Below are 144179 nucleotides of genomic sequence, written 5' to 3'. Positions count from 1 at the left end.
AAAAATTGAATAAGGACAAGTCTTGATGCCCTTCTATAGAAGCATTGGTAATCGTAAACCTTAGGGATTTTTAACTTGATTTCTAATGGTTTTCATCACTTTGAGGTTAATTGTTTAAAAAAAAAATAAGCGAATTTTTTAACTTTACTGTTTTTATTCTTTTTTGTCTAATTGTTACCAAACTTTTTTATGAACTATTCCCATATCTTTTCTGTTGATTTATAAGTTATTTTTTGTTTAGTTTTAGGTTTATCTGACGGTATGTTGATTTTATTAAATTTTGTTTTTTAAAACGGACATAAAGTTTTTGATGTAATTAATGTTTGTTGTTGTTGTTGTTTGATTTTGCTGTTCGTATCGACTCGCTTTCTTAATATTGGCATATCACAGCAATCTAATGCATCAACTTTTACTCCATTGAGTTATTTGCTTTGGAGGCTATCTTATTGTTCATACACAATTTTTTTTGAAAATTACTTGGGTTTTTTGGGATTCCCAAAATATAATTTTTGGGTTTTTCTATCTGTTCCTCATTTGGTAGACAGTCCCGTTGGACTGATTAAAAACCTCTGTAAAACGAATATTCGCTCAAGGACATGAGCCAAACTGTTGGAAATAAGACAATAGTTAAATATGTTTCTCCAGAGCACACCAAAAATCAGATAAGATATTTCGAAGCTCAGTTTTACTATTATCTGTTCGTACTGCTAATTATCATGACTTCATTTTATCTATTTGCTTTTCTTGTTACATTGATTTGCAACTTCATCTCAAATTGTTTTGACTTGTTATGCGTTCGAGATTAACTTGACGCTTCAAACACTTGAAATACGGAGTTAAATCTAACCACCAGTCGTAAGTTGTTTGTCTGAATGGGGGTTGGCCCGGAAAAAATGTCTCTTATAAATAAGCGAGATATTCTCCCGTTATATCGGCACGCAACTCTAATCGAATACTATCACCTACACTAGTGGAATCAGTTATCAATTAACTTTAATATATTTATTACCGTAAGGGCCTCGAAACGATAGCTGATCATAATCTTAAATCTAACATTTCAGCTATTTCATAAAAGTTTTCCATATTAGGTCATACATATTTGACGCTGATTAAACTCACTTTTGTGCGTGTACAATCTGGAGTTATATTAATCAGCGTTAATTGTTTAAAAAAATAAGCGAATTTTTTAACTTTACTGTTTTTATTCTTTTTTGTCTAATTGTTACCAAACTTTTTTATGAACTAGTCCCATATCTTTTCTGGTGATTTATAAGTTATTTTGTTTAGTTTTAGGTTTATCTGACGGTATGTTGAATTTATTAAATTTTTTTTTAAAACGGACATAAATTTTTTGATGTAATTAATGTTTGTTGTTGTTGTTGTTTGATTTTGCTGTTCGTATCGACTCGCTTTCTTAATATTGGCATATCACAGCAATCTAATGCATCAACTTTTACTCCATTGAGTTATTTGCTTTGGAGGCTATCTTATCGTTCATACACAATTTTTTTGAAAATTACTTGGGTTTTTTGGGATTCCCAAAATATAATTTTTGGGTTTTTCTATCTGTTCCTCATTTGGTAGACAATTATGCCAAAATTGTGGATGAGCGGGGTCGGAACCCCATCGCACATTACCGAGCCTCCTTGTTGATCTTAAGTGTTTGAAAATAGCTCCTTTGTATGAACCGAAATCGAACATTTTTAATTGCGTGCATCTATGCGAAGCCAGGAGCACAGTCTTAGGAACCAGTATAAAACAACGTGCCATATAGCAAAATTATTTTGTTATACTTTCAACTAAGTTTTGATAATTAAGAAATAAAGTGTTAAGCATTATTAGTGGTTCTCTTTGAAGTTATCTAAAAGTTGCTTTGAAATTCACCTTGATTGTTGAACATTATTATATGGAGAATGGGAGAACAAAAATCTTTTGAAATCTTTCAAAAACATTTCGAAAGATTTGCTTGTGTTGAAAGTAGGAGTTATAAGAAGTAATCGGATTTTAATTGTTTTTTTATTCCCAGGCTAACTCGTTCCGCACGCGGACGAAGAGAGTGAAGAACAAATTCTGGTGGGAGAACTGCAAGTTGTGGGTCATCCTTATAGTGCTCCTTGTGACTATCATTCTATTTTTCACCCTCTTCTTCACCTGTACTATAGATATCGGCATCAACTGCGACAATTGAGACTGTATGACCATAGCTGCCGTGAGAACTATTTCTTTTCCCCCGTACGATTAACGGCCATCTATAATTGATATTTTTTATGCTATTAATGGTTCACGTACACGGGGGAAAGGGAACAGATTTCTGCCATGTTCACAGCCACACTACACAAGACGTCACCGCTACGCAAACTGATTTGTTGATTATTCAGAGAAAAGAGGACCCTTCATCCTTTTCCAAAGTCAACCTCGGCTTACTGCAGCAAAAATGAAAACCAAATTTTGATTAGTTTAGCATAATTGGAATCTGCTGGTTACTTGTACTTGGTAGCCATAATGGGAAAAAGACAACAGTTGTTGGATTTTCCATGTCATTTTTTTTTGGGGGGGGGGAGGGGGAGGGAGTGGGAGTATTTGGTTGCGATGTTTAAAGATGGGTCCGGGATCATATAATGAGTTCTTACAAAATCGTTAAATTAAACCAGGAAAGTTATCTTCAGTAAATATTTTTTGTAATGAGAGCATCATCGTTCTTTCAAACTACTTTGGTCAAGTCCGTCCAGCTGAGAATTTTTCAGTGGCACCTGATAAAGAGGTTTGTTGAGGATGTAGAGTATACGAATTGTATAAAATTCTCGTTGGACTGATTAAAAACCTCGGTGAAACGAATATCCGCTCAAGGACATGAGCCAAACTGTTGGAAATAAGACAATAGTTAAATATGTTTCTCCAGAGCACACCAAAAATCAGATAAGATATTTCGAAGCTCCGTTTCACTATTATCTGTTCGTACTGCTAATTATCATGACTTCATTTTATCTATTTGCTTTTCTTGGTACATTTATTTGCAACTTCATCTCAAATTGTTTTGCCTTGTTATGCGTTCGAGATTAACTTGACGCTTTAAACACTTGAAATACGGAGTTAAATCTAACCACCAGTAGTAGGTTGTTTGTCTGCATGGGGGTGTGCCCCGTAAAAAATGTCTCTTTATAAATAAGCGAGATATTCTCCCGTTATATCGGCACGCAACTCTAATCGAATACTATCACCTACACTAGTGGAATCAGTTATCAATTAACTTTAATATATTTATTACCGTAAGGGCCTCGAAACGATAGCTGATCATAATCTTAAATCTAACATTTCAGCTATTTCATAAAAATTTTCCATATTAGGTCATACATATTTGACGGTGATTAAACTCACTTTCGTGCGTGTATAATCTGGAGTTATATTAATCAGCGTTTCTTGGGAATGTAAACAGGTGCGATCAATGCGAGACATGGAATTAAGAGATATTGTGTGTCGTGAATTACAGACGTGGTTCATAAATTTTGTCTCATTCTTGCTTTTATGGAAATGTAAACTAAAGCTGTAAAATAAGGTAACTGTAAACATTTGGTCAAAATACAATTCTTTTATTGTTTTAATTGAGTTCCAATTGAATATCTAAGAATAAGTAAGGCTCCGTATTCAATGTTTAATGCTCATCAGCGAAAAGTTGGTTTCCGAAAAATGCATTTGAATTGTGCATATAATATAAAAGTTAATATTGTAGTTGGGTGTAAGTGTAGAAAATAGCATATCTTCCATTTAGCAGTTTAGATTACTCAGATGACACGTAGCTAGTAGCAATGTGTGCTCCCTTTCTCTAAATATTTTGTATCAAAGATCTATTTTGTCAATTCTGCAATATTTTGTGCTATTTGAAATAATACTGTTCTGTTCCTTCATGGCCTAATTTGTATATTGTTGTTGCATTTGCATTTCAGCTCAATTCCTCTGTGAAGTTAGCAATCAGATATCGTTAATAAAATTTAACTCTGTAGCTTTTTGACAACGAAAAATTGAGTTGTCTCAACGCTTGAGGTCAGTTTTGAGAGCTTAATTCTTCGTTGCAATATTTGTAATTGGTAGTTCGGTCAACAGTTTCCGTTCCATTTAGTTTTCTAGATGTTTCATCATTCTCAAACAACATTTGTAGAGTTTTGGAACAATATTGGTCAATTGCTGCTTTTTATGTTCAGTTTGACTATGTTTGACTGTATGGGTTTCGTTTTTTGCGCCTCTAAAACATTTCTCAGCTACTCTCACTATAAATTCATGCAATTTAAAATGCCTCGCCTGTCGGTCGAGAGCAATTAATCCAACTATAGTCGGTTTGTGTAAATTAAGGCAAATTTTGGCCTATTTGTGCAGACTCCGCATTTATGCTGTTTGTGCTTTCTCCGACAACTTTTCCAATACAATTGGTTATTTAGAAAGGTTAAATTAATGTTATTTACTAACAAGCGACAATCGAGATTTGTCTGGAGCTGTTCCTAGTGAAACAAGAGAATTACTTTCGCATTTTTAAAATGTAATTAATAGCCGCACAGCGATAGCTGGGGCTATTATTGGCCTTCTCTTGGTTTTTTTATTACGACTCGAAGAGGAGTATTGGTTTTCTCTCGGTTTTTTTTTTTTTACAGGAAGTAGATTTGTTCACGCGGCATTTTGACCTAAAAGCGAAAGTGAGAAAAGCTGTCTTGGTGAACAGATTTTCGCTAAGCGAGAGAAGTTTTTTGATCATGCGCTGCGTTTAGTGAATGACTTTTTGACTTTGAAAAGTAGTTTTTGACTGAATTGCACATATAGATGACCGTTTTTAGCCGTTTTTTCGTCTAAGTGGCCCATTTTTTTTGCTTTTAATTTGGTTTCCTGTAGAAATAAAATTTATTCGATACTATATTGAAATATCAACTCGGAAATTGATACCACAGTGTTTTGCAGAGCCTGAAAATGCGTTTCAAGTTGAAAATTGGCACATAATGCTTGATTTTTTAGTTAATTTTTTGGCTTTTTTAATATTAATTTCTTCATTTTTGGATCTTTTAACCGTCTTTTTCTCAAAAATCAGTTAATAGGCAACTTCTCTTTGATATTTCCTATACTCAACGCCTTTTGCTACCTCGATGTAATTTTGTTTCATAAAATTGTACATATGCTAATCCGATTCTAGTAGTTTTTTTCCGATTTTCGTCAGTTTTTCGTTTGTATTTTGGTTGTAATTGCTAGAAATAGTTTTTTTTGTGCAACAAGAGGGAGTTTAATTTCGTTTCAATAAAAATTCAATCATTTTTGTCGTTAAGTTTTGAAAAAACAGTTAAAACTTTTTCATAAATGCAGTCTTAACCTAAAAGTGCTTTGAACATTTTTTTTTGCAAAATGTTTCAATGTTTCGTATTTATGAATTCTGCTTTTTCCTTTTTTTTGTTCTCTTAGGGAGGATAGATCTTTGTATCGGATGACTAGTTATCTTTTCTATGTCTTGAATGCTGAACACTGAAAGGTATTCATTTTTATTGAATTTTTTAAATTGATTTTCAACTTTCAAAAATCAAGAATGTCTTTTTGTTACGGTGCTCCTTACATTGTTCCCATACTTACATTCTAGTTTGTATCATTCTAGTTTTGTCCTGGTAACTACATTTATTTTCGGTATATTGATTTTTCAGTTGTAAAAAATGAATGATTTGAGCTTTTTCTTAGATTTTCGTCATTTCTTTGGTTTGCAATTGATTTCATTCATCATAAGGCAGTACTGAGAGTTTTATAGCAAGCTTTTTCCAAAATTTCTACTTATGACTAATTACTACAGCTTTCTTCCGGTCTTGGTATTAATTAAAACGATTTTTTGCCTTTGAATATTCTGCTGCTTATGTCTTTTCTATGATCAATTTTATTTTTGATTTAGTATGAAATCATGTTGTCTAACTTATGTACAAGAAGGAACAGGTGTGTGTTGTTTTGTGTCTTCATCGCAGTGATTAAAAGTGTAATTATAGGTGTTTTTTTATTCTTAAATTTCAGCTTTCTTTTTTTGAAAAGATTTAACTTTATTTCTAAGATTTATCTGCCGTTTGCTTTCGCGATCTTTTTCAGATTAGACTCATGAATTATTTGAGGGCTCTTGATAACCTTGTCAGCTTTTTTAGACTATCAGGTTTTTGACCACTTTAAATATTTTGGATTTTTTTAACGTTACTGAACGTTTTCAATAATATAAAATTTTGCTGCATTTTGTTTCTCTTGTTGACAGTTGTTTAAGTTTCACCAATTTTTAGAGCAGACCTGGGGTGGTAGTGAGTTAATGATTTAATACAAAAAGTAGTGGCTTCCGTTGCAATTACGGTTTTGTTAGTGAAGTTCTGACAATTCGAGTCGCTTCCTGAATTCTTCCGGCTATGTTTTTTATTTCGTCGTCATGATTTTTGTTACGACCATATGACGTCACAGCCATTTTTTGTTCATTCGTTCATGCAATTTCAACTGAATTGCATGTGTGACGTCATTTTCCGCTCTTAGTGGAGCGAGTTTTTTTGTTCATGCGCGTGATTAAATTTTTGGTCACACTTGACTTACCTCACTCAAAAATGACTTCCTCACTTTGAAATTGACTTTTATTTACTTGAATTCAAAGAGATAAGGTCAAATGGGTATGTTTCACTCTAAATGAAGGTTATTAGAGAGCAGCTAATATAGGCAGCAATAACTCATACAGATTTTTAATCAAAATATAACAGATCAGCCCTCAATGAAAAGACAAATTTTTTTGGTCTGTCTTTTTTACTGTTTTTTTAGACTGCCGATCTACGAATCTATTGCGGCTATTTTCTGGCAATCTGCCAGCTATGTTTTTGAATTCGGTTCTTTTTCCTGTTTTTAATAGCCGCCCTCATCTTCTCAGCCGGCTATTTTAGCGCTCCTAATTTTTTTTACAATCCAAGAATTGGATTGTTTTGGTGCTCTGTCTTTTTTCAATTCAAAGAATTTGAATTGTATTAGGGCGCTGTCTTTTTTTAAGATCTGTTCACACATTTTCATGATTTTTGAAGTCAAATTGGAGTAGTGATTTTGGTCACGCCGAAACAGGAAATGGAGAGAAAAAGCGAGTAGTTTTGCGGCGTGAAAGTTTTTCTCTCTAATTTTGAAGTAGAATGAGAAAACGGTGTTTGAACAAAAATTCGCTTTCTTGATAGTGGTTTTTTTGTTAACATTCGCTATTTTTACTTTGATTTTCTTTTTTTTTCAATTTTTTGGACCGTTTTTTTTCTAGATGGTTTTCCCAATCCATGCATACGTCATTCTGGGCCTCGTTTTTTGTTTGAACTAAATTTCCATTATTCTCTAGTGGTTTTTAGTTCACGTGCGGCATTTTGACATTGATTTTCTGGTTTTTTTTATTTATCTGATTTTTTCAGAAATGGTTTTCCCAATCCACTCATAGTCCGTTCAAGGTCCAGTGTTTTTGTTTAGTCAATGAAAATTCTTTGAATTGTACGTCAGTACTTGTCCTGCTGTTTTTTTTATTTTTGTAAGATGTTTTCACACCTGTTTTCATGACTTTGAGCTTTCAAAACGGGATAAACAGGTAAATCTCAGTCGGCATCAAGTTTCATTAGAGGCCCTTATTTAGTAGTCCCTCAAGTACTCAGAGTGGTGAAGCTACTGGAAGGCTGTAATTCAAGGTTAAAAGGTCATTTTTGGGAGTTTTTGAGCCTAAAATAATGAAATTTTTAGCACTTTTACGTAATTTTTTGGATTTTTTGTTTGACCAGTCTGAAATTGAGGTTTTTTAAAGTGGATAAAGGTCCTTTGCAAGACGTAATTGCTTTTTACGGCCACTTTAAGCGCTATATCTATTGCTACTCCAAACATAAACACGGTAATTTATACTAATTGTTTCAAATTGTTTGAAAATTTTGTGTCCTTTTTTGAGTTGTTTCACTTTGATGTCAAAAAAGCTCCTATGGAGTTTAATAATAGGTTATTGCATAGTTTCTAGTGGTAATGAAGTGGTTTTAAACATTTTAACTTCATGAATTTTACCAATTTTTCTAATCAATTTTGTTTTTTTTTTCAAATTTTCTGACATTTATTGTCATTGTTCAAGTTTTCCAGCCCCATGGGGCAAGAAGCTAATTGGGTTTGCTAACAGTTTACTGAAAATGTTTTTTGGCCATGGAATGGTATTCAACATTTTAAAATCTTTTAACAATTTTTTGATAAAGTTGCAATTTTTTTCTTCAAATTTTTGAAACTTTTATTCAGTGGCCAGCGAACCTCCTATAGGTTTTGCTAGTTTGTTACTACATAGTTTCTAGTGGCAATAAATTAGTTTCCAGTTTTTTAATTTTGCAATTGTAATGAATTTTTCAAATAAATTTGCAATTTAAAATTTTCGATTGTTTTCAAATTTTTCGATTTTTCTGTCATTCTCTTAGTTTAACTATCTTTACTGGCCAACGAAACTTTTTAAATGTTTTAGACGGTTTAAAAAACAGAATTCCAGAGTCAAAAAATGTTTTGACTTTTTTTAACCCTATTTTAAGTTTTCTTTAAATTTTCTCTTATCAGTTTCTTGATGCATTTGTCATATTTGTCCATTTTATCTACTTTGAGTGGCAGATTCATCTCTTTCAAGGTTTTTGCGTGAGTTAATGAGTTTTTTTGACATGAGTCATATGTGGCCTTCAAGTTAAAAGCTTAAAGGGTTTTAGCAATGATCATTTTTTTGGTTAGTTTGTTTGATTTTTTTAGTTTCTCAACTTTTGAGATTTTGTCTTGTTGGCTGGGATTGTTCAATTGATCTGCTGGTCAGGTTCATTAGGTCTGTCTTTCATTTAATTTCTTGGATTGTATTTCAGGACTTGTCCTGCTATGTTTTTACTTCGTCGAACTTTTTTTCGCTTTACCCATTTTGCCGCTTTTTCGACATTTTGCGTGAAATCTTTTTGACTTCTCTAGGCTAGTTTAACTCTTCCGTCATTCTGCTCAAAGTCCTTTTAAACAGCAGCTGCTCAGCAAAGTAATTCAAAATGAAGAGAGTCAGTATAAAAAAATCAAAGTCAGAAATAGAAACGGGATAAAACCATAAAGCCCATTTTTAGATGCCCGGTAATTGAACTTTGTTCTCATAAATTTTAGTTACTATCTATAATGCTTATTGGTATTGATACTAGACCCTGGAGCCTCTCATTGAGAGACAGGAGTATGTTCAATTACGAAAAGACGTCAAAATAAATCGCACTGAAAAATATTTTTATACAAAAATCAATTTTTGTTGATATTTTCTTTTGGGAAGAGTAATGGGAATCTTAGAGTTATGGGAATCAACGGCGGCTATTTTCCGGCAATCTGCCGGGTATGTTTTCAGTTTTCTTGGTATGTATTGCTCGTACGGTTTTGTTTTACTGATCGTATTGTTAGTAATGATTGAAGATAAACGGTATTCTACAATAAGTTGTGAATAACTCGACAATAAGTCACAACTTCTGGGAGTTTTTTAAAGCATTTTTTTGAAAGTCGATCGAGTGATTGTGATACAGTATTTAAAAGTCAATGCAGCACTTGAAAAAAAAAATTAGAAATGTTTTCTATTGAACAAAATTAAGAGCAGATAAGATGAGAAAAACGGTATGGTTTTCTTCACTCCGGTTTTTTAATGAGACACAAGTACTCATATTTACGATTGTACATTTTTAAGCTTCTTTTGCGTCGTTTATTTTAGCTCAGAGTTGAGGTTTTCTATATAATTCTTTTGAATTGACTGAACGGCAAAAAGAGAAGAACAAATGTTATGGGCCATCATGATGTACTTTTCTATGTTGCGCGTCAATTCCTAGCTTTTTGTGGATTTATTGCGAAGTGTTAGTGACGCTCAGGTGCTTTTCCGGGATTTCAGGCTAATTAATGAGAGAACTCTATAATAGAGATCAAAGATGAATTGGTGAAGTCGATTCTTGAGGTAGAGTCGCATCTATTTTATTTTCCAGAAAGTGTATGCGCATAATGTAAATAACCATGGTTGTAAGGCAATCACTCCTGATAGCCATTTTGGCAGCTGACCGAAAGTGGAGGAACATATAATAAAAACATCTAATCAAATATTAGACTTCCAGTTCTGTTGATATTCTTGATTATCTGCTATTATGGGCTGTGAAGCTGATACAAACGCTCTTAAGTAAGAATTGCCTGCTGTTGGATGTACGATAATTTAATTAAACAGGAAGGGTTTTAACTGATTGGGATAATCAGTTGTGATTATCCGCGTTTCGGAGTGCTAGATTTTAATAGTATAATTCTGACCGACATGTGCTGAATAAATAGATTGAAAGCAAAACTGCAGTGGTGAAATGCGCTCGACTATTTCAAAGTTTTGCTACTTCTTGAATTTATTCGATAAATCAATAATAAATCAAATTTGGTTTCAAAACTCAACTTGCGAGGAGATGATTTTTTAATCAGTGTTTGATCGGGGACATGCAATTTTCTGTTCATTTTTGAACGTGCGATATGACCAAAATTGAATCAACAGCAAATTATATTTTAATTTAATGACGTTAACCATCTGCTGCATCAATTCAACCATGTTTAAAAACATGAGGGTTCATCGTACTCCTGAAATCAAAATGCAGGATTTTGCGTATCTGAATCATTAGCATAAATCAATTCAAGCATTCTCTGTTATGTTAAAAACAAACGTGGTTCACGTTTGTGCTGACACCAAACAGCAGGAATGCGTTTATGAAACCTTAGCTTCTTTGAGCTTCCCAGATGAATCAAAATTGGCTTTCTAAGTAATAATTAAGCAACATATATACAACGATGATCAATACTCCGATAAAATAAGTACATAGCTCTAATGATACTCTTAATGACTTTGCCGTCTTCTAAGAGGAGTACTCTAAGAAAAGTACAAAAAGACGTAAAATATTTACAATGGAACCCGGTTACATTATTCAGGAGTAAAAGACTAGAATGTGAGGACTTTTTTGTGAGCAATTTTTTCGGTTGATATTGGTATTTTTCGATGTTCGTTGAGTTTAAAAAACCACTGAATTCAGATTTTGTTAGTATTTTAAACAATCATATTAATTCGAGTAACGAAAAACAGTTTTAAGATTACATTTATCGATAACTCTTTCGCAAAATTACATGGCGACTGTGGAATCCTTTTTGAAAGCATTTAAGAGAAATTCTTCTAAATTTTCTTTCCTTTGATTTGATTTTTCATTGCTAAAAGCTTTTTTGAAGTAATGAGGTTTTATAGTTAAGATTGTAAAAGTAGGTTTTGTTACCCCGATTCACCTGTAGTTCCATAGTGGGAAAGTTGTTTTCTGTATGTGATGATAACCTAATATTTAACCCAACTTGAGAAGGAAAGTTAATTTTTTGTGTATGAGGAGTCTGATTGGAAGTTAGTCTGGTTAATCTTAATATTTAGAATTGATGAGTGATCATATTTTTGTCTTCAGAATGTGTCCTTAATTGCGCAGCTGACTTGTTTTTCAACAGTTACTTTTTTAGAAATTCAGTTAGGGAGAACTGCTAAATAGTGCAGGTGGCTGATTTGTAGAGCATTCAGTAGCAGTTTGGTTTGTCTCGGGAAAAAGAGTTCTAATTGAATACAAAGTTTTTATGCCACGGGCCATTTTTGTTAATGTTTTCGATTTCATCTTTATAAAGAGTTTGGTCAATATAAATTTGAAGTTAGTTGACGTAACGTTTAGCACTGTTCTCGTGAGGTCCTACTTGCAAAACTGCCTCTTCAGTTTTTTTATTAGATATCTTCCAAAAAACTATGTAATATTGAAGATGGAAATATTGAAGCTGATAATGATATTCGCCTGAAGATCTGAAAAACAATTCACATAGTTATCCACCCATCCCTTACCCATCAGCATTTAATGAGTTTACCCACTATCATCCCCAAATTATTATGCAAAAACCATAGTACACTAAAAGCTAAACACAGTCACTTATCACACAAGCCGATATATACCGGAGATCAATTTCAATTCAAAAATATCTGCCACGTAAAGAAATACAAAACAAATCAATCAACATTAGAACACGAATGAAAAAACAGAAGTAAAACTCCCTTGATGAGGACGTAGCAGACATTCATTTGAACACACCGCTTTTGATATGGACGTTAAACAAATGTGAGGGAAAGAGGAACCGTAAATGTTATTAGCATTGTCATTTTACCTCATTTTGCAAAAAAATCAGTTCCTGATAGCCAAAAGAACGCTTCAGCTCTCTTTTTTGCCATTGCAATAACTGATCTACTTTTGTTTTATAACGCGCAATTGATAGGTCAAATTCCAACAGAAGACACTCTCATTGTAACTCTAGCCACGTCATTAGTTTCGACTCACAACGTGTTTAAATAGTATCGGCAAAATATAACAGTGTGCCCCAGAAAGGTTCCTCTGAAGCCGTACAATATACAATAGAGCAAAATTACCTTGCAATTCGCAAAGAACAAATTGAAACAAGTGCTAGATACATATCAATACGATAATTGTTTTGGTAAAAATGAACGCCTCCTTGAATTCTCTTCGTACACAACAACCTTCATGTTTCATGATGTGATCAGAACAATAAAATTTTGCACCAATAAGTTTATTTTTCTGCAGTTGGCACGGTCAGTTGGCAGTTGGCACGGTCACTTGTTTGGATTTGGAATTTGAATAATTATTGCACCTTTAAAGGATTGAACCCTATGCGAGATTACTAATGACCCTTTTGTTTACAATGCTAAAATAACTCACCTAGCTCGTTAAAGAATACGCATCGTCCCTTGGAAATATATTTTGAGGGTTGAAGAAGCCACTGAATAACATAAAATTTTGTCGATTAGAACTCCAACTTTCAGTAAATCAGTGGTTCATACGTTGCAGAACCAAGAAAACACAATTTTCCTCCTTTTCGACGTCAAATGTATATCACATTGTCTTAAGAACTATGGACGTTAAACAAAAGTGAGAGAGAGAGGAACCGGAAATGTTATTAACTTCTAGCATTGTCATTTTACCTCATTTGGCAAGAAATCAGTCCCTGATAGCCAAAAGAAAGCTTCAACTCGTTTTTTTGCCATTGCAATAACTGATCTACTTTTGTATTATAACGCGGAATTGATAGGTCAGTTTTCAACAGAAGACACTCTTATTGTAACTCGAGCCACGTCATTAGTTTCGACTCAGACCGTGTTTAAAAAGTATCGGCAAAATCTAACGGTGTGCCCCAGAAAGGTTCCTCTGAAGCCTTACAATCTACAATAAACCAAAATTACCTTGCAATTCGCAAAGAAGAAATTGAAACAAGTGCTAGATACACATCAATACGATAATTGTCTTGATAAAAATGAACGCCTCCTTGAATCCTCTTCGCAGGGCCAAATTGGATTTGGAGTTTGGCTAATTATTGCACCTTTAAAGGATTGAACCCTATGCGAGATTACTAATGACCCTTTTGTTTACAATGCTAAAATAACTGACCTAGCTCGTTATAGAAGATGCATCGTCCTTTGGAAATATCTTTTGAGGGTTGAAGAAGCCACTGAATTATATAACATTTTGTCAATTAGAACTCCAACTTTCAGTAAATCAGTGGTTCCTACGTTTTAGAAAAAAAAACACAATTTGCCTCCTTTCGACGTCAAATGTAAATCACATTATCTTAAGAACTATGGAAGTTAAACAAAAGTGAGAGAGAGAGAGGAACCGGAAATGTTATTAATTTCTCCTAGCATTGTCATTTTACCTCATTTGGCAAGAAATCAGTTCCTGATAGCCAAAAGAACGCTTCAACTCATTTTTTTGCCATTGCAATAATTGATCTACTTTTGTATTATAACGCGGAATTGATATGTCAATTTTGAACAGAAGACACTCTTATTATAACTCTAGCCACGTCAATAGTTTCGACTCAGAACGTGTTTAAATACTATCGGCAAAATATAACGGTCTGCCCCAGAAAGGTTCCTCTGAAGCCTTACAATATACAATAGAGCAAAATTACGTTGCAATTAGCAAAGAACAAATTGAAACAAGTGCTAGATACATATCAATACGATAATTGTTTTGGTAAAAATGAACGCCTCCTTGAATCCTCTTCGTACACAACAACCTTCATGTTTCATGATGTGATCAGAACAATAAAATTTTGCACCAATAAGTTTATTTTTCTGCAGTTGGCACGGTCAGTTGGCAGGGCCAGTTTGGATTTGGAATTTGAATAATTATTGCACCTTTAAAGGATTGAACCCTATGCGAGATTACTAATGACCCTTTTGTTTACAATGCTAAAATAACTCACCTAGCTCGTTATAGAATATGCATCGTCCTTTGGAAATATATTTTGAGGGTTGAAGAAGCCACTGAATAACATAAAATTTTGTCGATTAGAACTCCAACTTTCAGTAAATCAGTGGTTCATACGTTGCAGAACCAAGAAAACACAATTTTCCTCCTTTTCGACGTCAAATGTAAATCACATTGTCTTAAGAACTATGGACGTTAAACAAAAGTGAGAGAGAGAGGAACCGGAAATGTTATTAACTTCTAGCATTGTCATTTTACCTCATTTGGCAAGAAATCAGTCCCTGATAGCCAAAAGAACGCTTCAACTCGTTTTTTGCCATTGCAATAACTGATCTACTTTTGTATTATAACGCGGAATTGATAGGTCAGTTTTCAACAGAAGACACTCTTATTGTAACTCTAGCCACGTCATTAGTTTCGACTCAGAACGTGTTTAAATAGTATCGGCAAAATTTAACGGTCTGCCCCAGAAAGGTTCCTCTGAAGCCTTACAATATACAATAGAGCAAAATTACGTTGCAATTAGCAAAGAACAAATTGAAACAAGTGCTAGATACATATCAATACGATAATTCTCTTGGTAAAAATGAACGCCTCCTTGAATCCTCTTCCTACACAACAACCTTCATGTTTCATCATGTGATCAGAACAATAAAATTTTGCTTCAATAAGTTTGTTTTACTGCAGTTGGCACGGTCAGTTGGCAGGGCCAGATTGGATTTGGAATTTGGCTAACTATTCCACCTTTAAAGGATTGAACCCTATGCAAGAATGCTAATGACCATTTTGTTTACAATGCTAAAATAACTCACCTAGCTCGTTATAGAATATGCATCGTCCTGTGGAAATACCTTTCGAGGGTTGAAGTAGCCACTGAATTACACAAAATTTTGTCGATTAGAACTCCCAACTTTCAGCAAATTAGTAGTTCATACGTTGCAGAACCAAGAAAACACAATTTTCCTCCTTTTCGACGTCAAATGTAAATCACATTGTCTTAAGAACTATGGACGTTAAACAAAAGTGAGAGAGAGAGGAACCGGAAATGTTATTAACTTCTAGCATTGTCATTTTACCTCATTTGGCAAGAAATCAGTCCCTGATAGCCAAAAGAACGCTTCAACTCGTTTTTTGCCATTGCAATAACTGATCTACTTTTGTATTATAACGCGAAATTGATAGGTCAGTTTTCAACAGAAGACACTCTTATTGTAACTCTAGCCACGTCATTAGTTTCGACTCAGACCGTGTTTAAATAGTATCGGCAAAATCTAACGGTGTGCCCCAGAAAGGTTCCTCTGAAGCCTTACAATCTACAATAAACCAAAATTACCTTGCAATTCGCAAAGAAGAAATTGAAACAAGTGCTAGATACACATCAATACGATAATTGTCTTGATAAAAATGAACGCCTCCTTGAATCCTCTTCGTACACAACAACCTTCATGTTTCATCATGTGATCATAACAATAAAATTTTTCACAAATAAGTTTATATTTCTGCAGTTGGCACGGTCAGTTGGCAGGGCCAAATTGGATTTGGAGTTTGGCTAATTATTGCACCTTTAAAGGATTGAACCCTATGCGAGATTACTAATGACCCTTTTGTTTACAATGCTAAAATAACTGACCTAGCTCGTTATAGAAGATGCATCGTCCTTTGGAAATATCTTTTGAGGGTTGAAGAAGCCACTGAATTATATAACATTTTGTCAATTAGAACTCCAGCTTTCAGTAAATCAGTGGTTCCTACGTTTTAGAAAAAAAAACACAATTTGCCTCCTTTCGACGTCAAATGTAAATCACATTATCTTAAGAACTATGGACGTTAAACAAAAGTGAGAGAGAGAGAGAGGAACCGGAAATGTTATTAATTTCTCCTAGCATTGTCATTTTACCTCATTTGGCAAGAAATCAGTTCCTGATAGCCAAAAGAACGCTTCAACTCATTTTTTTGCCATTGCAATTATTGATCTACTTTTGTATTATAACGCGGAATTGATAGGTCAAATTTCAACAGAAGACCCTCTTATTGTAACTCTAGCCACGTCATTAGTTTCGACTCAGAACGTGTTTAAATAGTATCGGCAAAATATAACGGTCTGCCCCAGAAAGGTTCCTCTGAAGCCTTACAATATACAATAGAGCAAAATTACCTTGCAATTTGCAAAGAAAATTGAAACACGTGCTAGATACATATCAATACGATAATTCTATTGGTAAAAATGAACGCCTCCTTGAATCCTCTTCGTACACAACAACCTTCGTGTTTCATGTGTTTCATCATATGATCAGAACAATAAAATTTTGCACAAATAAGTTTATTTTTCTGCAGTTGGCACGGTCATTTGACAGGGCCAGATTGGATTTGGAATTCGGCTAACTATTGCACCTTTAAAGGATTGAACCCTATGCGAGATTACTAATGACCCTTTTGTTTACAATTCTAAAATAACTCACATAGCTCGTTATAGAATATGCATCGTCCTTTGGAAATATCTTTTGAGGGTTGAAGAAGCCACTGAATTATATAACATTTTGTCAATTAGAACTCCAGCCTTCAGTAAATCAGTGGTTCCTACGTTTTAGAAAAAAAAACACAATTTGCCTCCTTTCGACGTCAAATGTAAATCACATTATCTTAAGAACTATGGACGTTAAACAAAAGTGAGAGAGAGAGAGAGAGGAACCGGAAATGTTATTAATTTCTCCTAGCATTGTCATTTTACCTCATTTGGCAAGAAATCAGTTCCTGATAGCCAAAAGAACGCTTCAACTTGTTTTTTTGCCATTGCAATAATTGATCTACTTTTGAATTATAACGCGGAATTGACAGGTCAATTTTCAACAGAAGACATTCTTATTGTAACTCTTGCCTTGTCATTAGTTTCGACTCAGAACGTGTTTAAATAGTATCGGCAAAATATAACGGTCTGCCCCAGAAAGGTTCCTCTGAAGCCTTACAATATACAATAGAGCAAAATTACCTTGCAATTTGCAAAGAAAATTGAAACACGTGCTAGATACATATCAATACGATAATTCTCTTGGTAAAAATGAACGCCTCCTTGAATCCTCTTCCTACACAACAACCTTCATGTTTCATCATGTGATCAGAACAATAAAATTTTGCTTCAATAAGTTTGTTTTACTGCAGTTGGCACGGTCAGTTGGCAGGGCCAGATTGGATTTGGAATTTGGCTAACTATTCCACCTTTAAAGGATTGAACCCTATGCAAGAATGCTAATGACCATTTTGTTTACAATGCTAAAATAACTCACCTAGCTCGTTATAGAATATGCATCGTCCTGTGGAAATACCTTTCGAGGGTTGAAGTAGCCACTGAATTACACAAAATTTTGTCGATTAGAACTCCCAACTTTCAGCAAATTAGTAGTTCCTACGTTGCAGAACCAAAAAAAACACAATTTTCCTCCTTTTCGACGTCAAATGTATATCACATTATCTTAAGAACTATGGACGTTAAACAAAAGTGAGAGAGAGAGGAACCGGAAATGTTCTTAACTTCTCCTAGCATTGTAATTTTACCTCATTTGGCAAGAAATCAGTTCCTGATAGCCAAAAGAACGCTTCAACTCGTTTTTTTGCCATTGCAATAACTGATCTACTTTTGTTTTATAACGCGCAATTGATAGGTCAAATTTCAACAGAAGACACTCTTATTGTAACTTTAGCCACGTCATTAGTTTCGACTCAGAACGTGTTTAAATAGTATTGGCAAAATAGAACGGTCTGCCCCAGAAAGGTTCCTCTGAAGCCTTACAATATACAATAGAGCAAATTACCTTGCAATTAGCAAAGAACAAATTGAAACAAGTGCTAGATACATATCAATACGATAATTCTCTTGGTAAAAATGAACGCCTCCTTGAATCTTCTTCGTACACAACGACCTTCATGTTTCATCATGTGATCAGAACAATAAAATTTTGCACAAATAAGTTTATTTTTCTGCAGTTGGCACGGTCAGTTGGCAGGGCCAGATTGGATTTGGAATTTGGCTAACTATTGCACCTTTAAAGGATTGAACCCTATGCGAATGTTTACAATGCTAAAATAACTCACCTAGCTCGGTATAGAATATGCATCGTCCTTTGGAAATGTATTTTGAGGGTTGAAGAAGCCACTGAATTACATAAAATTTTGTCGATTAGAACTCCAACTTTCAGTAAATCAGTGGTTCCTATGTTTCAGAACAAAAAAAACAATTTTCCTCCTTTTCGACGTCAAATGTAAATCACCTTATCTTAAGAGCTACGGACGTTAAACAAAAGAGAGAGAGAGAGAGAGAGAGGAACCGGAAGTGTTATTAATTTCTCCTAGCATTGTCATTTTACCTCATTTGGCAAGAAATCAGTTCCTGATAGCCAAAAGAACGCTTCAACTCCTTTTTTTGCCATTGCAATAACTGATCTACTTTTGTATTATAACGCGGAATTGATAGGTCAAATTTCAACAGAAGACACTCTTATTGTAACTCTAGCCACGTCATTAGTTTCGACTCAGAACGTGTTTAAATAGTATCGGCAAAATTTAACGGTCTGCCCCAGAAAGGTTCCTCTGAAGCCTTACAATATACAATAGAGCTAAATTACCTTGCAATTAGCAAATAACAAATTGAAACAAGTGCTAGATACATATCAATACGATAATTCTCTTGGTAAAAATGAACGCCTCCTTGAATCTTCTTCGTACACAACGACCTTCATGTTTCATCATGTGATCAGAACAATAAAATTTTGCACAAATAAGTTTATTTTTCTGCAGTTGGCACGGTCAGTTGGCAGGGCCAGATTGGATTTGGAATTTGGCTAACTATTGCACCTTTAAAGGATTGAACCCTATGCGAATGTTTACAATGCTAAAATAACTCACCTAGCTCGTTATAGAATATGCATCGTCCTTTGGAAATGTATTTTGAGGGTTGAAGAAGCCACTGAATTACATAAAATTTTGTCGATTAGAACTCCAACTTTCAGTAAGTCAGTGGTTCCTATGTTTCAGAACAAAAAAAAACAATTTTCCTCCTTTTCGACGTCAAATGTAAATCACCTTATCTTAAGAACTACGGACGTTAAACAAAAGAGAGAGAGAGAGAGAGAGAGAGAGAGGAACCGGAAGTGTTATTAATTTCTCCTAGCATTGTCATTTTACCTCATTTGGCAAGAAATCAGTTCCTGATAGCCAAAAGAACGCTTCAACTCCTTTTTTTGCCATTGCAATAACTGATCTACTTTTGTATTATAATGCGGAATTGATAGGTCAAATTTCAACAGAAGACACTCTTTTTGTAACTCTAGCCACGTCTTTAGTTTCGACTCAGAACGTGTTTAAATAGTATCGGCAAAATTTAACGGTCTGCCCCAGAAAGGTTCCTCTGAAGCCTTACAATATACAATAGAGCAAAATTACCTTGCAATTAGCAAATAACAAATTGAAACAAGTGCTAGATACATATCAATACGATAATTCTATTGGTAAAATGAACGCCTCCTTGAATCCCCTTCGTACACAACAACCTTCATGTTTCATCATGTGATCAGAACAATAAAATTTTGCACAAATAAGTTTATTTTTCTGCAGTTGGCACGGTCATTTGGCAGGGCCAGATTGGAATTAGAATTTGGCTAACTATTGCACCTTTAAAGGATTGAACCCTATGCGAGATTACTAATGACCTTTTGTTTAAAATGCTAAAATAACTCACCTAGCTCGTTATAGAATATGCATCGTCCTTTGGAAATACCTTTCGAGGGTTGAAGTAGCCACTGAATTACACAAAATTTTGTCGATTAGAACTCCAACTTTCTGCAAATTAGTAGTTCCTACGTAGCAGAACCAAAAAAAACACAATTTTCCTCCTTTTCGACGTCAAATGTATATCACATTATCTTAAGAACTATGGACGTTAAACAAACTTGAGAGAGAGAGGAACGGGAAATGTTATTAACTTCTCGTAGCATTGTCATTTTACCTCATTTGGCTAGAAATCAGTTCCTGATAGCCAAAAGAACGCTTCAACTCGTTTTTTTGCCATTGTAATAACTGATCTACTTTTGTTTTATAACGCGCAATTGATAGGTCAAATTTCAACAGAAGACACTCTTATTGTAACTCTAGCCACGTCATTAGTTTCGACTCAGAACGTGTTTAAATACTATCGGCAAAATATAACGGTCTGCCCCAGAAAGGTTCCTCTGAAGCCTTACAATATACAATAGAGCAAAATTACCATGCAATTAGCAAAGAACAAATTGAAACAAGTGCTAGATACATATCAATACGATAATTCTCTTGGTAAAAATTAACGCCTCCATGAATCTTCTTCGTACACAACAACCTTCATGTTTCACCATGTGATCAGAACAATAAATTTTTGCACAAATAAGTTTATTTTTCTGCAGTTGGCACGGTCAGTTGGCAGGGCCAGATTGGATTTGGAATTTGGCTAACTATTCCACCTTTAAAGGATTGAACCCTATGCGAGAATACTAATGACCCTTTTGTTTACAATGCTAAAATAACTCACCTAGCTCGTTATAGAATATGCATAGTCCTTTGGAAATGTATTTTGAGGGTTGAAGAAGCCACTAAAATACATAAAATTTTGTCGATTAGAACTCCAACTTTCAGTAAATCAGTGGTTCCTACGTTTCAGAACCAAAAAAAAACACAATTTTCCTCCTTTTCGACGTCAAATGTAAATCACCTTATCTTAAGAACTACGGACGTTAAACAAAAGAGAGAGAGAGGAACCGGAAATGTTATTAATTTCTCCTAGCATTGTCATTTTACCTCATTTGGCAAGAAATCAGTTCCTGATAGCCAAAAGAACGCTTCAACTTGTTTTTTTGCCATTGCAATAATTGATCTACTTTTGAATTATAACGCGGAATTGACAGGTCAATTTTCAACAGAAGACATTCTTATTGTAACTCTAGCCACGTCATTAGTTTCGACTCAGAACGTGTTTAAATAGTATCGGCAAAATATAACGGTCTGCCCCAGAAAGGTTTCTCTGAAGCCTTACAATATACAATAGAGCTAAATTACCATGCAATTAGCAAAGCACAAATTGAAACAAGTGCTAGATACATATCAATACGATAATTCTATTGGTAAAAATTAACGCCTCCATGAATCTTCTTCGTACACAACAACCTTCATGTTTCACCATGTGATCAGAACAATAAAATTTTGCACAAATAAGTTTATTTTTCTGCAGTTGGCACGGTCATTTGACAGGGCCAGATTGGATTTGGATTTTGGCTAATTATTACACCTTTAATGGATTGAACCCTATTCGAGAATACTAATGACCCTTTTGTTTACAATGCTAAAATAACTCACCTAGCTCGTTATAGAATATGCATCGTCCTTTGGAAGTGTATTATGAGGGTTGAAGAAGCCACTGAAATACATAAAATTTTGTCGATTAGAACTCCAACTTTCAGTAAATCAGTGGTTCCTACGTTTCAGAACCAAAAAAACACAATTTTACTCCTTTTCGACGTCAAATGTAAATCACCTTATCTTAAGAACTACGGACGTTAAACAAAAGAGAGAGAGAGAGGAACCGGAAATGTTATTAATTTCTCCTAGCATTGTCATTTTACCTCATTTGGCAAGAAATCAGTTCCTGATAGCCAGAAGAACGCTTCAACTTGTTTTTTTGCCATTGCAATAATTGATCTACTTTTGAATTATAACGCGGAATTGACAGGTCAATTTTCAACAGAAGACATTCTTATTGTAACTCTAGCCACGTCATTAGTTTCGACTCAGAACGTGTTTAAATAGTATCGGCAAAATATAACGGTCTGCCCCAGAAAGGTTCCTCTGAAGCCTTACAATATACAATAGAGCAAAATTACCTTGCAATTAGCAAAGAAAATTGAAACACGTGCTAGATACATATCAGTACGATAATTCTATTGGTAAAAATGAACGCCTCCTTGAATCCTCTTCGTACACAACAACCTTCGTGTTTCATGTGTTTCATCATATGATCAGAACAATAAAATTTTGCACAAATAAGTTTATTTTTCTGCAGTTGGCACGGTCACTTGGCAGGGCCAGATTGGATTTGGAATTCGGCTAACTATTGCACCTTTAAAGGATTGAACCCTATGCGAGATTACTAATGACCCTTTTGTTTACAATTCTAAAATAACTCACATAGCTCGTTATAGAATATGCATCGTCCTTTGGAAATACCTTTCGAGGGTTGAAGTAGCCACTGAATTACACAAAATTTTGTCGATTAGAACTCCAACTTTCAGCAAATTAGTAATTCCTACGTTGCAGAACCAAAAAAACACAATTTTCCTCCTTTTCGACGTCAAATGTATATCACATTATCTTAAGAACTATGGATGTGAAACAAAAGTGAGAGAGAGAGGAACCGGAAATGTTAATAACTTCTCCTAGCATTGTCATTTTACCTCGTTTGGCTAGAAATCAGTTCCTGATAGCCAAAATAACGCTTCAACTCGTTTTTTTGCCATTGCAATAACTGATCTACTTTTGTATTATAACGCGGAATTGATATGTCAATTTTGAACAGAAGACACTCTTATTATAACTCTAGCCACGTCAATAGTTTCGACTCAGAACGTGTTTAAATAGTATCGGCAAAATATAACGGTCTGCCCCAGAAAGGTTCCTCTGAAGCCTTACAATTTACAATAGAGCAAAATTACCATGCAATTAGCAAAGAACAAATTGAAACAAGTGCTAGATACATATCAATACGATAATTCTCTTGGTAAAAATTAACGCCTCCATGAATCTTCTTCGTACACAACAACCTTCATGTTTCACCATGTGATCAGAACAATAAATTTTTGCACAAATAAGTTTATTTTTCTGCAGTTGGCACGGTCAGTTGGCAGGGCCAGATTGGATTTGGAATTTGGCTAACTATTCCACCTTTAAAGGATTGAACCCTATGCGAGAATACTAATGACCCTTTTGTTTACAATGCTAAAATAACTCACCTAGCTCGTTATAGAATATGCATCGTCCTTTGGAAATGTATTTTGAGGGTTGAAGAAGCCACTGGAATACATAAAATTTTGTCGATTAGAACTCCAACTTTTAGTAAATCAGTGGTTCCTACGTTTCAGAACCAAAAAAACACAATTTTCCTCCTTTTCGACGTCAAATGTAAATCACCTTATCTTAAGAACTACGGACGTTAAACAAAAGAGAGAGAGAGGAACCGGAAATGTTATTAATTTCTCCTAGCATTGTCATTTTACCTCATTTGGCAAGAAATCAGTTCCTGATAGCCAAAAGAACGCTTCAACTTGTTTTTTTGCCATTGCAATAATTGATCTACTTTTGAATTATAACGCGGAATTGACAGGTCAATTTTCAACAGAAGACATTCTTATTGTAACTCTTGCCTTGTCATTAGTTTCGACTCAGAACGTGTTTAAATAGTATCGGCAAAATATAACGGTCTGCCCCAGAAAGGTTCCTCTGAAGCCTTACAATATACAATAGAGCAAAATTACCTTGCAATTTGCAAAGAAAATTGAAACACGTGCTAGATACATATCAATACGATAATTCTATTGGTAAAAATGAACGCCTCCTTGAATCCTCTTCGTACACAACAACCTTCGTGTTTCATGTGTTTCATCATATGATCAGAACAATAAAATTTTGCACAAATAAGTTTATTTTTCTGCAGTTGGCACGGTCATTTGACAGGGCCAGATTGGATTTGGAATTCGGCTAACTATTGCACCTTTAAAGGATTGAACCCTATGCGAGATTACTAATGACCCTTTTGTTTACAATTCTAAAATAACTCACATAGCTCGTTATAGAATATGCATCGTCCTTTGGAAATACCTTTCGAGGGTTGAAGTAGCCACTGAATTACACAAAATTTTGTCGATTAGAACTCCAACTTTCAGCAAATTAGTAATTCCTACGTTGCAGAACCAAAAAAAACACAATTTTCCTCCTTTTCGACGTCAAATGTATATCACATTATCTTAAGAACTATGGATGTGAAACAAAAGTGAGAGAGAGAGAGGAACCGGAAATGTTAATAACTTCTCCTAGCATTGTCATTTTACCTAGTTTGGCTGGAAATCAGTTCCTGATAGCCAAAATAACGCTTCAACTCGTTTTTTTGCCATTGCAATAACTGATCTACTTTTGTATTATAACGCGGAATTGATAGGTCAATTTTGAACAGAAGACACTCTTATTATAACTCTAGCCACGTCATTAGTTTCGACTCAGACCGTGTTTAAATAGTATTGGCAAAATATAACGGTGTGCCCCATAAAGGTTCCGCTGAAGTCTTACAATATACAATAGAGCACAATTACCTTGCAATTAGCAAAGAACAAATTGAAACAGGTGCTAGATACATATCAATACGATAAGTGTCTTGGTAAAAATTAACGCCTCCATGAATCCCCTTCGTACACAACAACCTTCTTGTTTCATCATGTGATCAGAACAATAGAATTTTACAAAGAAGTTTATTTTTCCGCAGTTGGCACGGCCAGTTGTCAGGGCCAGATTGGATTTGGATTTTGGCTAATTATTACACCTTTAAAGGATTGAACCCTATGCGAGATTACTAATGACCCTTTTGTTTACAATGCTAAAATAACTCACCTAGCTCGTTATAGAATATGCATTGTCCTTTGGAAATACGGTTGATATCCAAAAACTTTTAACCGTGAGAGACATGCCTGCAACTGTTAGGGAGATTAACTGTAAGGGAGGTTGGAATGGTAAATATTTCAGTCTGTTAAGGATTAACTCACACACTCTCATTTTAAATTGTAATATTTTTTTGCTGTAACTTTTTGACCTTTGTAACTTATAAGGTCGCCTTTAATCTTTTAAGCATCTTAACGTTTATTTGATGCTCTGTACCATTTTCGCAAATTCCCGACGCCTTTAATCTCAACAGTTTTAAATTGCTTTAACCTTTAAATTTTAGTTATTTCTTTTTAACCTTAACTTTTTCAAAGAAAATGCTAGTTATCTCAATTTTCTGTAATTCTTTTATAAGAAAAAAAATTGGGAGCCTCCAAAACCAATATTCTTGTATCCTTACAGCTATGTAAACGTTGATCTTTTTAACACTGTTGTTACTAATTTTACTGTAAAATCCAGTAGTGTCTAAGTCGGGTACCATGAAATCGGGTCGAGTCACGTACCTATTTCGCTCCTCACATTGACACGTGATATATTCTTAATAACACTTAATCTGTTGGATTGCGGCTTTCAATCCAATGTCGCGTGCCTATTTCGTTGCTCACATAAAATTGGATAGAGTAAAATTGGCTACCATAAATCAGGCAATTTTCTCGTGCCTATTTTCCTCCTTGCATAAAATCGCGTGGTGTTGGGGTGCCTATGTGGCTCGTCAAATTGACACGTGATATCCTTGTTAACACTTATTCTTTGTTAAATAGCGATTGTCATTTTGAGAAAATAATGGTGGTTGATAATCTAATTTCTTTAAATCTTATAAGAAAAATTTTGGGCGTCGACAAAATAAATTTTCTTATATCCTATTTTGCTCCGCAGATTTCTTATGCCTAATTCGCGCTATTAAAAAGGGGTGAATTTTAGAAAAAATACGCTGATAATATCTCAAATTTTTTAAAATCTGTTATAAGAAAGAAATTTGGGTGTCACCAAAATATTTTTTATACATCCTTATAATTATGTGCACTGATTTTTTTTTACTTTATTTAAGTAACTGTTGGTACTGTTGATTTCCTTCTCACATTCGCTCTTGATATGTTCATATAAACACTTAATTATGCCAATCAAACTGTCATTTAAAAGAAACAATGATGTTTAATATCTCGAAATTCTTTAAATCTCTTTATAAGAAAGCAAATTTGGTTGTCAAAACTATTTCGCTGCTCTAATTTCGCTCCGCACATTTTTTGTGCCTATTTGGCTTCTCGCATACACACCCTATATCACACGTGTTAACTAGACTTATTAATGCGCTAGTTGTTGGTCATTTTTACTATAGTGCTGTCTTATTTTGTGGCATAAAGTGTTCTCTTCAAATTTAACTTGAGAAACAGTGAAACTGGGCAAAAAAATCTTTCTTCAACAGAAAAAGTGGCACATCTAATGACCTAAAGTTACAATATGAATTACATCCATTTGAATACCTTTTGAGGGTTGAAGAAGCCACTGAGTAACATAAAATTGTGTCGATTAGAACTCCAGCTTTCAGCAAATTAGTGGTTCCTGCGTTGCAGAACCAAAAAAAAACAATTTTCCTCCTTTTCGACTTCAAATGCAAATCACGTTATCTTAAGGAGTTTTTTTTTTCCAGAGCTATGGAATCCTCGAATGACCTAATCGTATCTAATCGTATCTATCAATAATAATAATATTATGTTTCAAACTGAAAAAACAGTTTATATCTTCAAGCAATTTCACAACCTATGTAATGGGAGCCTATCATGGAGAGATATTATATTCAGTTAATATTGATGTACTTGATGTCTTGTTTTACATCTAAACTGTAATTAACTCGTACATTTACCCTACACTCCCATTGGTATGGTAACTATATCTGTCATCGGAATTCAATTGTTTTTATCCTAATTTACACTAAATCTGTGTTTAATAGCGGGTGTCATTTACAAGAGAAAAGATGATCGTTTGTATCTTAAATCTTTTTTTGAAGAAGGCAATTTTGGATGCCACCAAAATAAATATTCTTGTATCCTATTTCGCTGCTCACATTTAACTCCGCACAGTTCTTGTGCCAATTTAGCTTCTCACATTCACAAGTGATATATCCCTAATAACAATTAATCTGTTGAATAGCGGCTTTCTCTCGTCATTGTCAAGTGCCTATTGCGCTACTCAAATAAAGTTGGGAAGTGTAAAATCGGCTACCATAAAATCTGGAAGTTTCAGTGCCTTTTTTCCTCCACACATTCAAACTTCATTTATTCCTATTAACACCTTGTACATTGAATCAATCATTTTCTAAAATTTAGCTTTTTTAAATTTTTGTCTTTTATGTTTGTGCCTGCCTTGCCACGTTTATCATGTATATGCTCGGTGTTTTTTCAAAGTAGAAAGGTGTTACAAAAAATATAGTCAGTGAAAGCGTCTTTCTGTAGATTTGGTGGAATAAAATATTATAATAACAATGATTACCAGATTAAATAAAAGTATATACATATTACTACCTAATTTTGAATATATTTTTTGAAAAAGTGTGATGATGATAAGGACAAAAGATTCCTCTAAAAGTGGACACAATAGGCGTAAAAAGTGGAATGTCCTCAAAAACTTAAACCACGACATTTCTTCAAAGAAGATGAAATTAAATGAATTCTTCAAAAATATTCTACGCTTTAAAATTATTTAATGAAATAATCATGTGCTCATCGAGTACATAGTACTAAAAACAGGTTAGATATTGGTTTGTTCTAAAGTGCTAAACGTTGCGTACTCCCTTTATGCGGCTTTGATTGCTGTTTTTTGAATTGTTACCCATTCTCAATTAATAGCCTAAAAACGAAGGTTTAAGGAATCGGAAATGGTGAGAACAATTTTTTTTGTTTTTAAGTGTTTGAACAACGTTTTAAACCTTTGTTGTTTTCCGATGAGCGCGATATTAGGTTTAACGTGAATGATATTTTCAGATGCATAATCGAGAATGATTAGTCGCTCAAAGACATGTGTAATATGTCGTCGGTTTCTTGAAAGCAACAGGCTGTTGCTCAGCCCATTTTCCTATGAGGCCACTGACTCTACGTATCTGTACACCCGCGGACAGCATGTACCTTTTTACAAAACAGCGATTGACATCGACTCTATAATCAAAAACTCGGAAAAGTATAAGCGTAGCATTGAGGCAAGGAAGTCCAAACCGATTGACTTTGAATTGCTGTCAAAATTGTTTAACGATTACACACATTTTGATGAAAAAGAAAGTATTGCAATTTTACAGCTGCAAGATCTCGAAAGTGGCAAGATAATATCTGAAATATCTCAAGATAATGAAGATCTAAGGCGTTTGTGTAAAACTTATAAAGACAAAGTTGTGGAGCTGGATAGACAAATTCACGAAATAGTTACTCAGGTTCCGAACTTGTTAAATCACGATGTCACGCCGGATTCGGGTGTCAAAGTTTTGGAGACCTTTGAAGGCAACGAAAATGGAGGTGACCGACAACTACCTGTTAAAGGTGTGAGGAAAGTGAAAGAGCATGATCGTGTAGCTGAAGGTTTGGGCATTTTGAAGCAGCCGTTGAATGGAAATGTGACGAGCAACAAAGGTAATAAGGTCTGTGATTCATTACATTGTTTTGACTTCGCTGATTTAGTTATTGCAGTCGAATGTGAAAAAGTGAGCATTTTTTATTTCCTCAGCATAAAAAACCATAGTAGTTATATCGGAGCAAGACAGGGGGGGGGGGGGGGTAAAAGGACGTACCTATGTATAAAGATTACCTATAGCCTATTTTCATCAATTTTCCAAAGACGTACCTAAAAAAGAGAGAGAACAATAGACCTGTCATCTTATCGTAATTATCCAGGGGTAATTATCTTAATTACCCCAGGGAAATGCATCCGCTCTAATGCACTTCAGCTAATCTTATCTACTTAATAAAATTCATCTGCAGAACTTTTACTTTCAAACTTTTCATTTACGCATAACTTTTTCGATTATCATTTTTTTTTAATTTTCGATTATTAATGAAGTTTTGTTTTCAATAATTTCAAATTATTGGAAGTTTTTCGCAAAAGCTTCATAAAAGTTTTTTTGAAAATTTAATTTTTTTTTTCAATTTTTTTTACTCATGATGTGAAAGCATGCAAGAAACCGATTTTTTGGCATTTTCTTTTGGTAGTTTCTGGTTTTTTCTCGGTAGTTTCAGTTTCAAAAACCCGAAACCGTTAAAAAAAATTGTATATAAAGTTGTTCTAATAATCGGTTGAAATTTTTTCACACAGATTTCAATGAAAAATACTAAAACACAGAAAACCATCACTGAAAAAATTTTTTTTCGTAGTTTCAGATTCTGAAACCTCAAACTAAAAATTTTTTTGGTCGAAAATGTATACTACAGTACAACTTTAGAGGGTATTTTTCGACGTGAAGTTCAATGGTGGTAATTTCACGGTCAATTATAGATTATGGGTTTGGGTTTTTTGTAGTTTTAGTTTCTCAAACCTCAAACTACAAAATATTTTTATCGAGAATGGTATGCTATATCAACTCTCTGTATGTTGTTTTTAAACAAAGCATTTGATAGTGACTTCTTTAACTCCTAGAAGTTACACTTTTTGGTTTTTTCTGAAGTTTCAGCTTCTGAAACCTGAAACCTCAAATTATTTTTTTTTGGAATTGTTTGTTACAGTACATCTTTATAGCGTAATTTTTAACGCAGAATCCAATGGGCATAATTTAAAAGTCGTGAAAAGAGGACAAATTTGTATTTTTTGAAGTTTTAGATTCTGAAACGAAACCAAAAAAAGTTTTTGGTAAAAAATATTTAGTTCTTTTTAATAAATACCCTATTCTTAAAAAAATGAAAAAAATACCCATTTCATACGAAAAAATACAAAAAATACCCAATTCTTGCCGAAAACACTCAATTCTTGTCCAAAAATAGCCAATGGTTGTCAAAAAATTCCCAATTTTTCCAAAAAATACCCAATTCTGGCCAAAAAATACCCAATTCTGGCCAAAATATACCCAAATTTTCCCCAAAAATACCCAATTCTGGCCAAAAAATACCCAATTCTGGCCGAAAAATACCCAATTCTTGGCAAAATTACCCAATTCTTCCCAAAAAATACCCAATTCTTGGCAAAAAATACCCAATTCTGGCCAAAAAATACCCAATTCTTGGCAAAAATACCCAATTTTTTCCAAAAAATTTCCAATTCTTCCCAAAAAATACCCAATTCTGACCAAAAAATACCCAATTCTAGCCAAAAAATATACAATTCTGACCAAAAAAAAACCCAATTCTGGCCAAAAAATACCCAATTCTGGACAAAAAATACCCAATTCTGTCCAAAAAAATACCCAATTCTGGACGAAAAATACCCAATTCTTGGCAAAATTACCCAATTCATCCCAAGAAATACCAAATTCTGGCCAAAAAAACCCAATTCTGACCAAAAAATACCCAATTCTGACCAAAAAATACCCAATTCTTGGCTCAAAATATCCAATTATTGTCGAAAACACCCAAATATTTACAAAAAATATCAAACTGTTGCCAAAAATATCAATTCTAGCCCAAAAATATCTGTTTCTAGTCATGAATTACACAATTCATAGCAAAAATACCCAGTTATTACCAAAATCTATAACGAAATCTTGTCAAAAAATACCCAAATTGTAACCAAAATAACAAAATTTTATCAAATATTTATCTAAAATATATCAAAAATTAGACAATCTTGCAATCATCCGCTTTTCTCTACTTTCTTATCAACAATCCAATTATTTAGTGACCTTAAAACATCAACTTTTGAGGTCATCTTTTGTAAAGACGAATCTTCTCAGGTGATCGATATAGGTTTAATGAGTACAAATTTGTCACGAATTTTTCGCTATTGTACAGAATTAATCGTTAAAAGTTCTACGTCCTACTGAGTTTTACGTCCTACTATGTTGTCAATTACGAACAATTAAGTGATCTCATTTTTTGTAAGAGGGTCACTCAACTCTTTGGAACAAAATTTAGTCCAACGTCATATGATTACTACAATTACGGATACTTAAGTATTGAATGGAGTCACTGAACTCATGTGAACAGAAAATAATCCTTACTAATTACGATATTATTCTTATTTTATCGAAGCATACACCGCTCACGTGATTGAGGTCCTACTCATAATAATGTAATAATTACGTCACTATTGCATCATAATGATGTCATTTTTTATTGTAGTGTACAAACAAAAATTCAACTCATTGTGCTTATTTTCCTTCTCTTCAGCAACACAACTATAGTAAGCTTTTTCATTATTTTTTGGAGACAATTTCAGTCTCCTTTTCCTACAAACCTAAGTTTTCAGTTATAAACCTTTCAGTGGAGATTCTTCATCTCTAGGACATCTTCCTATTTCCCATTCCAGGTAAGTCACCTCTGTTATAGAATATGAAAACAGAACAAAAAAAAAGAATAATGGGCTATTATAATCATCGTACTCATTCGCAAATAGCTTATTATTTCTTCAGAGAGAAAGTTTTTTTCAATATCTGTATTTTCAATTTATTTAGGAGTTCAACCGTCGTCTCCTAAAAAAGGCTGGAATAATGAATATCAAATCTGTGAAATTGAACGAAAATCTGAAGGCCCACTTCTTCTTCCCCGATTTCAATGATGATGTAGCAATTATAAAGGAGAGGAAGACGTGCTTCGGCTGGGTAGCTGAACCTCCATTCTCCATTCCGAGGCAGCTTCTAGTCTTCATTATTGCAATCGAGAATTTGCCAGAAGTCTCTGTTCCATACAAACAGACAACTGTAGACTTCTACGAGAACCACATCGAAAACAAAACTTTACAAGTCTCAGACAACATGGAACTGAGCAGATCAGTCCGTGCACAATTTTGTGATTATGAGTTGTCCTATAGACCAATGTATGAAAATCAATTAGGATTTTTTGAGGAGGAGAGAGAACTTAAATTTCTCTGGTGTGTGTCTGACGAGTATGACAATTTGCAGGAGCAGAAGCCTGATCGGGATTGTGACGAGTGGGAAAATGGCTCCTTGACAGGGAGTATAATCGCAATTATAGAAGAAGAGAACGCACTTGATCCCAAGTTAGACAACAAAAAATCGGACCAGGCAGTCCCTTTTCCGTGTTTTTCTACAGACACTGGACAAGATGCAATGAAAGAAGTACAGGGAGCATCGAGTGTTGAAAATACTTCAATCAAGTCTGCCAGAACCATCCTTAGTACTGTACTCAATGATTATACAGATTGCCAAGATTATATTTTATCTAATGAAGCAAGTGAAAAATATCTGAAAAAACTTCCCTCAAATCTGAGCAACCAGCGTCTTGTACACAAAAGACTGTCAAGAGAAGGGCTCCTGCTGTCAATAACCCTGAAAGAGTGGGAAGTAAAAATTTAGATGGTGATGAAAACGAAGACAACATGTGTCCTCCATCGTACAAATTGAGACGAGCTGCTGAGTTGTATAGTAACTAAACTAACAGGCTGAGAAGTTATTTCTTTGACTGATTATCTGTTATTATTTCCTGAGGTGACTAACTGACTGTTTAATTTGTAATATTCTCTTTTTACACTCAGAAAAAGCTGAATTTCATGTATGCTTTTGAATTGATACTTTGATAATATAATGTATTTGAGTTTTACAAATGCATTTTCGAAATTAACTTTTGTTTCAAGTTCAATTTTGAATTAAAATTTATGTGAAAAAATGCCTGTTTTTGTAATATCTGTTTTCTTTTCTCAAAAATGGCGGTTAACGACGAAAAAGCTTGTTTTCATAAAATGTTTTTTCAAAAATTCGGGGTTTTTTTTGGCTTCTGCAATGAACTCCCGGTAGCTGATACTGGATGATGCAAAGCGATTACAGTGATAATTTCGAAGCAAACTCCAGCCGCAATTCTTCCCATCAGAAAATTGGAATAAGCGTGCTGCCTTTGATAATAGATTACCTGGTCATTTAAAAGAATTTTTGGCAGGAATTTTTAGAAACAGATACTCATACAAATCTTTAAGTATAGAATTTACAATTTTCTAAAAAAAAAAGTTGAAAACCTTTTGCATAATTTTTTACTGTTTTGAAAAAAATTTTCTTTTACTATGCCACTTTTTTCAAAAAAGTCGTTTTTTTTACAAAAGTTTTCTTTTTTCATTTTTCCATTTGTCAGTTATTGAAGTTTTTTAATGTGAAGTCTTGAACTGAATCATTTTTTAAATGAAAATCTTATTTAGTAAAATGATTTTTTTTTGAAAATTGTTGTGTTTTACACACTGTTTTTAACAAAAATGTAAATCTTGATGTTTTTTTTCTCCTTTTTTTCTGTTTTTTAATTTTTTATGTAAAAATTGAAATTTAATTAATTTTTTTTTTTGAAAAAACAAAGTTTTACTAGAATAATTTTTCTTTCAAAAAATGCCGTTTTTTACATAGGGTTTTCAACAAAAATGCAACTTGTGTTGTTTTTTATTTTTTTATTTTTCCTTTTTTTCTGTTTTTGAATTTTTTTTGTAAAATTTTAAAAATTTTTTTAGTAAAATTTTAAAAAATTTTTTTCGAAAAATTTTGTTTTACTAAAAAAAATTTCTTTCAAAAATGCCGTTTTTTACATAAGGTTTTAACAAAAAATGCAACTTGTGTTGTTTTTTTTGTTTTTCTATTTTTCCTTTTTTCTGTTTTTGAATTTTTTAATGTAAAAAATGAAATTCAAATAATTTCCTTTTTGAAAAAACAAGTTTTACTAGAATAATTTTTTTTTCAAAAATGTCGTTTTTTACATAAGGTTTTTAACAAAAAATGCAACTTGTGTTGTTTTTTGTTTTTCTATTTTTCCTTTTTTCTGTTTTTGAATTTTTTAATGGAAAATGTGAAATTAAATTAATTTCCTTTTTGAAAAAACAAGTTTTACTAGAATAATTTTTTTTTCAAAAATGCCGTTTTTTACATAAGGTTTTAAACAAAATATGCAACTTGTATTGTTTTTTAATTTTTATTTTTCCTTCTTTTCTGTTTTTGAATTTTTTTAATGTAAAAGTTTAAAATTTTTTCGAAATATTTTGTTTTACTAAAAAAAATTTCTTTCAAAAATGCCGTTTTTTACATAAGGTTTTTAACAAAAAATGCAACTTGTGTTGTTTTTTGTTTTTCTATTTTTCCTTTTTTCTGTTTTTGAATTTTTTAATGGAAAATGTGAAATTAAATTAATTTCCTTTTTGAAAAAACAAGTTTTACTGGAATAATTTTTTTTTCAAAAATGCCGTTTTTTACATAAGGTTTTAAACAAAATATGCAACTTGTATTGTTTTTTAATTTTTATTTTTCCTTTTTTTTCTGTTTTTGAATTTTTTTAATGTAAAAGTTTAAAAATTTTTTTCGAAAAATTTTGTTTTACTAAAAAAAATTTCTTTCAAAAATGCCGTTTTTTACATAAGGTTTTTAACAAAAAATGCAACTTGTGTTGTTTTTTATTTTTCTATTTTTCCTTTTTTCTGTTTTTGAATTTTTTAATGTAAAAAATGAAATTCAAATAATTTCCTTTTTGAAAAAACAAGTTTTACTAGAATAATTTTTTTTCAAAAATGTCGTTTTTTACATAAGGTTTTTAACAAAAAATGCAACTTGTGTTGTTTTTTGTTTTTCTATTTTTCCTTTTTTCTGTTTTTGAATTTTTTAATGGAAAATGTGAAATTAAATTAATTTCCTTTTTGAAAAAACAAGTTTTACTAGAATAATTTTTTTTTCAAAAATGCCGTTTTTTACATAAGGTTTTTAACAAAAAATGCAACTTGTGTTGTTTTTTATTTTTCTATTTTTCCTTTTTTCTGTTTTTGAATTTTTTAATGTAAAAAATGAAATTCAAATAATTTCCTTTTTGAAAAAACAAGTTTTACTAGAATAATTTTTTTTTCAAAAATGTCGTTTTTTACATAAGGTTTTTAACAAAAAATGCAACTTGTGTTGTTTTTTGTTTTTCTATTTTTCCTTTTTTCTGTTTTTGAATTTTTTAATGGAAAATGTGAAATTAAATTAATTTCCTTTTTGAAAAAACAAGTTTTACTAGAATAATTTTTTTTTCAAAAATGCCGTTTTTTACATAAGGTTTTAAACAAAATATGCAACTTGTATTGTTTTTTAATTTTTATTTTTCCTTCTTTTCTGTTTTTGAATTTTTTTAATGTAAAAGTTTAAAATTTTTTCGAAATATTTTGTTTTACTAAAAAAAATTTCTTTCAAAAATGCCGTTTTTTACATAAGGTTTTTAACAAAAAATGCAACTTGTGTTGTTTTTTGTTTTTCTATTTTTCCTTTTTTCTGTTTTTGAATTTTTTAATGGAAAATGTGAAATTAAATTAATTTCCTTTTTGAAAAAACAAGTTTTACTGGAATAATTTTTTTTTCAAAAATGCCGTTTTTTACATAAGGTTTTAAACAAAATATGCAACTTGTATTGTTTTTTAATTTTTATTTTTCCTTTTTTTTCTGTTTTTGAATTTTTTTAATGTAAAAGTTTAAAAATTTTTTTCGAAAAATTTTGTTTTACTAAAAAAAATTTCTTTCAAAAATGCCGTTTTTTACATAAGGTTTTTAACAAAAAATGCAACTTGTGTTGTTTTTTATTTTTCTATTTTTCCTTTTTTCTGTTTTTGAATTTTTTAATGTAAAAAATGAAATTCAAATAATTTCCTTTTTGAAAAAACAAGTTTTACTAGAATAATTTTTTTTCAAAAATGTCGTTTTTTACATAAGGTTTTTAACAAAAAATGCAACTTGTGTTGTTTTTTTGTTTTTCTATTTTTCCTTTTTTCTGTTTTTGAATTTTTTAATGGAAAATGTGAAATTAAATTAATTTCCTTTTTGAAAAAACAAGTTTTACTAGAATAATTTTTTTTTCAAAAATGCCGTTTTTTACATAAGGTTTTTAACAAAAAATGCAACTTGTGTTGTTTTTTATTTTTCTATTTTTCCTTTTTTCTGTTTTTGAATTTTTTAATGTAAAAAATGAAATTCAAATAATTTCCTTTTTGAAAAAACAAGTTTTACTAGAATAATTTTTTTTCAAAAATGTCGTTTTTTACATAAGGTTTTTAACAAAAAATGCAACTTGTGTTGTTTTTTATTTTTCTATTTTTCCTTTTTTCTGTTTTTGAATTTTTTAATGTAAAAAATGAAATTCAAATAATTTCCTTTTTGAAAAAACAAGTTTTACTAGAATAATTTTTTTTCAAAAATGTCGTTTTTTACATAAGGTTTTTAACAAAAAATACAACTTGTGTTGTTTTTTGTTTTTCCTTTTTTCTGTTTTTGAATTTTTTAAAGTAAAATTTTAGTTTTAAATAATTTTTTTTTGAAAAAACAAGTTTTACTAGAATATTTTTTCTCTCAAAAAAGCCGTTTTTTACATAACGTTTTTAACAAAAAATGTAACTTGTGTTGTTTTTTTGTTTTTCTATTTTCCTTTTGTTCTGCTTTCGAATTTTTTTATGTAAAATTTAATTTTTTTTGAACAAACAAGTTTTACTAGAATAATTTTTCTTTCAAAAATGCCGTTTTTTACATAAGATTTTTAACAAAAAAAAAGCAATTTGTAATGTATTTTGTTTTTCTATTTTTCCTTTTTTCTGTTTTTGAAGTTTTTTTATGTAAAATTTTTATTTTAAATAATTTTTTTTTGCAAAAACAAGTTTTACTAGAATAATTTACCTTTCAAAAATGTCGTTTTTTACATAAAGTTTTTACCAAAAAATGCTATTTTTGTTTTTTATCTTTCTATTTTTTCAGTTTTTGAATTTTTTAAAAAATTTTTTATTGAATTATTTTTTTCTTAAAAAATTTTGTTTTCTAAAACAGTTTTTTAAAAAATGCCGTTTTTTACATTGTATTTACAAAAAATGTGAATATTGTTGTTTTTTACTTTTCTGTTTTTCCTTTTTTCAGTTTTGGAAGTTTTTTTTGTAAAATTTTTAATTTAATTTTTTATTTTGAAAAAATATTGTTTTAGTAAAACAATTTTATTCCAAATGTCGTTTTTCGCATAATATTTTCAATAAAAAATGTAAGTTTGATGTTTTTTCTTATTCTATTTTTCAATTTTTCAGCTCTTGATGTTTTTTGCAATTTCTTTAGCAAAGCAAAAAATTGTAAAAACCAATGTATTACAATTTTTACAAAAATCAATTATTCATTACAATTATTTATTACAAATTAATACACTTATTAATAAAATTTGCGGAAATCTATAACAAATCAAGCTTTTGATGACAAGCATATTTTTTTTAATTTTTCATTTTAAACAATTACATTTTTATCGATATCATGTTCTTCTTGAGAATTTCAGATTTATTCATTGTCTCATGATAAACATACTTCAGAGTAAACCCCGGGGTACCAGTGTCGCCTGGTGACAATTACTGGCGTCAAGCATCCCTAGCGTGCATCTCTGGATGTTGTTCGGAAATAAAAGATCGTTGATCGCAGCTCTGCCGCGAGGCGCGCTCTGCGCGCCCAACGATCTTTTATTTCCGAACAACATCCAGAGATGCACGCTAGGGATGCTTGACGCCAGTAATTGTCACCACGCGACACTGGTACCCCGGGGTTTACTCTGAAGTATGTTTATCATGAGACAATGAATAAATCGGAAATTCTCAAGAAGAACATGATATCAATAAAAATGTAATTGTTTAAAAAGAAAAATTAAAAAAAATATGCTTGTCATCAAAAGCTTGATTTGTTATAGATTTCCGCAAATTTTATTAATAAGTGTAATAATTTGTAATAAATAATTGTAATAAATAATTGATTTTTGTAAAAATTGTAATACATTGATTTTTACAATTTTATGCTTTGCTAAAGAAATTGCAAAAAACATCAAGAGCTGAAAAATTGAAAAATAGAATAAGAAAAAACATCAAACTTACATTTTTTATTGAAAATATTATGCGAAAAACGACATTTGGAATAAAAGTGTTTTACTAAAACAATATTTTTTTCAAAATAAAAAAATTAAATTAAAAATTTTACAAAAAAAACTTCCAAAACTGAAAAAAGGAAAAACAGAAAAGTAAAAAACAACAATATTCACATTTTTTGTAAATACATAATGTAAAAAACGGCATTTTTGAAAAAACTGTTTCAGAAAACAAAATTTTTAAAGAAAAAAATAATTCAATAAAAAATTTTTTAAAAAATTCAAAAACTGAAAAAATAGAAATATAAAAAACAAAAATAGTATTTTTTGGTAAAAACTTTATGTAAAAAACGACATTTTTGAAAGGTAAATTATTCTAGTAAAACTTGTTTTTGCAAAAAAAAATTATTTAAATTAAAAATTTTACATAAAAAACTTCAAAAACAGAAAAAAGGAAAAATAGAAAAACAAAATACATTACAAATTGCTTTTTTTTGTTAAAAAACTTATGTAAAAAACGGCATTTTTGAAAGAAAAATTATTCTAGTAAAACTTGTTTGTTCAAAAAAAATTAAATTTTACATAAAAAAAATTCGAAAGCAGAAAAAAAGGAAAATAGAAAAACAAAAAAACAACACAAGTTACATTTTTTGTTAAAAACGTTATGTAAAAAACGGCTTTTTTGAGAGAAAAAATATTCTAGTAAAACGTGTTTTGTCAAAAAAAAAATGATTTAAAACTAAAATTTTACTTTAAAAAATTCAAAAACAGAAAAAAGGAAAAAACAAAAAACAACACAAGTTGCATTTTTTGTTAAAAACCTTATGTAAAAAACGACATTTTTGAAAAAAAAAATTATTCTAGTAAAACTTGTTTTTTCAAAAAGGAAATTATTTGAATTTCATATTTTACATTAAAAAGTTCAAAAACAGAAAAAAGGAAAAATAGAAAAATAAAAACAACACAAGTTGCATTTTTTGTTAAAAACCTTATGTAAAAAACGGCATTTTTGAAAGAAATTTTTTTTTAGTAAAACAAAATATTTCGAAAAAATTTTAAACTTTTACATTAAAAAAATTCAAAAACAGAAAAAAAAGGAAAAATAAAAATTAAAAAACAATACAAGTTGCATATTTTGTTTTAAACCTTATGTAAAAAACGGCATTTTTGAAAAAAAAATTATTCTAGTAAAACTTGTTTTTTCAAAAAGGAAATTAATTTAATTTCACATTTTCCATTAAAAAATTCAAAAACAGAAAAAAGGAAAAATAGAAAAACAAAAAAACAACACAAGTTGCATTTTTTGTTAAAAACCCTATGTAAAAAACGGCATTTTTTGAAAGAAAAATTATTCTAGTAAAACTTTGTTTTTTCAAAAAAAATTAATTAAATTTAAATTTTTACATAAAAAAATTAAAAAACAGAAAAAAAGGAGAAAATAAAAAACATCAAGATTTACATTTGTGTTTAAAAACAGTGTGTAAAACACAACAATTTTCAAAAAAAATCATTTTACTAAATAAGATTTTCATTTAAAAAATGATTCAGTTCAAGACTTCACATTAAAAAACTTCAAAAACTGACAAATGGAAAAATGAAAAAAGAAAACTTTTGTAAAAAAACGACTTTGAAAAAAGTGGCTTTCTAAAAGAAAATTTTTTTCAAAACAGTAAAAAATTATGCAAAAGGTTTTCAACTTTTTTTTGAAAAATTGTAAATTCTATACTTAAAGATTTGTATGAGTATCTATTTCTAAAAATTCCTGCCAAAAATTCTTCTTTTAAATGACCCCAGGTAATCTATTATCAAAGGCAGCACGCTTATTGCAATTTTCTGATGGGAAGAATTGCTGCTGGAGTTTGCTTCGAAATTATCACTGTAATCGCTTTGCATCATCCAGTATCAGCTACCGGGAGTTCATTGCAGAAGCCAAAAAACCCCGAGTTTTTGAAAAACATTTTATGAAAACAAGCTTTTTTCGTCGTTAACCGCCATTTTTGAGAAAAGAAAACAGATATTACAAAAACAGGCATTTTTTGACAAAAATTTTAATTCAAAATTGAACTTGAAACAAAAGTTAATTTCGAAAATGCATTTGTAAAACTCAAATACATTATATTATCAAAGTATCAATTCAAAAGCATACATGAAATTCAGCTTTTTCTGAGTGTAAAAAGAGAATATTACAAATTAAACAGTCAGTTAGTCACCTCAGGAAATAATAACAGATAATCAGTCAAAGAAATAACTTCTCAGCCTGTTAGTTTAGTTACTATACAACTCAGCAGCTCGTCTCAATTTGTACGATGGAGGACACATGTTGTCTTCGTTTTCATCACCATCTAAATTTTTACTTCCCACTCTTTCAGGGTTATTGACAGCAGGAGCCCTTCTCTTGACAGTCTTTTGTGTACAAGACGCTGGTTGCTCAGATTTGAGGGAAGTTTTTTCAGATATTTTTCACTTGCTTCATTAGATAAAATATAATCTTGGCAATCTGTATAATCATTGAGTACAGTACTAAGGATGGTTCTGGCAGACTTGATTGAAGTATTTTCAACACTCGATGCTCCCTGCACTTCTTTCATTGCATCTTGTCCAGTGTCTGTAGAAAAACACGGAAAAGGGACTGCCTGGTCCGATTTTTTGTTGTCTAACTTGGGATCAAGTGCGTTCTCTTCTTCTATAATTGCGATTATACTCCCTGTCAATGAGCCATTTTCCCACTCGTCACAATCCCGATCAGGTTTCTGCTCCTGCAAATTGTCATACTCGTCAGACACACACCAGAGAAATTTAAGTTCTCTCTCCTCCTCAAAAAATCCTAATTGATTTTCATACATTGGTCTATAGGACAACTCATAATCACAAAATTGTGCACGGACTGATCTGCTCAGTTCCATGTTGTCTGAGACTTAAAGTTTTGTTTTCGATGTGGTTCTCGTAGAAGTCTACAGTTGTCTGTTTGTATGGAACAGACTTCTGGCAAATTCTCGATTGCAATAATGAAGACTAGAAGCTGCCTCGGAATGGAGAATGGAGGTTCAGCTACCCAGCCGAAGCACGTCTTCCTCTCCTTTATAATTGCTACATCATCATTGAAATCGGGGAAGAAGAAGTGGGCCTTCAGATTTTCGTTCAATTTCACAGATTTGATATTCATTATTCCAGCCTTTTTTAGGAGACGACGGTTGAACTCCTAAATAAATTGAAAATACAGATATTGAAAAAAACTTTCTCTCTGAAGAAATAATAAGCTATTTGCGAATGAGTACGATGATTATAATAGCCCATTATTCTTTTTTTTGTTCTGTTTTCATATTCTATAACAGAGGTGACTTACCTGGAATGGGAAATAGGAAGATGTCCTAGAGATGAAGAATCTCCACTGAAAGGTTTATAACTGAAAACTTAGGTTTGTAGGAAAAGGAGACTGAAATTGTCTCCAAAAAATAATGAAAAAGCTTACTATAGTTGTGTTGTTGAAGAGAAGGAAAATAAGCACAATGAGTTGAATTTTTGTTTGTACACTACAATAAAAAATGACATCATTATGATGCAATAGTGACGTAATTATTACATTATTATGAGTAGGACCTCAATCACGTGAGCGGTGTATGCTTCGATAAAATAAGAATAATATCGTAATTAGTAAGGATTATTTTCTGTTCACATGAGTTCAGTGACTCCATTCAATACTTAAGTATCCGTAATTGTAGTAATCATATGACGTTGGACTAAATTTTGTTCCAAAGAGTTGAGTGACCCTCTTACAAAAAATGAGATCACTTAATTGTTCGTAATTGACAACATAGTAGGACGTAAAACTCAGTAGGACGTAGAACTTTTAACGATTAATTCTGTACAATAGCGAAAAATTCGTGACAAATTTGTACTCATTAAACCTATATCGATCACCTGAGAAGATTCGTCTTTACAAAAGATGACCTCAAAAGTTGATGTTTTAAGGTCACTAAATAATTGGATTGTTGATAAGAAAGTAGAGAAAAGCGGATGATTGCAAGATTGTCTAATTTTTGATATATTTTAGATAAATATTTGATAAAATTTTGTTATTTTGGTTACAATTTGGGTATTTTTTGACAAGATTTCGTTATTTTGTGGCAAAAATGGGTATTTTTGGCGAAATTTGTGTCTCTTTTTGTGGCAAGTATTGGGATATTTTTGCTAGAACCGGGTTCTTTTTCGCAGGAATTAGGTATTTTTGGTAAAAATTTAGTAGATTTTGGTAATAACTGGGTATTTTTGCTATGAATTGTGTAATTCATGACTAGAAACAGATATTTTTGGGCTAGAATTGATTTTTTTGGCAACAGTTTGATATTTTTTGGGTGTTTTCGACAATAATTGGATATTTTGAGCCAAGAATTGGGTATTTTTTGGTCAGATTTGGGTATTTTTTGGTCAGAATTGGGTATTTTTTGGTCAGAATTGGGTTTTTTGGCCAGAATTGGGTATTTCTTGGGATGAATTGGGTATTTTTCGGCCAGAATTGGGTGTTTTCTCGGCCAGAATTGGGTGTTTTTTTGGACAGAATTGGGTATTTTTTGGCCACAATTGGGTAATTTTTGGGATGAATTGGGTAATTTTGCCAAGAATTGGGTATTTTTTGGCCAGAATTGGGTATTTTTTTTGGGTCAGAATTGGATATTTTTTGGGAAGAATTGGGTATTTTTTGGAAAAAATTGGGTATTTTTGCCAAGAATTGGGTATTTTTTGGCCAGAATTGGGTATTTTTTGCCAAGAATTGGGTATTTTTTGGGAAGAATTGGGTAATTTTGCCAAGAATTGGGTATTTTTCGGCCAGAATTGGGTATTTTTTTGGACAGAATTGGGTATTTTTTGGCCAGAATTGGGTATTTTTGGGGAAAATTTGGGTATATTTTGGCCAGAATTGGGTATTTTTTGGCCAGAATTGGGTATTTTTTGGAAAAATTGGGAATTTTTTGACAACCATTGGCTATTTTTGGACAAGAATTGAGTGTTTTCGGCAAGAATTGGGTATTTTTTGTATTTTTTCGTATGAAATGGGTATTTTTTTCATTTTTTTAAGAATAGGGTATTTATTAAAAAGAACTAAATATTTTTTACCAAAAACTTTTTTTGGTTTCGTTTCAGAATCTAAAACTTCAAAAAATACAAATTTGTCCTCTTTTCACGACTTTTAAATTATGCCCATTGGATTCTGCGTTAAAAATTACGCTATAAAGATGTACTGTAACAAACAATTCCAAAAAAAAATAATTTGAGGTTTCAGGTTTCAGAAGCTGAAACTTCAGAAAAAACCAAAAAGTGTAACTTCTAGGAGTTAAAGAAGTCACTATCAAATGCTTTGTTTAAAAACAACATACAGAGAGTTGATATAGCATACCATTCTCGATAAAAATATTTTGTAGTTTGAGGTTTGAGAAACTAAAACTACAAAAAACCCAAACCCATAATCTATAATTGACCGTGAAATTACCACCATTGAACTTCACGTCGAAAAATACCCTCTAAAGTTGTACTGTAGTATACATTTTCGACCAAAAAAATTTTTAGTTTGAGGTTTCAGAATCTGAAACTACGAAAAAAAATTTTTTCAGTGATGGTTTTCTGTGTTTTAGTTTTTTTCATTGAAATCTGTGTGAAAAAATTTCAACCGATTATTAGAACAACTTTATATACAATTTTTTTTAACGGTTTCGGGTTTTTGAAACTGAAACTACCGAGAAAAAACCAGAAACTACCAAAAGAAAATGCCAAAAAATCGGTTTCTTGCATGCTTTCACATCATGAGTAAAAAAAATTGAAAAAAAAATTAAATTTTCAAAAAAACTTTTATGAAGCTTTTGCGAAAAACTTCCAATAATTTGAAATTATTGAAAACAAAACTTCATTAATAATCGAAAATTAAAAAAAAAATGATAATCGAAAAAGTTATGCGTAAATGAAAAGTTTGAAAGTAAAAGTTCTGCAGATGAATTTTATTAAGTAGATAAGATTAGCTGAAGTGCATTAGAGCGGATGCATTTCCCTGGGGTAATTAAGATAATTACCCCTGGATAATTACGATAAGATGACAGGTCTATTGTTCTCTCTCTTTTTTAGGTACGTCTTTGGAAAATTGATGAAAATAGGCTATAGGTAATCTTTATACATAGGTACGTCCTTTTACCCCCCCCCCCCCTGTCTTGCTCCGATATAACTACTAACCATTTAGATAAGAACGATTAAAATTTGTCTATATTTTAAGGAAGGAAATAGAAATTTATATTTTGAGAGTTGCAGGCAGGTAGATTTCATTTGCAACGAGAAAAAAATTAAATGGGTTTGAATTATTTGTAGAGCATTTGTTGCTGGTGTTAAAACGTTTTTGGCTATAAATTGATTTAACTTGTTTAAAAAAGAATGTTTGAAGAGTTTATCTTTGTCCTGAAAGTAGTTTTGTTTGCAAGATTTTGAGTTGAAAATTCAGATGAAGTTTTTTTTTGGCGCTAATTGGAAGCAGTTCGTTGATAAAAGTGGCAGCGAAGTCTTCATGGATATTATTACACTGCAGATGTTATCACTAATCCATTCAGATTCGGGATCCAACGCTGAGGCGAAATCTGGTGTTTAATAATCGCTTTTCAACAAATTCTGTAGAATTTTTCTAGTCTTTGTTTTTTGATGCTTTTTTTTTCCTCTGACCATTTAACTTCTCGTCCTCAAATGCGCAAAAACGGGTAAGTCGGGAGATCATAAAGTTGATGAGTAGCTCTCTTAGAACTTCACTCAAGAGTTTCAGTCAAGAGTCAAGCTGCTTAGAAATATGCTTATGAAATTCTTCTCAAGTTTATATTAACTGTGACCTTCAACTGTTTTTTTAAACCAGTATGAACGCAATTAAATCCATCCGATCTTTGTGAAAAATTAGTGCAAATTTGTCGAAAACATGGAGCTTGATTAGTTAAAAGTTTTTGTACTTAATTGTGACGCAACTGACTTAAATTGTTCTATACATAGTAATCATGATATTTTAAGGCTGCGATTGGTTGAAGATTGTTGGAAACTTATTTAAATTGAGAACAGAAGTTGGCATGTAGGGGCGGGAATTTCAACAATGTTCCATCCCAATGATTACCTAACAATTTATCAATATTTCAAATTGAAAATTGTCCATCCTGGAAGCGAGCGTATCCTCAGATGTGATCCAGTTTTGCCCTAGAACATTCATTAAATTTTAACTTCTTGAGTAACTTAACACGTTTCGGTTCTTCATTTTTAAATGATTTGTTGCTCTCATTCTAATAAAAGATTGTTGCAAATAGAAAAGCGATTGTTAGCGAAAGAGAAGTACAGTCCCTGTAGCTGAATGATTGAGATGTAAGAGTGAAAAACTGGAGGTCCGGGGTTTGAACTCATATGGGGAGCGTTTTTTGCACCCATAATTCATTTCTAAGCTACACTCCCTATAAATTAAATTGCCCCACCTGTCGTTTGACGTTAGTAGCTTTAATTTTAATTGCGCTCAAAGGAAGTTTTTAGCAACTATATTAGTCCTGTCGGTCTTTTTTATGCGATTTTTCGCCTGACGGATTTTTCGCTTAGTTTCAGCTCAAACTGTTTTGGAGACATACTTATGGTGTGAAGGGCGGTTCTTAGAGACGAAGACACCCACACTGTTGGCCACTCCCCCCCCCTCACTATTGCCCCCACCCGCCGCCACGCTGTTGCCCTCTAATCACTGTTTCCCGACCCCAAATCAGCCCCCCGGTGCACCCCCCTGTGGCTACTGACGTACAACCGATCGCTAAAAACCCGCAATTTTATACTAATTTTTTAAAGCCTTTTGAAAATGTTTGTCATTTTTTGATTTTGTTCAGGCATAGGTGTCAGGGAACCTCCCTAGGGTTTTATAATTGTTTACTGCATAGTTTCCAGTGGCAGTGGAATGTTTTCAACATTTTAACATTACGAATTTTAACATCTTTATGACAAAGCGTGCAAATTTTTTCAATTTTTTTGGCATTGTTCATTATTCACCTATTTCCAGACGAGGGGGCCAGAAAACGTCCTTAAGGGTTTGATGATAAAATACTGAAAAAATTTTATTTGCCATAGAATTGCTTTCATTTTTTTAATATGACAAGTTTTAACAATTTTTTTTGACAAAACTTGCATTTTTTAAGTTTTTTTTAAAGTTGTTAGGCTTCTCCAGCCTCAAGAGCCACATAGCCTCCTCTGGGGTTGGATTATAGGTTACTGCATAGCTTCTAGATGTAATGGAATGTTTATCAAGTTTTTAATATGAGCAATTTTTTGAAATTTTTTTGCAATTTTTTCAATGCAAAGTTCAATGCACATATTCCAAGTTTATAGATCTTTTTGAGCCACTGAAACTGTTTAAAGCTTGAAATAGGGATACTGGATAGTATTTAGCGATTGTTTTCAAAATTTTTGATTATGTTTGTCGTTTTTCTTAAGTTTAACGATCATTACTGGCCAAAGAAGCTTTTAATGTCTTGCAGATGGGTTTCTTAACTTAACTGCAGACACAAAAATTAGTTTTGAACATTTTCACTGCGAAATCTGGAAGCTTTTGTTTTAAATTTTGCAATATTTTGCAAATTTTTTAAGTATTTTCTATTTGATTTATTTTCTAACAAGGCTAGAAAATTAAAAGTTGCAGAGTCAAATCACGCTAAAGCTTGCCCCACTAAACTGTGGCTAGCTACTGTGGAAGCCAACCACTCGCCGGTTGTTTGAGAGCAATTCGCCCGACGTTAGTCGGTTATGTTTGTCCTTTTTTATACAATTTTTTGCTTCAGCATCTGTAGTCGGACTAGTTTGACTGTTCGTTTTTAAAACAGGAGACGAGTGTGAAACTATCTAATCTTTGGGAGCTAAACTTGAAAATATTCTTGTTTTGAAGAGAATATCTTGGGTTTGAGGACAATTGGATCTTGGGTTTGAGGAAAATTGTTTTCCCGAGCGTTGGTTTTGTGATATTTTCTAGAAAACCGAAAACCAACCTCTAAGTAGTTGGTCGAGAAATTAGAAAAGCTGGCAAGACTTAGGGGAAATTTGCAATTGGTAGTTTGTATCGCATTCACTGTCCTATGAATCTAGTCTTCCTTCCTTTGAAATCCATTTTAAAATATTTGTTAAAACTGCCATCGGTGTTGCCTAAAAGAGCTTCGCTTCCCATCTTTTTTGCTACTCTTGAAACTTCAGTTTTTCATTGATTTGATAACACTAGTGAAAGAAAATTGTGTTAAGCATGATAAATTAACTTGGCGACCACAACTTGGAAATTGAGCCAAAGAACAGCACTTATCTACTGGAAGTCCTCTTAATAAAAACTCATTGCATCAAAGGTTGATTTTCAAAAATCCGGTTTTTGCGCAACTACTCTTAAATTGCTTCAAGAAAAATACAATGAAGTTCAACCACTGGACGTTGAAATTTAAATAGTATAGCTGATAGATTTACAACACTGAGCTTATTGTGGTAGTTGAAATAATGATCTGAGTGTTCTAAGTTTTGCTCCTGCTACAAGACCAGCTATTGCAAAATAATTTTAATGGTACAGTGATGTCAGAATGATGATCCTTCTTCACTAATACATGGGCAAGAATTTTGCAAATTTTCGAATCTAAAACTTCAACCGATTTTTTGCCTTGCTGCTTGGACCAGTGCGTTACTAGGCTCTGAGTTTATGAGAATTTTAATATATTTAAACACAAAGTAACGTAGGTGGATGGATCAGGAATGGGCAGCTGAAAACATGTATTGAATGCTTAATTCGTTCAATATCTCGTTAGAAGAGTCAACCAAAATTATAATTTACGAATAGAATAATCTCAGAAGTTCTTTGAAGTTCGTTGGTTGTCTGAACTGATAAACAGGAAAGTACACATTGGGAAATAATTAAAGGGAGTGCCTAACAAAATTTCTAGAAAAATAGAAATTTTGCTGTTTCTGTACATCGGCAACCATGATACAAAATATTTGAACAGTTAGCATAAGATGTTCCTTTATTACATGGACCGGATGAGTGAATTGCTTTTTTGATTCAAGAAATTATTGATTGAGAAGAAACAGAAACCGCGGAAATTTTTGCGTTCTATGAGAAACTAGTTTTCTTGGTGTAAAGGTTTTTTTTGGAGTAAAGCGCAATATTTTGCAAATTTTTAAAATATTAATTTTTTATTTGATTTTTTACTAACAAGGCTAGGAAATTAAAAGTTGCAGAGTCGAATCACGCTAAAGCTAGCCTCATTAAATTGTGCCTAGCTACTGAGGAAGCCAACCGCTCGCCGGTCGTTCGAGAGCAATTCGCCCGACGTTAGTCGGTTATGTTTGTCCTTTTTATACAATTGTTTGCTTCAGCATCTGTAGTCGGACTAGTTTGACTGTTCGTTTTTAAAACAGGAGACGAGTGTGAAACTATCTAATCTTTGGGAGCTAAACTTGAAAATATTCTTGTTTTGAAGAAAATATCTTGGGTTTGAGGACAATTGGATCTTGGGTTTGAGGAAAATTGTTTTCCCGAGCGTTGGTTTTGTGATATTTTTCTAGAAAACCGAAAACCAACCTCTAAGTAGTTGGTCGAGAAATTAGAAAAGCTGGCAAGACTTAGGGGAAATTTGCAATTGGTAGTTTGTATCGCATTCACTGTCCTATGAATCTAGTCTTCCTTCCTTTGAAATCCATTTTGAAATATTTGTTAAAACTGCCATCGATGTTGCCTAAGAGAGCTTCGCTTCCCATCATTTTTGCTACTCTTAAAACTTCAGTTTTTCATTGATTTGATAACACTAGTGAAAGAAATTTGTGTTAAGCATGATAAATTACTTTGGCGACCACAACTTGGAAATTGAGCCAAAGAACAGCACTTATCTACTGGAAGTCCTCTTAATAAAAACTCCATTGCAACAAAGGTTGATTTTCAAAAATCCGGTTTTTGCGCAACTACTCTTAAATTGCTTTAAGAAAAATACAATGAAGTTCAACCACTGGACTTTGAAATTTAGATAGTATAGCTGATAGATTTACAACACTGAGCGTATTGTGGTAGTTGAAATAATGATCTGAGTGTTCTAAGTTTTGCTCCTGCTACAAGACCAGCTATTGCAAAATAATTTTAATGGTACAGTGATGTCAGAATGATGATCCTTCACTAATACATGGGCAAGAATTTTGCAAATTTTCGAATATAAAACTTTAACCGATTTTTTGCCTTGCTGCTTGGACCAGTGCGTTACTAGGCTCTGAGTTTATGAGAATTTTAATATATTTAAACACAAAGAAACGTAGGTGGATGGATCAGGAATGGGCAGCTGAAAACATTATTGAATGCTTAATTCGTTCAATATCTCGTTAGAAGAGTCAACCAAAATTGTAATTTACGAATAGAATAATCTCAGAAGTTCTTTGAAGTTCGTTGGTTGTCTGAACTGATGAACAGGAAAGTACACATTGCGAAATAATTAAAGGGAGTGCCTAACAAAATTTCTAGAAAAATAGAAATTTTGCTGTTTCTGTACATCGGCAACCATGATACAAAATATTTGAACAGTTAGCATAAGATGTTCCTTCATTACATGGACCGGATGAGCGAATTGCTTTTTTGATTCAAGAAATTATTGATTGAGAAGAAACAGAAACCGCGGAAATTTTTGCGTTCTATGAGAAACTAGTTTTCTTGGTGTAAAGATTTTTTTGGAGTAAAGCGCAATATTTTGCAAATTTTTAAAATATTAATTTTTTATTTGATTTATTTACTAACAAGGCTAGGAAATTTAAAGTTGCAGAGTCGAATCACGCTAAAGCTAGCCTCATTAAATTGTGGCTAGCTACTGAGGAAGCCAACCGCTCGCTGGTCGTTCGAGAGTAATTCGCCCGACGTTAGTCGGTTATGTTTGTCCTTTTTATACAATTGTTTGCTTCAGTAAAATTTGTCTATATTTTAAGGAAGGAAATAGAAATTTACATTTTGAGAGTTGCAGGCAGGTAGATTTCATTTGCAACGAGAAAAAAATTAAATGGGTTTGAATTATTTGTAGAGCATTTGTTGCTGGTGTTAAAACGTTTTTGGCTATAAATTGATTTAACTTGTTTAAAAAAGAATGTTTGAAGAGTTTATCTTTGTCCTGAAAGTAGTTTTGTTTGCAAGATTTTGAGTTGAAAATTCAGATGAAGTTTTTTTTGGCGCTAATTGGAAGCAGTTCGTTGATAAAAGTGGCAGCGAAGTCTTCATGGATATTATTACACTGCAGATGTTATCACTAATCCATTCAGATTCGGGATCCAACGCTGAGGCGAAATCTGGTGTTTAATAATCGCTTTTCAACAAATTCTGTAGAATTTTTCTAGTCTTTGTTTTTTGATGCTTTTTTTTTCCTCTGACCATTTAACTTCTCGTCCTCAAATGCGCAAAAACGGGTAAGTCGGGAGATCATAAAGTTGATGAGTAGCTCTCTTAGAACTTCACTCAAGAGTTTCAGTCAAGAGTCAAGCTGCTTAGAAATATGCTTATGAAATTCTTCTCAAGTTTATATTAACTGTGACCTTCAACTGTTTTTTTTAAACCAGTATGAACGCAATTAAATCCATCCGATCTTTGTGAAAAATTAGTGCAAATTTGTCGAAAACATGGAGCTTGATTAGTTAAAAGTTTTTGTACTTAATTGTGACGCAACTGACTTAAATTGTTCTATACATAGTAATCATGATATTTTAAGGCTGCGATTGGTTGAAGATTGTTGGAAACTTATTTAAATTGAGAACAGAAGTTGGCATGTAGGGGCGGGAATTTCAACAATGTTCCATCCCAATGATTACCTAACAATTTATCAATATTTCAGATTGAAAATTGTCCATCCTGGAAGCGAGCGTATCCTCAGATGTGATCCAGTTTTGCCCTAGAACATTCATTAAATTTTAACTTCTTGAGTAACTTAACACGTTTCGGTTCTTCATTTTTAAATGATTTGTTGCTCTCATTCTAATAAAAGATTGTTGCAAATAGAAAAGCGATTGTTAGCGAAAGAGAAGTACAGTCCCTGTAGCTGAATGATTGAGATGTAAGAGTGAAAAACTGGAGGTCCGGGGTTTGAACTCATATGGGGAGCGTTTTTTGCACCCATAATTCATTTCTAAGCTACACTCCCTATAAATTAAATTGCCCCACCTGTCGTTTGACGTTAGTAGCTTTAATTTTAATTGCGCTCAAAGGAAGTTTTTAGCAACTATATTAGTCCTGTCGGTCTTTTTATGCGATTTTTCGCCTGACGGATTTTTCGCTTAGTTTCAGCTCAAACTGTTTTGGAGACATACTTATGGTGTGAAGGGCGGTTCTTAGAGACGAAGACACCCACACTGTTGGCCACTCCCCCCCCCTCACTATTGCCCCCACCCGCCGCCACGCTGTTGCCCTCTAATCACTGTTTCCCGACCCCAAATCAGCCCCCCGGTGCACCCCCCTGTGGCTACTGACGTACAACCGATCGCTAAAAACCCGCAATTTTATACTAATTTTTTAAAGCCTTTTGAAAATGTTTGTCATTTTTTGATTTTGTTCAGGCATAGGTGTCAGGGAACCTCCCTAGGGTTTTATAATTGTTTACTGCATAGTTTCCAGTGGCAGTGGAATGTTTTCAACATTTTAACATTACGAATTTTAACATCTTTATGACAAAGCGTGCAAATTTTTTCAATTTTTTTGGCATTGTTCATTATTCACCTATTTCCAGACGAGGGGGCCAGAAAACGTCCTTAAGGGTTTGATGATAAAATACTGAAAAAATTTTATTTGCCATAGAATTGCTTTCATTTTTTTAATATGACAAGTTTTAACAATTTTTTTTGACAAAACTTGCATTTTTTAAGTTTTTTTTAAAGTTGTTAGGTTTCTCCAGCCTCAAGAGCCACATAGCCTCCTCTGGGGTTGGATTATAGGTTACTGCATAGCTTCTAGATGTAATGGAATGTTTATCAAGTTTTTAATATCAGCAATTTTTTGAAATTTTTTTGCAATTTTTTCAATGCAAAGTTCAATGCACATATTCCAAGTTTATAGATCTTTTTGAGCCACTGAAACTGTTTAAAGCTTGAAATAGGGATACTGGATAGTATTTAGCGATTGTTTTCAAAATTTTTGATTATGTTTGTCGTTTTTCTTAAGTTTAACGATCATTACTGGCCAAAGAAGCTTTTAATGTCTTGCAGATGGGTTTCTTAACTTAACTGCAGACACAAAAATTAGTTTTGAACATTTTCACTGCGAAATCTGGAAGCTTTTGTTTTAAATTTTGCAATATTTTGCAAATTTTTTAAGTATTTTCTATTTGATTTATTTTCTAACAAGGCTAGAAAATTAAAAGTTGCAGAGTCAAATCACGCTAAAGCTTGCCCCACTAAACTGTGGCTAGCTACTGTGGAAGCCAACCACTCGCCGGTTGTTTGAGAGCAATTCGCCCGACGTTAGTCGGTTATGTTTGTCCTTTTTTATACAATTTTTTGCTTCAGCATCTGTAGTCGGACTAGTTTGACTGTTCGTTTTTAAAACAGGAGACGAGTGTGAAACTATCTAATCTTTGGGAGCTAAACTTGAAAATATTCTTGTTTTGAAGAGAATATCTTGGGTTTGAGGACAATTGGATCTTGGGTTTGAGGAAAATTGTTTTCCCGAGCGTTGGTTTTGTGATATTTTCTAGAAAACCGAAAACCAACCTCTAAGTAGTTGGTCGAGAAATTAGAAAAGCTGGCAAGACTTAGGGGAAATTTGCAATTGGTAGTTTGTATCGCATTCACTGTCCTATGAATCTAGTCTTCCTTCCTTTGAAATCCATTTTAAAATATTTGTTAAAACTGCCATCGGTGTTGCCTAAGAGAGCTTCGCTTCCCATCTTTTTTGCTACTCTTGAAACTTCAGCTTTTCATTGATTTGATAACACTAGTGCAAGAAAATTGTGTTAAGCATGATAAATTAACTTGGCGACCACAACTTGGAAATTGAGCCAAAGAACAGCACTTATCTACTGGAAGTCCTCTTAATAAAAACTCATTGCATCAAAGGTTGATTTTCAAAAATCCGGTTTTTGCGCAACTACTCTTAAATTGCTTCAAGAAAAATACAATGAAGTTCAACCACTGGACGTTGAAATTTAAATAGTATAGCTGATAGATTTACAACACTGAGCTTATTGTGGTAGTTGAAATAATGATCTGAGTGTTCTAAGTTTTGCTCCTGCTACAAGACCAGCTATTGCAAAATAATTTTAATGGTACAGTGATGTCAGAATGATGATCCTTCTTCACTAATACATGGGCAAGAATTTTGCAAATTTTCGAATCTAAAACTTCAACCGATTTTTTGCCTTGCTGCTTGGACCAGTGCGTTACTAGGCTCTGAGTTTATGAGAATTTTAATATATTTAAACACAAAGTAACGTAGGTGGATGGATCAGGAATGGGCAGCTGGAAACATGTATTGAATGCTTAATTCGTTCAATATCTCGTTAGAAGAGTCAACCAAAATTATAATTTACGAATAGAATAATCTCAGAAGTTCTTTGAAGTTCGTTGGTTGTCTGAACTGATGAACAGGAAAGTACACATTGGGAAATAATTAAAGGGAGTGCCTAACAAAATTTCTAGAAAAACAGAAATTTTGCTGTTTCTGTACATCGGCAACCATGATACAAAATATTTGAACAGTTAGCATAAGATGTTCCTTTATTACATGGACCGGATGAGTGAATTGCTTTTTTGATTCAAGAAATTATTGATTGAGAAGAAACAGAAACCGCGGAAATTTTTGCGTTCTATGAGAAACTAGTTTTCTTGGTGTAAAGGTTTTTTTTGGAGTAAAGCGCAATATTTTGCAAATTTTTAAAATATTAATTTTTTATTTGATTTTTTACTAACAAGGCTAGGAAATTAAAAGTTGCAGAGTCGAATCACGCTAAAGCTAGCCTCATTAAATTGTGGCTAGCTACTGAGGAAGCCAACCGCTCGCCGGTCGTTCGAGAGCAATTCGCCCGACGTTAGTCGGTTATGTTTGTCCTTTTTATACAATTGTTTGCTTCAGCATCTGTAGTCGGACTAGTTTGACTGTTCGTTTTTAAAACAGGAGACGAGTGTGAAACTATCTAATCTTTGGGAGCTAAACTTGAAAATATTCTTGTTTTGAAGAAAATATCTTGGGTTTGAGGACAATTGGATCTTGGGTTTGAGGAAAATTGTTTTCCCGAGCGTTGGTTTTGTGATATTTTTCTAGAAAACCGAAAACCAACCTCTAAGTAGTTGGTCGAGAAATTAGAAAAGCTGGCAAGACTTAGGGGAAATTTGCAATTGGTAGTTTGTATCGCATTCACTGTCCTATGAATCTAGTCTTCCTTCCTTTGAAATCCATTTTGAAATATTTGTTAAAACTGCCATCGATGTTGCCTAAGAGAGCTTCGCTTCCCATCATTTTTGCTACTCTTAAAACTTCAGTTTTTCATTGATTTGATAACACTAGTGAAAGAAATTTGTGTTAAGCATGATAAATTACTTTGGCGACCACAACTTGGAAATTGAGCCAAAGAACAGCACTTATATACTGGAAGTCCTCTTAATAAAAACTCCATTGCAACAAAGGTTGATTTTCAAAAATCCGGTTTTTGCGCAACTACTCTTAAATTGCTTTAAGAAAAATACAATGAAGTTCAACCACTGGACTTTGAAATTTAGATAGTATAGCTGATAGATTTACAACACTGAGCGTATTGTGGTAGTTGAAATAATGATCTGAGTGTTCTAAGTTTTGCTCCTGCTACAAGACCAGCTATTGCAAAATAATTTTAATGGTACAGTGATGTCAGAATGATGATCCTTCACTAATACATGGGCAAGAATTTTGCAAATTTTCGAATCTAAAACTTTAACCGATTTTTTGCCTTGCTGCTTGGACCAGTGCGTTACTAGACTCTGAGTTTATGAGAATTTTAATATATTTAAACACAAAGTAACGTAGGTGGATGGATCAGGAATGGGCAGCTGAAAACATTATTGAATGCTTAATTCGTTCAATATCTCGTTAGAAGAGTCAACCAAAATTGTAATTTACGAATAGAATAATCTCAGAAGTTCTTTGAAGTTCGTTGGTTGTCTGAACTGATGAACAGGAAAGTACACATTGCGAAATAATTAAAGGGAGTGCCTAACAAAATTTCTAGAAAAATAGAAATTTTGCTGTTTCTGTACATCGGCAACCATGATACAAAATATTTGAACAGTTAGCATAAGATGTTCCTTCATTACATGGACCGGATGAGCGAATTGCTTTTTTGATTCAAGAAATTATTGATTGAGAAGAAACAGAAACCGCGGAAATTTTTGCGTTCTATGAGAAACTAGTTTTCTTGGTGTAAAGATTTTTTTGGAGTAAAGCGCAATATTTTGCAAATTTTTAAAATATTAATTTTTTATTTGATTTATTTACTAACAAGGCTAGGAAATTTAAAGTTGCAGAGTCGAATCACGCTAAAGCTAGCCTCATTAAATTGTGGCTAGCTACTGAGGAAGCCAACCGCTCGCTGGTCGTTCGAGAGTAATTCGCCCGACGTTAGTCGGTTATGTTTGTCCTTTTTATACAATTGTTTGCTTCAGCATCTGTAGTCGGACTAGTTTGACTGTTCGTTTTTAAAACAGGAGACGTGTGTGAAACTAACTAATCTTTGGGAGCTAAACTTGAAAATATTCTTGTTTTAAAGAAAATATCTTGGGTTTGAGGACAATTGGATCTTGGGTTTGAGGAAAATTGTTTTCCCGAGCGTTGGTTTTGTGATATTTTTCTAGAAAACCGAAAACCAACCTCTAAGTAGTTGGTTGAGAAATTAGAAAAGCTGGCAAGACTTAGGGGAAATTTGCAATTGGTAGTTTGTATCGCATTCACTGTCCTATGAATCTAGTCTTCCTTCCTTTGAAATCCATTTTGAAATATTTGTTAAAACTGCCATCGATGTTGCCTAAGAGAGCTTCGCTTCCCATCATTTTTGCTACTCTTAAAACTTCAGTTTTTCATTGATTTGATAACACTAGTGAAAGAAATTTGTGTTAAGCATGATAAATTACTTTGGCGACCACAACTTGGAAATTGAGCTAAAGAACAGCACTTATCTACTGGAAGTCCTCTTAATAAAAACTCCATTGCAACAAAGGTTGATTTTCAAAAATCCGGTTTTTGCGCAGTTACTCTTAAATTGCTTTTTTTTGCTTTAAGAAAAATACAATGAAGTTCAACCACTGGACTTTGAAATTTAGATAGTATAGCTGATAGATTTACAACACTGAGCGTATTGTGATATGTGAAATAATGATCTGAGTGTTCTAAGTTTTGCTCCTGCTACAAGACCAGCTATTGCAAATTAATTTTAATGGTACAGTGATGTCAGAATGATGATCCTTCTTCACTAATACTTGGGCAAGAATTTTGTAAATTTTCGAATCTAAAACTTTAACCGATTTTTTGCCTTGCTGCTTGGAGCAGTGCGTTACTAGGCTCTGAGTGTATGAGAATTTTAATATATTTAAACACAAAGTAACGTAGGTGGATGGATCAGGAATGGGCAGCTGAAAACATGTATTGAATGCTTAATTCGTTCAATATCTCGTTAGAAGAGTCAACCGAAATTATAATTTACGAATAGAATAATCTCAAAAGTTCTTTGCAGTTCGTTGGTTGTCTGAACTGATGAACAGGAAAGTACACATTGGGAAATAATTAAAGGGAGTGCCTAACAAAATTTCTAGAAAAATAGAAATTTTGCTGTTTCTGTACATCGGCAACCATGATACAAAATATTTGAACAGTTAGCATAAGATGTTCCTTTATTACATGGACCGGATGAGGAAATTGCTTTTTTGATTCAAGAGATTATTGATTGAGAAGAAAAAGAAACCGCGGAAATTTTTGTGTTCTATGAGAAACTAGTTTTTTTGGTGTAAAGATTTTTTTGGAGTAAAGCGCAATATTTTGCAAATTTTTAAAATATTAATTTTTTATTTGATTTATTTACTAACAAGGCTAGGAAATTTAAAGTTGCAGAGTCGAATCACGCTAAAGCTAGCCTCATTAAATTGTGGCTAGCTACTGAGGAAGCCAACCGCTCGCTGGTCGTTCGAGAGTAATTCGCCCGACGTTAGTCGGTTATGTTTGTCCTTTTTATACAATTGTTTGCTTCAGCATCTGTAGTCGGACTAGTTTGACTGTTCGTTTTTAAAACAGGAGACGTGTGTGAAACTAACTAATCTTTGGGAGCTAAACTTGAAAATATTCTTGTTTTAAAGAAAATATCTTGGGTTTGAGGACAATTGGATCTTGGGTTTGAGGAAAATTGTTTTCCCGAGCGTTGGTTTTGTGATATTTTTCTAGAAAACCGAAAACCAACCTCTAAGTAGTTGGTCGAGAAATTAGAAAAGCTGGCAAGACTTAGGGGAAATTTGCAATTGGTAGTTTGTATCGCATTCACTGTCCTATGAATCTAGTCTTCCTTCCTTTGAAATCCATTTTGAAATATTTGTTAAAACTGCCATCGATGTTGCCTAAGAGAGCTTCGCTTCCCATCATTTTTGCTACTCTTAAAACTTCAGTTTTTCATTGATTTGATAACACTAGTGAAAGAAATTTGTGTTAAGCATGATAAATTACTTTGGCGACCACAACTTGGAAATTGAGCCAAAGAACAGCACTTATCTACTGGAAGTCCTCTTAATAAAAACTCCATTGCAACAAAGGTTGATTTTCAAAAATCCGGTTTTTGCGCAACTACTCTTAAATTGCTTTAAGAAAAATACAATGAAGTTCAACCACTGGACTTTGAAATTTAGATAGTATAGCTGATAGATTTACAACACTGAGCGTATTGTGATATGTGAAATAATGATCTGAGTGTTCTAAGTTTTGCTCCTGCTACAAGACCAGCTATTGCAAATTAATTTTAATGGTACAGTGATGTCAGAATGATGATCCTTCTTCACTAATACTTGGGCAAGAATTTTGTAAATTTTCGAATCTAAAACTTTAACCGATTTTTTGCCTTGCTGCTTGGAGCAGTGCGTTACTAGGCTCTGAGTGTATGAGAATTTTAATATATTTAAACACAAAGTAACGTAGGTGGATGGATCAGGAATGGGCAGCTGAAAACATGTATTGAATGCTTAATTCGTTCAATATCTCGTTAGAAGAGTCAACCGAAATTATAATTTACGAATAGAATAATCTCAAAAGTTCTTTGCAGTTCGTTGGTTGTCTGAACTGATGAACAGGAAAGTACACATTGGGAAATAATTAAAGGGAGTGCCTAACAAAATTTCTAGAAAAATAGAAATTTTGCTGTTTCTGTACATCGGCAACCATGATACAAAATATTTGAACAGTTAGCATAAGATGTTCCTTTATTACATGGACCGGATGAGGAAATTGCTTTTTTGATTCAAGAGATTATTGATTGAGAAGAAAAAGAAACCGCGGAAATTTTTGTGTTCTATGAGAAACTAGTTTTCTTGGTGTAGAGGTTTTTTGGAGTAAAGCCCAATTATTTTTAAAGTATTTTCTGATTTTAACTGCTTCAGTGAGCTGTGATAGCCTTGAGGGAATCAATTGGACCATTATTTAAGGATTATATGAACTGTTCTGGGGATTAACTGTTAAAATTTATAAATTTTATATCTCATGTACCGATAGGTCGGTCACAAAGGTCTTTTACATTTCCGGCAGTTTTTCTATTATGGATTCATTGAAATTAATTGCCACTATGGCCGGTTGCTTGCTACCTTTCGAGAAAGTGGATCTGGCTAAGGTTTGGGAGGCTTACCTTAGGTTTCAAGAAGTGTTTTAAAAATATGTTCGGTTACTGGGAAAAGTTGGTCCTCGAAAAATTGGTTGATTGGATTGTGAGGTTTTGTATAACACCTACTTGCTCGATTTTGGGCGGGCCATTGTCAAAAGGTGGTAAGAGTTTGAATTTCTCAACTGGTTGTTTGTTTCAGATTGGTTGTTTTCAGGTAAATTCTGACCTTAAAAAGATTAGCCCTGGCTCAGAAATTTTGATGAAAAAATAATGCCTGAATGTTGCAGATAAGGGCTTGGCTCCTCTTAAAAACGAGGTTCGGTGCGCATAAAAATTTAGCTTAGTAATGCCTGTGCGTTTTTCCTTACCTAAGCATTGAGACTACTTCTAATGATCACAAAACCTGAAACCCTGAACTCTCTTAAACATTAACTTGGAGATGACAAAACGTGAGCCACAGGGCAGCTCGCATATAATTAATATCGTGGTATGTAATTAGTCAATACAAGATATCGTAGAAACCCGATTTAAAATAAGCAGAAATCCGATTTTGTTTGCGATTCCTTTTAAATTGCTCCAACAACTACCAGCTGCTTAATTTGAATAATTATACCTGGTAGATTTTGAAATCTTATTGCTCAAGGTCATTTATAGAATAACGATTTAGGTTTAGATTGACCAGTGTATAGAACAAAATTTTGTACTAGCACAATTTGTAGCATCCTTGAGAAACTTGCGATTTACAATGCTTTCGAACATCAAGAATCTCGCCTAGTACTTTGTTTGTTTGATGCCACTCCTAAAAAGTGTGGAAAGAAAACAATCATAAAACAAAGTTTGAAATCAGGTCGTTTTGAAAAGTAACAAAAATATTCTGTTGATTGTGAACGCATAGAAGCAGTTCATTTTGTACTCGTTTTGTAGATTTTAATGCCTCGAACTCTTGATTGTTTTTGTATCGACTTGATTGCTATATCAATTTTGAAGCTCGAAAATAAGTGAGCGAATGCGGAGAGCTGCCTTGTGTGAGAAGCGGAAGAAATGCTCCGTGAAAAGTTCTATTCTCGCAAATGTAATATGTTTTGGATTTTCAAATAGATTAACAGATTTTGAAGTAACTCATCTGGCTGAAGTAGTCTGATGGAGCTTGTGGGAAAATAAGAGTATATGGCACTTTGCAATGCAGAACAGGATTTCAATTGAGACAGCTACCTTTAACTCAGTTATTAACTATACTTTTAGTTAGACTGTTTGTTTGGGATTGTTAGTTCGAAGCAACTTGTCCCAATTCCCAAAGTCGGATCTTTTCTGGTTTGCACCCACAGTCTGTTATTTACAAAATAACTACTGCTATAGGTGCTAACTTTTTTTTATAATTCAGCTGATTAAAAGTTAAAATGTTTTTAGGTTTCTTCTTAACGGGTGCTGGATGCTACTTGGAGCGAGCTCTGATCAGGTTTACCGAGGATTTCCTGGCAAGTCGACGTTCGTTTACTCCAATGACAGTTCCACTGCTATTGACACCCAAAGTGATTGAGGGCTGTGGTCAACAGATACATGGGGATAGGGATCAAGTTTTCAGGTAGTCATTATTGTCTGGATTTGATTTTAGAAGAGTTGTAAGCGTACGATATTACACATTATTTGTACACATTTCGCTCTCACCTGATATATGTGAAATCTAGAGAACTATGTTTAGTTTTGGACATTTTTTAATTGCTCTCGAACGATATGTTGGTCTTTTTTATGCAAAATTTTTGCGTCAACAGTTTTGTGCTTATGTTCTAGAACATTTTGTGACTTCTCAGGTGTCTTTTTCAAGCTTTTTCTTATTTGAGTGATTACAATTGCTCTCATTCTGAAATGAAGTTTGTTGCTGAAAAGTGATTGTTAGCGGTTGAGTAAAAACCTGGTTGTAGCCTAGTGACTAACATGTCTGGCTGCTATCCTGGATTTCACGGGTGCGAGCCCCTATCAGGTCTGTGTTTTTTGCACCAATAAAACTTCTTAGCGACACACCCTCTAAATTAAATTGGCCTCTGTCTTTCGTTCGAGAGCAGTTCATCTGACGTTAGTCGGTTTATTTTAGCTGCTGATTGTCTTTTGGTGTGTTCTGTAGACTGGCAAAGCTTATACTGTAGTTGGTAGTTGTTTTAGAAATTGTTTTTCTCAAAAGTTGCTTTAAATTTCTTTGAGTTTTAAAATTTTCAGTTTGATTTCTTCCGCAAAGAATTTTATTAATTCGCATTATTTTTGTGTTAAGGTGCTCTCAGTCTAAGTGTGTAGCAGTTATATTGGTCCGGGGTCTTTAATTGCTCTCCAACGAAGCTTGTAAAAATTATATTAATCCTGTTTGTCTTTTTTTGCGATTTTTCGCTTGACCGATTTTTCGTCTGAACCATATGACTTTCTGCCCCTAAAAACTGGATAAACAGGTAGCGCCCAGCGGAAATTAAGTTTCATTAGATGCCTTCAATTTAGTAGACCTTCAAGTGCTTAGTGTGCCTTCTTAAGTTCCTAAAGTTCTTAAGTTCCTTAATGTGCCTTCCTTCAAGCTACTGGAAGGCCGTAGTTTAAGTTTAAAAGGTCATTTTTAGTTTTTCGTAATTTTTTGAATTTTTGTTGGGCCAGTTTAAAATTGAGACTGGTAAAAGTTGATAAAGTTCTATTGCTAGACATAAGGACTCTTTATGACCATTTTAAGAGCTGTATGTTTTGGTACTCCAAACAAAAACAGGCATATTTAAATTATTTTTCACAATTATCAAATTTTTCAAAAGTTTGTCATTTTTTGAGTTTTTCCGCCCTATATGTCAAGGAACCTCCTCTAGGGTTTGATATTAGGTTACTGCATAGTTTCTAGTGATAATGGATTGTTTTTCAACATTCTAACGTCACGATTTTTGTCATCTTTATTTTCACAAAACGTTTTTTTCGAAATTCTTTGTCATTATTCAGTTTTGGGGCCGCAGGAGCCAGAAAACCTTCTTAAGGGTTTGATAATAATTTTTTGAAAAATTTTTGTTTGCCATGAAATAGTTTTCAACATTTAAATATCACAAACTTTAGCAATTTTTTCACGTTTTTGACATTTTTAGTCATTTTTTAGGTTTCTCCAGTCTCAGGAGCCAGGGAATCTCCTCTAGGGTTTGATAATAAGTTACTGAATGGTTTCTAATTGTAATGGAATGTTTTTAATGATCTTAATATTAAGGACTAAAGCTATTTTTTAAAAAACATTTGCAATTCTTTTCAAATTTTTTGAACCTTTTTGATTTTTTTACGGCACCAGGAGCCAAGGAACCTCCTCCAAGGTTTGATAATAAGCTGTCGCATAGTTTCTAGAGCTAATGGAATTTTTATCAACTTTCAATATCCCGAGTTTTGTTAATTTTTTAATAAAATCTAAATTTTTCTAAGTTTTCGGAAAAATATTTTATTAATGGGTTACTGCATAGTTCATAGATGTAATGGAATGTTTTTATTTGCTCTCAAATGAAATTTATAGCAATTATATCAGTCTTGTTGTTATTCTTATGCGATTTTTCGCTTGACCGATTTTTCGTCTGATCCATTTGACTTTTCGTCCTCAAAAACGGGATAGACAGGTAGCACCCAGCGGGCATTAAGTGCTGTTAGAGCCTTTCAGCTCACTAGTCTCTAAGTATGTTGTTCACAGAAACTGTTTTGGAGACTTATACTTATGGTGTGGAGAGTGGTTCTTAGAGGTTGAATACCCCCGCGCCCAACTCTCTTGCCCCGGTGCACCCCCCCCCTCCCCCCAGAGCACTTCGCCCGACGTTAGTTAGTTGCGTTTTGTAATACGATTATTCGCTTGACAGATTATTTGTCTGAGGCATTGAATTTCCACGGAAAGATCTTTTTCCCGTTTGCTTCTCTTTTACCCAAAACAACGACTAATCTTTATACTCGCTCCACTGAATTCTTCACCAGGTGTAATTTCTATTCAAACAACGTTACAATTTCGGCTGCGCGCGGTTTGGTTTGCTCGCTCAGCAAGGATAAAGAGATCATTTGCACATTTATGCTATCGACATTACAACTTGTAGCGCAGTGGTCTTATCATCTGGACAAAGTGGTTGCGGTGTTTCAACCCCACCAGGAGCGTCGTTTCTTCTTCTTTTTTATTACGTTTTGCTTTTCTTTTTAAATGTCTTCCTTAAGTGTCTTTTTAAGCCATTTCATTGACACCGGTTTTTAATGGATCGATAATTGACGTCTAGTATTGTACCACTCCTGGAACACAATTTATCTACGAGGCTAGCGAAGAACACCATGTAAAAGAATCAGAGCCAGCGAGAGCCCTATCCGTTGCCTGAAGTGGCTCCCAACTTTTATTACAATTAGAAGTTGTCTTCATAACCTTTTAAACAAACATTTTATCTTTGAAGACTTTTTGTAATGGCCCCTACTAAAGTTATTGCACTTCGTTGTACTGAAATTGATAGTAAAAAACTGATATTTATGTTACTTTGAAGACATTACTAAAATTGAAATTCTTCAGAATGACTTTCTGATACAGTCGGTGGTATTTTCTGAATTCTGAAGTGGATGTCATTCCTAATTATGGCACTGAATAAAGGCATTTTAAAAATATCGTCTTCATTGGGTTTCTTCAATACGCACGAGGATGACATTTGATCTGAATGGATTTAACACAAATTTGTTTAATTGCTCTCAAGCAAATTTTTTAGCAGTTATTTGGATCTTGTTCTTAATTTTTACCGCGGTTTTTTGCTTGATCGGTTTTTTTTGCCTGACGATTTTTTTGTCCCCAAAAGCGTGGTAAACAGTTGATAAAGTTGGAGAGTAAAAGTTAATCTCATTTTTTTCACTTTACATTTTACTATTAACTCATTTCGTAACATCATTTCAGCAAGCATATTGCACCAGTGCTACCCCTATCCCCGGAAGAGGCAAGCTACGATAAAAATCGAGCCACCGTCATTGCATTCGCTTGCAATTTGTTTGACTTTAGTTGTTTTAATGTTCCGAATAGGCTCATGTAGTGCAATTTTCATCTGATTAATGTTGTTCAGATTAATTAGTGTTGCTCTCGGTTTTTGAAGCCCTTTCAAAATATTGTTCTGTTCTCCGTGCAAATGTTCAGTGATAAATAAGAATTTTATGATTTATTACGTTGAAAAACGAGCCTTATAACCCCAGTTCTGTCTGTTTGGCGTTATTAAGTTTTCGTCAGATCAACATTCCATCTCTGTTTCAGCTGATATGTTTCATTATTTGTGTTCCTTTTCACAAAAACAAAAGATATCAAATTCAATATGGCATATAAAATTGGTTTTAACCATGCCATGGCCTACCCGTGTTTTATAGTTGAAGGGTTGCATTCACCGTGCAGCTTCCGTTCAGTAGAAAGCGTCCGGTTTTAATTCCGTATTAATTATTTCCTTGCTCAGATGTAAAATATGGTTTCAGTGAATCAAATTGTTTTTTTCTTCAGAATTTTAACAAGCAGCTCAGCAAGTAATAGATCTCCCGTACGCACTTGCACTTGCTAACTCGAATGAATAGGAAACAAGAATTGAATTGTGCGTTAACAAGAATCGATGCCTAACTCAGCTGAAACTACTTCATATAATTAATTGCTCTCAAACTAAGTTTGTAGCAATTATATTAGCTCTGTCGGTCTTTTTTTCTATGCGATTTTTCGCTTGACCGATTTTTCGTCTTACGCTCTTGACTTTTCGTCCTCAAAAACGCTCGAGATAAACAGGTAGCGCCCAGCGGGCATTAAGTGCTCTTAGAGCCTTTCAGCTCTGTTTCAGCTCAAACTGTTTTGGAGACTTATACTTATGGTGTGAAGGGCGGTTCTTAGAGGTTGAAGACACCCCACCCCCACTGTTGACCCCCCCACTATTGCCCCCCACAGGCGCTGTTGCCCCCCCACCCCACTGTTGCTCAAGCCCCACCCCACCCCTTCCTCTCTCCACTTCAGCCCCATGGTGGCTACTGACGAACAACCGATCGCTCAAAAAACGCGCAATTTTGTACTAATTTTCGCAATTTTTTTCAAGCTTTTTGAAAATTGTTGTCAGTTTCTGAGTTCTTTTAGCCCTGAGTGTCAAGGAACCTCCTCTAGGGTTTTATAATAGATTACTGCATTGTTTCTCATGGTGATGCAATTGTTTCAACAATTTTAACATCACAAATTTTAGCATTTGACAAAATGTGCAATTTTTTTCTATTTTCATTCATTTTTCCTTATTCACGTCTTTCCGGACGCAAGGGGCAGAAAACCTCCTTAAGATTTGGATAATAAGTTACTGAAAACATTTTATTTGCCATGTAGTAGCTTTCAATTTTTTAATGACAAATTTAAGCAATTTTTTTTTTATAAAACTTCCATTTTTTCATGTTTTTTTTGAATTTTGTCTTTATAAAGTTTTCCTGGTCTCAAGAGCCAGCTTACCTCCTCCAGTGTTTGGTAATAGGTTACTGCATTACTTCTAGTGGTAATAAAATGGTATTCAGCGTTTTAACATCACGAAATGTTTTTAATGAAACTTGCATTTTTTTCAAATTTATAAAATTTATTGTTATTGTCTAAGTTTTCCGAGACGCAGGAGCCAGGATGTCTCCTATAGCATTTGATAATAGGGTTGTTAAAAAATTTTATTGGCCATGGAATGGTTTTCATCATTTTATTATTACAAATTTTTGCAAAATTTTGATAAAACTTGCATTTTTTTTTCAATTTTTTTTGAAATTTTTCAGTTTTTAGGTTTCTCCAACCTGAAAGGCCAACGAACCTCATGCAGGGTTTGATAATAGGTTACTGCATAGCATCTAGTGGAAATAGAAGGGTTTTCAACATTTTAACTTCACGAATTTTAGCAATTTTTTTGACAAAATCTGTAATTTTTTCAAGTTTTTTTAAAATTTGTTAGTTTTTAGGTTTCTCCAACCTGAAGGGCCAGCGAACCTCCTCGAGCGTTTGATTTTTACTACATAGCTTCTAGATGTAATTGAATGTTTTTCAAGATTTTAATATTAACAATTCTTAAAAATATTTGCAATTTTTTCAAGTTTTTTGAATCTTTGTCATTTTTCCAGCACCAGCGTCCTAGTTCTCCTCCAAGGTTTGATGATAGGCTGTTGCATAGTTTCTAGAGTTAATGGAATGATTATCAATATTTTATTGACTCCAGTTTTAACAATTTTCTAGCAATTTATTTTTTGTCAAATTTTCGAAAATTATTATGTTCCCAGTTTATGGATCTTATTGCCAGTGAAACTATTTAAAGCTTGAAATAGGGATACTGGATTGTCTCCTGAGACAATGAAATCGTTTTGAAGATTTTAATATATTGGATATCAGCGATTTTCAAAATTTTTGAATATTTTTGTCCGTCTACGATCATTACTGGCCAACGAAGCTTTTCAAGTCAAGCAGATGTGTTAATTGACATAAAACCAGAGAAAAAATAGTTTTGAACATTTTCACTGCAAAATCTGGAAGCTTTTATAAAATTTTGCAATATTTTGCAGTTTTTTAAAAAATCAGTTTTTTGTTTGATTTATTTACTAAAAAGGCTAGAAAACTAAAAGATGCAGAGTCGAATCAAGCTAAAGCTAGCCTCACTAAACTGTGGCTAGCTACTTACAAAGCCAACCGCTCGCCGGTAGTTTGAGAGCAATTCGCCCGACGTTTGTCGGTTTTTTTATTTGTGGCTTCGAACTGATTCGATGGGTCAAGGTGTCGAGACAGCCCTTACAAGTTTTTTCTTACAGATTTTTCATCTATTTCGAGACCCAAATTGTGCATCGAGTTTACTCGATTGAAGTTAAAACGCCAACTGGCGTTTGAATAATTGTCAGTCTGATTGGCTTGAGACTTTTTGTGTTCAGATTGAGTGACGACTTCAAGTATATGGGCGAGCCTCTCTTCTTGGCTGGCACTTCAGAGCATTCCCTGGTGGCCTACACAATGAAAGCCATCATTCCTAAAAATCTTCTCCCATTGAGACTGACAGCTACTTCTCCTTGCTTCAGAGCTGAACTCACTCAGGGCAGGAAATCAAGGGGGATATTCAGGGTGCCGCAATTCAACAAGGTTCTGCGTGATGCAACAATTTTTCCCCTGTCATTTCATTGCTTAATTGCAGTCGATTGACTGATTTAAGATCAGTGTGCTTGAAGTATTCGACAGTATTTGTTCGCGCTAATATGTGCAAACTTTGCACGGACTGAAGCCGATTATATTACAAAAGATTGCAAGAAGTTGTAATTGAAAAGATAAATGAAGGAAATGTGTAATTTATCTTACGTGAAGGAAGTAGTTACGTACGATATTGTTAAGCTTAAACAGCCGTTGAGAACTTTGTCAGAGCCAATTTTTATGCGTAACAATTAAGTCAGCATTTCATATTTTTAGGGGAAACAAAAATTTCCAGGTGAAGGAAATGCATTTTCAGCTCTCTAACCGATCTTGTGCTTTTTTGAAAGCTACGAAGCTTTAAACCGTTTGAGGTAAAGATAAATGCTAGTGAATCATAACAGGATTCAGCTGTAAAAGTTCCGTAACTTTTCACATTGGCTCTCAATTTAATTGCTGCTCAATTTTTCATCGATCTTGATTTTTTAGGAAGAAATTTAAATATCTATTATATACAGGATGCATAAATATTGATTAAAGAAGACTCGAAATCTACAAATAGAAAGAACGAACAAATAATAGTCTGCGGCTTTTTTTAATCAGTTTGTTTGTTGGTTATAAAAAAATTCACCTGAGCAGTAAATTATTAGAGAACTTAAGATGTGTAAAAGAGCAATGAATAGCGAGTAAATACAAATATAACAATAAGCAATAACTTAACACATAGAATAATGAAAGAGTTTCAAACGTCAACGCCTAACTATATAAGTAACTCTCCCTGTATTTGTTCCCATTAATTTTGCGAAGCCACACTGCTGTACGGCCAATTTTTTCCTTACATTTTCAAAGATGCCCTTTACAGCGAAAAGGGAATAGGGGTCAGCCTATTCGTAGATAGAAAAAAATGCGCATATAATTCACAATTTTGAATAGCTAAATTCAGTTGGCGGCTGTTTACTAATGGAACAAAAGGCGCGGTGAAATTCATATCTGGTTTGCAATGTTTTTTATATTCCTTGAAGTAAAGTTGTTCAAAACGTTGGCTCCTTTCTGGAAATGCTGGCTTTGCTTGTTAATTGCTCTCAAACGAAGTTTGTAGCAATTATATTAGTCCTGTCGGTCTTTTAGCAGTTATTTGGATCTTGTTCTTAATTTTTACCGCGGTTTTTTGCTTGATCGGTTTTTTTTGCCTGACGATTTTTTTGTCCCCAAAAGCGTGGTAAACAGTTGATAAAGCAGGAGAGTAAAAGTTAGTCTCATTTTTTTTCACTTTACATTTTACTCTTAACTCATTTCGTAACATCATTTCAGCAAGCATATTGCACCAGTGCTACCCCTATCCCCGGAAGAGGCAAGCTACGATAAAAATCGAGCCACCGTCATTGCATTCGCTTGCAATTTGTTTGACTTTAGTTGTTTTAATGTTCTGAATAGGCTCATGTATTGCAATTTTCATCTGATTAATGTTGTTCAGATTAATTTGTGTTGCTCTCGGTTTTTGAAGCCCTTTCAAAAATATTGTTCTGTTCTCCGTGCCAATGTTCAGTGATAAATAAGAATTTTATGATTTATTACGTTGAAAAACGAGCCTTATAACCCCAGTTCTGTCTGTTTGGCGTTATTAAGTTTTCGTCAGATCAACATTCCATCTCTGTTTCAGCTGATATGTTTCATTATTTGTGTTCCTTTTCACAAAAACAAAAGATATCAAATTCAATATGGCATATAAAATTGGTTTTAACCATGCCATGGCTTACCCGTGTTTTATAGTTGAAGGGTTGCATTCACCGTACAGCTTCCGTTCAGTAGAAAGCGTCCGGTTTTAATTCCGTATTAATTATTTCCTTGCTCAGATGTAAAATATGGTTTCAGTGAATCAAATGGTTTTTTCTTCAGAATTTTAACAAGCAGCTCAGCAAGTAATAGATCTCCCGTACGCACTTGCTAACTCGAATGAATAGGAAACAAGAATTGAATTGTGCGTTAACAAGAATCGATGCCTAACTCAGCTGAAACTACTTCATATAAATAATTGCTCTCAAACTAAGTTTGTAGCAATTATATTAGTCCTGTCGGTCTTTTTTTCTATGCGATTTTTCGCTTGACCGATTTTTCGTCTGACGATTTTGACTTTTCGTCCTCAAAAACCCGATAAACTGGTAGCGCCCAGCGGGCGTTAAGTGCTTTTAGAGCCTTTCAGCTCTGTTTCAGTTCAAACTGTTTTGGAGAACACTTTTCTTAGAGGTTGAAGACACCCCACTGTTGACCCCCCCTATTGCCCCACCCCACACCGCGCTGTTGCCACCCCCACCCCAGTGTTGCCCGCCCCCCAATCTTTCCCCCTTCCCCTCCGTGGCTAGCTACTGACGAACCACCGCTTGCTAAAAACGCAAATTTATACTTTTTTTGCAATTTTTTTCAAGCTTTTTTAATTTTTTTTGACATTTCTGATTTTTCTCAGCCTTAAATGTCATGGAACCTCCTCTAGGGTTTGATAATAGGTTATTGCATTGTTTCTAGTGGTAATGGAATGGTTTCAACTTTTTAACATCACAAATTTTAGCAATTTTATGACAAAACTTGCAATTTTTTCAATTTTTTGGACATTTTTTTTCCTTTTTCAGGTCTTTCCAAACAAGGGGCCAGAAAACATCCTAAGGGGGTTGATAATAAGTTACTGACAAATTTTTAATGGCCATGGAATAGTTTGTCAACTTTTTAATGTCACAAATTTTAGCAATTTTTTGATAAAACTTGCTTTTTTTTGTAATTTTTTAGTTTTTAGATTTTACCTCCTCTAGGGTTTGAAAATAGGTTACTGAATAATGTTATTTTAAATGGAATGTCTTGCAAGATTTTAATATCACGAATTTAAGCAATTTTTTGAAAAATTCGCAATTTTTCAGGTTTGTGATTTTTTTCCGGCAACGGAGGCCCTCGAACCTCCTCCAAAATTTGAAAATAAGCTGCTGCATAGTTTCTAGTGTTAATGGGATGGTGATCAACATTTTTTGGCTCAAGTTTTTGTAATTTTTGGATAAAATTTAAGCTTTTCAAATTTTTGGGAAAATTTGTACGTTCCAAGTGTTTGGATCTTTATGAGACTGTGAAACAGTTTCTGGCTTGAAACAAGGATAAGACCGGATAGTCTCTTGAGACAATGAATTGGTTCTTAAGATATTAACGTCTTGCGTAATGTCATCATCATCTTTGCGTAATATCATCATCTCTGATCCTCATTATCAATGAGTTATAGTTGAAATGTTTTTTTTTTATCATAACTCATCTAACAGGCACTTTTTAGGAAACCATTGTTAATTGCTCTCAAAGGCAATTTGTAGCAGATTATTAACCCTGTTTGTCTTGTATGCAATTTTTCGCTTGGCCGATTTTTCGTTTGACTCTTATGACTTTCGCTTTCAGAAACGGGATAAAGATAAAGTGCCCCGAGGTCACTAAACCGTGGCTAGCTGTTGACGAAGCCAACCGCTCGCCGGTCGTTTGAGAGCAATTCCCCGGACGTTAGTCGGTTATGTTTTACTTTGTTTTCGTTCAAATTTGTTTTCACGATAAAAATGCGTTGTTGAGGATGATGTGTGTTTCTTTTTCAAAAACTTGGGTAAATTTAATCGCTACCTGCACAGCAAATGATTTTGCCTAAAATTGTAAGACAGGTCCGAATGCTTTTTAGGCTTAAAATTTGATGTCATGATATTGTCATAGAAGACAAGCGACATTGCAAATTTGGGGTTTATTTTTTTGAAAAAAAACTTCAACAATTGATCTTGTTCTATGGTGGAAAATGCCTAGGTGGAAATGGTTGGGCTAACTTTGGATGCCAGATCCAACGAGAAACTGTTCGACGAGTTTGTGACTATTCAGAAGGAACTGTTCTCTTCAATAGGAATTCCTTTCAGAGTTGTGGAGATACCAGCTGACGATCTAGGTTGGTTTTTAAGTTTTTTTCAGAAATTGGTTTTTAACTATGATCATTGAATTGAAGTCAAAGAAAAACTGGAAATGACAATTTTTGACGAAATCAATTATGAGAGATTCAATTAATGGAAGAAATTTTTGGTTTTGTTTGTAACATTTATCCTGAAAGTAGAAATCAGAAAAATGCCGGTTTATGCGCTCTATGTGGAAAACTTAGCCGAAAATATAGCTTTCTCGTGAAAGATTATTGCTGCAACTCTTGTTTTTATAATTGAAACCAAAACATGCTTCAACAAGCTGGATATATTTTTAGCAGTTGTTATTCACACTATACCTTGTGAAAGCATCGGAACAAATATTTAACTTGATTGCAATATTTGGCGCTTAACTCGTCATTAGCTTAGTTCGGATGATCCAATATTACTCGGTAACTGTTGCAGGAGCTTCAGCTTTCCGGAAGGTTGATATGGAAGCATTTTTGCCAGGCAGAGGGGAGTGGGGAGAGATCTCCTCGTGTTCAAACTGCACAGACTACCAGTCGCAAAGACTCCACATCAAAACATCTGAAGGTCAGTGTAGAGTGTAGATTTAGTTCAATGTCAGAATAGATCCAGTTTCGAGGCCAGTATAGATTAGACATGCTAGTAAAGGACTTAAGGTAGTTTTGTAAGGGTATTGGAAGGCCACATAGCCTGTGACAGTCACCTACTAAAAAGTGTACTACAAAGTATATAAATTACGTAATGCATCGTCTTTCGAATCTAATAAGTATTTCCAATTTTGGGTTTTAATTAAAGTCCAAAAACAGCAAGTAGGTTTAAGTTCGTTCCATTGAAGTATAAAGTAATGCGAATTTCAGTTACTTTCTACGTCGCGAATCCATTAAACGCCCTTGACTGCTTTTTCGCAAATTGAAGGCTTTGGAAATAGTCATCAAATTGAATACTGGCTATGAAATCAAAAACTGCAGGCTATCGAGGCCGGTCAACTGGTAGCACAGTGAGAAAGCATTATAATGTCAGGAGCTGAGAATATTTAGCAGCAAGGTAGCTCGATTCAAGTCAACGGAGATTCAAAGATGCCAATTCACGAACATCTGTCAAATCAGGGGCACATAGTATAGCCGTGTTAAGTATAAATAAAACTAACTAGCCGCATACAGAGAGAAAATTGTACGGTATTAGTTAGGGTCAGTATAGATTAGTGGAAGGGTGGTAAAAAATTATTTAATTGTATGCTGTGTAAATGATGGAGCCATCTATTAAGACAGTCTATATTTGAATAGGAGAAATTGGAAAAAAAGATGTAGGGACGCAATTAGAAGATTTGAACGAAGAGAGTAAAATTTCACCTGGAGGTTTTAATTATAAAGTTTACCACCTCGTGTAAAATGGCAATTGTCCCCCAACCTACTCGCCAATGTTTTTTATCAGTTTGAATTCCAGGGATTTCAACTTTTTTTAATTGCTCTTGAACGTAGTTCATAGCAATTATTGTAAACGTGTGTGTCTTTTTTATGCAAAATTTTCGCTTGACAATTTTGACTTTTCGAGTGACTTTTACGCCCTTGACTTTTTCCATTTCGCGTGATCTAAAATTTCCTCTCAATCACAATTTCAAGCAGCTGAACTCAATTGGCGGCAATTTAATGCTAGAAGTCAAATGAAAATTGCGCCGAAACTGGTGTCATTTTTTACTTTAAATCTTTATAGTGGTATATGTTAACCTCTAATGTGGTTATTTGAAGCCCACTATAGAACTTCTTAGTCCCATTTAGTCTCCCCCTCCCTCCTCCCCCCTCCCCCCCCCCCCGACTGAAGCAGGCTGCAATTGATTAGAGCTCCCACTAGTCGTTCAAGAGCAATTCTTCCGACGTTTAGTCGGTTATGTTTCATGTTGAAATTTTGGTCACATGTGACTTACCTCTCTCAAAAACAACTTCCTCACTCTGAAATTGATTTTTCGTTACTTAAATGCAAAGAGATTAGGTCCAGTCTAAAGGGTATTTCATAACATTTAATAGAAGCAGCAATAAGTTAAACAGATTCTGAATCAAATATAACATCTCAGCATATGAAAAAAGAAGAGAAGTTACTCGTTTTCAACTCTTCTTTTTAATCATTTTTGAGACTGCTGAGCTACGAAGCTATTGCGGCTAATTTCTGTCAATCTGCAAGCTATAATAAATTATTAGAGGGGTGGTAATAATCTAGTTGATATAGTTGATGGTCACGTGTTGTTATTCGACGGCAAGTATTGCTCCAATTCGAGAAATTTCAGCATTTTTGAAAGCCACATTGACAGAACTCGTATATTGGCCAAATTAAGAATACATTTTTCATTTGGCGTCAGGTAGCAATGTTGGAAATATTAGTGACTCATTTATTTTTCTCTTAGTTTGCTACTTTTTTTGTTTTTGATATTTGCCCTTATCGTCTCAGCGGGCTGTTATAGCGAGCTTTTTTATTGCGAACAAAATGTTGTTTCGCCCTACATGAGTTTACCGCCTGTCCAACGTTTTATGAATTTTTTTAAATTCTCTCAGCTAGTTTCTTTCTTCTCTAATTCTGGTCAAAGTGCGTTTAAAAAGCAGTTGGTCAGCAAAACAATTGAGAATCAACAGAGTAAGCATTGTAAAGCAAAGTCAAAATAGAGAAGGATAAATCCATAAAGCTGAATTTTGGGTTCACGCTACTTGAATTTTGTTGTTGAAAGCCTTGTTTTCGTTACCATCTTTGTTGAACGTTTTTTAGTAATAGCAGTTATACAGCAGTTGGTCAGCAAAACAATCGAGAATCAACAGCTTAAGAATTTCAAAACAAAATCAAAGTAGAAAAGGATAAACCCTTACAGCCCAATTTTGGATTCACGCTACCTGAGTTTTGTTGTCTTGAGTCTGGTTTTCGTTACCATCTTTGTTGAACGTTTTTTCATTAATTGCCGCAAAGCGATAGCTGTGGCTCTTATTGGCTTTCGCGGTTTTTTATTTAGTCAAGGTTTTTGTTACTATACGACGTCAGATTCACTTGAACTCTGCTTTTTCTTCATTCGTTTATGAAATTTTAACTGAATTGCGTGCGTTACGTCAATTTTTACTCTTAGTGGAGAGAGTTTTTGTTCGCGTGTTTGGTTACACGTGACATATACTTGATGCAAAAATGACTTCATCATTCTAAAATTGGCTTCTCTTTACTTTGAATTAAAGTAAAGAGAAGCCAATTTTAGAATGATGAAGTCAAACACGCGTCAAAGAAATAAGGTCAAGTGAGTGCGTGTCACTAATTGAAGGGTATTTCAGGATAATTAATAGAAGCAGCATTAAGTAAAACAGATTCGTAATCAAATTATAATATGTCAGCTTTTTAGAAAAGAGGTTCCTGTTTTGGACTGGTTTTTAATAATCTTTCTGAGACTGCAGATCTACGGAGCTCGTGCGACTTTTTTTCTGTCAATTTTCAAGCTGTAGTAGTTTAATGGAGGGGTGGTAATAATCTAGTTGATTGTACGTTGTGTAAATGGCGAAGATGACAGTCTCTAATTATGTCGCAGAATTCGTAAAAGATAAAAAAGATGCTATATGAACTGGTTAGAAGAATCGAAAGAAGAGATGTTTCAATTATAAAGTTTCTACGTCTTGTATTTCCATGGCAAGTGTTGCTCGAATTCGAGAAACATTTTTGAGAGCCACATTGACAGACGTCCTATTTTGAACAAATTAAAAATCCTTTTTTCATTAGGCATCAGGTGCATTGTTAGGAAGGCTTAATAGTGATCCATTTCTTTTTTCTCTTAGTTTGCCCCGTTTTCCGTTTTTGATAGCTTCCCTCATCTTCTCAACCGGCTATTTTCTCGAAGAAAAATTGTTTCGCTTTACATTAGTTCACACCTTGTCCAACATTTTTTGTTTTTTTTTCTCTCTGGATCTCATCTCTGCTTTTGACAGGGTTGATCATAATTTACTACTATAGGATACGCTGGAAAGTCCCTGAACGAACAGCCCGCGAAAAGATTGGTAATTTCATGCTTGCAAGGTAGATTATTTCATGTGTAGTACAAGAGGAAATTAATTAAGGTGTCGCGCAAGGTGGAGCATTGTCGCCAACACTAATCAGCAGCTACATCAACAAGCTACCCCAATAGACAGGGGCTATCGGGCTATCTTCAGTACTGTTTATGACGACGTAACTTGATTGCGCCCAGTCCACCGTTAAACAAACGTTGAGAGCAAGTTTGAGCAAAAACGAACCAAAGAACCAAGATCACTGGCCTGTAAGATGAACCAGTTGAGGTAGCAAACTGAATGGACTTGATACCACCAATCCACACGAGAGTAATCCGCCTTCCTTGCCCTTTTCGGCGAGATAGACTGTTTTCTATTTGTCCCCTAACCCCAGGGATTGCTTGTCACCCACCACGGCGTTGAGTAACAAGGTTGCCACACCACATCACATGCATTTGAGGAAACTCAACCACCTAATAATAGCCCTATTATTAATGTGTTGAATTTTTTCTAAATGTTGCTACTAGGTGACCATATGTCAAATGTCAAACCGAATTCTCTAAGATAAGCCAAAAACAAGTCCTGTAACAATTCGAGCAACAGCACTACAACAATAGCGGGATGCTTAATTTTGGCTAAACGTTAATACTGCTATACAACTGAAACAAGGTGCACAACTAGTGCTTTTGTCCTTTTCTTAATAGTTTAATTTGAGATTCAAAAAGTTGGAATTGGTGGCCGACTAGCTGTTTAAAACAAGCAATTGGTTTAGGTCGATTTGTGCACACTGTCAATGGCACTGCATGTGCCACCCCAAGAATGTTGGCAGCCATACTGGAAAACTACCAGACAACCGACGGATCAGTGCAAGTACCTGACGCACTTCAACCCTACATGCCACCATTTTGCAAAGAGAGAATTACGAGTAGTGAGGAAGCCGAGAGCGGCACTTTGAAAGGAATTCAGCACTCTAAGGTGTTCTTCAAGAAGGATGCAAAATCTTTGAGGAAAAAATTGAAACTGAACTGATAACTGATTGAGTATTTTTTAGCAAATCTGTTAACAATGAGCCATTTTTCCTGAGCAAAAATCACTTTGAATCATAAAATGCTGTCTTTGCAGCCATTATTTTTCAGAGAAATTAGAGTTAAGTTCAGAACATTAAAGTGATCAAAATGTTGGTAACGTGTTAGAAAAGTCTGAGAAAAGCGTTATTTCACTGTTTAATAGCCACGAAGCGATAGCTGAGGCTATTATTGGCTTTCTCTTGGTTTTTACTACTCGAAGAGAGTATTGGTTTTCTTAAGGTTTTTATTTCTTTTTACCGGAAGTACTATTGGTCCAGACGCTGTTTTAACCTCAAAGCGAAACTGATTAAAATTGCCATGTGAACTATTTTTTTTGTGCGAGAGAATTGTTTTTGATCATGCGCTCCGTTTAATGAATGACTTTTTGGCTTTGAGAAGTAGTTTTTGACTGAATGGCACATTTAGATAGCCGTTTTTAGCCGTTTTTTTTGTCTAAGTAGCCCAGTTTTTTGTTGTAATTTGGTTTTTGGTAGAAATAATTTTAATTTGATGCTATATTGAAATGTAAACCTCGAAAATTGATACCACAGTATTTTGCAGAGCCCGAAAATGCGTTTCAATTTCAAAATTAGGGCATATTTCTTAATTTTTTAGGTAATTTTTGGCTTTTTTAAATAATTTCTTTTATTTAGATCTTTTAGCCGTCTTTTTGTCAAAAATCAGTTAATATGGCACCTTTTTCGATAAATCATATACTCAACGCCTCTTTCTACTTCTATGTACTTTTGTTTTTATAAAATTGTACATATGCTAATCCGATTTTGGTAGTTTTTTCCAATTTTTGTCAGTTTTTTGTTTGTATTTTGGTTTTAATTACTAGAAATAGTCTTTTTGTGCATTATGAGGGGGTTTTAATTTTGTTTCAATAACAATTCAATCATTTTTTGGCTTTAAGTTTTTGAAAATTTTTTTCATAAATGCAGACGTTAGAGTTTCTGCGCATTTTTTGCAAAATATTTTGTATGTTTGATTTCTGCTTTTTCTTTTTTTCTGTTTAGAAGGATAAATCTTTGTCTCTGACGACTCGTTGTCTTTACTGGGTCTCGAATGCTGAACAATGACATGTATTCGTTTTTCTGGATTTTTTAATTTGATTTTTAAACTTTCAAAAATCAAGAATGTCTTTTTGTTACAGTGTTCCTTACGTTGTGTCCATATTCTCCACATTCTAGTTTGTATGATTATAGTTTTGGCCAGGCATCTACATTATTTTTGTTATAATGGTAATTTTAGTTGTTAAAAAGTTGAATGATTTAAGCTTTTTCTTGGATTTTCGTCATTTCTTTTTTCTGCAATTTATTTCATTCAACATAAGGCAGCACTGAGAGTTCGCTAGAAAGCTTTTTCCAAAATTTCCACCTACTACTATTTTTTGCAATTTTTCCTGCCTAGGTATTCTTTCAACGGTTTTCTGCTTTTGAATTTTATTTTGTTGCTTATGACTTTTCAATGATTAATTTAATTTTCGAATTAGTATTATATCTTGTTGTCTAGCATATATACAACACAGAAGTATGTGTTGTTTTTTCTTAATTGCAGTGATTGTAAATCTAATTGTAGTGGTTTTCTGATTCTGATATTTGAGCATTCTGTTTTGAAAAATTCAACTTAGTTTCTATGATGATTATCTGCAGTTCATGATCTTTTTGAGAATAGAATCATGAATTTTTTTAGGTCAATTGATAGCCCTTTCAGCTTTGTCATCCTATCAGTTTTTTTGACCATTCTAATTATATCGGACTTTTTTAACGTTACTAAACGTTTTCAATAATATATAATTTTGCTGCATTTAGTTTCTCTTGGTGACAGTGGTTTAAGTTTCATCAATTTTTAGATCAGACCAGGGGAGCTAATGAGTTAATGGTTTAATACAAAATGTAATGGCGTCAGCTGCAATTATGGTTTTTGTGAAGTTCGCTTCGAGTCGCTTCCGAAATTTTCCGGCTATGTTTTTATTTCGTCAAGATTATTGTTATGACCATATGACGTCACAGCCACTTTAAATCTGCTTTTTGTTCATTCGTTCATGCGATTTCAACTGAACTGCGCGCATAACGTCATCATTCGCTCCTGGTAGTGTGATTTTTTTGTTCATTTGCGTGATTAAATTTTTGGTCACACTTGACTTACCTCACTCTCAAAAATGACTTCCTCACTTTGAAATTGACTTTTATTTACTTTAATTCAAAGAGATAAGGTCAAATGGGTGTGTGTCACTCTAAATTAAGGTTATTTGAGAGCAGCTAATAGAGGCAGCAAAAACTCATTCAGATTTTTAATCGAAATATAACATATGAGCCTTCAATGAAAAGACAATTTTTTTTGGTTTGTCTTTTTGTTTTATTTTTTGAAACTGCAGATCTACGAAGCTATTGCGGCTATTTTCTGGCAATCTGCCAGCTATGTTTTATGGGGGTTGCTTTAAAACTGATAAGGAAAGGAAGAAAATGAGACCATCTTAATAATTTTTCAGCTGAAATAGGTTTCGCAAGTTTTGCTGAACTAGGAAGAATGAACTTTTTTGTATTGCCTTGTCAATTTTCAGAGGCGATTAATGACAGTTTCTGGTGATGGAATGACTTCTTTAAGTACCCATTTGAGTGATTCAGGTACTGTTACCACTCATAGTCAAGGCTCAATTGACTCTTCAATAGTCTTTTTATCATCTGGGTGCCCCCAGACTGAAGACATGGGTTTGAGTAACTACAACTATGCCATGTCAACGCAGAGTGAACTCAATTCACTGGGATCCCAAGGTTCTGTACGTGCCTCATCTTCAACAACTATTCAGGAACAGCAAGAAAACAATGAAAGAAGCTGGTTGGTGTCGAATGAGAATATCAACGGTCGCACATCACCTGAGATTTGGCCAGAAAGTGTGCCCAAGTAGGTAATACATTTTCTAGGAGGAGTTTTATTATAGCTGCGAAGCTGTAAGCTGAGCGTAGCTATATTGCGGTGCTCTTGTTTTTTTACAATTCAAAGAATTTGAATTGCATTGGGGCGCTGTCTTTTTTTTTAAGATCTGTTCACACATTTTCATGATTTTTGAAGTCAAATTGGAGTAGTGATTTTGGTCACGCCGAAACAGGAAATGGAGCGAACAAGCGACTTGCGGCGTGAATTTTTTCGCTCTAATTTTAAAGTAGAGTGAGAAAACGTTTGAACAAAAATTCGGTTTCTCGGTAGTGGTTTTTTGTTCACATGCGACAATTTCCCTCTGATTTTTACTGTTTTTTCGATTTTTTGGATCGGATTTTTTTCTATATGGCTTTCCCAATCCATTCACAGCTCATTCTAGGCCTAGCTTTTTGTTTGAATTAATTTTTCATTTCTCGCTAGTGGTTTTTTTGTTCACATGCGGCATTTTGACTTTGATTTTCTGTTTATTTCTTATTTTTTAGTTCTGATTTTTTTTTAAAATGGTTTTCTCAATTAACTCATAGTCCATTTTAGGTCTAGTTTTTCTGTTCATTCAATGAAAATTCTTTGAATTGTACGTCAGGACTTGTCCGGCTATGTTTTTTTTGTTTCGTCGTCTGACGCTCTTTTTTCGTTTTACATTTGTTCTCACAGCAAAGCTGAAAAAGTCAAATTTTCTGAATGACTTCTTCCTCTCAATAACGGCATTTGCGCGCGTGACGTCATTTCTCACTAGCTTTAGCGAAAGTTTTTAGTTTATTTGCGTGATTAGATTTTGATCATACGTGACTCACCTCACTCAATAAAATGACTTTAATTTATTATTAATTTATCGCTGAATGTTTTTTACCTAGTTTTTTTGAGCGGCGTCGATTTTTTTTTTCAATTTAGATCTGTGTCTGTTTCTATCTCTATTATATGGCACGCAGGTCTTTTCTTTCGCAGCTATTCAAGCAATCTGCCGGCTATGTTTTCTCATATAGCTTTGGTTAATCGCAATTTTTAAGCGTTGTTTAAGACGTGTTTTATTGTAAATTTTTGCAGTTCTTGTACAATGTTTGCCATGTCCTTAGATTTCACTTGTGCTCAGGTCTGTAATTGCCGTTTCTTGTTAATTGCTCTCAATCAATTTTTTAAGCAATTGTTTTTAGTACTGCACGCCTTTTTATGCGATTTTTTGTACTACCGACTTTTCTTCTGATAGTTATATAACAAAAGCGTTTTTAAAATAGTACAGCACAATGGTGTCATACTCGAGTGGAACATGCTTCAGTCTAGAACGCCGGATAATCTCTCCCTAGTTGGTTTTTCCGAATAAAGAAAAATTTGTTTAGGATACAGCCCCCTCTGGTTTAAAATGCCTTGCATATTGTTCGAGACGTTATTCAGCTCGGTTTATCATAGCTGCAAACTTGAAAGCGGACCGTAGCTATATTTCGGTACTCTTAGTTTTTTTAATAGCCGCCTCAGCTTCTCAGCTGGCTATTATAGCGCTCCTAATTTTTTACAATTCAAAGAATTTGAATTGTATGGGGGCGCTGTCTTTTTTTTACGACTCGAAGAGGAGTACTGGTTTTCTTAAGGTTTTTTTTACCGGAAGTACTATTCGTTCAGACGCTGTTTTAACCTAAAAGCGAAAATGAGTAAAATTGCCGTGTGAACTAATTGTTTCTGAGCGAGACAAGTTTTTTGATCGCGCACTGCGTTTTTGGACTTTGAAAAGTAGTTTTTGACTGAATGGCACATATAGATAACCGTTGTTAGCCGTTTTTCGTCCAAAAGACCCAGTTTTTCTTGTAATTTGGTTTTTTGTAGAAATAATTTTTATTCCATGCTATATTGAAATGTAAACCTCGGAAATTGATACCACAGCGTTTTGCAGAGCCTAAAAATGCGTTTGAAGTTCAAAATTGGCACATATTTCTTGATTTTTTACTTAATGTTTGACTTTTTTCTATTAATTTCTTCATTTTTGGAATTTTTCAGCCGTCTTTTTGTCAAAAATCAGGTAATATGGCAACTCCCTTGTGAAAAATCATATACTCAACGCCCTTTCTACCTCGACGTTTTATAAAATTGAGCCAATGCTAATCCCATTTTAGAAGAAGTGTTTTTTTCCAATTTTTGTCAGTTTTTTTTTGCATTTTGGTTTTAATTACAAGAAATAGTTTTTTTTTGTGCAAAATGAGGGACTTAACTTTCTTTCAATAAAAAGTCAATTTTTTTGGCGTTTGAAAAACACTTGAAATTTTTTTCATTAATGCAGTCTTTAAAGTTTTTTGAAGAATTTTTGCAAAATGTTTTAATGTTCTCTATGCTTGAATTCTGCTTTTCCCTATTTTGTTGTTCTGCTCAATAGGACAGATCTTTGTATCGGATGACTCGTTATCTTTGCTATGTCTCAAAAGCTGAACAATGAAATGTTTTCGTTTTTCTTGATTTTTTTAAATTTGATTTTTAACTTTTAAAAATCAAGAATGTCTTTTTATTACGGTGTTTGTCTGTGTTCTTCACATTCTTAAATTTGTCCGTGTTCTTCACATTCTAGTTTGTATGTTTCTACTTTTGGCCTGGCACCTACATTATTTTCGTTATAATGGTATTTTCTGTTCTTAAAAAGTTGAATGATTTCAGCTTTTTTTGGATTTTTGTCATTTCTTTGGTTTGCAATTGATTTCATTCAACAGAAGGCAGTACTGAGAGTTTGCTAGAAAGCTTTTCCCAAATTTTCCACCTACTACTATTTTTTGCAATTTTTCCGACCTAGGTATTGTTTTAACGATGTTCTGGTTTTGAATATTATTTTGTTGCTTATGACTTTTCAATGATTAATTGAATTTTTGAATTAGTATTAAATCTTGTTGTCTAGCATATATACAACAAGGGAGTATGTGTGGTTTTTTTCTTAATTGCAGTGATTATAAATCTGCCAATCAGCTCTTTGACCATTCTAATTATATCGGACTTTTTTAACGTTACTAAACGTTTTCAATAATATAAAATTTTGCTGCATTTTGTTTCTTTTGTTGACAGTGATTTAAATTTCACCAATTTTTAGATCATACCTGGGGAAGTAATTATTTAATGGTTTAATACAAAAAGTAATGGCTTCCGCCGCAATTACGGTATTGTTTATGAGGTTTTGACGCTTCGAGTCGTTTCCAGAATTCTTCCGGCTATGTTTTAAGATTTGTTCACGCATTTTCATGATTTTTTGAAGTCAAATTGGAGTAGTGATTTTGGTCACTCCGAGACAGGAAGTGAAGCGAAAAAGTGAGGGGTTTTGCGGCGTGAAATTTATTTCTCTCTTTTAATTAGAGTGAGAAAAAGGTGTTTGAATAAAAGTTCCCTTTCTGGCTGGTGGTTTTCTGTTCACATGCGGCTATTTCACTTTGATTTGTACTGTTTTTACACTTCAAAGCGTTTGGTTTGCATTGGTGTGCTGTCTTTTTTAACGATTGGTTCACAACGTTTTCGTTGTTCTCACGTCAATAAGTCAAATCAAAGTTGTGATTTTAGTCATGCTGAAGAAGTGAAAAGAGTGCAAAATTGAGTAGGCCTGAGGCGTGATTTTTTTGTCGAACTACTTTAAAGTGTAACGATAAATTCGTGTTTGAACAAATTTTAAGTTTTTCGACGGGATTTTTTTCCACGAGCGTCAATTTGACTCTTGTTCTCAGTTTTTTCTTGAGGACTGTTAAAATTATGCGTATGTGTTCTAATGGCGCCTATTTGTAATCGCTTGACTTCGTCAATGGGCAGCTATAGTTTTTTTGACTCGACATTTTTTTAGTCATTATGTGATTATTTGAATTTTTGGCAATTTTTAAAAAAAATATATGTCTCTTATCACTTAGTATCCTCAATGACAGGAGGTTTTGGTTGCTAATCAGACATAAATGAACATAACTATTCGTTTGAGTCCATAGCGAGTGGTTTTTATGACTTTGACACAATTTGTTCTCAAAATTTTTTAGATTTTTTTTTTGAATATTTCTTTGTTTGATGTTTTCTAATCATATGATGGCATTAGGGTCAGGTTCCTTGTATATATTAGGTTGATTTAATTGTTTTTCAGTTTAAAACTTGATTTCTTTGACTTTGACAGAAATGTCGATTTTTTTAGTTTTGCAAGTTTTTGTCACATTGTTGTGTTATCGTTTAGTTTCATTATCGACAGGTCTCATCAGTTGCTAAGGATGTCTAAATCAATAAAGTTAATCTTTTTAGGTCATCGATTTTCCTTTCTGTGAATTTTGCGCTTTTCTTTTCCAAAAATTGTGATGAATTTTTGAGTTTGCATCGATTTGTTGTACTCATTGCAGTCTTATCACTTATTCGTGATAATGACAGGTTTCTTCGGTTGCTATTGAAGATCTATTTGAAAACAATTATTCAGTTTGTAGCAAATGCTTTCGGAGACTTTCCTATAACCAATTTTCAAAAAGCAGGTTTCTTAGTTTTTGCAAAGTTTCGTTGTCTTATCATTTAGTCTACTTTATGGAGGTTTCATGGGTAGCTAGTGAGGAAAAAGTGCATTTTATTATGTGTTTGAGTTCATTAGCGAAAGGTTGCATGGAATACTAATAGAGATTAAATCGAACGATTTAATATTTTAGGTTTAAAGTAAAGCTAGATTTCTTTGACTTTGACGCTAATTGTTTACAAGAAATATTGTCGAATATTTAAGTTGTTCGAGTTTTTAATCTCATTTTGTGATCTTATCTCTTCATTTCTTTAATTGCGCGTCTCCTCAGTTGCTAAGGGTGCGTAAATCAAGCGAGCTAATTGTTTTTTGTTTTAGCTATTGCTTTCTATGAATTATAGGAAGTTCGTTGTCAAAAAAATATTAATGACTGTGTTTTGCATGCATTTGTTCTCATTGCTATCTTATCGCTTATTCTCAATAATGATAGTTCTCATCGGTTGCTTCTGAAAATTTTATTCATTTGAAAAAGTTCTTTTAGTGCTTACCTAATTCTATTGGTGAAAAGGGGTATCTAATTAGGTGTAGGTGCTTCAATTCATGGGAATCGATTTAGTGATATTGACTCTTTTAAAAATAAAAAATTATTTTTTAAGTCTTGAATTTCCTGTTTTTTTTTCTTGTTTTCTTGGAGCTACCCCTATGGACAAATTCAGTACCCACTGGCCTTGTAGTGCGGCGTGATCTTCAATTTTTTTAACTTTTTTCTTGAGTGAGATACCGTTTGTTTTCGGAATGTTCATTTGAATTTCTCTATCTTTCCGTCATTTGTAGTTTTTTGTTCGGTTTTTAACCATTAGAACTGCTAAAAAAAATTTTTCGACTTCTAAAGTTATATGGTATGCCTTGTTTAAGGATTCTGGAATGTAGTTATGTGTTTATCTTACATAAACAATTTTTCTGAATTTTCCTATTTCCTTTTTTTTGCCTCTTTAGTTGCTTTGTCTGCTATTGATTCTCATTGGGTTGTTGTATTGTGCACTAATTCTAAGGATAGATCTAGTAATTTTTTTCACAAAGTTTTAATATTATTTTTGTTTCTCAAAACACTAGCTCTTTGAAAATCAAATTTTCTAATTGTTTCTAGTTTGCTTCTAATTGTTTATTTTTGCGCATTTAGGGTCATGGACTTTTTGCCTGTTTTAGTTTATTTTTGCTGTAGAAATGTTAATTGTCAGGTGATGATTGAATTCAAATTTTTAGATTGTGTTTCTGACATGTCCTGCGATGTTGTTTTAAAGATGTCTTCACACTTATGACTTTTAGCTCTCGAAACGGGATAATCAGTTAAATCTGGGCGGGCATTTGGTTGCAATAGAAGCCCTCAGCTGTGCTTCAGTAGTATTTTCCATGTTCTTAATATACTGAAGTTGCTGGAAACGATTAAATTCAAGGGTGAAAAAGTTAGTTTGAAGTTTTTGATGACAAAATTTTGCTGCTTTTCTTTTTTCGTTTTATCTCTAACGGATTTTTAATTGACAGTTTTTAATGCTCATATTTGTCTTATTCAAGCTCTATTGGCTTTTACTCCTCAAGCTCTATTGGCTTTTACTGCACAGTTTTCCAAATATTCCTATTTTTTTAATTTTTGAATTTTTTCTTTCGAGTTTTTGCCGTTTAGGAGTCAATAAATTGTTTTAAGGCGTTGAGATGGGTTACCTTCAATTAAAGTTTGCTATTTTTTGTATCAAGGTTTTGCGAAACGTCTGCTTTTTCAAGTTTTTCAATCTTAAGAAGACCAATGAAGATGTTTTAAAGTTTTTTAATGGCTTAGTGGGAATATTTTACTATTATAAATTTGCTTTTGTGTCCAATGTCTACAAGAACTTCAGTCATTTTATTTCAATTTTGGCTAATTCATACAATTTTTTAATCATTTCGTCATTTTTGTCGTTTTGCCTGTAAATTTACCCCATATTTGCAATAAGGTTTCTGCTGGCATAGTTAGTTAGTTATTCGGTATATTTTAGCAGCGATGATTTGGTTTCAATGACGTTAATATGAAATATTTTAGAGAAATTTGCAATGAGACTTGTTGAATTGGCCAATGAAAATTTTTTGGGCCTTTTGCCGCCTGTATGTATAATTAATAAGAGTTAACGAAGTTGTATCGAATCGCCTGTATTTTTTATTTCTGTTTTTATTATTTGTTTTTGCCTCTTTCTGCCCATTTTTCCAGCATTTTCGTCTTCGATGCCTTGATTAAAAGCTATGGTCTTCAACACGATTATCCTAAAAGAGTTTACATCTGCCTGTATGTATAATTAATAAGAGTTAACGAAGTTGTATCGAATCGCCTGTATTTTTTATTTCTGTTTTTATTATTTGTTTTTGCCTCTTTCTGCCCATTTTTCCAGCATTTTCGTCTTCGATGCCTTGATTAAAAGCTATGGTCTTCAACACGATTATCCTAAAAGAGTTTACATCTGTTTGTCGTTTTTGTTTTACTGTAGGTTTGTAAACATATGTTTCTCCTTTTCTTTCGTAGTGTTCATTTGTTCTGCTTGTCATATAATATGTTTCGTTTTTCATTCAGTCCTCCGGATTGCTTTTTGATGCTTTTTCGTGTTTTCTTATAGCCTCCTATGTATTAAACAATTTTTTAATTGACAAAAGGTCAATTAAAAGCAATTCCCTCCTCTAGACGTATTGTCAGTCAACTCGGGGGTGGCAAATCGCCTCGTATACATATACTTCGGAGTTGATCTGACAGTAGTTAAAAATAAGAAGCGTCAAAAGCGAATGAGACAAACAGCAGAATGATTAACAATAGATATGAAAAATGGCTATCAATCCGTAGAATTAAATTTCGTATCAATTTTCGAAATAAATTTATAGACGGCTTTCAGACAACAGCCGCCCTTCCTCTACAGTAGTAGCAAGCGACTCTTCGGCTGCAGGTGTCGACGCATTGTGCGAGCACCGTGGTGGCAGTATATGAAGCTACGCAAAAGCGCAAAACTTATTTTTGCCGTGATGAAATCGATCACGTCCGAATACGAATGTTCTCTCCTATAGCTGATCCTGGTGGCGAATTTCTGTCTTTTGATGCTGATGGACCAGTTCCTGTTCAAAAGATTAACGGACAGAAAATGTTTTACTTCGATAATCCTTTACTCTTGTTTCAGCTGCTTGATATACTGGTGGTTTTTATGGGAGTCAGGCATGCTTCTTGAGGAGCTCTTAGCATGCGGATTGAATACTTTCACACCGGAGATTGTTCAACTGAAGCGTGATTCTAATATGTCAGTAGCCTTGATATCTACTCCAGTTCGTCGTTAGTAACTTTACATTGAATTGTTAAGGTTTCACCTTGCAAACTCTGAAATTATGTCTCCAGTTTGACATCATTGCAAAACTCATTGAGCAGGTTGTCAAAAGAGTCACGGATGTCATCGTGTTTAATGTGCGTATATCGGCCTTTGGGCAGTGAGGAGCGTGCTCTACATGGAAAATTTCTCCACATGCGCATTTTGATGTGTTTTACCGGATCCCATCCATATCTCAGGGCTATTCGATCTCTAAATTCTCCCTTAGTTAGATACAAGTGATATCTGTTCAATAGAAGTGCGGTTAGTCAGCATGATACTCGTTTTTTATGCCAAATCTAGAGAAATGTCTCTTTTGCAGTGATCAGATCTTTCAATGTCAATTTTTTTGATTGGGCCTGTTCCCGCTTTTTTCTGATATGTTGAAGGTTTTTTTTTAATGAATGTTGCATCTACAGCATGAAGTAAAGGCTCACACATCTGAGTAGATCTTTCATATTTGTTTGTCCCGTCTTCAGGTAGAAATATGTTTAGGCCACCTTCTCTAACCGGAGAGAAAATTTTTGATACTTATCATTATAGGAGTGATGGTGCAACATTGAAGGAATAAGATATTTCTGTATGTTTTCGACTTACCGCAGCAGACGCTCAGAACTTAGAGTAGTTCTTGAAATTAAAGTCTACTTATGTTAAATCCTTTTTTGAATGATATGTAGACATTCTAGGGACACCTTGCTGTGTTTGGCGAGTGTGTTGACCATGCTAGAGTAACTCATTAACTTTTCGTTCACAAAATCACTGCAGCTCTTATCAGAACCAATTACTGAGATCCGAACAGGACGATCTTCAATAACATCAACGTCAAACCCCAAAAAATTTTCGTTGGCTTTCTGAAAGTCTTCTGGTTTTGTAATCTGCTGGTGAGATGACATTTGATTACATTATGAGCAAATGCACAGCCAAATTCATTGAGCGTATCTAGTACGATTTCTAGTGATTCAATGCTATGAATTTTAGTCTTCAAGCATATCGACGCATAGCCATGCTGTATATAGCCATAGCTATTTGATCACCTTGTGTTGTACCTTCTTGGTACTTGATGACTTTTTTTCCAAGAATTAAAGGTGGCCGCAATATATTTTTTCCAACTCATTGCTGTATCTGCTTCTCTCTATATGTTACGTTACGTAAGTCTATTTTGCAGCTATTCCGGCAGTCTGCCGGTTATGTTCTTTGTAATTTGCAGACCAAACCCGAAGTTAATTTGTAACCCAAAATTTCTCACAATGCGAAATTTCACTACATGCAGGCGGGGAAATGTTATACCCATGAACATTTTTGTTTTCATGAGCCTCTTTGAACAATCAAATGATTATTTTTGCTTTGTGAATGCTTTGCGTATACCTTTACGCGGTGGGACTTATTAATCATAACAATTTTTTATGCAAGTATAAGCAGGCAAAATGTCAATAATATGTGGTCAAATGGTTGGTTTTAGCTTGACCCGTTTCTACGCCAGAAACCGCGGATCAATCAGAGTTCCGGCAGCTGTTGCCACTGGGGGCTTGGGTGGCAAAGTAAACTTTGAAAAGGGTGACATCACAATTCTGTCTGAATTCAGCAGTCTCTCAACTGACGCCATTTTGTCCAAGTTGGACGAGTTGGAGAATATTGCTTATGAATTGGGAGTGCAAGAGTTGCACGAGATCAACAGGGGAAAATTTCTCAATATTTTTGAAAATGTTGGACGCTGATTAGACAGGGTGCTATTTTCTGCAAGTGAATTGTTAATTGTTTGGTTTACTTTATTTGCTATCAATTGTATTTTTAGTTTGAGCATTATTCACTCTAGTTTTTATTTAAGGGTACAGGGAGGGAATATTAAAAAATTTTTTATATATATTGACGGAAGTTTAGTGTGTCTTTGCTTTGTGAGTTATCGATATCGAGCATTTTTTTTTTAATCGCGTGATACTTGTTTCTGGCTATTTCGATTTTGTCAGTTTCTACCTGATTTCCATCTAAGTTCACCAAAACAAAATTTTCGATTTATAGATTAGGATAGAGCACAAAAATGGGCTCACAGAGTTGCTCAAGCTTTTGAGAATTTTCGAAACAGGTCGTTTAAAAATTAGTTAGCAACTATTTAAGTTAAAAAATTTTAGCTGTTCATTAGCAACCTCGTTAAGATCTTTTGATTCACCCAGAAAAGTTTAATTTGTTGAGCTTAAAATTTTTAATTGTTGGAGGATTGGTTGAGGATATTATTTGTCTTATCTTAGTTTTTACAATTCAAAGAATTGGTGCGCTGTTTTTTTACTACTCAATGAGGCGTTATGGTAGTTGTTTTCTAATCGAAGAGGAGTATTGGACAAGTCTTTTTAATTGCTCTCTAACGAAGTTTGTAGCAATTATATTAGTCCTGTTGGTCTTTTTTATGCGATTTTTCGCAGGACCGATTTTTCGTCTGACCCATTTGACTTTTCGTCCTTTAAAAACGGGATAAACAGGTAGCGCCCAGCGGGTATTAGGTTTCATTAGAGGCCCATAGCCACGTTTAGGAGTTTTTGAGCCCAAAATGTTGCCTTTTCGCGCGTTTTTTCGTCATTTTTCGATTTTTTTGGTGGACCAGTCTCAAATTGAGGTTGGTTAAAATTGATAAAGGTCCTTTGCAAGACATAAGTACTTTTAACGACCTCTTTAAGAGCTATAAGTTTCGGTAATCCATACAAAAACAAGCAAATCTATTCTATTTTTCACATTTTTTTCAAGGTTTTTGAAAATTTTTGTCGTTTTTTGAGTTTTTCAGACCCAGGTGTCAAGGAACCTCCGCTTTCGACATTTAAACGACATATAAACATCACGAATTTTGTCAATTTTTTTTAAAAAAAAACTTTTATGACTTTTTTGTCATTATTCAAGTTTTTACAGATCCAGTGGCCAGAAAACCTTAAGGGTTTGATAATAAGTTATCAAAAATCTTTATTTGTCTTGGAATAGTTTTCAACTTTTTTATATCACAATTTATAGCAATTTTTTTTATAAAACTTTCAATTTCAAGTTTTTTTATAAGAATTTTGTCTTTTTAGTTTTCTCCCGCCTCTATAGTCAAGGAACCTCCTCTAGGTTTTGATAATAGGTTACTGCATAGTTTCTAGATGCAATTGATGTATTAGAGTGTTTTTCAAGATTTTAATATTACGAATTTAAGTAATTTTTTTGAAAATTATTTGCAATTTTTTCGAGATTTTTATTTTGCGTTTTTTTTTTAAATATTTTCTTTAATTTTTTCCAGCACCAGGGGCCCAAAGACCTCCTGCGAGCTTGATAATAAGCTGCTGCAAAGTTTTTAGAGTTAATGGAATGGTTATCAATATTTTAAGGACTCGAGTTTTAGCAATTTAGTTTTTTATTTTGTTTTCGAACAATTTGCATGTTACAAATTTATAGATCTTTGAACCAGTGAAACTATTTGGGGCTTGAACTAGATAGTACTTGAGACAATTAAACGATTCTGAAGATATTAATATCATGAATTTAAGCAAGATTTTGTTATAATTTGCAATTGTTTTCGAAATTTTTGAATATTTTTGTCCTTTTCTGAGTTTAACGATCATTACTGGCCAAAAAATTTTTTTAAGTCTTGCATTTGGGTTACATTATAGAACTTCAGAACGATTTTTGGTTTTGAACATTTTTTTTCACTGCGAAATGTGGAACCTTTTGTTTTGCACTCTATTTTTTTTCTATATGATTTTTTACTAACTAAGCTGGAAAACTAGAAGTTGTAGAGACTGATCTCATCAAGGAAAATATTCCTCGCTCTCTCTCTCTCTCTCTCTCTGTCGTTTGGGGTTTCGTTCAATCTGTTTCTCGTTCACGTCTTGTCTCCCACACACTCTCTCCCTCTCTCGCTCTTATCTTAACTCTTTTGTTGATGCCGCACTTCAGCTGCTGTTATGTAGCGTGATGTCGTCATCTATTACCCTCACCTCACACCCCCTCAATTAAGCTCAGGCTGGCCTCACTAAACCGTGGCTAGCTACTTACGAAGCCAATCGACGTTGGACATTTGTTTTTAATACCCGCCGTCAGCCTCTCAAAGGCTATTATTTAGGAGCTCGCGTTTTTTACGACTCGAAGAGAAGTTATGGTGATCTAATTTTTTTAAATTGTTCGAGTTGTTTTTTGGAAAAGGACGTAAATGTCAATGCCACACGTGACAAAACTTTGATAATTTTCTTCCGTTTTTTTTTAGCAAAATTGGAGAGCGCGTACGGAAGAGAGAGTGGTGATTTTGTTCATAACGGTTTTGAAAGATGGCGAGAAAAAAGTTTGCGCTCAGCCAGCAAAAGACTCTGGTAACATGCTGCTTTTTTCAGACTAATATAATAGTTTCAACTCTTTAAGTTTTTCATTCAAAGTGGGTTTTATTATCAATTATGTTAAACTTTGTACGTCTGGGAGTGCTTTTGAACACCGGAAGCAAATATCAGACTTGCATATGCAATTTTAGCTCTATATAATAGATAATATATATAATAAAACAAATTGATTAAATTTGTGACAAATTTGAGCCTTGTTTTGTGCTTTTTGTATTAATTTTGGCTTCAATTCTTGATTGTTTTTTTCAAAACTATCCTCTGTTCACTGATAGTCTTGGGGATATTTGAAAGTTTGATAGGTCATCTCACTTGAATAATTCTGCGTTTTTTTAAAACTTATTTTTGCTTTTGTAACCTTTCTGAATGTCTTGTTATTTAGTGGTCTTTATAGTATTCACTGATTGGTTACAGGTGATATTGCAATTTTTCTTTGGAACAAAATTAGGATTTCACTGCCTGAACAGAATATTGTAATGAAATTTGAATTTAATTTTGTTCTTTTTTCCGTTCCTTCTTCCCGTTTTTGAAAGTATGAACAAACAGCTCATTTGTTTGTCTACAATGCATCACGCTTGATTGTACAGAAACGGTATTGCAATGTCGGTTGAGAGTAAGTTGCTTGGAATTGGAAATTGTAAAGAATTCCAGGGAAACTGAATCAGACTGTGCGTTTATTTTTTTCATCAGTTTACTTAATAATATTGATTCGTAAAACGATCAACCTCCGTAAGAAATTAAATCTTTACGTTTGATGAGTGACGTTTGGCTAAGACACCAATTAATTTTTTTGTTCCAGCCAACTCCGGAGTCTTTGGCTATGTTTCAATTAGTTCTACCTTTTGATAACGTGTTTTGTTTAACACAAGTGACGAATCGCAAGTTTGATTTCTGAATTACTTATTTGTTTCTAATGCATGGATTTCTAATGCAATTCTTATTGGAGAGATTTTTTGTTCTTTCACGTGATTAAGTTTCTTGTCAAACGTGACTTACCTCACTCTCAAAATTGACTTTGAATATGGCTTTCCTTCGCTTAAGTTCGAAGAGATAAGGTCAAGTGAATGTGTGTTACTCTAATTGAAAGTTATTTGAGGGCAGCGAATAGAAGCAGTAATATGCTATACGGATTCTTAATTGAAATATGACATATCGGCATTTAGTAAAATGTAACTTTTTTTGCTCTTCTTCGAATATCGTTTTGAGACTGCAGATCTTTGATGCTGTTCTTGGCATATTTTCTGGAAATCTGCCAGCTATGTTAGTTTGTTGGTTGTTCTATTTTTACTTTGTCCCACTAATGACAGGTCTCTAGGTGCTCTAATGAGTCATAATCGAACTTATTCAATCGATTTTTTATATCTAAAAGTTTCCACGACTTTGACACGTGTTTTATTTGTATTTTGCCTGTTGTATATGTTTTTGCTGTTTTACCACCTAGTCTGACTAATCAAAGTTCTCATTCCTTTCTCAAATATTTCATATCTGAATATATTCTGTCATATTTTTCTGTCAAATTCTAACAATTTTGACAAATTGTTTTTCAAAAATATCAGCAATTTTTTGTCCGTTTTTTTTAACTGATTTTTTGTTATGCTGCAATCTAGTTAAAGAGACAATTTTGTCACAATTTGTTCTTGTAAGATATTCGCGCTTTTTTCCCGTTTCGGAATTGATTTTATTGTTCTGTTCACATTCTTATTGACAGGTCTCATTATATCTCTAATGAGGAATATTTGAATCCATTTAGCAATTTCAGACTATAGCTCTCAATTCTATGATTTTAACATTGGTTTTTGAAATTTTCGATTTTTTCCTGCATTTGTTGTTAGGGTTGTTTTATGGTCCTTAAATAGCTCTCATTAAAGATAATAAACGTTTTCTATTGATGGATAGTGCGATCGATGTTGAATATTTCAAGTTTTTGTTTTGCGTGTATCAATGACTTTGGTGCCACTTTTTTTTAAAAGAAAAATTGTTATTTGACAAATGTTGTTTTTGATGTCAGTTTGCCTTGTCTCTGTATTTCTTTGAAGGTGTTGTTTGCTGTCTTAACTCGCACTTTATTAAACATCTTTAGGTTGAGGTTGTCGGATCTAATAAACTTGATAATTCTATTTTCCTAAAATCCTAAAAGAAATGAGAAAATTGTTTTTTAGTTTTTTTAAATTTGTGTATTTGGTGGTTGTCTTGATGATTTTGATACTGTTCTTCCGTTTGTTGGAAGTTCAGGACTTGTGTGTTTAAATAGTCGTTTTCACTATTTTTGTTACGATCATTTGGTCACTCGCCAAGAAATCAATGCTCGACTATCTGTGGCCATTTTCTTCAGTGAGATAATTCATATATATGATTGTTAGTCAAATTCATCCCACTGACTTAAAAATTCCTGCCTATAGAGAAATAAATGACGTGACACGCAAATTCCAATGCTGATTTAACCACAGATAGTCGAGCATTGATTTCTTGGCGAGTGACCAAATGATCGTAACAAAAATAGGGAAGACGACTATTTAAACACTCAATTCCTGAATTTTCAACAACCAGAAGAGCACTATCAAAATCATCAAGACAACCACCAAATACACAAATTTACAAAAAAACTAAAAAAACATTTGTCTCATTTCTTTTAGGAAAATAGGGTTACCAAATTTATTAGATACCAAAACTATATAATTATTAGGCTATATTGAGTGAAAGATATCAGTTTGTTTGTTTCTTAAGTTATTCTGTATAACGGATAAAATTTAAATTCGTATTAACGCTGTTTGTTAGCAACTTTTTGCCTTTAATCACAGTAATCTTTTTCACCAAAAGTCACAGCAATCTGGTTCGTGGCTATTTTTCCGGCAATCTGACGGCTGGGTTTTAATTTTTCATCGAAACGTGCAATCTTTTGATCAATAATGTTTGTTGTTGCACGTCATCTAGCACAATAGCAATAACGGTAGAGGACTTTTTGTCGTGCAACGAAAACGAAAATCGTATTCCTGGCTTTCAAATTGTTGTATTTCGAAGCCTCATTACAAAAACTTTGAGCACAAGGAAGTGCGAACGACTTTCAAAATTCTAATGCAATTAATTGTTCGTGTTCTGATGGCATATATTTTCCCGCAAATGACGTTGGGTATTTTAGCCAACCGCAAATCAAGTTGACTTACGTGCTTATTTTGGTTCCAATTTTTTAAAACTTTTTCTCAAGCTGTTTTTTTTTTGGAAAGTAATTGACGGCTATGAATGCCGCCCACATTGTTGATCATTTTTGTTCCCTGTCAATTTCAAATGTGTTAAAGTTTTTGTCAAAAATACTCTTCTCATACAACATCATGGAAATAAATTAACCTCATTTGAAAGTTTTTAAACGTACATTCGAAGAGCAAAAATGAATGTTACATCGTATGGAAATATGAGATGAGCAAACAATATTTCTAGAAACTCAAACCACATTCACTGATTAAATCTGTAAAATTTACACCCAATCAATACTCAAAACTAAGATCGCTTGCCTAAAGAATTTCATAATAAAGAAATTTCTATTTACATTTGAAAAAGTATTAGCAATTTTTTTAATGCCATTACGTTCGTAGATAATTAACATTTTTGAATGAACCAGCGTTTTCCTGCTTGTGTCTGCATATTTTCAAGTTGTTCAAGTTGAAGATGTAAAAGAGGCAAAATTAATTTCTGAACTTTGCCTAACGATAGAAAAATTTCTCTCCTAGTTCTGTAAACGTACACCATTAAACAAATATTGGTTATCATTGTTACCAAGGTAAAAATTTGCAAAATCTGCAATTTTGTATCTTTGTTGAATTTCGTCGTTTTCCGTTATTGAAAAAAGTAGTTTCCTCTAGTTAGTTGCAGAGGAGCGCATAGCGGGGCGGATTTAGAAATAGTTTTTTAGTTCATTATAACTCACAAAAAAGTATTTCGAAAAACTACGTTTTTTTCTGAAAAAATCATACATCGCCTGCAGCTTTTACTTTAGCATGCTACAAGCTTTTTGATTTGGCAGCTTCGATTAGCCAAGCTTCATTACGCACGTTTTCAATTTCACTTTATGTATTCATTCAGCTGTTTCTCTGTTTGCATCATATTTGGTTTGAGCAGATCTTAGCTGGGTGCTGTTCAAATGGACGACATTAGTATTTTGTTTCAAATGGACGATAATTGCATGCACACTCCTTGTTATTGCTCTTAAATCATTGTTGTTGCTTTTCTGTGCTCTCCATAATGAAGTCGCGTATATAAATGATCATTAGACTAGGTTGTAATTAAGCGGGTCTAGGGCAAGAGTGATAGTGGACCGCTGTGCAGGGCCATGCTTTTCACACGTTGTGGGATGTAATCCGGAAACAACGGGCCGGGTATTGCGGCAAATTCGGAAGAGCGCCCACCGGCCCGTCAACTACGACTAAATTATCAGCGCATGCTGAGAGTTTGCCTGTATTGTTTTGTCGTCAATTTTATGCAAAATTTCGTTTTGAATGTCCATTTGAAACGCGCTCTCTAAGCTGATTAAGCTAGCGCAAATGTTGGTTTTAGCGCGGCCTGAACCGAAATAATATAACCTGTGAGTGCATTTTACCGAGCATGCTCGTTAAAATATTGTCTTGTACCACTTTTTAGGTAAAAAATGTCCTAGTAATCATGACGTTAGTTTCCTGCGATTGTAATTGGTTGCTAATATGTTGTGGGTCTAATTTTGCTTTCTTCTGTTCAAACAATTTGTCAAAATCTGAATGGAGTTCAAGTGCAGCATTAACTTTTGAAAGTTATAATCCATACGAAACATTATTACGATCTACTACCTCATTGCGTGTTTTAAAAGAGGTGCTTTCGCAGAATAAAAGCAACGGTTCTGAAGCGACAAATGGCCTTGAGGACCCGATTGTAGACCGAAACGGGGCCACAAATCAACCTAAAGAGGAAGTCCTCGGAAATATCACGTGTTGTACGATCTCCAGCAAGCATTCGAAGGCAGCTTTTGGTACAGATCTTAAACACATTTGGATATTCGACCTACGTACAAATAACGAAGGATGTACGGCTGAGAGTGGTGATAACCAAATTGCACTTTTGGCTGTTGCTTGTCTTGAAAAACGCCCGGTCTCTTTAGCTGTTCTATCGAGTGGAACTTTTTTGGCTGGTGAAAAAGCGGGTTTTATCTCAAAAATTGAGCTTGCACTAAAATACGGTTCGAGAACATTGCAAAAAGTTAAGAATTTTGATGTTCCTGTTGTCAGTGATGGAGTCAAGTTACTCCAAGAAAAATCGGAATGGAGTCAAGAAAAATCGGAAGATTCTAAAAATTTACAAAGTGATGTGCTTAATCATGTTTTTGCTCCGTTTGACCTCACAGTGACGCTATGTGCAGGTTGCGTAAGTTCACTTCTTGTTCAAATGAAAGTTGAACCAAATTATGAACAACTGGTTGCACTTTGCGACCGAGACATGAAAATCAAGGTGTACTGCTATCCTGACATGTTTAACATTGAAAGTATATTAATGGGACATACGGACTATGTTACTAGCTGTTGTTTTATGGGAAAAGAGAATGAGTTATTACTCTCTTCTAGTTTTGACGGAACTTTGAAATTATGGAACATTTGTAGTGGGCAGTGCTTGACGACCGTGAATTTGACCGCATCAGTTAAATTTATCAACGGGGTTAAAAACAGCCCTGAAACAATTCAGAATAAAGAGAAGCATGAAAAAGGCAGTTGTAATCATACGTACGCTACTTTGATTGAAAGCTTTGGGGAGGGAAGGGCTGTTGTTGCCACTAAAAACCCATGTCAAGTTATCCTCTGCCATTTGTCTTGTCAACCTGTCACGTATTATAATGAGGGAAAAGAAGCGCCTCTTATGCATACAATCGCCCATTTTGAACAAAAAGATGAATATTTCTCGCTGAACATTATACACTGCATGGGGTTCGCTGGTGCGGAAATTACGTGTGTTGAAAAGATGAATGCATCGAATTTGGTATTTGTGGGCTTGAGAAATCACTCAAACCAAATGACAGACGACGCTAATGGATCTGAAATAGACAGCGCGTTGAGAAATGTGCAGCTTATATCCTGTCTCAATTCGAACGACGCAGGAAATGGCAATTATTTGAATTGGAAATTAGATAATTTATCAGAAAGGGACATTGCCAAAGATAAATTTGGAGCTATTTATGAGTTGCAAAAGACCTCTTTCTTTGAAGCGACTACCAAGTACAGATTAGATTTTGAAACAATTAACCCCAATCCCTATCACTCGGGTCTTTTTAGTGCTAATCACGTGGATGGAACGGGTGGAGATACGTGCTACTTTGGTCTGTCTCCTATTGTTGTTTCCCCCAAAATAACGCAAGTAGAGGTAGATAAATTGGCACCTGAAAGTGGGGGAGATATGATAGAGGGGGTTGACGCCGAACCACTTATGAAAGTACTTAAAGTTGATGAACAACTGGGGTCTGTTTAGTATGATGCCATCGGGCTCATTTATTTTGACGGTGCATATTCCATTTTTGTTCTATTTGTGTTCTTTGCTCATTATAGAGTATACATCTAATTGTAACGAGTGATGCACAAATTCAATTATATGTTACCAGGCCAATAGTCAGTTCTGTGGAGCGAAGTGAAATTGGATGAGACAGCTGGTTAATAATAGGCACGGGAAGTCGCCATATCTTTATTTTGATTCTCCCAGACATCTTAGACGCGCTAAAATAAATTCATTATACCGCCCTTTCTTAATGAGAAGTATCGTTAAACTAGATAGACATCAGAGAGGAAAAGTTTGACCTCTGGTGGATAAAAAGTGAACTTTAGTAGCACCAGGATGAGCTAACCTTAGAAGGTCCCTGCAGAGTGGAATTAATAGCTGGTACTGACATTCAATAGGAAATGAGAGAGATAAGAAACTGGGACTGTGGTCATATTACGGGTCATATTTAAAATTAAAACCATTTTCATCAGCAGTCGAAGTTTCTGATCTGACATTAGGATATTTAGATTGTGTAAATTTAAATTCAAATGCGTGTTAAACGTTTGAAAGCAGTGCAATTATTTGGTTAACTGAACGAGGGATTAAAATTGTGGGCATTGATAATTATTTTTTACGGTTGCGTACAAAAAACAGCATCACTTTTATGCTTTTACATCAATATTGAAAAAAAAATTAATATTTTAGTCATGAAAAGACTACTCCAGCCGAGCGACCTCAATTAGAGCTAATTGACCTGTCTCAGGAAAGAACACATTCTGAGAAAAATAGCCCTATTAATTAAAATAATTTACGACATAAGCAAATTTACTTCCACGTTCACTACTAAAGTTTGGGTTAAATGCTCTCGTTCCGAGTCTCCTCCACTATTCAGCTGTTGTATTTCATGCGACTAAGAAAATTCTTGTAGCTGCAAAGCTGTAAGCTGAGCAAAGCTGCATTGTGGTGCTCTTAGTTTTTTGTAATCCAGATTATTTGGATTGTATTGGTGTGCTGCCTTATTTTCTAAGATCTGTTAAGACTTTTTCCACGTCAATGAGAAGTCAAATTAGAATGGTGATTTAATTCATGCTGAAGTAGTAAAGGGAACAAAAAATCGATTAGGTCTGAGGCGTGATTTTTTCAATCTACCTTTAATGTGCAGTACTACATATGTTTTATAATTGCGCCTATTTGAATTCATCAATGGGCAGCTATAGCTTTTTCATCACTATTTGTAGTCATAAAATATTCGATGTTGCCCCCTTTTTTACATATTACACCTGTCTTATCACTTAGTATCATTAATAACAGGTCTTTTCGTTTACTAATCAAACATAAGTGAACCTATTTAGTAGTGTGAGTCCATAGCTAGTTGTTTTCATAACTTTGACACTATTTGTTCTCAAAAGTTTTTAGTGAATTTTTGAGTATATTTGTTGAAGATTCTTTTCGCATTAGGGACATTTAATGGCATTACGGACAGGTCCCATAAGCTCCTAATAGAGATTAAACTGCTATTTTTTTCAGTTTAAAGCTACTGATTTCTTGGAGCTTGACACTAACTGCTTCCAAGAACTATAGTCGATTTTTTAGTTTTTTTTGTCAGTTTTTGTCTTCTGTTAGTTTCCTTAGTGACAATTCTCATCAACTACTAAGGATGATTAAATTAGTCGAGTTGATAGCTTCAGGTTGTAGCTTTTGCTTTTTATGAACTTTACGCTGTTGGTTTTCAAAAAACATTCATGAAATTTTGCATGACTTTTGCAGTGAGTTTTGCATGTGTTTATTGTACTTATTGCTGTCTTATAATTTATGCTCAATATTGAGAGGTCTCTTAGGTTGCTACCAAAGCTTTATTTAATTGAAAAAGTTCGTTCAGTTTGTAGCTAATGCTTTTGGTGACCTTTATACTGTAAATTCTCAACAAAATGTAAGCCAATCCTTTTGTCTTTGCGAAAATTGCTTATTTTTGTTGCCTTTTTATTTAATCTCATTTATGACGTTTTTGCTCTTGCGGAAAAGGTGAATCAATTTAGTCGCAAGGGTTCATAGCAGTCGTTTCTTTGATTTGGACACAATTTTTTCAAAGAAATAAAGGTGATTTTTTAGTCTTGGTTATTTGGTTATTATTTGGTTTGTTTCTCTTGTGGTCTTGTCGCTATTATTTAAAAATGCAGTTCTCATTGGAAGTTTTGCGACAATTGGTTGTATATTTTGTCTTTTTATTTGGTTTTATATAAGAAAGGTTTCATTCCTTCTAATGAGAAAGGGTATTTAATTAGGTGCATCAATTCATAACAATCGATTTTAGATGTTGACGCTTTTAAAAATTGAAAGTTAATTTTTGGTCTTCAGTTGTTTGTTGTTTTTCTTGCTTTCATGTAGCTACCTCTGGAAAAAATCATTACTCATTGGCCTTTTAGTGCAGCGTGATTTTGGTCAATTTATTTGCTCGTCAATGTTTGGCTAACTTTTTCATTGAATAAAATACTGTTTGTTTTCGAAATGTTTAAAGAAATTTGTATCTTGCCCTCATTTGTAGTTATGTTGTCATTTTTTCTGCCATTAGAATTGCTAAGATATTTAACGACTGCTTAAGTTTTGTTATGCGCTGATTAAGGATTCTGCATTTTGGTTATATGTTTATTTTACTTTGACTCCACGGATTTTCGAAAATCAAAATTTTCTGATTTCTTTCAATTTCCTTAGTTTTTGCCTGTTTTTTGCCTTTTCTGCCATTCTTTCTACTTTGAGTGCTGTTTTATTTACTCAATTTAAAGATGCCTATGGTCAATTGTTTAAGTGATAATAATGATCAATTATGATAAAGTGTTGATAATTTTGAGATCTCTAGATCTCAAAACACTAGATCTCAAAACACTAGCCCACAAAATTTTCTAATTGTTTTTATTTTTTTGATCATTTTTTGCACAGATTGGGTTTGAGTTTTTCGCCTGTTTTTGTTGTAAATTGCTGTAAAAATGTCAGGTTTTGTTCAACTGTCTTTGAATTGTAATTCAGGACAAGTCCTGCAATGTTTTTTTTGTTTTGTCGTCTGACGCTCTTTTTCGTTGTGCCTTTTTTTCTAAAACTTCTGTTCGCTTGACATTTTCAGTGTTCTTTTAATGCTTGATTTCTTGCTTTTTGCGTGAACTAAATTCCTCCAATTCAGAAATTACAGGTGTTGCTAAAACAAAATCAATTGTAAGATAAACGATGACAAGGGACAAATAGCCGAATGGATAATGCTTCTGATTCTGACTCGGGGTATTGAGGTTTGAACCTCTCCGTTGTCAAAAATTTTTGCAACCGAAAATATTATCAATGAAAGTTTTTAAGGTGGCCGCGATAACTTTTCGACAACTTGTTTGTCTGTTTCTATCTGTATTTTACGACAAGTCTATTTTGCAGCTATTCCGGCATCCTGCGGGTTATCGTTTCATCACTTGAGGAACAAATGATTTGTGTGACAAGGAAAATATATTTTTATCCTAAATATGGCTTGTCTCAGCTCAGGACTTGAAATGTAGTGAAAATTTTTTCTGGTTTAGTTTTCTAATTAAAAGATAACAATACTTTTGGAAAGAAATGAAAAAACTACTGCATGGGTTTGCAACCCAACGAGTGGCCGGCGTAACATATTTTAGAAGTTTTAAGAAAATTAAACAACTAAAATAGTTTTGGCTAGAACAGTTCCAGTTACATGAAATGCACAAATCGTTTACGCGCTAGCTAATACAGTCTTGGCTCACCTAATTTTAGTTGCCCAGTTATTGCTGTGCGCGAACTTGTTTTTCACCCAATGAGTGGGTACAATGCTCATTTCTTCCGTTCAACACGATTGCGTGAGTTGATGATGACGAAATTTTGAAGACCCGATTGTGAGGGTTTCTGGGAACAAACAAAAGGCAAATACTCAATTGCGTGGGCACCATGGTGATTTGTGGGCACAAGGCTGATCGCAAGAAAACTTTCTGAGAATCGATTGAACTTAGAAATGATTTCAACCATGAGTTCCACAACCAAGCATACCTTAAATTTATGATTTTAATTTTTTTTAAAAAAATTATCAAAAAAAAATATATTATCAAGGATTAGAATACGCCAATCAAATCACAAGAAAGTGACATTATTATAATTAAAATTCTGCTGTTCAGTGTTTCAATCAAATCCTGGATCCATGGAAGGTTGATTGCTCATCTTGTCATGACTACAACATTAGGAAAGTTAATATTTTTGACAGTTAATGGGTTTCAAAAAAATCAACGTTTTATAAATTAGGCGAATAATAGTGATGTAAAAATAAATCTAAAAAATATATGTTTTGTGATCAAAGATGAGTTTTTAAACAGTTAAATGACATTTTACCCTTTGACTAAACTCCTTCTTTAAAAAGTACTCGAAGAAATTTTAACGGCAGTTAGCAGCCCTTATAATTTTCTTATAAGCATTCCCAGGTATTGAAGTTATAAGCTTGAATGGGGACAACCAATGGCGCGTGAAAGCACGATATTTTGCTATTTGACGGCATCGAATAAAGTTCAAGCTAATCGAGAAATTTTTTGTGCTCGATCATCTAACTTTTCGAGTGAGTGTGATGACGCTGGGCTAATTTTTGGCGTGATCTAAATCGCTCTTGTTCAGATGTTTGCGCAGTTGGGTAGATGGGATATTAGGCGAAAACTCGATTAGACAAGCACAGTTTTTGTTGCAAAATTCTGATCTAAAGTTTTGTGTATATTAGGCGAATTTCAATTAAAACACTTAAGGATGGTACTTGAAATTCCACTTGACGTTATTAATCGCTCTCAAACAAAGTTTTTGGCAATTATATTAGTCCTCTCGGTCTTTTTTAATCCGAATTTTTGCTTGACCGATTTGTATGGCCCATTTGCCTTTTCGTCCTCAAAAACGGGATAAACTGGTGCCACCCCCCTCAGCCCCCCGGTGCACCCCCCCCCCCGCTGCGCTCACCTCACGCCCCTTCAGTTAAGCTAAAGCTAGCCTCACTAAACTGTGGCTAGCTTCTGACGAAGCCAGTCGCTCGCGGGTCATTTGAGAGTGATTCGCCTGACGTTAGTCGGTAATGTTAAAGTGCTCAAGTGTTCCTATCAAATTTCCTTACATGGACTGAGTAAATAAAACACATTTGAAAAACTCATTTTGCAAATTATTTTTGCCCCTCAGAAACACTACGGCAAAATTATTTGATAAACAACATAGGAGAAAGTTGGAAACATTATTAAAAATATTAATTTCTTTGTTCTCAATAGTTTACAGTTAAGGGACGTAAACAAATGTCCACAAAACTTTCGTTTAAAACTTTTGCCTAGTGGCTACAAAAAATGTGTTAGCCTAATCGTGTTTTCGCCCAATATCCTACGCCTCATGCAGCTGCTCTCTAACATGGACTTTTGTGCCATTCCAATTTGCATGCAGCTCGGTATTTAATCATTGCCTTATTTAGATAGGTTTGAAAAAGTCGAAATAAGAAATATTTAAAACTGAGTTTTGCAGTTTCTGAGCGCTTCCTAATCCATTAACCATTAAGTTTTCATTATTTTCAAACACAAATTAGGATAGGGAGATGAATTCTAATATTAAATAGTTATCGTATGCTAATGTTAAATAAAAAGTTTTTGAAGACCTTATAGAATTGTTTAGATTTCCATAAAATCTTCGGTTAACTTTTATTTCAAAAATTGTCCCTATATACAAATTCAGAAAAACGAAGAAGAATCAAATCCTTTTTCGTTTAAATTTCAACTCAAAAAATCAATTTAAACATTTTTTCGCCCGTTAACACTTCAATTTTAACTTTTTTTGCCTAATTTTATGGATCCTAAGCACACTTATGCACTTTCCAAAAATGATTAATATGATGTGCAAACTAAATACTTTTGCAACAAAATTTTTCTTTCTGTTCAACCAAATTTTTGTTTGGTCTTCAGGTGATCCGCTACTGAATGTTTGTTTTTCGAGAGAACTTGCAGTGAGCAGTTTTGTTATACTAACATAAGAATTCTAATAATCGAAGTGACTGTGAGTTCAAGAAGCGTGAAAAGGTCGGAAGTGAGAAGAGTATTTCAAGCCTCAATCTTTCTTCGGGAAACAAATATGAAAACTTTTCTAGAACCGACTCAGTTTTGTTCGAACTTCTCATTGATACCACTTTTCTCTCTCTCTCTCTCTCTCTCTCTCTCTCTTTGTGTGTGTGTATGTGTGTGCGTGTGTGAGAGAGTGTGCTTGTGCGCGCGCGTGTGTGTGTGTGTGCGTGTGTGTGCATGTGTGTCTGTATGGTGCGCGTGTGGTGTGCGTGTGTGTGTGCGTTTGTGTGTGTGTGCCTATGTGAGTGTGTGTGTGTGTGTTTGTGTGTGTGTGTGCGTGCGTGCGTGTGTCTGTATGGTGTGTGGTGTGCTTGTGTGTGGGTGTGTGTTCGTGCGTTTGTGCGTGCATCCTATGTGACAAAATTGGCTTCTCAAAAATGTATGGCATGATGTCCCTAACCCCAAAGTAGTAATAGCTCGGTTATTTGTCGAAAAGAAATTTGGCAATCATAGCTGTGTTAACATTGTAAGTATTTACACTCTCTATAAGAGTGGCATCAATATAAAAACTATTGACAAAAAACCAGGAGGAGTAGTCTGCCATCTTTTTGGCCCCAAGTCTTGATTTTGGAGTCATGTAATAGTAGCCACCTCGGTTTTGCAGGTGTTAATAAATGCTCGCCAAATTTTGGATGTAACTTAACAATCATTTTAGTCTTCTTGGTCTTTGATATGCAATTTTCTGCACAACCTATATTTTGACCAATTTTCAGGTGACTTTTCGCGCTCATTCAGAATTTGACGCAGCTATAAATAATCGGCTATTATTTACTGTTGAAAGTCATCTGCGAAGTTCATTGGATAATGCCGACTTTGCAGGCAGTTTTTAATTGATCCTCCGGGAGATCCTCCTTAGTGAGAGCAATTCTTTATCTAGTTTTTCGCTATCTATCTCTAATAGGAGTTTGCTATCCAGTTTTAAAGGGCCATAAGACTGAAATTATGAAGCTATAAATCCAATAGATTAACAAGTATGGTCAAAAATTTAAAAAACTATTATTTGAAAACAATTGTTCTGAAAAGTTAGCAACCTTAGCAAACCCAAAATTAATACTCATTTTTGTGAACAAAGCATGTCGAAGTTGTCAAAATCGTCATTCTTGAATTGAAATTATGAATCAGATCTCTTTAAACAGCATTTAGAGAGACATGGGGAACTGACATTAGTGAGATTAAACATTGGGACAAAAAGTGCTGCATAAAGCAAAACTAAAAAATATATAATTTGAAACAGTAAAATAGATTCAATTAAGACTCATCAGAGAGCCACTGATATTTTCGAAAACAAGTGGTTTCAAAGATTTTGGAAACCTTAAATAAGAATTGAAAATGTTAATTGAATGGCCTCCATTTTGACGCATCGAAGATCTATTAAGACCTGCCGTTGATGTTTTTATGTGATAAATCAACTGTAATAACTGTTAAAACGTGCAAATCTCAAATTAGAATTGAAATTTTGATCGGCTTTTATCGCAAATGTTTGACAAGTTGCTACTCCATAAGCATGCAATACTTTGTTATTGTTAATTTATGATTGACAATTGACTACTATTTTTTGGGAAAAAAAACAAACTATATATACCGATAACGGAGAAAAACCGAACAATTATGAAGAGAATTGAAAAACCAGATCTAAAAATCTTTAACATTTTTCTCATAAATTGCACAGTCTCACAAATGTTAAGAAACAGTTTTGCTTATTGCCCAAGTCTTGATTTTGGAGTCATGTGATAGCAGCCATCTCAGTTTTGCAGGTGTTAATAATTGCTCGCCAAATTTTCGATGTAACTTAACAATCATTTTAGTCTTCTTGGTCTTTGATATGCAATTTTCTGCACGACCTATGTTTTGACCAATTTTCAAGTGGCTTTTCCCGCTCATTCAGAATTCGACGCAGCTATAAATAATCGGCTATTGTTTACTGTTGAAAGTCATTTGCGAAGTTCATTGGATAATGCCGACTTTGCAGGCAGTTTTTAATTGATCCTCCGGGAGATCCTCCTTATTGATTTAGCCCTACACCCATCTGCCCTGGTAAAATTTTAAAAATAATCAAAAACAGAAACTACAAAAAGAACAACCGAATGGTTTCTTTCTTTTATGAACAACTGGCCCATCAAATCTGTGGTTTTTTACTGTGTTAAAGTAGTTCTAGAAAAACATTAAATTAACAATTGACTGTGGAAACAGAAGAATTAGGCAACAACATTTTAAAGGGGACAAAAATTAGGCCATAAATTGACTGGATGTTGAAAATTTTCTGTGGCGAAATTTTAAACTGATAGCAATGAAATCAACAGATAAACAAAACTAATTTAACGACGGTTTCCATTCAGAAAAATAGCTTAAGAGGGCGTAGACTTGAAAAATAGAAAGCTACTTAAATCATCTCAAACGAGAAATCACAAAAATAAGCTCAATTCTGCATCTGAAAGTTTTTTTTACTTAGAAATACTATCGAACGGTTACTTGGTAATTTGGTTGAGAAAAACCACTTTATGCAAAAAATTTAATTTGAAACAAAAACTGCTTCGAAAAACACTTATTTCTCACGTGCGACATTGACTTTTGCATCCTGTTTTAAATCGACTCCAAAAAAATTGTCAATTAAAAACAGCCGGAAGAATTTCGGAAAGGACTCCAGGTTGCCTTAACTCGAAAAACTACTTTCCACTGACAGAAGACATCAGGACAGAGAAAAATAAAATAATCATAAGTCAAAAGAAAAGAAACAAAATAAATAAACTAGCCAATAAAATTTGAAAAATTATTTCTTGATTACAAGTATACAAATGAATGGAAAACTATATTTTTAATGTAGAAAATTAATTTATTTAGCCAACATTAGAAAAACTGGAAAAGCCATAATAAGCCATAATAAGCTGTCAAAAATTTCTAATTCTGAAAGAAAAATAAAACTTTGAAAAATTTGCTATAACTTCGCCTTTTTTTGTTAAATCCTGTTGAAATAAACTGCTCTGTACGAAACAATTCTTATTCAATTCGAAAATGCCTACCACAATAAGTCTCTAATAAATGCAATAAATCATTTCAATCGACCCAAATTAGTGTGAAATTTGGAGTGCTTCAAAACTTTTCCAAACCTGAATATTAAACTTCAGTCTATAATGACTTTTTAGACTGCATAAAAAACAAAATCAAAACGAAAACAATTTGAAAAAGGCCTATCTGAACAAAAAATTTTTGTACCTACATTTCTTGCTCTATTTCAAAAGAATTTATAAATAAAACAACAATTCGCTCTCTTTTTCTCCACTCTCATCTCTCTCCCTTCCTCTCTTGTCCGCTGTTTGAATTTGTTCTATAGAACATTTTTTCGGCCTTCTTCACTCACTGAACTTCCCGTTTTGCGTCTTGCTCATTTATAAAAAAGACATGTCCAGAAAAATTCCAGAAAAGAGTTTCGGCTAAAGCTAAATTAACACAGACAGTAGGAAAATTTAAAATACTCTCTGATATAGTGCAAGTACACCTACCAACGAGAGACCATGTTTCTTGCAATCAAGACTATAAAATTGCTCATTAAAGAATTGGATGAGCGTTAATAAGCTCACGCATTTTTGAAAAAAGTTTAAGAAAACTAACAAATGCAACTAAATTCTTTTTTGTCGATTTTGATAGAAAACCGCTTTGTAGCAAAAGACCTCCATTCCCTTCCTAATAAGTATTGCCTGGTGGCTTTAGTCTTCATTTCATTCAACAATAAATTCAATAAAGCAACGGAAATAGCAGAGTACCGCTAAAATAGCCTAAAAAGCCCCAACGTAGTTGAAAACTCAAAATTCCATAAAATTCGTTTACCAGCTTTCAAAACACTATTAATCTTGCCTGCATTGTATTATTCTAGTCTACAACAACTTTTTAGGCAGCGCGAAAAATTTAAAAGAAAGCATGAACAAGAAAATAACTTCCACTCTTCGAATTTGTTCACCGAAACAGCTTTTTCACACTGACTCACTCCCTGAAGATCTGTTTGTTTAGCTCGCTCACTTATTAAAGAACAGAAAAGGAATAGTTTATTTTCGAGTCGTAAAAACAGAAAACCATAACGCCTCGTAGAGTCGTAAAAACAGAAAACCATAACGCCTCGTCGAGTCGTAAAAAAAACAGGAAACTATGACGTCTCTTTGAGTCGTGAAAAAACAGAAAAGCATAGCTCTTCTTCGAGTCGTAAAAAAGACGCTCCACCAATGCTCCTGTTCGCGTGGTAAAAAATACGCTCCACCAATACTTGTCCGAGTCGTAAAAAAGACAGTGTCCTAAAATACATTTCAAATTTATAATTAATTACAATTAATAATGAGAGGCACTTTATATAGTTATCTACGAATTGGGCTTTTTTCAGAACTTGACAAAAGCGGGCAATGATAAACTCCGTGAAATATACTACTTATATCAAAATTTGAATTAAAATTGCCGAAAAATAGAAATTCGTGAGTGAAAACCTTTCAAACACAGTCTTACGCCTAGCAATCCACAAACACTTCGATAATATGTCTTCGAGATAAGAGAAACATGTTCTGTGAACCAATTTTTTTAGATGAAGCTGATAAGTTGTCCAATATAACTACAATTGTGATCTATATTCAGAGTAATATATAATTCAGCCATTTGTCTTTTCAGGTCATTAGATGTGCCTTTAAACCGCTCAGTTAAATATCAAGGAGGCTAAGGCGACAATGTTATTTCTAGTTGAACAACTAAAGCGGATTTTAACAGTGATGAATTTTTGAGAACAAAGTAATAGAGCTAATTCCTTTGGATCAGAATTGTCCAGGTCTATAAGTTCGTCGTTTTCCTTTTTGACCGGATGCGGTGTGGTCCGGTATGATCACTGACCAAGAGAAACATCATCAGCACCCTTCGTCGCTGACTGAGCAATCAAACTCCTCCACAATCACTGCAACCTCAAAAACCATCTCTTACCTTCTCGATTGGTTCCTGAATCTTCACACGCTATTGCCCTCATCGCCTCTTAGCTTATCTGCAACTAACACCCACGATAAAGAAGAAAGTAAAGACAAATTTAGCTACATTAAAGATAAAAGCATTAAAAGGAGAATGATCGACTGTAATCAGAACTCGTTGAACACAACTTGTAAAGATGAGGAAAGCGAATGTTACAAGTCGGCCAGATCGCGGTTGTCAAACTTAGAGCCCAGAGATCACTCAAAACTGCATGATTTAGATCATCTCGATTTTTCAAACCAAAATGTAACGGTCACGCACGGAGAATCTGATGATCTCACAACTTGCCAGTCTGAGGTGGAGAGTAAAAATCGGGGTTTTAAAATGGTGTTGAGACGGTGCTTTGAGTTTTGTATCGATGTAATCACTTACTGCTATCTCACATATTTTGTCTACTTACTGTGGCTGCCCCCAAGTTCGACCGCTCTTGGCCAGAGTTTGGGTGCTGTGTTCCATATACAGTTGGATCCGAGTAAAGAGATTCTAGAAGACGAGGAGGTCGACAAGTGAGTGCAGAAACTAGTTTTTTTTCATGGCTGAAAAATTGTTAGCCGATGTCAATTGTATTGCCGTACTCGTGGTGTCGCCGTCGGACGCTCATTTTTAGTTTATACATTTCATGCTGCGAACCCAGAGAGCAATTTTGTTGACTTTTGTTTTCCAGTCTCCTATTTTTGGGGCTACGATTTTATGCTGTTCACTCTTCTGCTGTTGAGTCAATTTCAGTGGTCCAAATCTTTTGCGGAGAGATACAAAAATTGCCCTAATGAAAAGCTCTCTGAAAATTGAATCGATCATCGAAGATACTTTTCGAAATTTTTATTTTCTCGAGAAAAAAATAGAGGCTCGAAGTTTTCATACGTTTTCCACATTTCATTCACAACTTTACGCCTATGTCTTTGTAGGCCTATGTGCTTAAACATACTTTTTATTAATCAGAAAAATCCATCTTTTGCTATCGATGCAGATACTTCAGATGCAGATACTTCAGAACGAAGCAGTCTAATGAAAAAGATCTAAAATGGAATGGTAAAACAGCTAATTTTAAGAGATATGATATATATCTTTCAACAATTATATGTTCATTATAAGAAAATGGTTCAAATTAACTGCTTCTAATAAACGGCCTGTAATAAACATGTTCGGAAATAACTAACATTTTAAGCGTAAGGGTATATCGATTTGGGTGAAACATAAATTAACGAGCGATTGTAATTCTTCTGAAAGTATGACTGAAATTGCTTTCTCAAATTTCAGTTTCGCTGAGTTCAGTCACGTTTTTAACCATCACAATGTTCGAGCCGTCAACTGATCACGCTTTTTCTTATTCTGTTATAAAATTAGGAGTGAAACAACTGGTTGTTTGATTGAACTCAAAATCGCTTTTGAAGCCGTTGTTTCAGTTAGAAGAGTTATAACAGAAATGTTGCTAGCTAATTTGTTATTCTAAGCTTTCGTTGCCTGACACTGAGGTTCAAAAGAGCATCGGTGAAAGAATGTTAAATGCAGCTTTAAGTTACATCTGAATGACGTAGAATATAGGTCAAAACAGATGTTTGAGTTTACGACGTTGTGGATTCAACCAATTGACGTTCTTCACTCCTGAAATAGACATTGCGCGACCTAAAAAGAATTAATTTCGTTATTGTGATACAAATCAACAATAAGCGAAGACAGATAACGAGATCAAGCGGATCTGCTATTTCAATCTGCCACTAATTACAAATTAACATAATCATTTAACAATCGTAATGTATTAAAAACCTAGTAGCATCATTAAAATTCAGTGCATTTAAAATCAGTAGCATCATCTCGAACTAACAAACAATTGGAGTGGTATTAATGATATGTATATCTAAAGAATTAATGCAAAGTCCAGCGAGAAAAGAAATTTGTTACTATAAAAGATGACTCAGAGATTGACTAGTCATCATATTGCAGTCGAGTTAAATTTTTGATTTTCAAATATCTAAGATGTTTGATTTTTATTTGAATACTTTTTCATAATAATTGACTAAATAGGAGGTTTTAATTGGTGGCAAAAGTTGGATAATTTCCTTCTAGAGTTCAAATCCAAATCAGATAAAAACTCCAATATTAATGAGTGTTATAAAGTTTAGCACCTTGAAATCGATTGGAATTTTTATCGATCTTTCGTTTACAAAAGGGCTTTTCTAACAAATTCAGATCGGAACTTCTGGTTACTCTTACGCAGGATTGTTTAAAATTAAAAAGATTATTGCAAAAATCTTGTGTGTGTTAACTTTTCATAGCTTTCAGAGCAAACTTGAGAAGTCCGTAAATGTGCAGTTCATGAACTGTTAAGATTGAATTTTTCCCAAATAAGTCGTCGCAGTGATCACTTTTTCTGAAGTGATTAAGCTTAACTATCTTCTTTTGTAAAACAGAGATAGGTTTTAGAGACGAGTAGCTGCATCATCAATAAACTAAAGCACCATACTGCAAAATAGGAGCAACATTAGAAATATAATATTCTAACAGTTTTTTTGTTTTATATATTGTCTGCGCTTATAGACGATTCCACATTGCTTACTGAGTCTTTCCTTCTCATAGTCAATATGGGACTGAAATGAGAGTTGAGCGGATAATGATTTCAGATTCATCTGAATCGTTTTTTCTAAGTTTAATACTAATTTGTTCCTTTTGAGCCAATCATTGGTTGCTTCAAGATTAATTCAATTTCTTTTTTAGTACATCTTATGGTTTCAATATTTGTATCATCGGCAAAAAGAACAATGTTAACGTTTTTACAGACGTTTGGCATGTCATTGATATAAATGAGAAACAATAACGGTCCTAAAATTGATCCTTCAGGAACTCCGTGGTTAGTATCTCTCCAAGTTGATGATACTCTATTTACTTCAACTCTTTGATATCTGTTTTCCAAATATGACTTTAACCAACTCAATCAATTACCTCTTAGTCCGTATCTTTCAAGTTCAAAAAGTAAGACATCGCGGTTAATTGTGTCAAAAGCTTTCCTGAGGTCTAGAAAAAATAAAGTGTTTGAGGAGCTCTGTCCAATTCTCACTTTCTCAGTAAGTTCCAACCAATGTTTAGACCGAAAGCCGAATTGTTTACAGTAAAAGAGTTGTCGTGATTCAAAATCGTAAATTCGATTAGAATTAACACGCTCAAAAATTTTAATTTTTTGTGATCACTTTTTGCTGACGGCATTATTTTTACTGGGTAATGATCAGCAATACCTTGCAGTTCAAGCACTTCCACTTTTTCATTAAACAAATCTTGATAAAATAAATTGGTTCAAGCATGTTTTTAAGCTTAAGGTCACACGTGTTGCTTCGATTGGTTTTATAACAAAATTTTTCGATGCAGTTTAAATAGTTTTGAGGTATTCGGTTTTTTGAGCTTATGTCGGGGTTCATATCCCCACAAACGATCATTGGTTGATCAGTTGAGTTATTGTTTTCTAAAAATCGATCGAATTTGTCAATGAAGTCAATTTTATTTGTTCTGGGTGGATTGCAAATAACAGCTAATCTCAAATTGTAACCCTTTATTTTAATGTCAACAAAGAGTGTTTCATCTAAACTTGTTTTGCGTCCCTCAATAATTGGGCAACTTGGTTTGCATTGAATCATTAACTCACCCCCTCTAAATTTACGATTTTTTACAAGGAAACTCGTATATCCTGCATTTAACATGCAACCAGGGTCATCTTCATCAGTAAGCAATGTTTCCTTTCTACATAGCACATCAGGTTGACACTCTTGACTGAAAACAAATGCTTCCTGATCATTGAAATGCTTCCCAATTGATCTAATATTAACGTTTACTATATTTATGAAATACAAAGGGTTGTTGTTGTTCGTTCGTTCGTTTTGATGCGAATCCGTTCTTATTTCCATTTGATTGGCTTCGAAAACAGTGGGATTGTATTTTGTTTTTGAGGAAAGCAGCGAGTGATTCAAACAATTCAGCATTAATCCAACATTATAGTTAAGGCTTATTCGCGCTTCATAGAGATCAGTGAACTTATCAGTGAAATTTTTCCGTCAGGTTTCTAATAGTAGAAAATTTTACCCTCTCTCGATCATGCGCTTTCAATTCTCGGGTCCGTTTTTATCAGATTTAAAAAATTTAAACGCGCTTTACTCAGGTCTTCGTAAATTCGTACATTTCCATATTCGCTGGAAGGCCTCTAATTTCGTTTACTTCTTAGCATGTTAATCTTGCTGACACGTCTAGTAAACTTGACAATTACTGGTTTGTTGGCACTTTTTGATGGTAACCGATGTGCAATCGAAATATCTCTTTCGTCAAGTTGAACGGTCATTTCAGAAGTTGGTTCTTTGATCCAATCGGCCGCTTCCTCATAAGGTTCACGATGTATTGATTGTAACCCAATGATTTTAATATTGTCTCTTCTATTGTATGTTTCAAGAGTTTCTGTTCTTGAGAGTTTTTAATTTGGCGCCCACAGCTTGTATTCTGAGCTAACACTGCATTTCTGATCTCAGCTCATTTACTTTTTTGTCAACTATTTCGTCTATCGTCACTCTCAATTCGCTGCAAAAAGTTTCCATAATTGTTGGAATTGGGCTAGTGATTGATTTGTGATTGCTCTCTTCAATTGATTTCACCACAGCTGGATCTAGTGAAATTTCGATTACGGGACTTGACACAGCACATCCTCTTTTTTTCCTTTATTAAGTGGTGTTTGTTGCGGGATGTTTTCGTTTGGAAATTAAGAGGAGGGGTGTTGTGCCTTGATTTTTTAAAGGTGTTGGGATTTGCTCATCAGTCCTCATTCCCATAACTCATTGTTATTTGTCACTGCTTCATTTACCGATACATTAGGTTCATCCACTTCAAAGGCATTGCCTTGGCTCATATTTCTTTCAAATAAATCGGTTATTTCGTGCAGTTCAAGTTTTTATGTAATGCAGGATAAAGTTTATATACAAAAGCACTCGATTGCAAACGAAATATACTTGCTTCCCTGAAATTGAGAACAAAATAGGCAACTTGAGAGAACTAGAAATAAAGTATATATTTGCTATCAATAGCGTCAAATGAATGGTAGAGGACAAAAGGAATCAAGATAATTTTCTGTACACTAACACTGTCAGTTATTACCTTTAAAATAATAAACTGACATTGGGTAGGTCATGACACGTATTGGGGGAAACTACTTTTGATTGCATTAAAACACTAAATCTTTACAATCTGCGGCATCAATAGTCAGTTCCAAGATAATTAAATCTCTAAAACCGATTCAACAAGCAGCGAGAATAAAGCTACTGAAAATCAAAAAATAAAAAATTATTGGATTCGACGGAGGAAAATTAAAAATAAAATCAAAATAGAAAAACCGCACTAATAACACTATTATAAAGTAACTCAACAAGACAAAGGGCACTACTAACATTATTTTTTCGATTTCTTCTTGCTTTTTCCTTTTCTGCTTTTTGATCGTTTCTTCAAAATCAATTTTTCTAGTCTCTCTTTGTGGCATAATACCGTTCTCATTAATTCGATTTCGATTCGGGATGATAGATGTATTTGTTGTTGCTGTTGATAATATTATTATGTTCGTTTGCGATGTGAAATAAGATGACGCTTGACTCTCAAGATGGGGAAAATATTCAATTGGACCAGTTTATCGAATAATTCAGGTGTTCCAATTCTACAGTTGTAAACAATAGCTGTAAGTTTCAGAACTCTCAGAAATCTTTAGTGAGTTGCTTTATTCTTCAATTCAAAGAAGTCGATTCTTGTTGCTGTGATGTGGTGTAATACTATTATTGATTTTATCGTGCCAAATAATTAGTTCAGATCGCCTTTTCAAGGGGTTTTCCCAATAATAGTTACAAGTTAAGATTGTTTTCACAGTTGTTGTTTAGGCTGAGGCTCTTCAAAAGTCTGACCAGTTAATTTAAACTTTCGTAGTGTCTGTTCACAGCATTAAAGAGACAGCTTGCACCAATGATAAGTACCATGGAAATAACATTAATCGAACCTCTAAAATCCCTTTACGGGCTCCCAGCTCTTGTTCGATTCGTCGATTATTCACTATACAACTGAAATGTCCTTATTAAAAAGCAACTAATTGCTATTTAATAAGTTTATTACAACAATTAGGCAATATAACTCAAAAGATAACTCACTGGAGACCACTATATCACTGTTTTCGACATTGTCAAATTTGCGCCTCAATGTGCAGTTTTTGTTCCGACCCTCTTGAGGGGGGAGGAACTATATACTCAAATGGGTTTTTTTGTTCTGTGAATTTTCGCCGCTCGATATATTCATCGTAGAGAGTTGAGACTGGTATCATTAGAAAGCTCGTCCAGCGTAGAATATGGAATTAAAAAGATTTTTTTAATTTTCGTTTTCTACAGGGAGTTATCGAGGTTTAAACTTCTGAGAAAAAAGAGTGAATTCACGTTGTTTTTATTCACATTTTCCGGAATTTTTGCATAAACTTTCGTCAATTTTGCTAAAATTTGTTATAATTTTTAAGAATAGTGTCGTTGATTTTATTTTTGAAGTCGAACAAGCATTATTGATTGTTTTGATTTATTTTTTTTGGTCAAAAAATCTGGATAAACATTTCAAAATTTAGCCTTTTTCATCAAAAACAGCACGAAATAAGCTACTTTAGTCCACTTTGATTAAATTTGCCGATAGTACACCCCCAAACAACACTCATACAATCTTTGTAGACTCAGAGGGGGGCTATTTCTTCTTCAGAGTCCGCTGAGAGTGCACTGTAGTTAAAACTTTGCCGTTTTTTGCTAACTTTACTCGTTGATTATCAAAAATGCAGCATTTATTTTGAGTTTTCTACTAACAAATTATCTATATCTACAACATTCGAAAAATCAATTGTTCCTAACGGACAATAAGTATTCGGAAGGCTAGTTTGGGCCATTCTTGGACTGTTACAATCCAAAAAAAATCGGGTTGTAATCAGTCGGTCTTTTTTTTAGAAAAAAACTTTTTTAATAATAAAGAACAGAACATATCAAATCAAAGCTCAGGAGTGATAGGTCCAACCAATTCGATTGCTAAGCAGCTCCAAGTTAATGCAGTTAGTTTTTTAATTGAAAGTTTATGGTCAATTCTTTTTTTAAAAATAATTGTTCAACTTCCAGCTTAGTGTCAGCAAAGAAAGACTGCTTCTTCTTTCTACTGATTTAACATTTATTCTCGGTTGCAGTTTTAAGACTGAAGTTGTTGTTTTCTGGCTTTGATACTACAAGATTTCAGATTTTTGTTTGTTTTGATATTTGCCAGTTTTTCACGTTTTATAATTTTGTCACATTATCACATTATTGACAGTTCTCATGTCACCTTATTAGCTTTCAGAATAAGGCACAATTGAACATATTAAAATCCTGAAAGATATGCATCATCGGTTTAACGGCCTCGACACTTCTTTCTTGAAGAAATAAATTGAATTTTTGAATTTTGTCTTTAACTGTCATTTTTAATTTGTCGTTTCAGTCGTATGAAATTTCCTGTATAGTGATAGCTTTCATTGGCTTTTCACGGAAGAATAGAAGAACCGATATTCTGATATTAGTAGATAGCTGATGGCTTTCATGACTTTGAAAACAATCGTTTTCCAAAATTTAAAAAAAACTTTAACTTCGCAATTTTGTTCTTCTTATGTTTCTTTTTGTTACCTTATCTCGTTAGTTAATTACAGGTCAAGTATGTTATTATGGGTGTCAAGGGAATAAAAGGGATTCGTGTCCCAAAATCTTTTTTTTAAAGAATTTGTTATGACCTTACTGGCTTCGACACCGGTTTTTCACAAAAAAAAGTAAATTAATTTGATTTTTGTCATATTTGACGTTCTTTTTGTAGATGCAAGAAATATTCTGGATAATTACAGGTCTCGAGGGCTTCCGTTTTATGAATAAACGACCCTATTTAAATAGCTCTTTTTGTAATCAATGCCTTTCATGACATTGAATGTAATTTTGGTTCAAAAAAAAATTAAAAGTATTACATACTTTAGCACTTCGCTTTTCTGTCTACTTGTTACCTAGTCTTACTAATTAATGGCCACGTACTACATTATAGCTGTTTGAAGAAGACGCAATCAAATATATTTTGAGTGCCAAAATTTGGCTTGACGGTTTTGACAGCGTTTTCTGGCAAGTTTCAATTGAAATTTTGTTTGTTCTTTGTTGTTCTTTTTAGCCGCTTTAAAAATTGAATAAGGACAGGTCCTAATGCCCTTCTATAGAAGCAGTGATAATCGTAAATTTGTGGTAATATTAATTGATTCCTAATGGTATTTATTACTTTGAAGTTAACTGTTTCAAAAAAAATAAGTTAATTTTTTTTACTTTTTACTGTTTTTGTTCTTTTTGGTATAATAGTTACCAAACCTTTTTATGGACTGGTCGCATATGTTTTCTGTTGATATATAAGTTATATGTGTTTAGTTTTAGGTTTATCTGACGGTATGTTGATTTTGTTATTAAATTTAGTTATTAAGAGGGACATAAATTTTTTGATGTAATTAATGTTTGTTGTTGTTGTTGTTGTTGTTTGATTTTGCTGTTCGTCTTGACTCGCTTTCTCAATATTGACATATTACAGCAATCTAATGCATCAATTTTTACTCCACTGAGTTATTTGCTTTGGAGGCTATCTTATCATTCATTAAGAATTTTTTGAAAAAGACTTGGGCTTTTTTGGGATTCGCAAAAAATAATTTTTGGTTTTTTCTATCTGTTCCTCATTTGGTTGACAATTATGCCAAAATGTGGATGGGCGGGGTCGGAACCTTATGTACCATCGCACATTACCGAGCCGCCTTGTTATGCATTAATATTTAGCTGGCGTTATTTATAACCTCTGAGCGGGATGCGTTGCAATTAACATTAGAGAAGATTTTGCAAAAATTGTTTTCTAGATAATAGATTTGTGATTTTGTGCAGGTGTGAAGTCAGTGTGAGCAATGTGTTGGAGAAGAGCGACATTTACCTAATTGGTCACGTGATGGGCTATGCGGGCAAGACTATATTGTTCAGGGATTGTGGATTTGCATGGCTAATCAGCATCAGCTGGGAGCTCACAGGTAAAACAAAAGTAGGGAATGCAGCAGTCTAAAATTCACTCCCTCCGTCTGAAGTTGCTGTAAATTTAGCTGGCTCTTTTTTATCTGGCATAAAGGCAACGCTCAGAAATATTGATATACAGATAGATGCAAAGGAACTATTAATATTTTGGGTTTAATAGTGGTCGCTAAATGAAACTTCTATCAAAGTTAATTTCAAAAGTTAGTCAAATGCTTATCACTCCATGATGCTGTCTTTGTTCTCACAATTAAATGAGCTTTTCTTTGAGGGTACGCGTACCAAGACAATTTGGATTCATGGTATTAGGGTAGTGGACGGGACTATAAGAATTTAACCAGCAAAGTTCCTTTTTTTTTTACTTCTCTACAATTTCCTATTCAAAGCAAACTTGCTGGTTTTTATCGGGAAAAAGAAAAGGAGTGATGTAGAAGAGAAAACTCTTTACCGAGGAACAGCTCAATTTTCGTTAAAACAAAATGTCTGATCAAAAATTGATCAAGCAAATTTTTTCAACGTCCATTAAAGCCGGTTTTGTTGCTCTTATCTTTGGTGTTAGTAAGGCAATACACTCCCGTTGAGTAGTAAGGATGAATCGATCACTTTATTGCAGGCCACGCGATTACACACAAGGTTTCGACCCCAGAAGAGATAGAAAGCTTCCAAAGATTCATACTTTGCTCAAAAACAAATGGTCTACGAATAAAGAAATGCTTGAAACTCGAAACACTAAAGGAATTGAATAATGCCGCATTAGCGGGTTGATTAGATCTGCTATTAACGAGACTACGAGGCAAGACAAACAATAAATCAATTAACAACAACAAGCACTAATTACAATCAAAATTCAATGTTACAACAAGTGAAACAACTGACAAAAAACAAATACCGAATAACAAAGTGAAAATAGAGCCACAAGACACAATTCTGACAAATTAACTGCTAATTCACTAGAAAAGATATGGGACCTCTCCATAATAAAACTAGATAACACGTAGAGAAAAAGTGCAAAGTTAAAAGTCGTTTATAGTTTTTGAAAACAGGTAATTTTGTAATCATGAAAACCATTAACTGAATTCATTGAATAGGTTAATTCAGCAAAATTCAGCACTTCAATTAAATTTTCCAAGAATTGCTAAAATGAATACCGCAAAGACGACCATTTTTATTCACTAGAAAGAAGGTGCGACTTCCCTTTGTTGAGTCCAAGCTGCAGGTGGGCAAAAATGAAGTGGCCCAGCTCAAAAGTCGATTGTTTTTTTTTGAAAACAAATATTTCAGTCAGAACAACCGTAAGCTTTCTACTAAAAAATACTGGATAGATTAACATGTAGATCTTAGGAAGCCAATCGGACCTGTTAAAAGTGAACCAAGCGATAAGACTACAATAAGAAACGAATACAGGCAAAACTCAAATTTTACCTAAACACAGTGATAAAGCCTTAAAATCATTTCGTTTTTCACTAATTTATGTTTATTTGCCTCGTTTGCACGTACATCGATTCTGTTATTAATTCAGCCGTACTTTGAATTAATGTCAGTCCTTAGTTAACGTCAAAAACAAGAGAGGTGAAAAGCATTTTTTTTAAAGCAACGCCCCAATGCAATCCGAATAATTTTTTGGATTTTAAAAATCCACATTTACACGAAATTGATCTTCGTTATTGCTGCTCATCAATTAGAAGTACATAATTTTTTTAAAATGGTGGCAAAAAAAATAATTTGACAAAAATTACCTTATATCAAAAATAAATGATGAATTTCTGATAATTATCAAATTAGCGACAACCGGCGAAAATTTAGTTCCAGACCACTAATTTGAAACGGAAATAAAAATAGCCCAGTCTGGAATTCGAGAAGATTGTGCCAGCAGCTTTTTTGGTTTGTACTCCCGGTAAATTAAGTAAAGTGTTGAAAAGAAGCGTTTCTGGTCCCATTTTTGATGAACAAAGGCGAACTGTTGGAAAATTTAGCTATATTTTTATCAGAAAAGTTGGATGAAAATGTTCAGCAACACACCTCTGCTCTTAAAATTGTAACCAATAACATTATCCAAATCAAATTAAATATAAATTTCAAATTAGTGGTCTGGAACTAAATTTTCGCCGGTTGTATTTTATATATATATATATATATATATATATATATATATATTTATGTATATATATATATATATATATATATATATATATATATAAATTGGACAAAAAAATTAAGAAAAAACACGGAAAATGTTTGCAAAACTTCAAGCTATGATAATTCCTTGAAAAAACGAGATTCTTTTATTTAATTTTTTATTCTACGCTGGACGGGATTTCTAATGGATAACCTTTCACAACTCTCTTCGATGAATATATTGATTAGTCAAAATTGACAAGAAAAAACCCATTTGAGCCTATAGTTCCCATCTAAAGTGTGTCGGAACAATTATATAACGATGAGGATGGATAATCTGTTTTCGAAAGAGTCATCTAGGCTTCCTAATCAGAAGCTACATACTAACAAAGCCAAACCCTCGCTTAAGCTCGGTTTGTGCAAAATTTTTGTGCAAACAATTCAGCACTCCCTTATCTTTCTTCTTCACAGAATAGAGGCAATCATGTTACGGCGAACAGTCAGCTTATAACGGCAAGATAGGAAATAATTTGACATTTTGTTCGTATTAGCTCATACTGTTTTCGTTTACTTTCAATCTCCATTAAAAATCTCGGGTCTTTCGGTACAGTTTCTGTTCTCATTTCTACTTCAAGTTTGAGTTCTTTCTCAATCTGGATTGCATATATTTTTAGGACTGATGTTTGGAATTTCATCCATGCGAAAGTTCATCCATGTGCTTCATCATGAGTGTTCATCCATGTACAACTTAAGACCTGATTTTCTACTGGAGTATTTATTGATAAAATAATTTGATTAATTTCAATTTCAGATGAAAGTTTGATTGACTGCATTTTTTTTTGCGCCGCGCTGTTTTTTTTCTGGAACTATAGATATCGATTTAGTGTAGTTAGTTTCCAAATCTGGGTGCTGTGATTTTTAAATTGGTCGCTGCCCGGTGAGAGGCAGTCATAATTAATATGAGCTTGAAAGCTTGAAGAGGAACAATTTTCGGAGAACTTTATCAAAGCTTATCAATTTGAAATTTATGCTGAATGCGCTTTTATGATATGATACCGGATAAAAACCATTATGAGCATGTTTTTCGACACTACGGTCTGCGAAAAGATAGAGCCGCACTTTGTTAGCATTGAAGCCTGTCCTAATTGAATTCATTCGCCCTTGCAATTCTTGCCATATGGGGTGACAACCGATTCAGTTCAAAGCAACAAGATTGAAGGGGCTTTATTGTTGAGAGCAGTAGCCATTTTGGAGTCTGCTTCAGACTGTTATTCCAGAGTGGTCGTCAATTTAACGCTACATTAACTTGTAAGCAACTCTTTTAGCATGAAAACACTAAAAAGAACTCGGTGTAATTCCTAGTATCTAAGGAAACTTGATCGCAGCATAACTAGGCCATTAGTGTCTCCGGAAATTTGATATTTGAAATGCCTTTGGAAAGGGAAATGGGATCCCCTAATGGATCGTTACTTATACTCGTGAATAAATACATTAACGGCAGGTACACATGCTGCTGTGCTAAGACTCTCAAATTTCCGGGCAAGAACGAAAATGTAGAGATATGAGTGAAACTGTGATTGATCAACGACAGACATATTTGACAGCTAAATTGAGGCTTCTGTCTCTGAAAGAGGTTCACTAGTCAAGGTCGAGTTATTGTGACAGGAAGTATGTGATCGGAGATGATAGGAAAATTCTGGTTAAGTTTTTATCGCAAAGAAAGTGATGAGCATTTTGAAGGTGAAAAAGAGGTTTTGTTCTGTGATTGTTTTGTGGGAGTATATGATCGGCTTTGAGAATCCGATCTCAATTTTTATTTTATGCCCCGAGATTTTCAATTGCTTTTACTGTTTACCAGCCGAATCAATTTTTCTCCATTTTCGCTGATATCATTGAACACTACATCTGGATGAAGAAATGTTTTTGATGTAAGAAAAGATATATGTATTTTTCAAAGAACACTATCTCGGGAAACAATCCAATATTAGAACGTCCGATAGCAGTGCTCGAGGTGAATCTTGTGTACATTTGCTATGTGAGTGTGTAACGAAATTTTGCTTTGATGCGATAAGAGGCTAACTGCCTATTTAACCGTTGAATGGTCTGAAATTACTATTTTCAATTTGTTATTATTATAAAAAATTTAAACTTATAGTGCTGGTTAACATCATTTTTGTGTTTTCGTTAACAGATGAAATTTAATCTGTCTTTCTTTGCTTTCTTTTCTTTCTTTATTTTTCTTTCTTTTTCCTTTTTTTCTTTCTTTCTTTCTTGCTTCGTAAAAGAGAAGCATGTAGACTGTGTGTCTAATTGGGGACATTTCCACATTGTTCACTGGGCTATTCACAGGTTCCAATTAAGTCATTCGCCCTTATTTCTGACACAATTAGAGTTACCTAAAATTTGAAAGGAATTTCTAAGGCAACATGAAAATTTTCTGAAAGTCTCTTTCATTTTTCGCACCATTTTCTGATGCTATTTGGTGGTGGTGGGGGGGGGGGTTTGAACTTGGTGGTAAATGGCTTCCATTTTTGCTTACCTGTTTTTATTATTACTTGCTCTCGAAGAGAAGCAATTATTGTAAACGTGTGCGTCTTTTTACGACTCGAAGAGGAGTATTGGGATTCTTCTGGTTTTTTTTAAGCTGAATTTGACTTCTGTTTTTTGAACGTTGACAGCTATTTTAGAACGTTGATTTCTGTTTGCGAACACTGGACTTTAAAAAGTAACTTAGTTTGCGTTTTATAGTAATTAAGAACTGATGATAATATTCAAGGTTGAATGGTCATTTCGCGAATATTTGATTCCATGTAAGTCCCTCCAACCTCCCCCCAACTAGCCCCTCACACACCTACCCCTACGCCTACCCCAACCCACACCTCCCCAAACACACTCACACACGCGCCTACTCCCACCCACCCCTCCTCCTCCTCCTCCTCCTCCTCCTCCTCCTCCTCCTCCTCCTCCTCCTCCTCCTCCTCCTCCTCCTCCTCCTCCTCCTCCTCCTCCTCCTCCTCCTCCTCCTCCTCCTCCCCCCCAACAATCTCCCTCGTCCCCTCACCTACCTACCCACATTTATCCTTAAAAATTGGGGTCTTCCCCATTATAGCCCCCCAGCTTAGTGGTGAGATAACTTAAAGCTCCCCCAGTCATGGTAATTATACCATAATTGGGGTTTATAATCCTATCTACCCCAGTCATGGTAATTATACCATAATTGGGGTTTATAATCTCATGGGGGCTATAAATGGGAAAGACCCAAAAATTGTTTTATCACACTGTATATTGCTTTTTATTTTTTTGATTTTCCTGAAATAGATAGGATTAGATAAGAGTTTTTATTGCACGACTCTTCGGGTTGTTTCCGGTATTCTACCGGCTATGTACAAAAATTTCGCTTAACCGTTTTTTGATTTTTCGAGTGACTTTTACGCCCTTGACTTTTTGCGTGATCTAAAACTCTCAATCGCAATTTCGAGCTGCTGAACTCAATTGGTGGCAAAAACGATCAGCCAAAATTGGTGTCACTTTCTCACTTCAAATCTATCTTATTAGTGGTATATAGCAAAATTTGACATATCTCAAGCGCAAGTTTTTGGTCAAGCGCAAGTTTTTCCAACCGCAAGTGGAGAAATAAATTTTGCACAGAGAGTTTTAAATTACATTGTTGACAATATTTTGGGGGCACGGTATTGGTATAAAAGATGGAAGCCAACATTACAGATTTTTCCTCTTAATTTCACTTCCCGTAGATCAAAATTGTTTTGTTGCCTATTTCAGAATAGGTACCCTTTTATGTTTTTTTTCAGCAAGGCATTTTAAGTAAAGATTTTTTAGTATGAGAATAAATATTTAAGTTTTCACATTAATTTTATGGTCGAATTTTTTATTTTATTTTATAATTTGTAAGGATAATTCTGTTTTCTCGTAAAAACTTTTGATCATCATATCTGGCGCTCCGCCTTTCTCTGTATTTTTGCATTGCTTATTAATGTGAAAAGGTTCTGTTTTCTTAAACACCTTTGTCTCTTTATGATTGTATTCTTTATACATCATTTCCTAATAAGCAATGAATTTCTCAGATGTATCAGTTGAATATCTTTCAGATTTTTTTCTGTTTTCATGCCATCTTTTTCAGAACACGAAAGCTTTATCATTAAAAAATTTCAATCTGCTTTTGACAACCCCAAATCATTGTTTATACGCCCCTGAAATTTTAGAACAAGTAAAAGTCCCATTACAAATCTGAGTTGATTTGTTCTTTTTTTCCTATTTGGTAGAGATTCGTCCAGCTGAACGATCTTAAAATTTCTGCTGTCGCTGGCCGTTATCCTTTTATTACTCATGAATTTGACTTCAAATGATGTCTCTCTCGACCAGCTTTGTTTTTCTTGTTGCTTTCCCATAGACAGCTTTTTAAGTACATCGGGTTTCTGTTTCACTAAAAATTGATTCTGCGAATATTCTTTTTGGCGCTTTTCAATTTGTCGTTTTTCTAGATCTGTTCGCACACTCCGAAGTCGATTTGCAATGGTGGGTTCAAGCACGCCGTAGCCGCAAAATTTTCTATCTTTTTTTATATATTTTCAACCCCGCTTTTTATGTTTATATATTTATGTTTTCAACCCCGCTAACTTGTCTACCTAAACCGCATTCCCCAAGCCCTAATTTATTTTCAATGTTCCTTGTTGAGAATATTGACTGTAACAATTGCATACAGGAATAAAATCGGGTTGAAATGATGGAGGGTTGAATCGGGTGAAAATGGGGACACTATGCTGATATGAATCAGTTTTGTGGCCAGTTAGTGAAATTCAAAAGTTTTTGTTCTAAAGTGATGTTCTTGCGTTCGCTCGATTAATATGAATTATCGTCAGAAGAAACGGAATGAAAAGGTAGAGACCGAGTTCAATACGTTACTGAGCAACTCTCTTAGAGCAATTTTGGGGGTGTTTGACCACATTGTGTTTCAGAAATGCTGTTCTGTTGCGTACTGCCCAACTTTTGCGAATGTTGGTGGGACATTGTGCTTTTCGACGTCCTTCTATGCAATGCGTCTGGAATAGTCCTTGGCTCATATCTACTACAATGGCTTAAGGTACTTCTTTTGTAATACTGGATAGTTTCCCATTTTTTGTCATGCTTGAGTTAATTTTGATATTTTACAAGCAGTCTGAGATTTTGTAAATAGCAAATCTCAGGAAATAAAGGTTTCAACAATACCGGTCAGTTATTACAAAAAGAAGCAAATCAGTTTAAGCGAATGAAAAAAAAGCTCGGATTAGTTTAGTACGAGCCCAATGATTTCATTTATATGTTATTTCAAGTTGAATTAATAAATTCGAGTTGAATTAATTCCTTATGAAGTTAATTTTCAATGTTAAACAATCTTTTATCGACGATCTTTTGTGCGCTCATCGATGATGGTCTCAAAGTTCATTGAGTCTATTGTTTTTTTTTATTGAGGTAAAATAATATAGGATAATAAAACAATTCTCTTTTCTCTTGCTTGTTGAGCATTTCGAGCATTTTTTCGACATTGAGCATTGTTTTTGTCGAATGACTGTTCAAGTATGGAATCAATTTTAGATTCGATCGTAATAGAGAGATTACCAATGGCCGCCGTCAGCCTCTCAAGTTATTAATTAGGAGCTCTCCTTCTTTTTTTTACAATTCAAAGAATTTGAGTTGTATTGGTGCATTGTATTCTTTACGGCTCGAAGAAGAGTATTGGTGGAGCATCTTTTTATCGGTAGTTCTGTATTGATTACGGAGTGTATTTAAATTTTAGAAGTAAAATGCCTGATGAAGTAGAAGTAGAATGCGTGAAAACATAGTTTTTAAGTCGAAGTGTTGAAGAGAAGAGAGTGGTTTCCTGTTCATATTGCATTTTTGAGTTAAAGCGAGAAAAGTAGGTGTGAAAAGAAGTTTTTCATAAACGAGCAATTTTTTTTGATCACGTGCGGCGTTTTAAATGCAGTTTTTTAGTTAAAATTGTTTCAGTCAGTAGTCTTTGTATAACGTCGTTTATATGAACTTAAAATAGTGAGTTTGGGCGCATTTTCAATCATTTGAAGCAAATAATACGCTTTTAGATTTAAACTTCTACGCTTTTGCCATGTTGGACGAATTTTTAGCATTTTTTTGTTCTAACTGCGAGCTTTTTGTCTTCCCTTTTGATTTAATCGATATTAATTTTCAGTTGTTTTTGTTAAAGATAAATGAGTAATTTGAAATTGCTTATTTCGTCTGATTTTGTATTTCTTGCTACTGTTTTTCTACCGGTTCTAGTTAAGAGCTATTCTATAGTTGTTTCTCCCAAAAAGTTAGCCTTGAAGGTTAGACGGCAATTTTCACTGAAGTAAATAAGAGAATTTTTATTTTTGGATTTTGCTTTTTAAAAAAATTATATTTCTGCCGGGTGTTCGGCAAGTGAATGCTTGAGCAGAGAATATAATAAAAGTTTTAGCTCCAGACAAGTGGTGGGAAAAAGCATTTTAACGTTTTATGCTCCTTGGTTTTCTCTCTGTAAACTGTTTTGGTTTTCCTGTCAATTGGTAGTCGTGTTAACATGAAATCTAACCGTATCGCAAGGTCTTTGTCAGTAGTTCACTTTTTAAAAAAATATAACAGACGTCTTTTGAAAGTGAAGTGAAAAATTCATGTTTAACAGGTTTGGTTTTTCGTGAATTTTCGTTTTCACGTACGGCAATTTGACTTCTCGCGTTTTTTCTCTTGATGTTCTGCAGGGATTTTTTAAAGGTGATATATGTGTTCTAATAGTGCATAACTGCAGTTGTTTAAACTCTTCAAATGCAACTAATTGTTGTCAAGACTTCAGCGATTTAGTTTCGTGGAATATAAGTGATTTTTCATTTTGTCTGTTTTTGTAGTTTTTTTGGTGTTCTGTTATTAGTCTCATTAATGATAGTTCTCATTGGCTCTCTAATGACGCATATTAAACGATTTGATTGAAATCTATTTGTTTTGACGACGTCAATTGGCACTACATGTTTACAAAAGATTTCTGTTTTTTGGATTTTTCCATTATATTTATTTTTTTTTACTGTTTTGTCTTTCAATTTCGTTTTGACAGCTTTTTTGCCCTCTCTGAGTCATCTTTGGATCTGTTTAAAAATTTCTATTCAGATTAAAAGGTTTGTACCACCTTGGCACGACTTATCATAAAACGTTTTTGATTTTTTTTAATTGCTCTTGAACGCACTTCATGGCAATTATTGTAAACGTGTGTGTCTTTTTTATGCAAATTTTTCGCTTGACAATTTTCAGCTTTTCTTCTAGAACATTCTTTGACTTCTCAAGTGACTTTTTCACGTTTTCGTCCATCATTTTTGAGTGATCTCTAGTGCTCCGAATTAAAGCTTGTTGCTAATATAAAATCGGTTGCAGGACAGGAAAATTAAGTGACTCGTAGCGCAGTGGTTAGTGCGGGTGCGCATGGATCGGGAGGTCAGTGGTTCGAATCTCGAAGGTGTCGAGGTTTTTTGCACACATAAAGAAAAATTGATCTATACTAAAGACCATGAATTAATTTGCCTCGCCTGTCGTTCAAGAGCAATTCTTCCGACATTTGTCGGTTTATGTTTATTTTTTGTAGCTTTGCTATGCGTTCTGTGAGGTCTCAATAAATACACGTGCCACTTGCCTACTAATGAGTCATCTTTAAACTTGTTTTTCTCTTCAAATATAAGTTTTTAAGAACTAGTAGACAATTTGTTCTCAAAAAGTGTCAGAAATTTTTAATTGCTTCCGAATGAGAAGCAATTATTGTTTGTAAACGTTTCTTTTTCATGCAAATTTTTAGACTGACCATATTGCCTTTTTCGTGTAGAATGATATTTGACTTCTCAGGAGGTCGAGGTGACGGAAACCCTGAATTAAATTGCGCAGCTCGTCATTCGAGAGCAATTTTTCCGACGTCAGTCGGTTTGTGGCCCCGTCGCTAATCTCATTAATAATGCATCATATTTGATCTCTAATGAGCTATAATTGAATCCAGTGTCTGATTTGAATTTAATGCTAATGATTTGAGAGCAATTAATATAGCAATTATATTAGTCATGTTGGTCTTTTCTATGAAATTTTTCGCCTTAGCGGTTTTTCGTCTGACCCATTTGACTTTCCATCGTTAAAAACGGGATAAACAGGTGGGGCAGAGAGGGCATTAAGTTCTCTTAGAGCCTTTCAGCTCGCTAGTCGCAAGTATGCGATTCACAGAATCTGCTTTTAATAGTCGCACAGCGATAGTTGGAGCTATTATTGGCCTTCTCTTGGTTTTTTTTATTTCATCGTCAAGCACAACCACTTCAAATCTACTTTTTGTTCAATCGTTCGTGCAATTTCAACTGAAGTTGTGCGTGACGTCATTTTTCGCTCTTAGAGGAGCGAGTTCTTTTCGTTGGTTCGCATGATTAAATTTTTGATCACACTTGACTACCTCACTCTCAAAAATGACTTCCTCACTTTGAAATTGACTTTTATTTACTTTAATTCAAAGAGAAAAGGTCGAATGGGTGTTTGTCACTATAATTGAAGGGTATTTGAGAGCAGCTAAAAGAGGCAGCAAAAACTTATACCAATTTCAATCAAAATATAACATATCAGCCTTCAATGAAAAGACTTTTTTTTGGTCTGTCCTTTTTTACTGATTTTTTGAGATTGCAGATCTACGAAGCTATTGCGGCTATTTTCTGGCAATCTGCCAGCTATGTTTGAGACTTATTCTTATAAAGGTCGTTTCTTAGAGCCACCCCCCCCCCCACCCCCACCACCACCACCACAACAACAACAACAACCCCCCATCAGCCCCCCTAATCCCCACCTCCGCACATCGATCAGGCCGTAAAGGCACCGCGGAGCCAAAGACCCCACCCCCACTGTTCCACCACATCCCCATCACCCCCCCCCCCCCCACCGGTGCACCCCCACCCCACCCACCGCTGCGCTCAACTCGCGGCACGTCATTAAAGCTTAAGCTAGTCTCACTAAACCGGGGCTAGCTACTGACAAAGCCAACCGCTCGCCGTTCGTTTGAGCGCATTTCGCCCGACGTTAGTCGGTTATGTTTTTATTGGCTTGTGAAGCAAAACTGTTTAACTTTTGATTTCTACCTGATTTCTGCTTTTAAACGAGACTGACAATGTTGTCTTCAGTTTGTTCGGTTCTTGTCCTGTTAGGTTTTTAAAATTTCCTTGTCCTGTTAGGTTTTTAAAATTTCCTTTTACGTTTGGTCGCGGATTTCGTTTTGCATAAAGTGACTGCTTTCACGTTTGATACGGTCAAGGTCAAACGAGCTTCATAAAGTCATTGTGCAGTAGATTATCGAAGTTTATTAGAACTATTGCTACTACACATTACTATTCTTAATAGCCTGCAGTATCAAGTATATTTAATAGCCTGCGGAATCAAGTATAATTTTAGAATCTATTTTAAAATTGTACATCAAATTCGAACACTTTGACACTTAAAAAAATTGTAGTTTTTCTTTCAATCCCGATGTGCGTCAAGGGGGTCAACGGCGACTATTTTCCGGTAATTTGCTGGCTATGTTCAAGAAATGGTATAGCATTGGATGTTCCGAGAATATCTACGGCATCTGGACGAAGTTCGTTTGACCACCAGGATGCAAGACCGTCGACTCGAATGCTAATCGATATAAGAAATGCAAATGCAGCGGGAATAGAAAAGTCAAAATTGCGTTAAAATCATCTTTTCAGAAAAAATTACTATTATTAAACGTATTAAACGAGCAGCGCACTTCTGAAGGTTCTAAAATCTACAAAGATGATGTGAATAAATTTAGACACTGTCTTCAAATACGGACAGTAACAAGTTATTATATTTTTGAACTGAGACTGAAATTGACCGCCTGATGAATTCTCATCTCATATCCACCCACAAATCTCAACTCTAATTTCAGTTCAGGTGTTTTCTCCTTTTCCTATAAGTGTTCCTATAAAAAGATTCTAACGCGAACTTAATGATTATCTGTTGACCTCAAGGCTCTTTATGAAATTCAATCCTTTTTCATAAGTTGGGAATTGAGTTTCGCCTCTTACTCTGGGAAGTGTTATTAATCTATTGGAAGGCATGGAATAGTTATTCCATTTTTATGACTGAACATAGAAGAGGTGTTAGTACGCGAAAATGAGATGTAACTCTGTTTAAGCTTCCAATTTGAAAGATGTTATTATTAACGAGACAATTGCGATGAAAGAAATCAGTTCGGTTTGGTACCATCGTTATGCAAATTGGATTAGCAAGGCTTAGTTATAATCAATTCATGTTCAAGGAAGAATTTCGAATTTTCTGCTGCTCAAACAAAACCAGACAGTCTTGTTATCATCCCCTCGAGGCCATCAATTATGCTAAAGATCCTGTAGGGTTGAAATGACGGATAATCAATTGGTGAAAAGTCTAAGGGCAGGATTACTAAGTTCAATTACACCAATTTAATAGGTTAAATCTTGCTGGGAAATTAAAACTGAAGGCTCCCATAAACGCGAGAGCAAGGCGGATCGCTAATATGTGTCGCACATACTGATTTTTTATAGCCCCTTTTTATTGTCTAGCGCCCTTATTCTCCAAGAAACAAGTTTTTAAAAGAAACTGATATACTTGTTTGGAAAATTTTAAATTTATTCTCGTGGTGTAGATGTAGTTTGTTGTTTCTGACTATCTGTCAAAAAATTTGTTACTACAGATAAAATAATTTTGTTAGTTCATTTAAATAATTTCGTTTCTTAGATCTTTTTCAGACGAGTGGACGTTAAGATGATGTTCTAGAATTAGAGTTCCTATTTTTTCTTCACCTTACCGCACTCAAACTAAGAGTGAAAGTTCTAACGTGTGTTGTGTCTAACTGTTTAGGTATTAGAATTTCAAATACAACGATCATTTGTCAAATAAGGGACATAGTTGATGAAATCTTTTCAAAGCAGGTTTTTGTTCATTCATTCATTTATTTAGGAAGATTTATGACTTAATGGTATGGGCGACCTCATTTTCTTACACTTATGGGTGGAAATTTTTTGATTATTGCGAATAATTTGTTGGTCACTCAATTGTTGGACACGGATTTGACTTTTCGAGCGACTTCTCCCCCCTGATTTTTTCGTTTCGAATGATCTAATTTTCTCTCGTTCACAAGTGTCAGCAGCTGATCTCAAGTCCCAGCCGTTCTCGACCAAAAGTCAAATGAAAAGTGCGCCAAAATTTGTGTAATTTTTTCCCTTTAAAATTTATTAGTGGTTATATTTGCATATAATAATCGCCAGGACGTCATTTGAAACACCTCGCAGTGAATTTAGTTACAAACGACTGAAGTAGGCTGCAATAGATTATAGCTTCCACTATAATTTCGACAGCATTTCCGACGTCTTTCGGTTCTGTTTTTTGTTGACTAATTTTTTGCCACTTCTGAAATTGTTTTTAATTGCTCTTGAATGAGAAGCAATCATTGTAAATGAGTCTTTTTAATTCATTTTTTTGTTGAACGCTTTTGCGCTTTTCTTCTAGAATAGTTATTGACTTATTGTGTGACTTTTTCACGCACTTTTGATTTTGAGTTATTTCAATTGATCGCACGCCGAATTGAAATTTTTTGTTCAAACAAAAGCCATTGTTAGAGATTCGATGACAAGGCCCTGATAAATGAGTGGTTAATACCTCCGTCGACGCGACAGAATCAAACTTAGGAGGTCGGGCTTTGAACCGTACCTGCGGCTGATGTTTTCGCACCCATAGAGAAAATTTTTTCTAGGCTACAGCCCCTGAATTAAATTGCGCCGCCTGTCATTCTAGAGCAATTTTTCCGACCTAAGTTGGTTTGTGTTTCTATTCTACACTGAGATATCTTTTAAGAATAATAGATAATTGTTAATAATTAATAAAATCAGGACGTTGAAAATTATAATGGAGAGTTGATCAATAGTCTTGTTTTTGAGATTGAAAGCAGAATCAATTTACATTTCATAAGACTACCTAGCAAGTGAAAATAGTGAGCAGCTATGCTTCCTGTTATTGAAAAATGCCGATAAATGGAGTGGATAGTTGATCGTCTAAACGTAAACTTGTGCTGAAAATAACAAGCTGGCAACCACTTTTAAGCTCAAGACACTTGTAGATTTTATGGATATCAAAGGTTTGTCCTGGCAGTTATCAAGCCCGTATCCCGCTGATGCAGATTAAGGTACAGTAATAAGGTGGGTTAAACGAGGTTTCCAGCAATTAAAATCTTTGACAAAAGTAAGCGTTCAAATTTCATATATTACATCGAATTTTGTCTGTTTAATAGCCGCCTGAAGCCTCTCAACGGCTGTTGCATAGGCGCTCTCCTTTTTCAAAATTCGCTTTACCTTTTGATCGTTTTTCGGTTGACTAAAGTAACGATTTTCACGTTTGACTCGTGACTTACTTCACTCACTGTATCAACTGAATGAATTTTAAATTCTTTAATTCTTTCAATTACGCAATGTAGTGAATGCCGTCAATGTCAAAAGAGCAAAATCAAAAACGGGATAAACCGATTAAGCTCGGTCACAAAGTTTTAGCGTATTAGGTTATCGAAATTCATTAGAGCCGTTACTAGCTAACATTATTATTAAGCTTAATAGGTTTCAGTTTAAAAGCTGAATTAAGTATAGGTTTGGAATCTAACTGAAACGGCACACCAAATTAGAACACTTTTTGGCACTTGTCGGACAATTTTCATCTTTTTTAATAGCAGCCCTCATCTTCTCAGCCGGCTATTATAGCGCTCCTATTTTTTACTTTGTCGAATAAAAAAATGTTTCGCTTTACCTCATTTTGCCGCTTTTTCAACATTTTGCGTGATATCTTTTTGACTTCTCTAGGCTAGTTTCTCTCTTCTCTCATTCTGCTAAAAGTGATTTTGAACATCAGTTGCTCAGCAAAGCAATTCAAAATGAACAGAGTCAGTATAAAAAAATTGAAGTCAGAAGTAGAAACGGGATAAACCCATAAAGCCCAATTTTAGATGCTCGCTATTTGAACGTCGTTCCTATAAGTCTTAGTTACCATCTCTAATGCTTATTGGTATTGATAGTAGCCCCTGTAGCCTCTCTCTAAGAAACAGAAGTACGTTATGTTCAACTACGAAATGCCATCAAAATAAATCTGACTTAAAAAATGTTTTTGTGCATTTTTTTTTCAATATCTTCTATTCTTTCAATCCCAATCATGCTTATTGGAATCAACGGCGGCTATTTTCCGGTAATCTGCCGGGTATGTTTCTTTTTCAGTTTCAATGCCGACGTGCGTCAAGTGCGTCATCTGTAGCTATTTTCTGGAAATTTGCCGGCTAGGTTTTTGATGGGTTTTCTCAGAATTATTATCACTTCCATTTTCCTTCGTTTTTGTATGATTAGACTGAATTTTGATAGTTTTAACTGCTCTAAGCTGCTCTAGAGTGATGGTTAAAGTACCTGGCGAAAATTCAAGATAGAAATTGGTTAGCTTACGGTAAGCAGCAGTAATTTGATTTCCACGTGAAGTCTGTGCAACTTTATACCTCGATTGGTTTGGTTATATCTCCATCGATTATTTTTATTACAATTTCAAGAACTTTTTGATCAAGGTGACACAGCTTGTATGTGGAACTCAACTTACTGCTACTTTATCCGGATTTTCTCCGCAAGTTTCTTCTCTCTTCCTATAGGTTTAGTGTAATTGAAATTCTATAGAAATTTACTGACGATTTTGGGAAAAGGTTGTAAAACCCTAAGGGTTGAGTAGAACTAAGTTGCTGAGCAGATCTTTTATAAGATTGCTAATCTTTACGTATGTCATTCACCGAAACGGCCGCAGAAACGTAAATTCGTGTTATGAAAATCAGTTGTTTGGGTATTTTACCCACTCCATCTCCCTCGAGGTAAAACCATGGTGTAAAAAAACTCATCTTGGTGTTGTGTACCCCCTCCCCATTGTTACATATATGTTGTTTCCGAATAATTAATGTCTCATCAACTAAAGGCTGAGCAATTTCTGATCGTTAAAGAGTTATAAACACTGTCATTGAAGTTCAAAAATTACAAGTTTTTATGATAATAGCGTAGGTAGCTGAGTTCTTTTCTCATGGATTATTTCAATCCATAATTTTATTTTATGTGCTTCAAATAAAAATGTTTTAATTTTTTGCGGTTTCTAGCAAAAAGGTTTTTGATTTTCATTTTGTTGTTAACTTATCAGCTACAAGGAAAACGTGGCTTTTTCCAATTAGCTACTAAATTAAAACTTCTACGTGGGTCATAAAAGTCATGTGCAACTAACTTGAGGGGTCCCTTAATTTGGACAGCAGAGGGGTGGAAGATCTGAATACTGAATACCCAATACTACTATTAATGGAAAGTTGACCTAATAGATTGCAGTATTATTGAATAGTCGACGTAATTGTGACTAGTGAGGGACAGTTTTGCTCAGAGAATTGCAATACTCACGGATACAGAAATTTTGAACGTCTGTAGGCTATAGGAAACAATATATTTTTGGTTTAACATATTTTGGATTATCCAGCAAACTGTTTGTTTTAATATCGCACAGGTGCTTAGTGGTTTGAAATGCAGCCAACAGAGTGGGGTGAAACTCTTGGATCTTTTTCTGTTCCCCATGGAAAGTGCGTCCGCGTGGGGGGGGGGGGGGGGGTTGCGAAGTAAAAAAAATCCCAAATGTTTAACACCAGTGTTCTAGGTTGCCCTCTTACAATGGAATAGATATTGGGACGTTGTATTGTACACTCGTGGTCAGTCACAAGTGAGGGAGAAGGAAGAAGTAGATAAGGAAAACTTGGATTTTATTACAGACCGGACGAGACATCGTTCAGCTGTCAAAGCACCTCTGCTTAGTAATGTTACATGGAAGCAAGTCATAATCCAGGTTAGTACAACCCAAAATTGTTTCTTTAACCATTGCAGCACCAACAATTAGTGTAGTCGTGTGATTTTTTCCATGCAATTTTTTGCTGGGCAGTTTTGATAATTTGTTTTGGAATATGTTTTGCTTGGGGATTTTACTTTTCGTCCTGAGAAACGGGATAAACTGGTAAAGCAATGTATTCAAGTTTTAGTATGTTTGGACAGCCTTCCCCCCCCCCCCCCTGCTGAGGGCGGGTGGCCTCTCTAAGATAGCTACACCCATAGCCAAAACCTCGCCTGTCTTTCGAGAGGGATTCGCACGACGATAGTCAGTTTGTTTTACCCGTAAATTTGGTACTAATAAGAAACAAAATCCAAATACTTCGTGTAATTTAACTGATATCGTGTGTTGTTTTTTTGAATTTCTTATTTGTCTCTTCTCCCCTCTTAATCGGACTGGAATTTGTAGCCCCCAGCAATTATCCTGGATCATTCGCAATTTTTGGGGTGTACTTTCTTGACGGGGCTAAAATTGGAAAGATTAATACCGATTTCTTAAGTGAATGTGTTTGGGCTGCGTGGATTGCAGGGTGTTTGGTGTTTCATTCTGCTCTTCTTCACTAACACAGCTGAGCTGAACTCCTTCACAATGAAACGTGTCTTTGGTGTCCACAAGAACCACCCCCTCAATGTCCTCCGTCTCCTAATTCACGCCATCATGTCCTACAAAGTCATCACAAACTACAGACACTACCTCAGGTCTGGTCAAACCACAAAACTCGCACATTCACCCCCCCCCCCCCCCCCCCGCTCATTAACTAACACTATCGTATATTCCGAACATGTTACCTTGCTTGTTGATTAAGAGTTTAGAATATTTACAACAAAAACGTGCTCATTAAAAACAAGGCCAAGATATATTGAAATTTGGAAGCACTAAAGCAACTAAAATTTTAGAGGCGAGTTGACAAATTTTCAAAAAATGAATCGTGTTTCCGTTATTTTAAATGTGCCTCTTTCAGTCTATCAAGTTTTTCCGCGTCGACGGTCATGAGTGGACTGTCAACGTCAAAATCCAATTATCTGATATCAAGATCATGCATTTCAGACTCTATTATGAAATATATGGAGCTAATGAAGTCGTCAAATCTAAATATTTCACTTCAGAGCCTATTACTAATTGCTCTCAAACGAAGTTTGTAGTAATTTTATTAGTCGTGTGGTCTTTTTAAAGACTGGAAGAGGAGGATTGAACTTCTACAAGTTCTTCTTTAGATAAAGCAAGATTGTTCATGACAACGTTTGACTTGTTCCTTTACGAACATTGACTTCTATTTTCCAACATTGGGCTTTATTTGTAACTCAGTTTCTAATGTATAGTTATTAAAACTGTTTTTTATACTGAATAGAAAATGGAAGTTAATGCCCCGTTTTTTCACGATGTTTTTGAGGAAATATTTGAAGCAATAATACTCCAACTTAAAATCAGATTTCGAAAAAGATTTGTGCACAATTCATCCCCTACGTTAGTCCTCTCGTCTACTTATAAAATTCAAATCAAACGCAACGTTTATTTCACAAAAATCCCAATATAAAGCTGATGAGCTCGGTCTAAGTTTCGCAGTATAAAGTCGCAAGATTTTATATGTTTTCATGTCTATTCAGCTTTGACTAAGTTTGCACTTGTGTTTAACATTACAGAGCTAAAAGTTGTGAATAAACTGTGATCTTTTGACAACCTTCTTTTTACTGCTAAACGTGGATGGAGTTCATCAGCTTTACCTTGAATTTATCGTAAACGAATATTGCGTTTTATCTCAATTTCATAGGTACACATGAGGACTGGTGTAGGGGATCAATTATGTAAAAATTGTTTTGGAAATTTGATTTCAAATTGGAGTAATGTTGTCTCAAAAATTGAGTTTTTACTCATTGATGCTGGGGCGTGGTAACTTAATTTTGCCGTTAAGTATATTAAAAGTGAAAGGCCAGTTTTATTGTAAAATGGCTTCAAGTTTGACAAGTTAGCATCGCCATTGCCAGCCCCTGAATTAAATTGCCTCGCCTGTGGTTCAAGAGCAATTCTTCCGACATTTGTCGGTTTATGTTTACCTTTCAATAATCAAAACATGTTTTGTTTAATTTTAATAATTTAAACACCGCTTTTGATAATCGGTAAAAAAGGGAGTTGGATTTCATAATAAAAGGATTTTTTCTGCTTTCTTTGCTTCTTTTCTCGTGTATAGGGTAATGTTTTTTAAAACGCTGTTGTTATTGCCAAAATATTATTAGTCGATGTTAATGATATTTTTATAATATTTTAATAATTTCAATGCAATTCAGGATCTGTCCTGCCCTTTTTTAATTTCCTAATTCCTCGCCTTCCTCGCGCCAAGTATTCTAATTTTTTTGGAGACTTTACCAGTCAGCAGGTGAATTTGTTTCGCAAGAAGTTGATTGTTACTAGATTTCATGTGGGGGTTTCCAGGCCATTAAAAAATGTAATTGAAGTTAACCAGAGCTGGCTTAAGCCAGATACGTCTAAGGCAGTGTCACTCGAAAGAGATCAGTGTTTGAAATTTGATTTGATTGTGATAGAATTTTAATTCAAAATCTTTTGTTTGTCAAAATTAGGGGTTTGCTTGATATTTTTTCTGCTTGAGAAATTGTATTAGCGTGATTATTTTTAAAGCACATGTTTTGCTATAACTGGTATACACTTCTGAATATGAGAAGCGATCAATTATCTTTCAGAATCCAGTTCTATGTTTTATATTGAAACTTTTCTATCTCTTTTCTTGATTTGGCATGCAACTCAGCCAAGAACGTGGATGATTAATTATCCTGGCAAAAAATAGAAATTAACCTCATTGTTATAGATGTCTGTCCTAATTTGAAAATTTAGCAAGTTCTAAATGACAGTATGATCTACCCTTTATCATTTTGACCTTTTCCTGTCTCTGCTTTATTTGGTATATATATATTCAAGTCAAAAATGTGAATGAGCGGGGTTGGAACATTGTGCGAACGCACATTGCCGAGCCTCCTGGTTGGTATTTGTACTAATCGTTTTATCTCGTTAAGAGACAGGTTATTTACCAAGAATAACTACCACAACCAACCGAACTTAATGCAAAAAATACCCTTGGAAATTTCTCAGCATATCGGGAAGACTGTGTTTGTCATTTCAGAGGCTCTATTAGTGCTTTCCAGCTACCGCTCCAATTTTGGTCGTACCTTGTGATAGTAGTGCTGGAGTTTGCCGCTGCTGTTCACCATGGAACCCTGATCACCCCAGCCCTTATACCAAACTTAGTGGCCTGGATCAGCATGCTATGCGTCGGTTCTATCGTCTACTCTTGCCTTGCTACTCTGAAGGACTCGAGAGAACAAACTTATGCTTCTGGTGATGATGATGATGCTGTTAAAGTTAATGGTGCAAGTAGAACTGCCTCTCGGACACTTGAAATCCATGAAAAAGAGTGCTAAAGATATACGTATAGTTTTTGGACCTTTTTAATTCTGCATATTGAACCCACAAAACTCTGAAATAAGTGATTATTTATTCCCTTCTTTGTTAGCCAAGGGAATTTACCACATTCAATTCCCTCGTGCCATAATTTAATGTTGTAAGAATTTTTTTAAATGATGCTGCCATAAAATGATTAGTGCTCTTTCTTAATATCAAGAAATAAATGACTCTTACGACTTTTATTACCGATTGTTAGATCAATGAAATTTTACCCAATAAGAAAGTAAGTAAAAAGTTTGTATTTCCAGTTATAGCTGCAAAGCTGGGCCTCATTATTGGCCTTCCCTTCGTTTTTTTCTCTCGTCAATATTTTTATTAGCAATATATCCAGTATTTGTGGCAGAATTTTGTTGAAATTTAGCAGAAAATATTATTTTTAATAGCCGCAAAGCGATAGCCGAGGCTTTTATTGGCAGTGGGCCCTAATAGCCGAGTGGGCACTGCACGTGGCTATTGATAGGGAGGTCAGTTGTCCGAACCCCGGCGGGGTTTAATGTTTTTCCACCCGCCGGTTGTTCCAGATCATTTTTTCGGTTTTTGTTTTTAAATTTAATTCAGAGATAAGGTCAAATGAGTGTGTGTCTTTCTAGTTGAAAGTTATTTAAGAGCAGCTAATAGAAGCAATAATAAGTTGTACAGATTCTTTGTCGAAATATAACATCTCAGCATTTAATGACGAATTTCTTTTTTCGTCTCTTTCCTTTATCTTTTTGGGATTGCGGATCTACGAGGCTTGCGGATTTTTTCTGGCAATCTGCCAGCTATGTTGTTTTTGTTTACCGGAAGTAATATTCGTTCCGACATTGTTTTGACCTGAAAGCTAAACTGAGTGAAATTTGTTCCGCGGACTAATTTTTTGGACAGAATGGGGTATATAGATAAATGTTCTCAGCCGTTTTTCGTCAATTTGGCTAATTTGTTTTGCGAGTATTTAGATTTTTCGTAGAAATATTTTTGTTAAAAGTTTCAGTATATATAACTCTGTACGTTTCGTGTATTTGAATTCTTGAACGGACTTTTTGTTGATCAGTGTACATGGTAGCGGCCGTTAACTAAATCATGTTTCGCCTTCTGAAGTTTCACAGTAAAAAATCACAAGATTTTATATGTTTTCATGTCTATTCAGCTTTGACTAAGTTTGCACTTGTGTTTAACATTACAGAGCTAAAAGTTGTGAATAAACTGTGATCTTTTGACAACCTTCTTTTTACTGCTAAACGTAGATGGAGTTCATCAGCTTTACCTTGAGATTTATCGTAAACGAATATTGCGTTTTATCTCAATTTCATAGGTACACACGAGGACTGGTGTAGGGGATCAATTATGTAAAAATTGTTTTGGAAATTTGATTTCAAATTGGAGTAATGTTGTCTCAAAAATTGAGTTTTTACTCATTGATGCTGGGGCGTGGTAACTTAATTTTGCCGTTAAGTATATTAAAAGTGAAAGGCCAGTTTTATTGTAAAATGGCTTCAAGTTTGACAAGTTAGTATCGCCATTGCCAGCCCTTGAATTAAATTGCCTCGCCTGTGGTTCAAGAGCAATTCTTCCGACATTTGTCGGTTTATGTTTACCTTTCAATAATCAAAACATGTTTTGTTTAATTTTAATAATTTAAACACCGCTTTTGATAATCGGTAAAAAAGGGAGTTGGGTTTCATAATAAAAGGATTTTTTCTGCTTTCTTTGCTTCTTTTCTCGTGTATAGGGTAATGTTTTTTTAAAACGCTGTTGTTAAACGCTGTTGTTATTGCCAAAATATTATTAGTCGATGTTAATGATATTTTTATAATATTTTAATAATTTCAATGCAATTCAGGATCTGTCCTGCCCTTTTTCAATTTCCTAATTCCTCGCCTTCCTCGCGCCAAGTATTCTAATTTTTTTGGAGACTTTACCAGTCAGCAGGTGAATTTGTTTCGCAAGAAGTTGATTGTTACTAGATTTCATGTGGGGGTTTCCAGGCCATTAAAAAATGTAATTGAAGTTAACCAGAGCTGGCTTAAGCCAGATACGTATAAGGCAGTGTCACTCGAAAGAGATCAGTGTTTGAAATTTGATTTGATTGTGATAGAATTTTTATTCAAAATCTCTTTTGTTTGTCAAAATTAGGGATTTGCTTGATATTTTTTCTGCTTGAGAAATTGTATTAGCGTGATTATTTTTAAAGCACATGTTTTGCTATAACTGGTATACACTTCTGAATATGAGAAGCGATCAATTATCTTTCAGAATCCAGTTCTATGTTTTACATTGAAACTTTTCTATCTCTTTTCTTGATTTGGCATGCAACTCAGCCAAGAACGTGGATGATTAATTATCCTGGCAAAAAATAGGAATTAACCTCATTGTTATAGATGTCTGTCCTAATTTGAAAATTTAGCAAGTTCTAAATGACAGTATGATCTACCCTTTATCATTTTGACCTTTTCCTGTCTCTGCTTTATTTGGTATATATATTCAAGCCAAAAATGTGAATGAGCGGGTTGGAACATTGTGCGAACGCACATTGCCGAGCCTCCTGGTTGGTATTTGTACTAATCGTTTTATCTCGTTAAGAGACAGGTTAACTACCAAGATTAACTACCACAACCAACCGAACTTAATGCAAAAAATACCCTTGGAAATTTCTCAGCATATCGGGAAGACTGTGTTTGTCATTTCAGAGGCTCTATTAGTGCTTTCCAGCTACCGCTGCAATTTTGGTCGTACCTTGTGATAGTAGTGCTGGAGTTTGCCGCTGCTGTTCACCATGGAACCCTGATCACCCCAGCCCTTATACCAAACTTAGTGGCCTGGATCAGCATGCTATGCGTCGGTTCTATCGTCTACTCTTGCCTTGCTACTCTGAAGGACTCGAGAGAACAAACTTATGCTTCTGGTGATGATGATGATGCTGTTAAAGTTAATGGTGCAAGTAGAACTGCCTCTCGGACACTTGAAATCCATGAAAAAGAGTGCTAAAGATATACGTATAGTTTTTGGACCTTTTTAATTCTGCATATTGAACCCACAAAACTCCGAATTAAGTGATTATTTATTCCCTTCTTTATTTGCCAAGGGAATTTACCACATTCAATTCCCTCGTGCCATAGTGGGAATTTAATGTTGTAAGAATTTTTTTAAATGATGCTGCCATAAAATGATTAGTGCTCTTTCTTAATATAAAGAAATAAATGACTCTTACGGCTTTTATTACCGATTGTTAGATCAATGAAATTTTACCCAATAAGAAAGTAAGTAAAAAGTTTGTATTTTCAGTTATAGCTGCAAAGCTGGGCCTTATTATTGTACTTCCCTTCGTTTTTTTCTGTCGTCAATATTTTTATTAGCAATATATCCAGTATTTGTGGCAGAATTTTGTTGAAATTTAGCAGAAAATATTATTTTTAATAGCCGCAAAGCGATAGCCGAGGCTTTTATTGGCAGTGGGCCCTAATAGCCGAGTGGGCACTGCACGTGGCTATTGATAGGGAGGTCAGTTGTCCGAACCCCGGCGGGGTTTAATGTTTTTCCACCCGCCGGTTGTTCCAGATCATTTTTTCGGTTTTTGTTTTTAAATTTAATTCAGAGATAAGGTCAAATGAGTGTGTGTCTTTCTAGTTGAAAGTTATTTAAGAGCAGCTAGTAGAAGCAGTAATAAGTTGTACAGATTCCTTGTCAAAATATAACATCTCAGCATTTAATGACGAATTTCTTTTTTCGTCTCTTTCCTTTACTATCTTTTTGGGATTGCGGATCTACGAGGCTTGCGGATTTTTTCTGGCAATCTGCCAGCTATGTTGTTTTTGTTTACCGGAAGTAATATTCGTTCCGACATTGTTTTGACCTGAAAGCTAAACTGAGTAAAAATTGTTGCGCGAACTAATTTTTTGGACAGAATGGGGTATATAGATAAATGTTCTCAGCCGTTCTCAGAAAAGCAGACGCATAAGCTTTTCTGCAGAACTAAACCTACCAGCTCTGCAAAAAGCAATTAAACCTATGAGAACTTGCTGGGAGGTTGCCAAATGTTCAAAGTCTTTAAGCACACAGAGGCCATAACTTGAAGGCATTTTTTAAAAACAATCATGATGATTATTTGTACCAAATCTCCCTGGCTTTGAAAGACATCAAAAATTGTCAGAAAATTTTAAGCTTCATAGGCGAACTTTCTCGCAAATAGCAAACAAAAAAGACATTTTCAATAATGAGTAACGATAATCTTTTCATACCCGAAAGAATGTTCAAACACAAAACTTGGTCGAATCAAAGTCTTTTCACAAGTCGATCTACAGTCATTTTATAGCTAACGTGGTCGACTTGTCATAGGTCTTTTGTTACCAAATAAATGTTGTTTTTAATAGCCGCCCTCATCTTCTCAGCCGGCTATTATAGCGCTCCTATTTTTTTTACAATTCAAAGAATTTGAATTGTATTGGGGCGCTGTCTTTTTTTACGACTCGAAGAGGAGTGTTGGTTTTCTCTCGTTTTTTTTTACCGGAAGTACTATTTGTTCAGACGATGTTTTGACCTAAAAGCGAAAGCGAGTAAAATTGCAGTGTGAACTAATTTTTTCTGAGCGAGAGAAGTTTTTTGATCGTGCGCTGCGTTTAGTAAATGACTTTCTGACATTGAAAAGTAGTTTCTGACTGAATGGCACATATAGATAACCGTTTTTCGCCGTTTTTTCGTCTAAGTGGCCCAATTTTTTTGCTTTTAATTTGGTTCCTTGTAGAAATAATTTTTATTCGATACTATATTGAAATGTCAATCTCGGAAATTGATGCAATAGTGTTTTGCAGAGCCTGAAAATGCGTTTCAAGTTGAACATTGGCACATAATTCTTGATTGTTTAGTTAATTTTTGGCTTTTTTCGTTTAAATTCTTCTTTTTTGGATCTTTTAACCGTCTTTTTGTCATAAATCAGTTAATATGGCAATTTCTCTTTGATAATTCTTATACTCAACGCCTCTTCATACCTCGATGTAATTTTGTTCCAAAAAATTGTACATATGCTAATCCGATTTCGGTAGTTTTTTCCGATTTTCGTCCGTTTTTTGTTTGTATTTTGGTTGTAATTGCTAGAAATAGGTTTTTTGTGCAACATGAGGGACTTTAATTTCCTTTCAATAAAAATTCAATCATTTTTTGGCGTTAAGTTTTGAGAAAACAGTTAAAACTTTTTGTCTTTCCCATTATAGCCCCCAGCTTAGTGGTCAGATAATCTAAAGCCCCCCAATCATGGTAATTTTACCATAATGGCGGGCTATAATTTCATGGGGGAGCTGTAATGGGAAAGACCCAATACTTTTTCATAAATGCAGTCTTAACTTAAAAGTTCTTTCACCTTTTTTTTGCAAAATGTTTCAATGTTTCTTATTTATGAACTTTGCTTTTTCCTATTTTTTGGTCTCTTCAGGAGGATAGATCTTTGTATCGGATGACTAGTTATCTTTTCTCTGTCTTGAATGCTGAACAATGAAATGTAGTCGTTTTTCTTGAATTTTTTAAATTAATTTTAAACTTTCAAAAATCAAGAAAGTCTTTTTGTAACGGTGTTCCATACATTGTGCCCATATTCTTCACATTATAGTTAGTATCATTCTAGTTTTGTCCTGGCACCTAAATTTATTTTTGTTATCGATTTTTTTCAGTTGTAAAAAATGAACGATTTCAGCTTTTTCTTTGATTTTCGTCATTTCTTTGTGTTCAATTGATTTCATTCAACAAAAGGCAGTAATGAGAGTTTGATAGAGAGCTTCTTCCATAATTTTCACTTATGACTATTTACTGTAGCTTTCTTCCGGCCCTGGTGTTAATTTAAACAATTTTTTGCCTTTGAATATTCTGCTGCTTATGTCTTTTCTATGATCAATTTTGTTTTTGGTTTAGTATGAAATCATGTTGTCTAGCTGATGTACAAAAGGGAACAGTTTGTGTGTGTTGTTTTTTGTCTTAGTCGCAGTGATTAGAA

At 34.1% G+C, this 144179-nt stretch overlaps 3 protein-coding genes across 4 annotated transcripts; all 3 read left to right on the top strand.

Annotated features, from left to right (window-relative positions):
• Nucleotides 1–28003: 28003 nt before the first annotated feature.
• LOC142344683 (serine--tRNA ligase-like) lies at nucleotides 28004–75948 on the top strand. Its single transcript, XM_075396521.1, has 6 exons — nucleotides 28004–28651; nucleotides 60214–60388; nucleotides 66697–66901; nucleotides 70754–70889; nucleotides 71320–71448; nucleotides 75652–75948. Exons 1-6 carry the CDS (start codon nucleotides 28030–28032, stop codon nucleotides 75906–75908), a joined length of 1524 nt encoding a protein of 507 aa, XP_075252636.1. The 5' UTR covers nucleotides 28004–28029; the 3' UTR covers nucleotides 75909–75948.
• Nucleotides 75949–78530: 2582 nt separating this feature from the next.
• On the top strand, nucleotides 78531–88495 carry LOC142344686 (uncharacterized). Its single transcript, XM_075396523.1, has 2 exons — nucleotides 78531–78857; nucleotides 88143–88495. The coding sequence occupies exons 1-2, from the start codon at nucleotides 78679–78681 to the stop codon at nucleotides 88396–88398; spliced, it is 435 nt and encodes a 144-aa protein (XP_075252638.1). The 5' UTR covers nucleotides 78531–78678; the 3' UTR covers nucleotides 88399–88495.
• Nucleotides 88496–108240: 19745 nt separating this feature from the next.
• On the top strand, nucleotides 108241–141400 carry LOC142344688 (phosphatidylserine synthase 1-like). 2 transcript variants are annotated; one of them, XM_075396528.1, is made up of 6 exons: nucleotides 108241–109108; nucleotides 117548–117687; nucleotides 124774–124898; nucleotides 134528–134713; nucleotides 135281–135450; nucleotides 140890–141400. In XM_075396528.1, the coding sequence occupies exons 1-6, from the start codon at nucleotides 108462–108464 to the stop codon at nucleotides 141185–141187; spliced, it is 1566 nt and encodes a 521-aa protein (XP_075252643.1). In that variant the 5' UTR covers nucleotides 108241–108461; the 3' UTR covers nucleotides 141188–141400. The 2 variants fall into 2 exon arrangements, with proteins under 2 accessions (XP_075252643.1, XP_075252642.1); XM_075396527.1 differs by lacking the exon at nucleotides 140890–141400 and adding an exon at nucleotides 137883–138237 and having other exon boundaries at nucleotides 108242–109108.
• Nucleotides 141401–144179: the final 2779 nt, after the last annotated feature.

The sequence above is a fragment of the Convolutriloba macropyga genome, chromosome 8, assembly GCF_964194025.1.
Source record: "Convolutriloba macropyga chromosome 8, txConMacr16.3, whole genome shotgun sequence".
Lineage (NCBI taxonomy): Eukaryota > Metazoa > Xenacoelomorpha > Acoela > Convolutidae > Convolutriloba > Convolutriloba macropyga.
Note: the sequence above shows the minus strand (reverse complement) of the source record. Positions and strands in the feature narration are given on the sequence as shown.

Coding starts and splice junctions, on each gene's coding strand:
- LOC142344683 (XM_075396521.1), top strand. CDS start 28,030: ATGATTAGTCGCTCAAAGACATGTGTAATATGTCGTCGGTTTCTTGAA. Junction 60,389..66,696: donor GATAGGGATCAAGTTTTCAG/GTAGTCATTATT, acceptor TTTTGTGTTCAG/ATTGAGTGACGACTTCAAGT. Junction 71,449..75,651: donor CCACATCAAAACATCTGAAG/GTCAGTGTAGAG, acceptor CAATTGGTTTAG/GTCGATTTGTGCACACTGTC.
- LOC142344686 (XM_075396523.1), top strand. CDS start 78,679: ATGCCATGTCAACGCAGAGTGAACTCAATTCACTGGGATCCCAAGGTT. Junction 78,858..88,142: donor CAGAAAGTGTGCCCAAGTAG/GTAATACATTTT, acceptor GGTTGGTTTTAG/CTTGACCCGTTTCTACGCCA.
- LOC142344688 (XM_075396528.1), top strand. CDS start 108,462: ATGATCACTGACCAAGAGAAACATCATCAGCACCCTTCGTCGCTGACT. Junction 124,899..134,527: donor ATCTACTACAATGGCTTAAG/GTACTTCTTTTG, acceptor CCAGTGTTCTAG/GTTGCCCTCTTACAATGGAA. Junction 135,451..140,889: donor AACTACAGACACTACCTCAG/GTCTGGTCAAAC, acceptor TTGTCATTTCAG/AGGCTCTATTAGTGCTTTCC.